General features: G+C 44.6%; 4 protein-coding genes across 6 annotated transcripts in view; 3 read left to right on the top strand and 1 right to left on the bottom strand.

The window, feature by feature from the left end:
- Icmt (isoprenylcysteine carboxylmethyltransferase ste14) overlaps nt 1-3,681 on the top strand; it is an 8,386-nt gene extending 4,705 nt beyond the window's left edge. The window contains exon 4 of the mRNA XM_084599385.1: nt 67-3,681. Coding sequence (XP_084455511.1) covers nt 67-249 — 183 coding nt within the window. The 3' untranslated portion in view covers nt 250-3,681. The remainder of the gene's footprint in view (nt 1-66) is intronic.
- An 11,589-nt stretch (nt 3,682-15,270) lies between these two features.
- On the top strand, nt 15,271-23,149 carry LOC146197505 (cytidine deaminase-like). 2 transcript variants are annotated; one of them, XM_084596487.1, is made up of 5 exons: nt 15,271-15,521; nt 15,961-16,083; nt 16,831-16,942; nt 18,044-18,098; nt 22,925-23,149. In XM_084596487.1, the coding sequence occupies exons 1-5, from the start codon at nt 15,515-15,517 to the stop codon at nt 23,036-23,038; spliced, it is 411 nt and encodes a 136-aa protein (XP_084452613.1). In that variant the 5' UTR covers nt 15,271-15,514; the 3' UTR covers nt 23,039-23,149. The 2 variants fall into 2 exon arrangements, with proteins under 2 accessions (XP_084452613.1, XP_084452614.1); XM_084596488.1 differs by lacking the exon at nt 15,271-15,521 and adding an exon at nt 15,713-15,896.
- A 3,106-nt stretch (nt 23,150-26,255) lies between these two features.
- Nucleotides 26,256-122,397, bottom strand: mTor (serine/threonine-protein kinase Tor). Of its 2 annotated transcripts, none has more exons than XM_084599383.1 (55): nt 122,216-122,397; nt 121,534-121,773; nt 120,029-120,936; nt 118,979-119,091; nt 117,116-117,295; nt 115,828-115,953; nt 114,359-114,522; nt 112,110-112,172; nt 107,596-107,714; nt 105,215-105,308; nt 102,629-102,834; nt 102,062-102,184; nt 101,891-101,974; nt 100,207-100,299; nt 98,524-98,658; nt 93,849-93,978; nt 92,847-93,037; nt 92,187-92,240; nt 91,822-91,908; nt 91,193-91,360; nt 90,081-90,193; nt 87,404-87,518; nt 81,598-81,738; nt 80,793-80,939; nt 80,175-80,317; nt 70,754-70,916; nt 68,949-69,082; nt 68,544-68,622; nt 68,181-68,320; nt 66,881-66,981; nt 66,416-66,531; nt 62,628-62,705; nt 59,631-59,738; nt 55,070-55,195; nt 54,478-54,609; nt 54,253-54,383; nt 53,666-53,783; nt 52,144-52,326; nt 51,110-51,207; nt 49,002-49,197; nt 46,862-46,984; nt 46,340-46,522; nt 45,686-45,820; nt 45,007-45,185; nt 41,433-41,564; nt 40,867-41,014; nt 39,970-40,092; nt 39,819-39,901; nt 39,446-39,593; nt 38,841-38,976; nt 34,289-34,354; nt 31,917-31,991; nt 31,518-31,592; nt 29,459-29,564; nt 26,256-26,432 (listed from the first exon to the last, which is right to left on the bottom strand). In XM_084599383.1, the coding sequence occupies exons 2-55, from the start codon at nt 121,754-121,756 to the stop codon at nt 26,417-26,419; spliced, it is 7,551 nt and encodes a 2,516-aa protein (XP_084455509.1). In that variant the 5' UTR covers nt 121,757-121,773; nt 122,216-122,397; the 3' UTR covers nt 26,256-26,416. The 2 variants fall into 2 exon arrangements, with proteins under 2 accessions (XP_084455509.1, XP_084455510.1); XM_084599384.1 differs by lacking the exon at nt 122,216-122,397 and adding an exon at nt 122,064-122,172.
- Nucleotides 122,398-122,573: 176 nt separating this feature from the next.
- On the top strand, nt 122,574-140,802 carry LOC146197503 (uncharacterized). Its single transcript, XM_084599382.1, has 5 exons — nt 122,574-122,746; nt 128,292-128,409; nt 130,284-130,423; nt 133,113-133,257; nt 137,264-140,802. Exons 1-5 carry the CDS (start codon nt 122,644-122,646, stop codon nt 137,532-137,534), a joined length of 777 nt encoding a protein of 258 aa, XP_084455508.1. The 5' UTR covers nt 122,574-122,643; the 3' UTR covers nt 137,535-140,802.
- Nucleotides 140,803-144,179: the final 3,377 nt, after the last annotated feature.

The following is a 144,179-nucleotide window of genomic DNA, read 5'->3' as shown; positions in this document are numbered from 1 at the left end:
ATACTTGATTATATTTATGACTCTTTACAACTGCAACATTTAATCTCTTCTTTTTCGGTACAACAGGTTGTCCTAGTCAACCCATTCTGCATCGTAGCCTACACTGTGGTCTCGTGGAAGTTCTTCAGGACAAGGGTTGAAGAAGAAGAAATCACTTTGCTAACTTTCTTTGGCGAAGATTATGTGCAATATCAGAAGCGGACTTGCACCGGCCTACCTTTCATCTACGGATTCCGTGCTGAAGTTTGAAATTCCTTGGTTTTGGTGATTGTGCCACGTAACTTTGAAAGCCTACTGTGAGCGTTGTGCAGACTGTGTTTCTCAACATCGCCTTTTGTACATGAGCAGACTTGAGCGTTCCAGCTTGTTGCTTGTGTGCAACAAACTCTTGTTTTGTTGCTTACATGCACAGTGCTTTTTAGCTTGTTTTTCCCATGGAACTTTCATTTTGACTTGTGGTTTTGAACTTTGCAAATTTTTGCTCTACCTTCTTGCTCGAAAGTCAAATGGTGCAGTGGCACAGTATAGACGGCTCAGTGTGACAATCTCAGTGTTGCATGAATGATGAGCCATTTGTTTTATGCTGTAGTAGTACTTATTCTAATGCCAGATTAGTGTTCACGAGAGGAAATGTGATAAGTGTTTTCATAAGGAAATATTTTGTGCTGCACACACCTCCCCCTTGCACTTCTCGCTTCATGGTGAGAATAAAGGTTCAACCAAATTTACCAGTGTGCTTTGCCCTGCAGTCCTGTGCAGCAGGAGACAGTGTCACCCTGGAGTAAGCATTCTGTGTGTTTGTTGTGCAGTGATGGTACTAGGTTTGTGTAAGTGTGTGTGTTAGTGCTCTGTATGAATGGGCACTATGCCAAGCCTACAAACTGCTCTAGCTGAGACAGGTAACACGGTCATACCCTTGAGCAAACCCTGTTCTTTCTCCATGCTTTTGAGTATTGGCACAGCTGTTCTTATGATTGGTAGAGTTTGTAAATTGTGTTCAGATATGGGTAAGCTGTGGTTGTCTTTTACATGTGCCTTGTTAGCTGTACAGTTCTTTTGTTGCTTAAGTGACTGAAAAGTAGAAGTGGCACTCAACTGGCACTTCTTTTTCATCATGCTGGCATTTTTTTATTATTTAGTTGCTCAAACAGAAGCTCTTTCTTGATTAAAGTACTCAAAGTTTTTCTTGCTGGCTGCAAAATGTGAAGCTTCAGAGAATGATGAGATTGACCAGAGAAGTCCATAAAATAAACTCTCATAAGAATTATTTAAAAATGTGTTACTCAGATTAACAGTAAAAGCTTTGGCTATGGAGATAGTGCTCACCCCTTATAGTAGCTAAACCTTTGACTACTATGTGCAAATTTAGCTCGTTATGTGGTCCCGTTTTTGTGCAACCAAATGCATGAATTTTGTCATGTTCAAGATTGTGGTATCTTATGTACTTGAATGCCAGCAAACAAAGGTGTGCAGTGTTAATGCTAGCTGTATTTGCATGCCATTTTTAAATGTGAACTTTCTAGTATACTTCGGGAGGAATCGTTTTGATGAAGGAACTTGATATCAAATGCGTGCTGTCATCAGTATGTGTCAATATCCATATTTATAAGTAGTGAATCTCCAATTGTTGCTGAGATGCTGAGATGGAGCAACTGTGTTTATGTATGTTCCAAGTGCTACAAACATGACATCATGCTACATTTGAATTACCCAAACATGCATAATACAAAAGCATGTGGAAGTTGCTGAAAGAAATTAAAGGAGCAGACACACCAAAGTTTTGTTGCACGTTCTTTCTTTGGAACTATGTGCAGGACATTACAAAACATAAATATTATCTGCATGGATTGTACAAGAAAGCGATAAATGTAGTTAACGTAATTTTTTCTTTCACGCAGTTTCACTTTCAAACAATTTGATGGTTCCTGTGATGTCACAGATGCATTGAGGTTATGTTGAGTTGCAGAAAAGTTACAGTGTGATCGCTGCTTTGTTTTTTTAAATTCACAGCAGCCGTCATGCAAGCCTTCCCAAAGCTGTATTTGCAAAAAGTCAATTAGGAGTAATTATTCCCTGATGCGCTCTGCATGTTCCTGTTTCTTAACATTAACACTACCATTTTTTGATACAAAGCTTTTTGCATAGTGCTCAATATAAAGGGGCAGAACATTGAAATTCAGGCATCCAATTTTTTTCGGCCCAGTAGAAGCTTCCTGTATTAAGTGGTCGATTCCATATCAGTTTTATTAGAAACTGTATAACAAATTTTTACACAGAATTTTCTTATCAGTGTGGGCACCTGTTTTTATGTAGGTCAATGCTGGAAACCTTAACCAGCGACCACGATAGCCGCTAGGTGTCGACAAGAGTGACATACATAAAACCAATATATATCTCGCCTGCCGGAAAGTAATCACACATTTTTAGTAGTGTAGCATCCATTTCAGTTTCCACACTCAAGGCTGTTATGGCACAAGAACGTACGCCTCGTTGGCATAGGTTTTAGTGGGCCATGGTTCCTGCTTCATCTAAGGATTTCAAAACACTGTGGCACCATATGGCGACAAATTCTAAAAGCACATCATAGACGATGCGAAGGAGGGTTGGCTTTTATTGAAGGGTGCACTGCAGAGAGTGTAAAATATAAGAAAAGGCACAGAGCAATTATTACACGAAAAAAAACCCCATTGAACTTAAGAAAATCTGATTTTTTTCCCAAGATGCCACGTGATGTAGTACAGTGATAATGACAGCGTCTCACCACAAGAGGTCCTATCAGTTGGTTTTATGCAATTTTCAGTGCCAAAGCAAGCGGCTGCCGTGGCAGCCGCTTGCTTTTCGATGGAAGTAAAACAAAAAGCAAGGTGCCTATGTGCCGTGCGATGTCAGTGCACATTAAAGAATCCAGCTGGTCGAAATTTCCAGAGTTCTCCTCTATGGTGTCTCTCATAGCCTGAGTCGCTTGGGATGTTAAACCCCATAAACCAAACCAAACCTCTCTGACGACGCTGAACATGTTGAATATGATATTGAACATGCATTATTAATCATCCTTTGCAATTTGTCTCCTGAGTTGCTTAACAAGGTAATGTGATCAGCATATTGCAGGTTACGGAGGGTATTCTAAACAAACCCTTATCCCTCATTGTTCTCAATCCATGTCTCTGAATACTTCCTCTAAGCAAGTAGTGAATAGTATTAGAGAGATTATGTATCCTTGCCTAACACCTTCTTTGTGGGAATTTTGCTACTACTTTTGTGGAGAATAGCCACTATAGATATTTTTCAATGCTTTCACATGTAGCTTATCTACACCCCGATTTCACAATGCCTGCATGACTGCCAAGGTTTCAACTGAGAAATGTTTTCTTTAATCTTTGAATGCTATGTACAGGGGTTGATCTCATGAACAAGTACCAAAATTTTGGTGTGTCTACATCTTTATATTTTGAATATACATCTGTGGTCATTTGTTTTAGCCTTGTACATATGAGCACTTGCAATTTTTCCTGATTGGACATGATGTTATCATTGCTTGGGCCATATTCTACTGCTTCAGAAGTGGTTTTCATGCCTCTCAGCAGTTTATGCACTGGGTTTAAATGTTCACACATAATGTTCAATGTTACTACTATGAGCCCCAATAAACAAATAATTTGGACACTGTTACTATATATGTACCAAAGCAACATCTCTTGTAAGTTGTTTTAGTATTAATTATTTGCCTTGCTGTATGCAGCACAGGTTACTGCATTTAGCTGTGAATAGACGTTTTGGTCGTGTTGCTATGCATATTTTCACCTCTTCTCTGTCCTCATCATTGTCCATCATAGCCCTCTCTTTCCCTCCTCCATGTTTTCAAGGCAAGAGTATGGTGCCTCAGGGCAGCTTCTCGGCCTTTGTAAATGTTCTGGTTTCTTTTTTTTTTTTTTTTTTTTTTTTTTTTTTTTTTTTTTTTTTTGCTGTACACCTGTCTAGTCTAGGTGCACTTAATTATTTTTAGTTGTCCTGCCTTTGCAACCAGCTTCTCCTAAATTTCCAATACTGAAATATGTGAGGAATGTGGGAATAATCTGATGAAGCAACGACTGTAGCAGTTTGTATAAACTTTGTTGGGTGTAAAAAAAAGCTGAGTGCTGTGTGAAACAGCCTGAACTGCAGCACATGTGTGGCACGCAAGAGTACTTGCGGCATATTTGCCAGATCTGCCTCAGTGCCAGCTCAGCCAGAACACTAGCCAGAATTCTGCTATGTCTGGCAACTCTTCCACCCAGTTAACCAACCAGCGAATTTCATGACAGTCATGGGATGCCATATACATATTTTCTCAAATGGGGACTTTTATTGCTATCACAATCACACCAATACTTACTTGCTCGTCAAAATTCTGTAATGAAAATGATTTTGAAAATTGCCCACCATGAGCATGAAGCAGAATAATTGCTGGTGGATTCAGTATATGGATGTATTGATTGGGCAATGAACTACTAGTCAAGGAACGCAGCTGACTCCAATTGGGTAATTTACCAACTGGAAATTTAATAACTGATTCACAGGAAAGGAAAGGCGCAGTATCTATCACACTTGTTTCTGTGGATCTGAACCGTGCGGTAAGGGAACTGATTGATTGATTTATAGGAAGGGAAAGGCGCGGTAACTGTCTCACTTGTTTTTCTGCGGACACCTCAACCGTGCGGTAAGGGAAGGGAGGAAGGAGGGAGCGAAAGTGGAAAGAGGAGCCGTAGTGGAGGGCTACAGAGTAATTTCGTTCTGCGGACACCTCAACCGCGCGGTAAAAGAAGGGCGGAAGGTGGGAGTGAAAGTGGAAATAGAGAAAGAGGAGCCGTAGTGGAGGGCTACGGAATAATTTCGACCACCTGGGGTGATTGATTGAATGTCCTTTATTGAATGGGAAGGCTCATGGCCATGAATGGGGATAAAGGGGAGTAGACATAATCTTCATTGTTTAGGTCGTCACTCGAATCACATTGCTCTAACCAGGCCACTAAGCGAGCCATACTTGGCAAATATCATCTGTGTGTTAGCATCAGTTTCTAGAAGGGAACGGTAGTTCAGGCGGTAGGGTTCGATCTCGGGGCATCCAGTAGAAAAAGCAGGGCATTCCCAAAGTAAATGAGATATGCCACCGCAGGTTAGAGTCGTACAGTGGGGGCACGTAATCATTTTCTCCTTATACTGACGCCAGCGGGCCATAATACGTGGCATGTAAGCCGCATGGGCGATGAGCTTATTCAAAAATACTTCTTGACTTCGGGTGAGGTGGGTTCTTCTCGTAAAAGGTGGGTCTGGTGTGGCCACCTGCATGCGATGCTGACTGAGGCTACGAAGACTGGTCCGAGTATAGTGCATAAGGGCAAGAGAAGGGGTGAGTTGCCCGCCCAAGGTCGAATAAGGATGAAGCAAGGGGGGTGGGGAAGTAAATGTGGACATCCCACCTGCCAAGGCAGCCGCGGCGTGTGCCGCCGCATTGCACCCTGATTCGTCCGAGTGACCTGGGGTCCAGTGAATAGCGACAGTTCTGGTCACGAGTTGGTGGCGTTTAAAGAGTCGCTGTATAGCCGTAGCTGTTGTATCTTGTGAACCCGGAGTAGCGATTTCCTTGTAAGCTTCAAAGGAATCAGTAAGAATACGTAGTGACCCAGTTCCGGTGCAAGGCACTCCTGACAAGGCTCCCCAAATCGCGAGGAGTTCAGCGTGAAGAGGGGTACCCTGAGGTAGATGGCAGGCATAAGCGCCTGAAAGGGAAGGGTTGTCATCGCATACCCAGGCCATAGATGCGAATTCGCTTGTAATCGATGCGTCGGTGTATATGTCAGTCGTATCGGGGATTCGCTCTTGTCGGTGTATATGTCAGTCGTATCGGGGATTCGCTCTTGTCGGTGATGGGCAGCTACGAGCTCCCGGGGAATGACAAAATCGCGGTTTATAGGTCGGCGATGGACGCGTGTGACTACTGGCATCTCCCAAGGGGGAAGTGATGCATATAGGGCTGGTGTTTTGTCGTTACGCTGTTCATCCCAGGCCAGCAGGCGACGCCCCTGGACAGTGTTCTCTAGACGTATTCGATGACGCGTCTGTGACTCGGTAACGATGGTAGTGAGCGGTGGAAGAGCAGCCAAACGCTCAAGTTCGGCTATAGGAGTGTGCTTAGGTAGACCGGTAATAGTGCGTAGTGTTGCGCGATGAAGGCGTTCGACCTTAGCGAAGTCAGTCTTCGACAGTTGGAGGACCGGTGTGCCATAGAGGATTTTTCCGACCGCCGCTGCTCTGGCCATCGCACGGCAGGCATGCTGCCGCGCACCGCCGTGCCGGTTGGACAGGCGACGAATAGTATGTAGCAGTGCTGGCCAAAGGCGTTGTAACTGATGAACCCATGCATTTCTGGGGGCTGTTGCAGCTTGATATGGGCAGGCCAAGAATGCGGATTTGCCCATTTGAGGAGGTGATGGTGTTGCCTCCGATGTGAAGATGGATCTGCATACTGGGGTTGGTTTTATGTTTTCCGTCGATACTAATCAATTCTGTTTTATGTGGTGCGAGTTCGAGGCCAATTTTGGTTAGTGTATCTTCAAGACAAAGAAGGGCCGCCTGAAGTTCAGTCTCCATAGAATATTCGAAGTGTCTAAAGGTACGTCCGACGTATCCATTCGATTCTCGTAAAGATACGGCGGACGTCGATATACAGGCTCATGGCTAACATAGATCACGGTCTTCACTTAGGGTTGTGTACGGCAAGCATCGCTGTCACGCACATAGCTGCAGGCGATGCTACGTACTGCACCCGCTCCACCAGCTGGCTTTCGCTTCGCACTAAATTATTACCTCGACCTGCCCGTAATGTAAGCGAGCTACTCCTAGCATTTACGCTGTCTTAGGTCCTGCATCGACCTCCGAAGATCTAGCGCCGGCACAACACACACACACCTAGCCGTGCAGAACGAGGCAGTCCAAAGTATGTATGTGAAATGGCATTATGCTCGTTCCTCACATGCAGACCGAGGAAACAGGATGTTTCTAGCTAAATTCTTCGTTTGAATTCTACCTCAGAGCCGTGGCAGAAGACATGCCGAATTTACTAGAGGCCTGCGCTGCTACTGCGGCGAGCTGCACATCGACTCGTCGAGGCGAAGACCTACTGCACCGCACCGCAAGAGTACACAACCGGAAAGCCGGAAGCGCGAATAATCCGAATTCCCTGTTAACAGCAATGTTCTTTGGTATTTAGGGGAAGACTAGATTAAAGTGCTTAGCCTGCATCTTTTTCTTGTCGTTGAATTTTGCGTACATGTAGTTTAAACCCCCGCATGCTCGAGGTTAGCATGACCCGACTGAACGGCCGCGCAGCTTTGAAACGATCGGGATCGATATGCATGCATCGCCGCGGACTTGGGTACGCGGTAGAAAATGTGCGCTGCACATTTCGTTGCAGAAGCTGACTCTTGGAATTTTGCAGAGTGCGCCATGCAAGTGGTCGTTGCTACAACCACACATCCATGTTCCAACGGCTGGCCTACCCCGAGGCGCATAAATGTTCAACCGTGGACGTATCAATGATCGAAGAGAGGACAGATTTTCACAATATTGGGCGCGAAATCGATAGCTACCAGTGCTCAGTGTTATTCTGCGTTGATCATGCGCAATTCAGTGTTTCAGGTGTGGTCAGTAGCTGTAAGTTTGAACAGTTCGCCTGTAAAGTCAGCGGCGCCAGCGATGGACCGGAGGAGCGATTTTCCACGCTACACCGCTGTCTTGCTAGAAAGCCTACCTAGGCGGCGTTTGACATTAAGCTGCTTTTTGTGGGCCCCGTAATTGAAAGCAACGCCTTCAGAAACCCGTTAAATGTTCAAAAATGTATTCTCTTCAACAGTTTCACTCCAGGCTGTCAAAGCAGGCGGACGTTGATAAAACAGTTGAGCACTCCAGTCTTTATAAATCTGTAGAATCGCCTTCAGTTTGTAAAATTATTGGAATAGGTCACTTTCCGATCGCTGGGACATAAACCCTCATGACAGCGCTTTCACGTGAATAAGGACCACACCAGACCGGTAGCTTGTCTCATATAACACAGCTAACCAAGGTATACCTTACAGCACTGTGTTGATTTTTATGGTGCATAAGCGACTAATGCTGCCATGCACCAAGAACAAGGTTTAATGTATTTATTTGTGTGTAAAGACTAAAATGTTCTTTAGGATGTAGCTTGTTTAGGAACATTTTAAGAAACCAAAAGTGCAGGAAATTTGCACGTCTCTCCTAGGATTACAGTTGAGAAGAGCGTGTTGTCGGGCTAGTTGGTTCTGCATAGTATATAAGAGAAATGCGCAACAACTTAAACAGGACACATATTCTCTTATTTCCTAGGATCATGCTGGGATGGAAAGGGATCTGTTGCAAAATTGTACAAAATGTTTCCTCTTATTTTCTCGACTCTGGCGCACGTGTAAAATATGGTTTATTGTTAGTTCATCTCCACACTCCTTGCATATTGGTTTTTCCTCTTTCATAAGTATGAAGCTGTGTGTGAGGTGTGGGTATGTGTTTTGTGAAGATGACCTAAAATGGCCTCCATGTTGTGTTTTTGATTACTGCATGATTTCCATTCCTTAATGACAGGTTTGACAAGTATAGTTTGTAGTTTATTTCAATGTTTCAAAAATCCTGCCATTTCACTCACATTTCTTTGTACAATCTTCTTGGTATCTTCATGCAGCATATTCACCCTCTGTAATTTAGCATTGCGTCAAGGTAACCTGGTTATTTCTTTTCATCACCTTTCAAGACAACTGTCCCGATTTCATAAAGTGTAGGGTTTCTGACGACAGGAATTCCTTGGAAGTCATAGAAATAAATGAGATCCACAATCATGAGCTGTCTAGGGTATGCATATACATGTCCATCGCTCAGTGGAATGGTGTCAGTACGCTGTTAGAACAGGTCTTGTGGTAACAACAACCATTGTCTGAGGTGGTCCTTTAATGGGCATTGAAATGCTATGTAACTACAGGTACTGATAGAACTCTTGATCATGTTATGTGATGATGCGATCCTTGCATGCATATAGGTATACATTTCAGAATCTGCAGTGCACCACTTGACCATTTGCCACCAGTTTGTGTGAAAATGTATTTTTCATGCATGTTAACCAGTATTTAACAGATGACCCCTGTGCACAAGCCAAAAGTGCCACGAGCCAAATGTCACGAGGCCACACGACATGGCAGGAGCTGTTAAGTCAAGCTTACAAAGTTATATTTGAAATATGTTCTGGGACGTTTCAGCTCCAATTAAGAAAGGTTGAGGCTTACAGAGGTCTATGCCAGGTTGTCTATCACCTAACAGGGCAGTCTATGACCGTATGCTAATCAGTATATCTGAGATAACAGAGACATGAATTAAGGAATTAGTAATTATGTTTGTAGCAAAGGGCATGTAAATTAACGGGAATCCACAGTGGGATCTGCAGACAAGAACCATTAACGCTGGCACACCATACCCTTACAGGTGGAGATTAGGAGTCTCCCTAATTTTTTTTTCTGCTCAAAGCTTGTCATTTCCTTCATTCTTCCAGATGAGGAAGATGTGAAAATGATAGCATCAAAAATTCCAGAGACCATTGTTAACAAGCATGCTGATCCCAACAGCGTAAAAAGGAATTTCAGAAAAGATGGGTGACTAGTAATGCTGGCAACAGTTGAAGCTAAGTGGAAAGGCATGAAATTGAAATGCAACATATGCAGAGATATGTTGCGAGACGACCAGTCTGTGGTGTGCGACATCTGGCTCCGTTAGTTTCATCAAGTGATTGGCCAAAGCAGATGGGGCTTGTGGTTTTGTGATAAGTGCAGTGTAGTAGCATAGATGCAACCTTGCCCATTAATAATTGGAGTGGAGTAAGTGCATTGTTTTTTTGTAAGATGTTCATGGTTTCCATGCAAACATTATGAGAATTTTTTTCCTAGAGAATGTTTGCTGAAATGCGAATATAATGTGCAATAAAACTAGTGTTTTCTTGCTATTTACTTTTCCTTGTATACATTAGTTCTGTGAGGAAAACCACAGGCTAGAAGGAAATGTAATGGCATGCATTTTGATACTTGGCCCCATTGTGCTGGCTCAGTAGTTAGTGCTTGGCTGTTGAACCCAAAGATGCAGATTTGGTTCCAGCCAGAGCAGGAGCATTTCAATAGAGGCGAAACAATAGGCCGTCATGCACCGTGCGGTGTCAGTGCATGTAAAAGAACCCCAGGTGGTCGAAATTATACCGGCGCCCTCAACTATTGTGTTCCTCATAGCCGTAGTTATTTTGGGATGCTAAACCAGATATATATCACATCATACTCTGAGTAAGATGCTATTCATGGTCAGTTAATCATACACTAAACGATCAATTTTTTTCTGCATGGTACAGCAGCTGTTGTACAATTCTACTTTAGCCTTCATGAAGAATATCACACTGGCTCCACATGGCCTTCTGTTGACCCTTGATATGCGTCACAATCACACACCCGAGTATGTATTTGTCTAAGGGCACCTATGCATGCAAGGAGGGGACCGTTACTTTCCATTTGTCCGAACTGATATGCACGATCCACATCATTTCTGTAATTCAACTGCCTGCTATTTGAACTGTCCAGCATTGATGCAAGTTTCAAAGAACTGCAATTAGCAAATTAATCCAAGCAGGAAACCATGCCAAGAACTGCTTTGGTTTCATCTTTAACAACTGTTTGAGAACTAAAATTAGCCAAATGTTGCAAAACATAGATGAGAGGTTACACAATCTAAAAAACAATGCAGCCTACCTGTGGCATGTAGGGTTTCACATCCTAAAGTGACATATGTAGCTATGAAAAATACCGTAGTGGAGAGCCCCAGACTAATTTGACTGCCCGGGCTTTGTACTTTGCGTTGACATCTTGCAGGAAACAGAAGCATTTGCATTTCACCTGCACCAAAGTGCGACTGCCATCACTGGCATTAAACATCACGACCTTGGGGCAAGTAGCCGAACGTGCCACTAAGATGTCGCAGCGTCTACGTACATGCTATACACGTCAACCTTTCTAGCATTAAAGCTGTCACATGCATGGCAGATATTCATGTTCAGCTTTGGACTGACAAGTTTAAAAGTGTACTATTCGTGTTTTTCTAGCATGAAAAACAAAGAAAACTAAGGAAAAACGAAAAAAAAAATGAACATATGTTGAAAAAGCACTAGTCATTAACACATAAAGCATATTCGTTTCTTTATTAATAATAAAGTGGCCTTCAACAATAGTACAAACCCTGAACATTTAGGAAGGTGCTGTGCCAGGCAGCTATTTTACAGAAACCTGAACCATTTCACCTGTAGTAATGCGCATCCCGGCGGTGTGGGCTGGGCACATATTTTTCGGTCCACTAGCTCCAACATGCGAGAACTGCATCATGTGCATTCCCATTTTCCGAGTTTTGAGCTCTGTAGTGCAGGCTAACAAATTGTCGATGACTTATTTTCGTCTGATCGTTGCACAGCGCGTGTAAATAAATTACCACCGCACCTAATAAACACTGACATGCACGTGCAACATCGCCGATCATAAACGGACACACTGATGTCCGTCCGGACATCGGCGCACTCATCACAGCACTCTTCGTAGTCTCACACAGCACTCTAGTAGGACGTAATCCGTACATCACAGCATCTCACGGTAAGCACAAACCACACCTCCAACAAACACGAATGACGCGATGCTTTGGCTAGAGACACGCCGGCGGCACACAGCTTTTTCAGCGACTACGTAGAACTTGCAGCACCAAGAAAGCGATGCGTTACGTGACGCATCTCATCACAGATGGAAGTGACGAAACTTTGAAGAATCAAAACTACATAATTACATAACGACCGTCGTAGACGTTAATGCACATGATAACGAGGACCAAATGAGCGGGCGTGCGGGCCGCGGGCTGGCCGTCAACACCGCGATTACATGCGCTTGCGACCGTGCCGCGGTCCAACTCACGTAAACCTATCATTATGCCATCACGTAGTATATCACCCATTCTAGGCACTATTCTTGCCACTGTACTATTATTTGTAATTTCACATTTCACGCATGCAGTAGTAGTACATACTCGCTGCACCTCGCACGTACACCTCATACCAACTTCGATTTGGCTACATGTGGCTACCATGTTGTTGTTACAACCACATCTGGGGATATCTCGGATCCGTCCGGCTTTCCCGACGGATCCCAAGGCCCATATCGGAGAAAAATGCGTTGGGTCCGTCGGAAGAACCCTACCGATCGGGTCCGTCCGCCGTACCTCTGAAAAATATTTCCCGGATCCGTCCGTCGTATCCCGAAGAAAAACGCACCGGGTCCGTCGGACGTACCTTTAAGACCATTGATCGGGTCCGTCGGACGTACCTTTAGCCACAGCCTAGAATATTTGTCTACGTAATCCGCTGCCTCAGTCCAGACGGTAATATCATCGGCATATATAGCGAATCTTGCGCTTGTGCTGATTTCCAGATTCTCGGCGACGCGTGTCATGGCCAAGTTGAACAATATGGGTCCGAGAATGGAGCCCTGAGGTACACCCCTATCCAAGTAATAGGTTTTGGGCACCCATCCCGGAGCTTTGCCATGTAGCTGAATGGGCCTAATGTCAAAAAATTGCGGATCCAGATTTGGGCACGATTACTAGGAAAGCGTTTGGCGAGTTCCTCCAGGATAACCTCATGGCGAACATTGTCAAAAGCTTTGTGTATATCGACAGCCAGGAGATACTCAGGTAGCGTTTTACGATGAGCTCATCTTTAACGCACCCCAGACCACCTGGACTCTTCGTTTGCGCGGTAAGGGAAGGAAGGAAGGAAGGTGGGAGTGAAATTGAAAGAGAGGAGCCATAGTGGAAGGCTACAGAATAACTTAATATTCCTTCGACCACCTGGAGATATTTAACATGTGCTGAAATCGCGCAGCACATGGATGCTGTTTGACCACTACCCAGTCAAAAAATCAATTGGGTTCAAGAGACGACCAGTCAGATGGTTCTGCCAATCCCAAATGGTTTGTCCAATGGGCCCTGTCCGACCCAACTGGTTTCTTCACTCCCAATTGGGAAGCCTAATTTGTTTCTTAATTCACTCCCAATGGGACGCCCAGTTGGTTTCCTCACTCCCAATTGGGAGTCACAAAATAAATTTGCATTGAAAACCAATTGAGCTTCCAACTGGGCTTCCCATTGGTTCTAAATGGTTTAAAGAGAATATCCCAACTGGGAAAGTGCAAGCATAAGTCAGTCATATTCTTGACTGAGATATGAACTTATATACATACCTCTATAAATAGATAATAGTGACAATTTTTAATCCTTATAAAAAGTATGTGCTGCTTAATTTTATTGATTTTATAGTGTCCACAGTAAGTGCATGACATAAAGTTAACTCTGAACAACAGAGATGTGTCCCTGGTCCCAGCAGCACTGCTCAACGAATATCTGCAACGTATATCCTGTGGGTATATACATTGAATCTCTGTGTGTGTGTGTGTGTGTGTGAGAGAGAGAGAGAGAGAGAGAAGCATGCTTGTCTCATGATTTCTGTAAGAGCTTGTAATTTCAGTCTACTTGTATAATGTTGGCTCTCTTAGCTGCATCTCCTCCAGAAAACATTAGTTACATTTCCATTCTTTTTTTCAGCTGTGCGAGTTCAAACCACTAATTGGGCTCATGGGTATGCCATTTGAGTTCAATTGGTGAACCATTTGAGCTTCATAGGTGATCAGTTATTTCCAACTGGAAGCACCAATATCAATTATGATTGGACCCAATGGTGGCGAAAACGCAATTGGTTTTTGACCAATTCATTTCAGTTTAAAAATTCCTAATTGGACCCATTGAATTTTTTTTACTGGGTATCAAAACGCAGCCGCCGTCAAATCATAAATATGAGCACTATTGGACCGATTGAAACTCAGCCGATGGCAACCGCATTAGGTATACTAGCTGCACCCGGCAGAAATTCACAAAATAGCTCTGTGAAATGCTGAGCGATATGAAAGAAAGAAAAAGCCCAATTTGTGAAAACGATACTCTTAATCTGCGAACATTTCTACGAAGGAAGGAAAAATTTTTACACGTTTTTGTAGAACTCAAGCCAGGCAAACAATCATGAAAGGAATATTTGCATATCATCAGGCACATGCATAAGCTGAATGCATTATTCATGTCCCATTTGTTCACGATTATATATCATATATGTACGACTTTCCTAGTGGATATGCCTGTCAGTTCAGTGCAGTTATTAATTGCAGAAAAAAATGTCACATATGTACATACAATTTGGCAGATTAACCTTAATGTAAAAATTATATCAATTTTGCCGTGCTTAAATTTGGTATAAAAATATGCAAATGTTCACATATATGGATATTTTGGATGCACTCAGGCAGACTAGCTGGATCTATTGGCATAACTCAAACATATAATAATTAACTCAATCGTAACTAATTGGACTGATCAATGATTTTTCAGTTGGTTCCAGCTGTTATACAGCTGTGCCCAGTTCATTCATGCAGTTAGACCCAATGTTTTTTTTTTTTTTTGTATACCAGTTAGAATTAGTATACTTTCCAAGTTCTAACTGCATAGTTAATTCCTATTGGCAATTCTAATTGGATCGAGCCAATGGGTGAAGGCAGCAATTAACATTTATTTTGCAACAGAAGGAAAGATCTACGAAATACTAGCTTTGTTGAAGACCACGAGACTATATGCTATGATAAATCTGGTTTGGGCACTTTTTTACGCGCTTAGAAACGCCGCGCACTGCTCCCAAACGCGGCATATCTGCTTACGGCGCGGGTTCAGGTGTCTACGGAACGAGTGTGACAGATACTGCCCCTTTCCTTTCCCGTGAACCAATTAATATGAAAGGTATAAAAAATTAAAATGATTAATTCAAACACCCAGAAAATATTAATTTATTTGAGCAATACTGCGTCACCTGCAAAAAAAGAAAAAGCTGCTTCGATTCCGTTTGAACAGTGAAAAGTTTTGATATGCCCTATTTAGGTACTTCTAGAACTCTCTCAATTTGAAAAGCGTTTGGCAGCTCTCGATGTCTCGACCCTCTCGATAGAGCGTTGCGACAAAGCATCATCGGTGGCAATTCTCGTTCAACCGAAACCGAAACCAAAACACATCGAAGACGACGGTACAGAAATGAGGGACGAGCGAAAGGCGAAAGGGCGCCAAAAGCACAAAAGTCGTCATCTGTTTGCACATGGTCTGCACGGACCGCTCATGAGTTTACAGCATTTTACAGACCTTATGTTGCCTTCCGATCAGCTGAACGGGCGCGATCGATTTTGTATGTGTGTTTTGATGACGCGGCCTTGCCTGGATAACGGGTTACGAAATATGGCGGGAGGCTTTGTTCAGCTGTGCAGTGATAAGCAGAAAGTATGCAAAAACGCTACCATGCCGCGACTTCCTCACACACATCATGGACGGTGAGTGCCGAAACACTGTAAAATGCAATTTGAGTTCCACGCGGCCATGCGTTCGAAATCGGCAACTGCTTTTATACATTCGAGACGCAAAGCGAAACAAATGGCTAATTTTTTACAGTGTTCTCGTTCTTTTTCCTTTTCTTTTTCGCGAGCACTACAACAGCTCTTGTGTTCCAGAGCCCGTTGCAATTATCGGATGGAATGAAAGGAATCCTGCTCACGCGCGCTAATGTTATGTCGTGTTTGTCGCGGTGTTGTTGAGGACAAGGCCGAATCAACCAAAGCAATTTTTAGTGTTGATCAGGCCGTCGTTCCCTTACGCCGCCGCGCTAGTGTCTGCTGCGCACTGAGCTTGTTTTAAGCATTCGATCATGGGTATGTTTTACATCTTTGACAGTGTTTGCACATCGCAAGATAACCTGTCGCGTTTTTCTTCCAGCCGACAAGGAGAAGGAAAAGCTCATAAAAATAGCCCAGGGTATGTGTGCCAAAGCTTACTGCAACTACAGCAAGGTTACTGTTGGAGCGGCTCTTCTCTGTGATGATGGAACAGTCATCACTGGTGAGCGTTTTTACTGCATGCCGTGTGCGAGTAAAGTAGAAATTGCATTTAATTACTCAGCATTGCACTCGAATGTAAGACGGTTCACGAATGTATAAATGAAAGGGTACTAAAAAAAAAAAAAATCGCCCATAAATTGATTTTTAATTTGCTGTAGTTAATTTGTTAATTTTATGATTGATTGACACAGCACATTTGGCAAGACCTGCCTTCTTGTGTGTATGTGTTTGTGTGACATTTGTGACATCAAAAACAATCTTTTAAGCGATTTCAAGCAGTATTTTTCTGTCACACAGTTCAGTTCAAAAGTTTTCAACAGCTTTCAAACTGCGCATTTTTAGCGTGGCTAGTGCTTCGTTCAGTGATGCGTGTAAAGTATGTGCATGTGAGTACTTTCTGACTGCTTACTTCTAGCAGTTATAAGGTTAAAACCATGCATTGGTTAATAGGCATTTAAGGTTAAAATAATCCATGCTTACTTAAAAGGCACGTTTAGAATGGGTTGAACATATTTGATCACTATAGTTTCTGTATATAGTGTATGCATGCTCACCTTTTTTTCCAGCAGCAAGCTCCATTGAAAGTGTCTTTTGGGGTGGAAATCGGGTCTATGCAAATTTTTGGGAAAAGTGCTTGGGCTGCAAAATTTTGATTCAAAACAAAGTGCCCTGCTTATGTGCTGTTAAAATGATGAGCAAAGTGGCCCAGCATAAACATGTTGCACATTCTTCCTCTTGTTGCATGCAGGATGTAATGTGGAGAATGCGAGTTACGGGCTGACCATATGTGCAGAAAGAACAGCGGTAGTGAAAGCAGTGTCGGAAGGTTACAGGTCCTTCAAAGCAATAGCCGTCGCATCGTAAGTGTGCTTCATTTGGACCCATAATTTAGCACAAGGCAGTAGCTCTATCAATGCTTTCGTGTATGTGGCTCAAAATTGTTCTATGCTTTGGCACAATTATTGTGCCAAAACTTTCATTGGCTATGGAATTTGTTGCCAATATGTTTTGGAGTGTTGCAAATGAGTAGATTCAAGGACTTGGCTGACATAAATCCAGGTTCACTTATCCAAGCTCAGAATTGTGATCTGGGAATTAGTATGTATATGGTGATATAAACTGACCATTACAGTCTTGATGAATGCCAAAACGCATCCATACAGCAGCAGCAAAATAAACAGAAAAAAAGAAGAAGAGGTTACTGAAGCAACTTGTACATACATTAACTTTAGCCCATATGTGCTGTGACCTACATGTAGAACATTGCTTTTTTACGCAGTAACTGTAATTCTAAAACACTAGCTATTCTGACCTGCCATTTTGCTACTCAAGATGCTCATCATATTTTTTCTATCTCTAATTCAGCTGGTCGTTGGCTGCAGTGAATACGTGTGCGCAGAATCCGTGTAAAAAAATATCCAGTTTCGTTTTTTGCCCCCTTTGTAATACCCATGCGGACCTTTAATGTGTGCATGTAAATAAATAAATACATACATACAAGTCAAGAATGCAGTGGCAAATGCCCCTCAGCCAATGGTATTGGCTGTTTTTTTTTTCGTGATGCAGCGGTTAATTCAATTGAGTAGTGGTGAATCTCTTTTCATCTGGAATACCCTTTATTGTCATGCTACCAGCTAAAACTTGTGGACAGCTTTCTGTAATTCTGCAGCAGAAGCTAGGCAGGAAGGGGAAGGAGACACGCCTTTATCACCATGTGGTGGCATGTAGCGTTCGGATTAAGTTTGCTGTAACATATTTGCCCTATGTCCTACGTTGGACAGTGGCTCAAAAGTCAATGTTGAGAAAAATATTTGTCAATAAATAATTGATTCTGAATTCTGATGTGAAATAAACTTTTTATGTCAAATGTGCTTTAGTTTCTTAAAAATTATGTGGTCTAAGAAACACGTTTTCTAAGTGTGATATATTTTATTTCTGCCTTATGATGGTTTTCAATGTAGGAACATGAATGACTTTACGATGCCTTGTGGAGCATGCCGACAATTTATGGTTGAGGTGAGTACGTCTTCGTGGCAAAATAATTATGCAGGTATAGAGCACTAAACGCTTAGTCCATTGCTGCTGTTTCACTATTTTGAATGCTCTTCTCTTAACATTCTCAGGTATATGAAATCTTTTAAAGCCTTGAGGAATTGAGTGAAAGCGGAAGTACTATTCACACTAATCTGTAGATCTGTTGGCATTGAAAAGTTGGCTACGGATAAGTACTCATGTTAACACTGTATAGTTATGGTTCAGACTTTTTGAGTTCATTGAAAACAGCTGGTAATAGTATTCCAAATTCAATTTTCAAAATACAAAAACTGAATAAGTGATGATCTCTGATGGGTATGCCATCTAGCTTGGCTGTCAAGTAGGTGTTACTAACATAGTGTTACACTCAGTCCTAGAAGAAAATTGGATGCGGACTACAGGCACATAGTGAGGCGGTGTACCATTAGATTAAGCAGTGCAGATGTGTGTTTTGAGGTATTGCTTCGCTATCTGAGGTGCCTGTGCAGACTGGAAGCCCCACATAATCACCAAATGTCATCTGCTATAGTCGGATACAGGTCAAGAAAAAAGGGGCGAACAGCCCTGAAAGGACCCACCTCCAGCATCGCTCCAAATGTGACGTCACGGCACAGACTGGAAAGAAAAAAAAAACTAACGGAAAAACGTGTTCTTTCGTGCTCACGGTCTCGCATGCTTTTACCAAAATGGCCGCCTCTGGTTGTCGCATCCATCCTTCAATGTCGCCTTGCAGGGCTCTACGGCAGAAAAGAAAATTATTTGTTTTGCTTGTTGTACTCTGATGAGCAAACGACTATTGATCGAATTGGGTTAAGGTATGTATTTTTGCTAGACTCGCGAAGCATTTAGGAACTATTTGCCAGCGCGAACTCACTCGAAGAAACCACGTTCCAAGCACTGCTCGTAGGTGCAAGGTGGTCGGCCGTGACGTCATGGTATGGCTTGGCAGCTATTGGTTGGAGGGGGTACTTTGATAGCTGGATGCCGCTTTTTTCATGACCTGTGTCCTAATATAGAATAGCGTGGTTTACTGACATCACCTGCTTAGGCAGTCTTTGCTTAACTAGGTTTCGCCACTGCGTGTAAGGAAGCTCACAACTACATCTCAGAAAAGTGTCATCTGAATTACACGATTGAGCAGCAGTTTTATCACCGACATCAACACTCAGACCAAAGTATTCTGTTCTTTAACCCAACCTAGTGCAATAGCCCAGCAACAACATGGAAACCTACATTTTAGAGCTGAACTTCCACTTGCATTTTTGTCGACGGTTCCATCATTCAGCTTCAGTTACTCTCTTCATTGATGATAGCATTTCCTTCTGCAAGTACAGCTATAAATGCTTTCTAGTAACAACTGATAAATTGAATGCTGGGGCCGGACAAAAAGCAAAGATTAAAAAAAATACAAGTGACTTGATCGCACAGGAATGCTCCATTGAATTCATTGGAAAACAAGCACTAATTCATCATAGGAAATAATATTGCCCAAAAAAGACCTATAAACTGTATGCTGAAATAACGCTGAAAAACATCTGATAAATTCTAAAAGGTTAAAAATCGGAAGTTCCAACCTCATATGATTTATATTTCCTTGCATGTCACTTATTGCAGCAGGGCAGAGATTAGCTTGTTAAAACAATTACCTGGGATTTAGCTTTAGTTAAACCCGGTAGGTTGCGTAAACAAAGCAGACGCAGCTTCTCTTTCTGTTCTTTCTTTTTCTTCTCCTCCTCCTTCTTCTCCTTCTGCCAGACGGCTTGAAGAGGGGCCTCATCTGCGGTCGCTCTAAAGGTCAAACGTGGCTACCGGCCGGGTTTACGCGACGGGCTAAAACCTGGCGTAGTATTGCTTACGCAATAAAATGTTGCAGTTGATGCATCTTGGCACAGCAGTGTTGTTGATGCATATGTTGAAAAAAACGAGCATGCGAATATGCTTTCAAAATTCTTATGCCTGCAGCACACTGAGTGCTGTGCTCACATGAAACATCATGCATGCTACATTGGAACTGCTCGTGGTCTCAGTCACAAGAAAGTGTTAGCTTGACAGTTCTGTAGGATTAATCTGTGCCTTTTCATATCCTTTTGGCACCTTATTAGCTATACAGGGATCTATAGACACCTTACAGCATGAGAACGTGGACGCTGCCATCGCCGGTCTTCTGGTTTTGCCGGCTGGCGGCGCCCGGCTGCAAGGTGCTGCGTACCCACGCGCTGGGGCAACGAGCTCGTAGATAGCACAGAAACTTCATGTGAATGCGCGTAGTGTGTGTAGGCGCTACAAAATGTTTAAATTAACCATCTAGGTAATTTACTGTGCCCTTCTGGCTGCCTGCATTGGTTAGAATGTGTCGACAAACCCCTCAGACAACGGCGTATTATTTTTCAAAATCAATTATGTCTTTAATGCTACGTATGAACAATGTAGTTTAATCTAAAACTGATTAGATTACAAGCCAATTATCGCCTGAAACCTTTTTAATATTCTTGCTTAGAGGGCGGAAAGTGTGCTCAGACTGTGCTGGTTGAGACGTATTAACATTCACCGTTCGCCATTGTGCTTAATATTTGCTACTGAATGTGTATGCACATGTAAACTTTCAACGATTGAACAGATATTATTTCACCTCCCGTAAAAGTCCTGGTTTCAAATGACTATTATGCTGCTCAAAGGCCGCGTCAGGCGTTCAGCGCCGTTCGCCTGTGCTCGGGCGAGAGTAAGACTGGAAACTGAACTGGAGTTCAGCACTTGCAGATGTAGCCAGCCCAAAGAAGTGGAAATATGAAAAAATCTTGCGGTAAATTTTACCACTGATCCGTGCATTAGTTTGATACAAGCAGCAATTACATGTATTGCATCAGCTCTTGTCTGAAGTAACCAGGTTCACAGAAATGCACTTACTGATCTTTCCTCTCTGCACAACGAATTCATTATAAATGCGTAGGCATTAATAGCAACACCAAGATACTTTTTAATATCCTATGGAAATAATGTGGTAGCAGTACAAAGATGCAATATATAACTCCTGTGAAACACCTCGGTCATACTTGCATTTCTGCAGCTATTGCAGCAGAGCTGAAATGAGCGTATAAAGTTTGATTCCTTTCCCTACAATTCATGGGCGCCCTCTTTTCCCAAAAAAGAAACTGGTGATACACCTCCGAGAAAAATTGCGATACACCTACGCGTGATAAACCTCCGAGAAATTATCCTGTGAGGGCTCAAGCCCCCACCTCCCCCCTCACTTCCTGTCTTATTTACATTTTTTTTTGCAACGTAACTTCAGACCACCTCATATCCATAAAACTGGCTTCTACCATGATGCGGTGGTAGGCAATTTTATGTTGATGACACCTGGAAGAAAACAGGCAAGGACTTGGCATCATTTTGGCTTTCAGGGAACAGAATTCAAACAATGGAAACAGGCTGGCTTCATGCTGAACACAACTTGCTCACCAGTATCGTTCTGTGCAAAAATGAGAAAATGCGAGAAAAGACTTTATAAGAATGGCATATTGCGCGAGTTCGTGGTGATGCATGACGAGAAGTATTCTCGACAGCTAGTCTTTGTCCCGTCGTCTAGCATTGTTAAAAATACTTCTCGTTGTGAAAAGACGCAGAATTAGCGAGTACTTTTCAATTACATAAGCAACAAATAAAACAAAATATAAAGTCCGCCCCCTTCTTGAAAATATATTTTAGTTGTCACTAGTGATAAGGTTTTACTCTAGGCGCTTTTACACATATCTAGTATAATGTGAAAAAATTTGATGCCGCTTTTTCGCTTCTTTCCTTTCTTTCTTTTGCTCCCTTTTCTCCTTTTTTTTTTTGTAACACAACGATGAGGCCTGACATTAAAGCTTTGCAACGTTTTTGCATGTTTCTTGCACAATTTTGATGTCTGTACACTATATATAGATGTCCGTGGTTATTTCGACGTCGAATTCACTTTTTGGCTCCAACTAAAAGCTATTTACTCCACATCAACAAAATCTTGCACATAGAGACACTGTTTCACCCTCTACCTCATATAACAATTCTTTTACTCGCAAATCATTTTTCGACAGGGATGGTGTGACACCCTCTGCAGAAGAATGCTTTTTGCGTACACCCATGAGCCTTTATTATAAAGGCTTTCGCCTTGAAATTTCTGAGCACTTTATCGACCCGTATATACAGTGGTCAAACAGGCATATCCTCCGTGAGCTATCATGTGGTTGGGGGAAGGGAGAGTAAGAATTATGTCAACCTCGTCCTCGTCTGTCAATATTCATCACAGTCTCTCATATTCATTTTCGTTGATAATGCCATTGCCACAGATAGCAGTCCAGTCTGCTCTGGGTGTTCTGTGTCTTACAACTCATAAGCAGGCTTACTTACTCACGCAAGCCACTTGATTTTACAAGTGGAATCATACCATTCTGCTATGAGTGCACTACGTAGAGTAATCTGTTATGTGGAGTTTAATGCCCCGAAGCAGCTCAGGGTATGTATGAGGGATGCCATAGAGGGTTTCGAATGGGGATCTGGAGAGTGCACTGACATCGCACAGCACACTGATGCCTTTTGTGTTTCGCCTCCATCCATCGAAATGTAGCTGCCACAGTCAAGATTGCAGCCAGTGTTCCTTATAATAAGTTACAGCAAACTAAAGGAAAAAAGCGAAGAAGCTATTTTATGTGAACACATTCCTTGCCAAGGCCATATATAGGTTACATGCCATTGCACTGCAGCTAGCTTTTGTTCACTGTTGCAGATTCTAACTTCTTTTTTTTTTTTTTTTCATCTCTTCTCGTTACTTCTAGTTTGGCAAGAACCTAGTGGTGCATGCTGTTGCTGCTGATGGGCGAGTGCTGACGAAAAGGCTCGATGAGCTGTTGCCCTTTTCGTTCGGTGCCGTTGATCTGCCTCCTAAGTGATATCGGTCCACTGGTAGCGGCACATATGGTTGTCAGCCTTTTGGGACTTTGAGCAGTTGACATCTTTTTGACCAGAAATGAACAAAAATAAAGAGCATTTCCTGCGAATTCCTTACCTGTGTATGCGTGTATACATGTGCTTGTCTGTGTGCAAGGTGCTTTTCTCGACGACAGAAGATTTTGCGCCAGGTAGGCCACATTTTTTTTTTTTGCACATGTGCTTATTTCTGATGAAAACTCCATTTATGAGGGGCCACGTTTTTTGTTTATGCGTCCAATTCTTCTCCAGTAAAGCTATTGCAATGAGGCATTCTTGGAAGGTACTCAATTGGGGGAAATTTGCAGCAATATAGTACTATGCTATAGTAGAACCCGCTGTTGCGTTTTTCATGAAGACGCAACAATATAATGCACCAGCTGAAAAACGAAGTAGCCAGGAAGTGCGTGAAAGAAATGCACAATAGGGCAGACAAAGTGGGGGGACATACATAGAGCTCTATGCTGCCTCTCCGTCATTGCTCTTTGCAGGGACCTGAAAAGTGCGCGCAGCTGCGTTTTTGCATTTCAGTGTTTGCGTGCGCACAGTACGTGTTCGCTTCTTTCTTCTCAAATAGTCGAAGTCATCGCAGAATTCAAAACGGCCATGGTCAAATCACTGTGTACTAAAAAAAAATATATATATATATAAATTTTGAGAGCTTTTTTGCGCAGCTCAAATAAAGGAAAGGGGGTTGATTCTTCCTCACATTTCTTGACATTGAGTAGACAGCAGACAATGGTAACGCATGTACGTGCTTGTCACTACAGCTCGTTAATATTATACCATATGATCAAAAAGCTCTGTTTGTCATACTCTGCTGCATGCAATGTGGGATTCAGGTGAGAGTAACGAGGGAGAACTTCACCCCTCTCGATTCGAGTGCTGGCACGTAGCCCTGCGAGGAGGGGGTAAGTAGCAGTTTTTACTTTGCGTGCTTGAAAATTTTGCAAGCTGGTGGTAGCATGCTCTGTAGCAATGTATTATGAACAACGAATGAGCACTTTTTTTTCACTTCACTGGTTGAAGAGTATCCACTAGTTTGAAATTTCGGTTTGCCTGCAGTGCAATAAAGCAAGCTTGAAGATGTCGCGATGGGAACGCTTCCCTCCCTATTTGCATGGCACAGAAATAGACAATGTTTGTACTAAAACAAAATAGCTGCTCTTATTCTGCAACAGGTACGGTCTTCCAACGACAATAAAAATTGTTATGTGTTTTCTTCCAGCCATTCATCACTACTGTCCGCTTTAACACCCACCTTCCTTCCCCTTCAGGCACAGTTCAGGTGCCCAAGGAGATATTCACACTTGCAAATGCAAACTAGGGGTCGCTTTCCCGAACTGGTCTAGTTCGGAAGGAGACTTTCGATCCGAACTGTTCACCAGCAGTGAGAAGGCAGATGTAAAACTAACTTCTGTTCACTTCAGCTGAGCTGCTGATTGGTCACCGGCTTGCGACCAGCAGTTGCAAGGCTGGAAAATTGAGCAGGGCTTGAATGGTCTGCGACTGTCGCTTTTCGACCAAAACAGCTGCACAACCTCTGAGAGTTGCAAGTGCGAATGAGCCTGAAGCTTGAGCATCCCCCTAATTAACACAGTCAAACTGTATAACGTATAACTAGGTTCAAGCATGCTGGCCCACCATTTCTGAAGCGAAAGCTTCACTACACCATGTATTAGCCAAGGTCAACCTGGAAGGTCACTTGACCTTCATAACTAGGTTCAAGCATGCTTTAATACCCGGCCCATCATTTCTGAAGCGAAAGCTTCAATACACTATGTATTAGCCAAGGTCAACCTGGCAAGCCACTTTACCTTCAACGAGCCAGAGATCAGTGTGGCTATATAGCTTGACCATGTTGCCACCATTTTTACGGCAGATAAGCACCACGTTTTCCCTCTTGCAGTTGACGGTGTCCTTGACTCCATAGTCTCTGCAATTTAATCGCTGCAAAACCATGTCTGCCCATGTCTAAACCTAAGCCTAATTAAAGCAAAACCAAGGAAAATGACGCTTTCGCTTTGCCTAACCAGGTCTAGCAGGGTTAAATCTCTGCCATTTTTGGTTGGTCGTGCGGCCCGCGAGTGCCTTTTGATAGCTCCGCAGCGAACGCATGCTTTTTTTTGCCTTGTGCTCGTGGCCCTACTTTAGAGTGCTGCGGCAGGGCGAAGGGTTTGTACAGAGGTCTGGGGGATTGTTGTAGTGTTTTGTAATACAGCTCACTGTGTAATAAACACATGTTCTTAACCTGCGCCTTCCTTCCTTAAGAGCGAGAGAGAGGCATGCTGTGAATGTTGGCTGTACCCGTCAGCTTGCTCTGGTCCGAACCAGCAATATGCGAGTGAGGTGTCACTAATAACAGTACACCACCAAAGATAACCCTCCAAAGACAACGTAGTTTACAACGCAACTGCATTGTAAGATCCACTCACATTACACTACTACATCAATCTTTGTTCAGCACGAACAGTTGAGCCTTCATGGCCTATGAGCAGCGTGTCCGTCTTGCAAGAGCCCCGGGCGGTCTGGCACGATATAGTGACAGGCAATGCAAAAGGTCATGCTGGATCTAGGCGCCTCAGTGTGTGTATATGAAATGTGCTTGCAATGCAGAGGCATGATTAAATATATAAATTAAAAAATAAAATTAAACGACAGCAAATTCCTCTGTTGATGTAAATAATCATCTGGTGAAGCATATTCACAGTGAAAATAAGCTTAACATTGCAGCTATATATTTAGTGCTTATTTGTAGGAGGTATTTGGTGCATACTTGCATTAGTTTCTCCCAGATGGCTGCAGCGTCGTCAATGTTTTCACATCAACACAAAGGAATACCTTTCATTCTGCATGCATGCTACAGTAGAAAAAATCGGAAGGAGCCAAAAAAAAAAAAAAAAAGAGTCACAGCTGTCAGCATCGGCTATCTTTGCAGTGACGGATGAGCGGTCGTGACCCACCTCCCAACACACTTTCAAAGACGACTGCTAGGCAGCTTTCAGTGGCACCCTTACAGGCAGAGTACAGGGCCTATAGGCTCTATAGGACAAAAGTTATAAAACTTATAATCCTTTTCAAGCCATAAATATTCCCCCTGAAAACAGTTACCCAGCACGTTAGATGTGCTAGTGTACTGCTATTCAGTACTGAATGAAGACAAGCCCACACTCATGCAAGAGATTGGCAACAATGTACACTTTATATGCAACTTTACCTGCACATTTAAAAGTCCAGAAAAAGAAAGTAACAATTTACATGATCCTGCACAAGATGTGCAATGGTGCCTCCTTCAAACAAAACGTTTTGCTTTTGTTCCTAGCATCGGCACGTACATCTTCCTACCAAAATGGGCACCTGTAATGAGAGTTAAATGACAAAAATGATTGCTCAGTATAATGCATGTTGATTACTAAAACAGGCTCATCACAACCATGTTTACCATTAAAGAGACAGAACTCTGGCCAAAATATGTCAAACATTATGGTAGAAATGAAAAGACCTTGCCTCATATATTACAGGTCGAGCACTACAATAGCAAAGAAAAGAAGCTTTACAATTTTAATGCCACTGAAAATCGAATAAAAACAACTGAGGTGCAAGGAGAAACCCCATTACTTTCACTAGTACCCCACGTGACTACATCTCAGCATAACATTGTTGCTTTTCGTAAGTGCGCACTGTTCTTTTTCTTCTTCGAGTGCTTGTCATAATTTATTATATTTTTCGCTCTCTCCAGTGCGTCCTTAAATAAAAACCACCCCTCCTTTCGCATCGTGAGAGGCATGCTTTCAGCTTTTGCCACTAGATGGCGCCAGTGTTTTGGATTCTGTGGATGAAGCGATGATAGTGCTCACTAAAACTTTCGTTGACGAGGCGTACATTATTGTGCCGTAGCAGCCTTGAGTGTGAAAGCTGAAAAGGACGCTACTTTATGCTAAAAATGTGTAATTACTGTCGGACGAGTGAAATTTAAGTATTATTTTCGGTGCGTCTTTTTTGACGATCACCAGTCGTCATTGCGGTCGCTGCTCATGGTTTCCAGAATTGGACTACATAAAAACGGGCGCATGCACTGATCACAAAATTCTCGGTAGAAATTTTCTACAGCGTTTCTACCAAAAACACTATGGAAGTGAACATTTTAGACAACAATTTTTCATTGCGCCAAAAAACATTTGATGCCTAAATTCCAGTGTTCTGTCCCTTTAAGAAGGCACAAAAGAGCTTGTTCTTAAGTGAAACAATTCTATGTCAGCACTGAGTAAAGATGTTATTTCCATCACTACAGTATGAAACATATTACTTTTTCACACCAGGGCACCTCTTGCATTTCCAGTCTAAGAGCATGAAATGTTTTGCTCCATGAAGGGAATGTTTTGTAGCAGTACGTCAAAAGGGAGCATTCTAAACTAAAATATAGCATTCGTAATTGAAGCGAGTGTTCCAGGAATTGCTCGAAAAAATGTTTTTCAAACCCAAACTGCAGAAAGGATGGCCGTTACTAAGAACTAGGAATCGCGTCGAAAGGGGCAAAATCAGACCCTTTGGCACTGTAGTTGTGGCACTTTGGTGGCTTGCTACTGCTTGTAAACTGCAGCAAGTGGGCATGCATTTTCTCAGGTATTGTGAGAGGTGCAACACCAATCTAATAAGAACTGCAATTTGTTTTGCCCAACGTTTTCCTTACTTAAGAAATACATGCGATGTGCGCATTCTTGCATGCCGTGCATATTTTTCCACTGCATCTACACAGCATTTTGCCGTGATAATTGTGGTGAATATGAAAATTTTACCACTGTAGCAAACCTAGGTTGTATTAGCCACTTTTCAGCCTCCAGCTTTTTACTGCATGCCGTCCCTAGCCCATGCACTCACAATGGGCATGACTTGAGGAGAGCTCTTGTATATGCATGCCTGCATCACATCGGTAAGTTACTGATCCCTGCAACACCGCTGCCAGATGCACATCTTATCTTCTAAACAGCTTTTGAAATGCTTGTAACAACAGAATTACTTCACTAACAAGCAAAAAACCTCATTACAATTAATTTTTGAGGCTCACTGATCTCATTAGAAGGCACGGTACCTAAAGTAATGTTTTATGTTTTATCGCAGCTGGCCTTTAAACTGCTCGCTCATTCACTTCACCTACAAAATACCCGCTGTTTGCATGAAATTTTAAAACAGAACACAGAGAGACCTTGTTAAAGTGCACTATGCGAGGTGTGACACAAAAAAAAGCTAGACTGGTCGAATAAATTATTGTACTTGCAGATTCAGTTCTCTGTAACATTATCACCTTCAAAGTAGTCGCCTTCAGCATTCACACACTTCTGCATTTGGTGCTACCACTGCTGGTAACAGTTTTGGAACAAGGTTTTTGGACGGCCATTCAGGAGATTCTGTTTTTGCCTGAACCTCTTCAAATGAGGTAAAATGGGTTCCCTTTAAGCAAGATTTAACTTTAGGAAATAAAAAAAAGTCACATGGAGCCGAATCAGGTGAATAAGGAAGATGCTCCATCACAGTAATGTGTTTGGTCAGAAACTGCTTGACAGATAGGGCTGTGTGAGCGGGTGCATTATCTGGTGCAACAGCCATCCATCACACCACAACTGTGACCTTTTTTTTTCATTTTTTTTTTTTTTTTTTACGAAGTCTTTTTAGTACTTCAACTAGTAGTGTTGATTAACAGTCTGACCACTCCGAACCCGCCCGATCATTACAATTCCATTCTTTTTTGAAGCTACACACTTAGTCTCGTTTCTTTTGTGTCACACATCGTATTTCATCAAAAACTGACAGCAATATCCATGAACAAATGCATGCTCAAAATGGAGCACTCAAAAGTTGGGTGACAATGGACAGCCACTGATGCAGGCGAACGGTGTGTTGTTGTCAAGAGACTGTGTACAATGTTCTTCGTAGGTGGCCGAGATGCCCGTAGGTGGCCGAGATGAAGTTTTCTCTCTCTCTCTCTGTGTACAATGTTCCACAGTGAAACCTGTTATCCCTGTGAACATACAGTCAGCTCCCATTTCTGTGATTGAAGGAACAGTGATCTTGTGCCATGAAAATTCTGTGCTCATCATTTTTCTGTGTCTTCTATTGCTAGTCTACTGTGGCCACGCTCATCCATTATACAGATTCAACCAATTTCAACAAAGCAAAGAAAAATGATGCATGTGGAATGAAGACCCACTATAGTGCAGCTATAAACAGTGTCCAACACACTGTGGTCCACTTTGTGTTCTAATTATATCAGCAAAAATGTGCAGGCTTGACATGGATAGGAATTTTGGATGATAACTACACAATGAAAGAGTTACAAAACTGTTAGAAAGAAGGATGCACGTGGGAAGAATGAAGGATGTATTCACCATCCAATGTAGCATTGGCATAGATTCTCATGTGATGTGGCCTGCTTTATCAGGAGTTCCACTTGTTCAGGAACATCTAGTGTCTCGTCAGGTGCAAAATCTCTCCCTGAAAAGAGTAAAAACCATTAATTTCCGTGAGAGTCATAAACTAAAATGAATACTGCACTGCATTGCAGTGCAGTATAAATGAATACTGCATTTCACGCTGCAAAATACAAAACACATCCATATCTCCAACTTCCTTTTCTGGCATTCCATAAAAGCTACAGCATGGCTATAGCTGAAGTCTTGCAAGCAGTGAAGCAACAGCCTTTTTTGCGAATAATTCTACAAGAGTACTGCTTGATCAGGTGAAACCAAAGATACACTATTGAATACTGGGCGTGAGGACATATGTGGCGCCACCTCTCAGCAACCCCTGCGTGATGCACTAAGTGGGATAATGTGCATTGAACTGCTGCTGTGTATGCTTTTCTAGGCAGCTCAGCTGTGTACCAATATTTGATTGACTGATTTATTTAATATGCACTTCGGTCTGGGCCTCTTTAAGCTTTAGTTTGTTGTTTTGTTGACCCCTACCTCAGTAGATCACGATTTGTAATGCTCTTGCTCATGCTCGTTTGCTTTCTCAGTCATATGAAATTTACTACTGAAGCTGCCTAAGACAACCCATCACATATACTGCTGCACATGGTGGCATATTGTTTCAGTTAGCTTGAGTGAAATTTTCACTGTTGGCATCAGTCTTCAATGAGAAGAAATATGAAACATCCTGGCTTTCGGAAGTACTTTCCTTTCTCTGGGACAGTACTGCTCCGTGAAAAAGCTAGCATCTTTTTCATCCTGCCAGCATCGGCTTCGTTACCTTCATAAGTAAAAAACGCATGAACAAATTTTTTTTCCACATTTCTGTCCTTTGGCCGCTGCTCACTGAACTGTTTAGCGCTAACCCACGGATGAAACCTTGCTTGCTGAAATGCCTGCTGCACAGATGAGACTGACCACTCACTTCTTTGCCCATTTGTAGCTTAATTAACCAAGCTTTTCTCAGCTTATTTTTCAGGTGAAAATGGGAGCTTACACCTGGTTCTATTGCGTACGTCCGTCTGGCATTGATACACAGAGTAGTAATGGACAATAACAACAGTTTAAATAAACTGCACCGACCCTAGCAATGATGCAAGATCAAAATGTGCAGTGCTGGCACTCACAAACAAGCAAAAGTACAGAGAAAAATGCAAATTTTAGCTTTTAAAACTCACGAATTCAACCAAGTGCCTGAGCAGTAAGAGGAGTCACGTGATCCTGCTTGCTCCTCCAAGTTGAAGCTAATGTTATTTGCTCCAGTGGTGAAGCTCGGGCCCACTCGACTCTTTGCAAAACTCCACAAGTCAGCTTTGCTGCATAGCAAAAACCCCTTTACCATGGCAGCGCAGCCAGTCGTTGGAGCAGAAGTTGGGTGCAGTGCAGAATACTTCTATAACAGGCCTTGTGCAATACACAAACCTGGCAAGCAGCATTCCTTTGTTATTAAAAAGAGAGAGGGGGGAGGGGGGCCCTTGCGATGCATTGGCATGGCAGAGGTAAGGGAGAGACTTACAGGAAGTGGATGTGACCATTATTGTCACAACGGATGTCTCCTGCACTGCACACTATTTCTGCGCCCAAAACAGGTTTGGCCACCATGGCGAGGTTTTTTTTGTTTTGCATGGGAGCTGACTTCCAGAGTTTTGGAAAGGGTCCATACATACTTGGCATCCCAGGAACACAGCTTCAACCACAGTATACAGCCCACAGGCACCTTTGTGTTTGATACCTTACAATAAGCGTATGTGCTACATGCAAAGCATTACAAAATTCGCCACAGTGCTACAGAGATGTGCAATGCAATTTCCACAGCAGCGCTCCCAGAAATTAGTGGTGCTCTGCAGAAAGCATCTTCCTCGGTGCTTTGCGCCGCTGTAGTGTCACTGTTCCCCTGCTGGCATACAGTGAACTTTGCACCTAATGTTTATAATGTGTAGCTATGATTAATGGCAACGTGTGGCACTTCACACACCTGTCAGCTTGTCTCGCACCCTGTTGATGATGGCAAGAGCTTTCTTGTTAAGAGCCTCCGGTTGGGCTTCGCCATCTAAGAAACAAATAAAGAACAAGACACAGGCCATATGAAATATGCAACACATGCTGGGTATGCAAGTGGACTTGGCTACTTGGTACACTTATGGACAGACCAATGCATAAAGCAACCAAACTGAACAGTACCAGAAACACCGTCCTACTAGCGACAAACCTTGGTGGAGTAAAAAAGTTCAAGGATTTCCCCCAGGGGCCAAATATATCCTGCAATATTGATTCACTGAGATTTGCTTTTGTAATTGGATGTGTATTTATTAGCTAAATGTCTTTAAATGCCGACTGGCAAACTCTGCCGGTCAGTGGTGGTTTGGAGCCTTACCTCCGTTGCCAGAGATGGTGTCAGCAGCTTTTTTGGCAGTTGGCTGGGAGCCAATGTCGACAGCCTCCAGGATATCTGAAACAATGTATAAAGCACTAGTAGTAGTACCCCAGACAGATGAGGATATGAACTGCACGATAAAGGGGACCTAGAATGCAAGTAACAGTAAGCTATCTCCAGAAAGCTCAGAGAAGATATGGATGTTTTCAACACTACATAGTGGGTACATAATTATCACCACTGCAGTTGGGCCTGTGTGCAATGCAGCGTAGTTAACAGTGAGCATCTTATTCGACCAACGCTTTCTTCAGAGTTGCCTCAAAGCAGCCTTCTATTACTTCTCTGATGAATGATCACTTCTACAGACAAACATCATGTTTATAAACAAAGGTAGCGCAGCGATTGGCAGCGACGCTGCCTTCAAAGCCAATTCACGTGTGCAAATATTTCGAAGCGTGAGCATCTTTCGTGTTAAGAAATGGTTTTGTTTATGCCTGGAAAGTAGTTATGCATTTTTTCAGCCTATTTGCCAGATGCAGTTACCACGCAGAGTGCTGTATCTCCATGGCAACAACAACGCGGCTCCGCTAGGTGACTAACTGATTAAATTAAATAAAAACGAGAAGGCGCAAGGTGTAAGAAATACTAGTCGTCTACAACTTCCGGGCCTACTGCTAGCGCATGCAAGAAGGTGGACGACGTAATGATAGACCAGAAGCATCTTTTCCATATGACGAACCTTTTGAAAAGCTTTCTGCTTCTCTAAGCATTATTACCAGCAACCTAAGTCATACAGCTTCATTAAATAAGAAGAAGTCTATATTTTAGTTCTTTGTAGCTTCACCTATTCTGCTGCCAACTTTGATTTTTCAGCTCGATGAAACATGTTTGAAGGACTAGTCAATGCCATTCACATATTAATGTACACATGGAGGTCTGTAAAAATGCTCTCATTTTGCTCTCTTGACATTATAGGAGAGACGCATGAGAGCAAATGCAAATGTTTTCCACAAGCTTGCAGCGAAAATTACACTTAGTCAGCTGAGCCATTTTAACATACTTAGAAATTTTTCACTCGAACGGGTCGTCTTATCTCACCTATATTGCATCCCTCTTAGTCGATTTCACATCGGGGCTTTGAACTCGATATACCACACATACCATACTTATCCTGCTTGATCAGTGTACGTGGATATTTTGTGCGTTCATCAGGTTCCGAACTACAATTAAAAGAAAATTTAGATAACCTTGTAAATTACGCTGCGTGACTTTGCCGAGATCCATGCGACATTCTCAAGCCTTCTAGGACTGATGATGAGTCATTTGTTTAAACTAGCAAAAGTGAAAACAGAAAACCGTGCTGCTTCACAAGTTTGGTGCTGTTTCGAGAACATCGAGCTTAGCGGCTCGGTGTGACCGCTAAAGGTAACTGGCAACAGTTTTTGTCCCTTTCTGTACGAACAGATGCTCAGGCAGTAGTGCAGGTGAGTGCGATCCAACAGCGCGGTTTTCCTGCATTTGATGGAATATCACGTCTAAACTTACGTTTACGGCGAACATACACAGGCTGCAAGCCCTTGTTCTTGTGCTATTTGTTGTGCAACCGAAGCGCAACTGGGTGGATTAAAAGCCGCAAATGAGCTGATCAAGTTTCAGTGTAGACGTGCAACGCACGTTAGCCGAGAAAGCGATCTGTCGCCAAAGCTAGGGTCTACATGTCGCGCTTCACGCTTCTGCCCTTGGCTTTCATCTCTACCTGACCGCAAGAAACTTGCGAAAACAGATGCCGCTTTTTTTCTTCTGCCTCGTGGCGCAGCCAACAGCACCATGGCAAGCTGGGATATCGGGAATTAATCTCAAAAACACAAGATCCTGCAAACCCAATGCAGATGGCCCAGACTTTTGCCTACACCACGAAAGTCACTGCTGTCGCCAGCGTCAGCGCATATCCATCGACGTCATAAGCTGACGCTTGTCTATAGTACTTATGCTCAGCAGAACAAGGCACAATTATGTGTTTTAAACACGAATTGCTAAGTGTTTTTTTGTCATACAGTGCACATTTTATGTTCAGTACACCGCTTTAGGTCGAAAGTTGTTGAGAAATAACTTAAAATACTAAACTGCTTACTGCCTAAGGCCCAAGCATTTTGCAATGCCTTAGTTGTAATGCAACAATGTAATAATTCTTGAGACAAAAAAGATAGAAGAAAGCTGCACCTTAAAATATTTTGAAAACCTCGTACCTCAAGTGCACCTTGTGTGACATTACATATTGAAATTGGCATCACAGAAAACTTTGTTACACAATACACAATGTGCATAGCGCTTCATAATTGCTCTACTTGAGAGCAATGGATATTTAGATTTACCTCCTTGGTCATGACTACACGGGGCAGATCCACCTCTTGTTTTAGAATGCTTTACTTTTGGCTGTGCTGAAAAAAGAAAAACAAGGAACCATGGGCTAGAACCTTACTCTGCAGAAATTTCTATGGAAAAGCATCAAAATAACTGTATTCATGCAGACAATTCATGTCCTAATAAGCACAATCATATATCACTGCGTCCTCCAGCTATACATATTGAGCAGTGGCAAAATAGGAAGCATGCTAAAATACAAATGTATAAAATATGCCCCTAATCATGCAGTGCTGCTATGGAATAAGTACATTCACAGTGTTTCTCTTGATTAGCATTTATACGAGTGGCATGTGACATACATGTGTAACTTTTGTATTGTATTGGATTCTTTTTGGCGCATAAGCAGCTCAGGCTATCATGCGCCAAGAACAAGGTTCGGTTTCATTTTTTGGATAAGGACAGATGTTTTTTTTTTTTTCTTCATTAAAGGTTGTTCAGGAGCTTTGCATCCTTTAGGAAACGAAGAACATTGTGAACATCGACAAGTGCATCTTCTCCCAACAGCAGGCTGGGATGGAAAGGGACCTGTTCTGTGTAAAAATGTGCAAAATATTTTTTCCTTAACTTCTAGTTTAATGCATGAAGGTAAGACGTGATTTATTGTTAGTTCACCTCCGCATCCTTCACACGGAGGTCTGTCTCCTTTAGAATGGAGCTATGTGTCAGGTGAGCGTGTCCGATGCGAAGACGACACAAAATGACTTCTTTGAAACGTTTTTGGTGACTGAATGATTTCCATTCTGCAATGATCGGTTTGACAAGGTGTAATTTGTTATTTACTTCTTTGTTCTGTGACGCCTGCCATTTTACTCTCAGTTGTCTTTTAACAAGTCTTATAACATCTTTATGTGGCATGCTGACTGACTGAACTTTAACATGACGGGCTGCCGCAGCGCATGCATCAGCTCTCTCGTTGCCGCTAATTCCAACATGGCTCGGCACCCAACAGAATTTAATTGTACGTCCCTGTGTTTCTGCAGCTAGTATATTATGTATGATGCCTCCGAGTAAAGGTTCCGTAGCATTTCTATGATGTAATGCTGAGATAACACTAAGAGAATCGGTATAAATGATGCTGTTTTCAATTCCTTTCTTTAATATTTTTTCTACCGCCAAAGATATAGCGTGACATTCAGCTGTGAAAATTGAAGAGAACTTGGGTAACTGTACTATTTTTTCCCATTTTTCTTGTATCGCAGCACTTCCAACGTGAGACACTGTTTTAGACCCATCAGCATAGAACGCTGTGTAATCTCTGCATTTTTCATTTACTGCCAAGAACTCTTGTAATATATGTTCATGTGGCGTTTGTTTCTTACGGAAGTGTGTCAATGTAAAGTCGTGCACAGCAAGGAAATGGTACCAGGGGGGCAGTGGACTAGGTTTTCGGGCAATATTTGGAAGATGATCAAGTATGTCTAATTCTTGGTATATCTGTTCAAAACGAAGAATTAATGGCCTGATTGCTTGAGGTTTGTTGTTAAAGAGGGTTCTGGATGAGCACTTTGTAACTATGGGGTAGCAAAGGTGTTTTGGCAGTGAATGGATCTTAAGAATGTATGAACACGTTAGCATGGTTCTTCTGTTCTCAAAAGACAGCTCGTTGTTTTCTACATAAAGACTGTTTATAGGTGAAGTCCTGTAGGCTCCAGTTGAGAGATGCAAACCTAAATTATGTACAGGATCCAATCGTTTCAGATATAAAAGTTTGGTGAACCATACACTATGCTACCATAATCGAAGCAAGAGCGGCTACAGAGCTGTAGATATGCAAGATATGTCAGACCCCCAATGTGAGAGGACCTTTAATATATTGAGAGCTTTCGATGCTTTCTTTTTGAGGGCATTTATACGGGGGAAGAAAGCGAGCTTTCTGTCAAAAGGTAAACTGAGGAATTTGTGTTCGTGTTTTACTGGTAGTGTAATTCCATTAAGGCAGATGGTAGGGTCAGTGTGCAGTCCTCGTCTAAGAGAGAAAAGGACGGTTACTGACTTTTGTGTGGACAACCTGAAACCATTTTTATCTACCCGTGCTGCCAGCTTATTCATCGTTAGCTTTATCTGCCTTTCACATGTTGCTATGCTGGCTGATGTGCATGCAATTTGCAGGTCGTCAACATAAACCGAGTACATAATGGACTTCGGGATTACCTTTGCTATACAGTTCATTTTTACAATGAAGAGAGAAGTACTTAAAATGCACCATTGAGGCACACCAGTTTCTTGTGTGAAGTTTTTAGAAAGGATGGAACCAAGAGGTACTTGGAATGATCGGTTATATGTAGAAAGTTAGACATTGTAGCATCCTGCTGCGAATTCCAAGCTCTCCCAAATCCCGCAGGATCCCAAACCTCCATGTGGTGTGACAGGCTTTTTCGAGGTAAAAAAAAAAATGGCAAGGTAGTGTTGTTTATGTATAAATGCTTCTCAAACTGTATTTTCGAGGCGGACAAGGTGATCAGTAGTGGAACATGTTTTCTTGAAACCGCACTGGTGAATGTCCAGCAGTTTTCAAGATTCGAAAACAAACATCAATCTTATATTCAGAATGCTTTCAAAGCACTTTGCAAGACAGATCGTCATGGCTATTGGCCTATAACTGCCTGGGGAGGTTGACGACTTCCTAGGCTTCAACAGAGGCACTATAATGGCTTTCTTCCAGGTCTCTGGAACTTTCCCGGATATCCAGATTTTATTAAAAAGTTTCAACAATGCTTCTACTGAGGTTTGAGATAAATGAGCTAACATTTCATATTGGACTTCATCGGGCCTTGGAGCAGTGCATTTGACTGATAATAGCACCCTATTTATTTCTTCAAGTTTATTGTCAGCATTAAAGTTTTCATTCGCACTACCAGACATTGGGAGTTTTTATCTTTCAGCTATTGATTTGTACTTTAAAAAAGAATGTGTATACATAGTGTGTGGAACTTGAAACTGCAGCAAAATGTTCTCCTAATATGTCTGTTTGTTCCTCTATACTCGTTTATGTGCCAGGGGTTGTCAGAAGTGGAATTGCAAAGGGGGAGTATTTTCCATCCAGTTTATGAACTTGCTGCCACATCTTTTTGGATGTAGTGGAGCTGTTTATCGACACATAATTCTACCAGGACATTTTCTCGGCACATCGGCGAGTGTGCCATGCCTTCGCTCTCGCCTTTTGAATGTGTTGGATACCTTCGGAATACTCCCCATGCCTTATTCTGTTTTTGTTTTGCTTGCTTGCATTCTCGTGTATACCAAAAGTTATTTTTGCTGTACCACTCCCGTCGACTGAGGAATAGCCAAGTGTGCTGCAGCAATAATGCAAGCGGTAAACTTTTCATTTAACTCATCCACGCCGAGGTGATCTGAAAAGACTTTTCCGAGGTTTGCTTCAGTGCGGAATATATTAATTTTAAAGCTATGCAGCCCACAAAAAACAACCTGATCCCATTTCTTGCTTTGTCTTTTTCTTCACTGTTACATCAGTGCTCGCAAATCGGATGGCAAGTTGGGCTAGTTGGAGCTTATATGTCATTTTGGAAGCACTGTAATTCGACAAGTATGAGTATTGTCAGTGTCAAATTTTACTGCTGCCAACATGATGCATGCTTTGTTATTGCCTTCACTTCACAGGGAAAAAGAATAAGCAAGACAAAAATATCTGGCCTTGTGACAAATGAACAAACATGTTTGAACCCTGAGATGAGAAGGCAAGTCCTTAACAACTTTCAAGGGGCAATAAGAGAAGTAACAAACTAAGCCAGGCAGATAACTAATTTTTTGGAAGCACTGCCAATGTTTTCCTGTGTTGTTGAGAAAATAGCAAATGAAAGTACCAAAACCCTTCTGCATCCAAAAATGAAAGTGCATGTAAGCAAACAAGAATCCGATGAGAGCCTTTACCCTAAAGACGGAGCTGAAGTGTCTCTTGTAATTCTTTCCCTTTTTACAGTGCAGAAACATTGAAGACCACATAGTCACATCGCACTTCATACATTGATGACAGACATGCATGCGTACATCTGCATGAGCACGTGCAAAATGAATTAGGTGAGAAAGAAACCGCCGCACTGGCCACCTAGAAAACCCAATACAGCATAAATGCCACTGAGAGCTTGCAGTTCTGACCTTGCTACATTCACTGGTCACATGTAGAGGGAATTGGCTCTAGTGTGTTGTGTCTAGGCTTTCTCTCTGCGGTCTTTTTTTGGCCTGCTTTAATTATGAGAGCTTGCGTTCACTTTCCTCGGTATTTTGAGAGTTGCTCAGTGAGACAGCGAAATAATGTTTCTCAAGAAACCTCATAACTACATCATCCACAGCAGCTGTGTGAAATTTGGAAGTGGTAATGCCATGGATATTTCACTTTCATGCAATTTTATGGCTTATAAGCTCTGTTTTTGGTAAAAATGACATATTCGCTATCTTGCGATACAATCCTACTGGTTCAGCCTGACTTAGTATTCCTCTTTAGTGTGCCTTTCATAAAGTAGCTAGTTTTTCATGTGCACTTACCATCCATCAATCTCCAGTTAAGCAGTGGGTCATATACAAAGGCCTCAAGGACAGCCATAAGACTGTCTTTGTTCCCACGTAGCACTTTCATCACCTTCGCACAGGTCATTCTGTACGTGCCTTCAATTCCAGTCACCTAGACACATATAAAGATTACACATGTAAAGATCTAGAAAATTTCAATATTTGCGCACACCTAATAAAGAGACAAGGATGACTATGCAATCCTGATGCATCTTACACTCATTACTTAACTACCTCAAGCATGCTCGGCTGCCTTCAACTTTGCCATAATACTGCACGCCAATAAATACTTCTGGCTTCCTCCAATTAAAAAGTGCACTATTACGAAGGCTTCGTGCCATTCCTGCACTTTCGAAGAATGTGGTCAATGACAAGAGACAAAAGAGATCAGCCTCTGCAGTGCTTCGATAGTTTGCTGTTCCAACTTTTACAAGTATTCAGTAAAATAAACAGGAAGCTTGAAAACTAAATAGCACACTTGTAGCTTCAGTGTGCCACTGGAAAATTGTGGCAGATCATGCAAGTAATTAAAAGCTGATTACAAGCAAGAACACTCAGAACACTAGGACAGCATGCCTTACCTCCATGGCATTGATGAGCATGCGAGTCAGACGGAAAGGAATCTTCTCGGGAAACTTCTCTCGGGTCATGGCCACTTCAAAGCAGTCCCCAAAGTCAATGTGCAGAATCTTCCCACTCAACCGATCCAGCATCAAGTTGGAAGGGTGCCTTCAAAGAGGCGACCAACACACAACAGAAATTCAAGGTCAGCACATGTGACAACATGCCAAACTTGGCACTTAAATAAATTTTGAGGATGCATTCAACTTCATATAAGAGCCATGTTAATTCTAAGAGTCTCCAATTGCTATGCAACTAAACGATATGCAATTAATGTATTTAGTTCCAATAGTGAAATGGCCACAAGTTTGTCACGCTGCAACTGCTACTAACCTGTCCCCCAAGCCGAGCACGTAGCCCACCATGGACATTACAGCCAGAGACCTTGTGTAGTTGGTGCGCCGGTCAAACCATACCTGCAAATAACAGAAGTGTTGAAAATATGCTCGATGTGTAGGTGAAAAGTGAAAACCCACGGACAAACCTCTGAGCTGGGACTCTTCAGCCAGAGCAATTTGGCCAGGTCGTCACCATTGGTGTGCTCAAGGGCATGCTCAAAGACCTCCACCTTTTGCATCAGGGTCAGGTGATCATAGTCCGGAGCCATCTGGTGAATAAAATTTCACACATCATTAATCTGTAAATTCAGCAGAAACCACACACTCTGCTCAGCCAAAAATGTCGCATTAGAGTTTCGTTTGACGTATGACTGGCACTATCACGAGTGCTGTCTTTCCGTTCAGAGTATGAAGCTAGGTACCATCTGTTGCAAAGATTTACAGTCCACCGCATCGTTTAAACCAGTGCCATGGTAGATTGTGAACTTTTGCAGCAGACAGTATGTGACCCTGTGAAATTTAGTAGGTACACAATGGGCCTACGCAGACATGTCTTGATGCTGAGTTTGTGCATCAATACGTCAGGCCTCCATACCTCAAATAAAGTATGCGACAATGACCTTTTGCGTCACGGTGACATGCTCCTTTTACTTTTGAAGCATGTGGCACACTTAAAATGGTGGCACGATGTGCAAACTGCATGTACATCTGGTGAAAAAAAGTCCACATGAAAATAAGCTAAGAGATGCCTTGTGGCTTGCCCTTGCGAGACTTTCCAAACATATATGACATCTGGTCGACCTGCATAAATTCAACCAAGTTGAGATATACTGGACCAGTCTACATTATTAAAATTTTGAGTAAGAAGATTCATTTGCAATTTTCAGCATCTGCAAATTCCTGGAACATGCATGGTGGATTAGCTGAGGCCTGACATATACATACTGTAGGCTAAAACAATGACCTCCTTCCACACAAAAGCATGTGTAACTGTTGAGACCACTAAGCACACATCAATCGCAATAAAAATCTTATCTTCTTACCCTCAGCATGATTCTGTGTTCAATGTTGAGCAAAATCTTCTTCTTGTCCCTGTAATCTCGAATGAGAGTATGCAATGTGTCACAATGGGGCACCCAGCCAATGAGACCACTATTAGTGGAGAGTGGAATGACAGAGTAACGCTGGATCCTGAAAAAGAAAAAGGTACAAACGATATAGTACTTGCACATGAAGTGATGATGACAGACAAGAAGCAACAGATACTCTGGAATGCTCTAGAAGAAAGCAAAGAACCTAACACAGCTCTTTTTCGTGAAGCCTTTTTTGACAAACATTTCGGTGGAAATTTTTACTAACAAAAGGAGTTTAGCAAATAAGATCACTATTTCACATAAAAGTATATATATATGGCAGGCAAGTGACAGCCACTAACCAGGGGCTAGGTAAAGAAAACGTAATGATATCGTCTAATGCTAGATGCACCTTTATCTAGTGTCTCCTACAAGAGAACTAATACCTACTCACACTCCATTGCTAGCTTTACAAACTAGGAAGAGCTGCATGCAACAGTTACGACATTCAACGCAGAGATGGAGCAAAAACTTACGTCAAGTTTCTTCGCGACGTTTCAGGGTCATTGACGAGGAGGGTATTCACCAAGCCAAACAGCTGCATGACCCTTTCGTCTTGTCTCAGATCCTCATGGCCCTTCAGCAAGAACATGTAGTCCTTACCATTGCTCCCTGCAAGGCAGCACAACACAAAACCTCCCTCATGCAAATGCAAAGAATTGACAAGTATATCTGGACCGGTATCTTTTCTTCCGCATCACTTGTGTACTACAGTAGACTCCAGTTATTATGAGTTCAGTAAGGACATTGTTGGTACCCTAGAGGATTCAATGTAAAAAAAAAAAAAAAAAAAAAAAAAAAAAAAAAAAAAAAGATAAGCTGTTTTGTGCATGCACTGGTTAAGTTGCACCTTCACACAACTGCAAAACCCCGGTGTCCCCACTTAACAGCATTGATGTAGTGTCGCGTACCCTGAGGACATAACGTCTGTGGAACTTTGAGCGACTGTGAGGGAAAGCTGTCTTGCGTGGGTGGACACACTTCCCCCCTGGGAAGCTATCTTAATCCCCAGTCTTAATCCTTCTAAGAGACACCTCTGCCAATCTCGCTAAGATGGAGGGTGTAAGTGCAAGGGAGAAATGGGGCATGTATACTGCTCCTTAAAGAGGACGTCAAGGTGGGTAGAGTGGTGCGAATATCGAAAGGGATACAGTACTACTTGGGGACTCTGGAAGACAATCGCGATTGGAGGCTTGGTCTGTAATAGCGTTAGCTATTCTCTGGTCCATGTTTGGCAAACTTTTTTGTGCCTGATGTACCTCAAGGAATTTCATTATTTTCTTATTGAGAATATGTATTATTTTGAGTGATGCTTAGTGTTGGATGCTAAACAGTCCACATAAATATCGGCTTTTCTTACAGACAGACACACAAAGTTATTTGAGTCTTCCATAGTATCATGGCAAGCATAGGGCTCCATCACACATAGATCCTGGTGGTCAGAAACATATTCCCAATGTGTGGTTAACACATTCCATATGGTGTGAGTTGCTGGTGGGTCACATTGTTTTTTCATGCTGTGAAGCCACGAATACTAGGTCATACAATGAAGCTGTGCGACAGACTTTATTGTAAGGTCTGAGAAGGAGCACCTCGCAATAAAAATACCTGTCCCACTTTACTGCGTGACCCAGTATTTCGGGCTGCACATCGTGAGCACATGTGACCCACCCACGCCGCAGCGAACGTGTTAAGATGTCTAGGGCTAGTAGTAGCCTTTCTAGTGCCCTTGTGTAACACATCTGTGTAAGTGTTACACATTTCTGGACTTTTATTAAGCACAGTTCGAGATCTGAGATGCCTATACCAAAAACCATAGCTTTCATAACTTAGAAAAAAAGAAGAGAAATAAAGTGTTGCATCACCTGCTGATTTTGCAAGTATACTGCTTTCGAAAAATGCCGATGACGATGACATGCGCATTTTGTTTATATCACGTTTTCCAGCTAATAAAAACCTAATTTTCAGTGAAAGTGATGTCTGCTATCAAAACGCAATAATATCCCTTCAATACAGGCTGACTTCTATTTGTCCTCAGTGTCATTTTAAAAGAGAGCTGACTGTACATCACAAATGTCATTAGTGTGATCAAGACAACTGCTTCTAATCGTTTTAGACCAGTCCACTGGGTCTACTAAATTCTATTTTTAATACATCAAAACTTGCAACCAGTTAGCACATTACAGTCAAACCCGAATATAACGAACTCGGATAGAGCGAATTATGATTTATATCGAACACTCGAATTTCCGCTAGCATTATGCATATAAAATGTATTTTTTATAACGAACTACACATCAGATATAGCGAACTCAGCGCGCGCGATCGGTCGCCAAACGCCCGCCGGGCCTTTGTGCCGGCTCTGAGTTCTCTCCGGGCAGCCCACGCTGCCGGGCCGCAATACTTCTAGCGCATGCCGTTGTCAGATGGGAGGGGGATTGGCGACGGCTCCGTTCCCCAAGGTCTCACACAGCGCATACGTCATCACGCGCCTGCTAGGGTGCTTCTGCTGCTTCTGCGCCGATGCCACGCTTCCGTAAAATGCAGGAGGGGCTCTCTACAGCAGCTTCCACGAGGGACCCTCCTGTACGCATGCGCGGCCGTCGCCCGGAGTAGCGTGAGTAGCCTTTAAAATCCGCGCCATCGGCCAGCCTCTCTTTGCAGCGCTCCTATTCGGCAGCTGCCTACCATGTGATCAAAGACGTTCGAGCAGCTCCGGACCTATTGCGCTTCGAGAAAGGAGCAACACCGGCCAGAACTGGTTTCAAGTTTGGGCGAAGGGAAGGCAGCCTCCGAACAACGAACGCGTCAGTGGCGAACTTTCCCGCATCCTCAGAGCTTTCTTTGTTCGCGTTTGCAAGTCGTGCTGCTGCTATCTTCACGATTCCGGACATGCCTACGTTGCTGCTGGCTTGCATTCCGGCGCTACATCCTGCAAGATGACGACGAAGCAGCGGCGTGCCCTACCGCTTTCCGACAAGCTGGAGATAATTCGCTGCGTTGGCCGCGGCGAAAAAAAGTCTGACTGCTTCCACCGCAACTGCTTCCACCATGCTGGACTATGTCGAGAGGATGCAGAAGCTGCTAGTGAAGCGCGCACTGTGCAAGATGACAGCGATGTTGCCACGCTGTGGGAAGAACTCGCTGATGTTCCGGACGCTGTGCCCGAAGAAGTTGCCCTGGAGGATTTTCTCACTGTTGACGACAACGTAGCCGTGACAGCGAGCCCGTTGGACTCGGAAATTGTTGCCGACATGCTGGCATCTGGTGCGAACGAGGAGACCCAGGAGCCGCCGCCGGGGGACGATCGCCCTCGCTGCTACCGATCTGCTGCGCCGATACTGCTCCGGAATACAGGGAAGCGGACTGGAGTTTGTGGAAATGATGTCGCGTGTGGAAAGTGCGATTCTCGCTGATGGAGTTAAATGCAGTGTTCAGGCGAAGATCACTGCCTACTGCAAATAAGTGAGCATTTATCTGCAATAAATTTCTTTTGTAGATCCATGGTGAGCGGCACGGTTTTTCTTTAGTTAGTGCGTTTTCGCTGCGCTGTCTGGACATCGTGTATAACGAATTTGGTACTGAAGTTCGTTATAAACGGGTTTGGTTATAGCGAAATACTTTATATAGCGAACAAATTGCGTTGAATTACGCAGTTCGTTATAACCGGGTTTGACTGTATATGTGGCCTCTTTTGATGACTTTTTGTTTACACGTTGGAAGCATTTGTTTCTCATGTAATGAACTGCACTGCAGTGTACTGCATGTCAAACGACAAGTGCTGCTTTCTTCTGTAACAGCCTCATAAGTAAAAAAAATGAATACAGTGAAATTCAATCAAATATCGCAAGCTACCTTTAGTAAACTGCAGCAACAATACAGTATGAACTGATAAGTTTTGAAACATTCATTCCATAAGAATGCGTTTTAAAACTGACTTGAAATCCAGGACCACAGACCAAATTACCAAGAGAAGGATCCACAGTAACAAGAATGCCTTGGCCGGCACTTTTGCAGGCTTTCCTTTGCTCACAACGCCAGGAAACCAACTTGCCTTTGATGCACAACTTCCTGGGCCTCTGTTTGCTGGTGATGACCTGGAGGGAGCTCTCGATGCGAGCAATGCGGATCACTGGCTGGTTCGGAGTGTAGCTGCCGGGCACAGCCAGTTCAAAGTCTCGGCACATAAGCAGTTTCGGTGACACATACTGCAGCTCTAGGGAGGTGAGCTGGAAGGAAAAGTGGAGCAGATTGCCGGTCTGAGAACAGTAGGTTAGTTTCTGGGAACTGAAGTGAAAGGAGAAACTTGGATAGCATGAGCATTGAGAAATTTCTCTGATCTGACAGTTTAAAACCAAGTTGATGGCTGTGCCGCTGCAATCATTACCGCCACTCAGCCTCAATATTAATTACGTTGTCAATACTCAATATACTGTGTCAACGTCAAATGAAACATGAACAAGACCACTGAAGCAGAAACAGCAAAATGAGGGGGGTTTTAGCTGAAGGTGCTTGTCACTCAGAATGATGGCACGGAGATGGCTGAGTAAAAGTGTTAACGAATGCTGCCTGTAATTTTTTTCCTAAAGCTAACACATGGGCGATTTTATTTTTGCATTTCAGTTATCCTCTTTGCGTTTCTTTTGACACTGTACAAGCAAAACACTGCTGCATGCCTGGGAGTCAAAAAGAGCACATGAATTACTTGTAGGGTGTACTGAAAGCTCACCTGAGGCAGCTGCTTGGAGATGCGCCGGAACACGTGGTAGTAGAGGTCCCAAGCCTGAGTCAGGTCTTTGACATTCATTGAGCGCTGGTACTTCTTACACCACTCCAGTGCTTCTGCCAAGTCTCGGCCATACGCCTGCACCGATGAAGCAGAGATGCTGGCTAGGAAACACCCACAATGCGCAAACAGAGCGGTGGCAGCACCAAAATGGGTCTCTCATGTATCAGCATTGCTTTTACTGCTTGCAGGCATGTTGAAAGCTGTATCATTTTGATGCATTCCTTTCTTTTAAAATTGAGCAACAAATACTGCCGCAACTGCCAATCAGCAAAAATTGTTTATGCACACACAACCACCCTTTTCTTTTTATAGAGGCTGTGAACGCTGAGCAGAACACAATGAATGTGGAATAATTTCCCAGTGCCAGTTCTTGAAGGTTTTGAAGGCCAGTTCTTGCTTATGTGCAAGCTAGACGTTAGAAGTGTGTTAAGACAAAGAACAGCGTGCTCACAGTTAATAATGCGCCTTGCAATCACTGCTATAGGTGTCACAAAATGTAGCGGTGACAGCAATAAAACAACAGTAAGCAACCACAGCAACATTCTAAGTGTGATTCAAATTTGCTGGCCCCATGTGGTGTTGAAGTGGACGCACCTGATGGAAGGACGTTTCCCTAAGCGTCTGAGGCCCCCGCTCCATCATGGCGTGCAGGGGCTCCAGGGTGGCAAACATCCCCTTGACATTGCGTTCACCAAAGTAGAGCCGCGAGGCTTCTTCAAGGCCCTCGTGCCACAGCTCGTGCCACAGAATGGCTACCCGTATCAGCTCCTCGCTCACCTGCACAGGAAGGAAAACATCACTGGCACTGGCACTCAGCGGTGGTCTGAACAAAGGTGGAACACATTAAGGACACTGTTGCCATAATAAGCCTAAGGCAGTAAAATAATCCCCAAATAAACAGAGACGCTACCATATGTGACAACATCCCGTTCACTGCACTGGAAGACGCAAAAGAGGGCCACCAGCACCTCTCTGTTAGCACAACAACTACCTACAATTAAGGGACACTCCACTTTAGATGCATGTACTCTCTTTCTCATGTATGCGCACAATTTCTGACTAAAGGAGAGCGGACAAAAGAAGGTGCCTACCAGCAGAGAACATAGGACCACTTACTGTGATGGCCTGGTTGACCAGCCGAGCACTATGTTCCCGCATCACACCCAGAGCACGCAGTGCTGCCCGGCTTCGAGCTGGAAGGGCCGACTTTGAGGCCACAGTTAGCGGGTATATGAGGGCCTGGGAATGCCAGAGAGACAGTGGGTGAAAAAACAGAGAAACATTTATCAGGAATGAGTAAAAATAGAAGCCCATTAACATTAACAATTCACTGTACTTCAGCTAAAACACACCAAAACCCTGGGATAACTCTGAAATGTCCAATTGACAAACCTGTGGAAATGGCAGCTTTGTGAAACAAAAGCAACCACTTTGACAACAAAACACTTCCTGAGTGATGAAGATAGTTACGACCATTGGAATGCAACATCTTACTTACGGTGATGGAAATAAAATATTATTATTTTATTATTGTTACTGTAGTGCCCTTTATGCACTGACACTATGACACTTTCCTTAAAAATGCAAAATTTTATGGAGAAAAAAAAAACACGGAAGAGGTATCAGCTAGCTGAGGTATCAGCTAGCTGAGCTAGCAGACTACAGTGCAGCCATGGCAATGGTACCTGCCTGTATCGAGAGCTGAGGCCAGTTCAAGGTTACAATTAGCAACGTTATGTGTTCATCACGTTCTGTGTGTGCCCAAAGTTTTGAGGGCCTTCTGTCATCATTAGTTGTGCATTTATTTCACTCAAAATGTCGTCTTTATATAAAGCCCTTAACTATTATTCTCTTCTGGCATGCTTGTTGTGCAGTTCTCGGTGCTGTGAGCTTATTAAGAAGAAAACAAAAAAGCACAGAGGCACAAATGTACATTTATAATCACATTGCCTACGCAAAAAGCCGCGGAGAAGACAGAGGCAGTGCGCGCGCAAGAACACTGAGACGTGGCTGATTGGCGCAGTGGAGCCCTTGTTTCCTATGTTCTTTAATTCTTCTATGTAAAATTCAGTCTGAGGTTCAAAGCTTTAAAATTAGTTTTTGAATGCAAATCAAACATATGTACAGAGAAAAAATGCCCCCAAATATTGATCACTGAATCAGTGGGGGAAAAAGAAAACTGAGAAATAAAAATAGAAATTATTGTTCATTTCGGAATTGCACATGGTACAGTAAAATGTCATTAATTCGACCCCGTCAGTCTGGAAATCCGGCTAATTCAAACCAGGAGTGCAGACTCGGCCAAAGCCCATGTAATGGTATGGTGTCAGGCGCTCATTACTTTGGACATGGGCGGGCTCACAGCAAATAATTTGGATGGGGGATCGAGTCGAGGTACGACCCGCGCAGTCAGTATTCACCGAAACAGACTTCCCCGAACCTCAATTGCATGAAACAGTGGTTTCCGCATACTTCATGCTCGTTATAGCAGGCACAATGACAATCGGGAGTTCTCCATTTACGAAATATAGCTGTCACATAGTTTTCATTTCGTTTTACTTCGCTTTACTTTATGTCATCCCGCAGCTATGATCAAGTGCACACATCAGCCAGTCACGGCATTTCCAATGCTGCTTGGTGCATAATTGTTGGTCTATTTTTATTTCTGGAATGAGTCACTCTGTGCTGACGTCTACGCATATATTCCTCATGTGCACTGACATTCTGCTTTCAATGCGCTGAAACTGCAAACTGGTCACATGCAGTTTTATCGCACTGTACGCTTCAGCATGATGCTTCAGTGCACTTACTGTGTGGTGAAACATCCTCAAATTGTGTGTTCCTTCAGGAACATTCAATAAGTCAAACATTTTTTCTGGTCCCTTGAAGGCCCAATGGACAAGTTTACTGTATTCAAAGACTTTTAAAATATTTGGCAGCTGTTGAATATTCGAAAATTCTTGGTACCATTTGGTAATTTTTCACTGAATACGAATTGAATAACAAGCATATTTGATTCATATTCAAAATCTTGAATATTCGCACACCCTTCTTGAAATTCTTAATACTGCATACACCGTGCTGGCTATGCCCAGCAGCTACAGGGGCCCAGAAAAACATAGCGCACTAATGTTGTCTGCACTCAATTATGCAGGTGTATTTGAAGTTTTAACAAAGTTTCTATACAAGTGTTTTTCAATGCGCTGCGCGACTTTAAGCAAGTAGCAAACACAACACCAGCACAAGAGAGCCCCACCTGTGGGTGTTTGCGTCCGACCTCCCCCAGCAGCTCGTGCACAAGACCTGCCACCAAGGGGCGGGGGGTGTCTAGCCGTGCGATCAGTTGTGGAATGACTTGAAGCCAGGTCTCCATGGGTGCTTTGTTCACTCGTTCAGCCAAGGCCTCATTCACCTCTGGCCAGTGGCCATAGTCAAACCACAGCGTAAGAAGCCTGCACCAAACAAGCATGACGCACAGGAGGCTAACTTTTGCAAAAAGCAGCCCAGGTGGCCAAAATAAACAAACAAAACCTACAGCCCATGCATTTTTGGAATGCCAGTAGTGGGAACTATGAAAAGCACTTTGCAGAGTGAAAATTTGATCTGGAGCAGCTTCCTTGAGTACTGTAGCCAGGAGCTCAGTAGTTGGCAAGGTAAAAATGTGAACACAAAAATCATCCACTTGGCCCCACGGTTTGAAAATGACAACACGGTGCATGAAGATTTGAGTGATTATAGGAAGTCATCTTGAGTATGCCTGCATGTCAGCAGAAATTCTTATGCTGAAAAGCCGCAGAGAATGTTGAGCGAAACCCATTTTAGGTATTTTTTATCACTATCAATTTGTCCTGCTTTCTTTCTAAATAAAGCCGGAGAGATTTAAAGGTTGGCACGTGACTCTGCTCCGGCTGCACTATGTTAGAACCCAAACACTCTAATTCAGCGAACTTGGCAAGGGAAAGCCAGTGTCAATGTAAAGGCCACCAGCTATAGCGACCCTTCCGAGATGAGCACAGTCACCTTACTTCATTAGGTTATGAAGCTGCAGCAGGAGCGCGACTATGCCGTTCTCAAGGGAAGCACAGGTTTCTTGCAGTCCAAAATGGCCGAACTCCCCCATACCTGAACTACAATTAAAGCTTGTGTGGTGGACGACCTCCAGCAACAGCGAAAACTTAAGATCATGTGTGCACAACATAGTAATCGTACACCATAGCACAGAGAAAACCCCTCCATTGCTGGCAAGCACATTTAAGTTACAACCGCTATTTTAACAAACTAGATTTCTAAGCTGAAAATTCTAATTAACATGATTATAACATACAAGCCAACAGGAAGCCTGGATTTTGGTAGCACTCTTATGTGATCGTGAATGAGGTTTGTAAAATCAAGCTGCTGTCTGAAGCATGTCTGAAACAATCTCACGGTCTTACACTGACACTGTGGACCGGGCAAACGTGCTGCAGAAAAGCCTGATGAATCTAGCAGGGCAAGAATATACGACTACTTGAGCCTCTTAAATGCAATTTTTTCTTTATGCATGCACTCATGTTCCTTTGGGGCAGCACTAATGGCAGCAAAAAATAAAAAGAGGTCTGGAAAGCAAAATGGGACAGGGTTTGGATTCAGTCAGTCATCTTCCTCGTCACTCATTGGGAGAGGGGATTACAGTCATGCCATCAGACCATGACTTTAGCCTCTTTGCATGTGCTGCACCCTTGGTTGCTGGAATAGTATTTTGGTGCTGAGTTTCCTACCATAGGAATGCCAGACTGTGTGAACATTATTTAGTGACTAGAATAATGTTACAAACTGAACAATTCACATTATTCAGAAATAGCAGTAACAAGCCAAACTATATAATGTCCATGGATAGCTTGTGTGCACTATTTATTTCATGCAACAAGCTGCACAAAGATTTATAAGGAAGCCTTGCTCAGAAGCACAGCTTGTGGGTAGACGTTTGTCAAAGTTTATGGAGGCTGAATCATGTTATCTTTTTTAAGTTTCTGTGGAGTCTTTCAAGCTATGATAAGACTACTCGAAGAAACCATGTGCACGTTTGCTGATGCAGAGAACTACAAAGTGAACAAAGCATCAATGGAGGTCTGAAATCTTATTAAAATTGAGAAAGCACAAGAAAGCAAATTATTTTGCGAGCTTATTTTTATAAATATCTCATGCACCATCAAGCAAAATTCACAGATATTAATGGCTTGCAATCAAGTAGCAGCTGCAACCTTGTGTATTGTTGAAATGCCAGTTTACGGAGGGAGCCCAATTTTAAAATGTCAACACTGAAAGAGATGACGAAAAACACTTCTACGCATTTGGGGCGGAAATGCAGCTGTGTGAGAAGCTCACCTTAGAGTGTCCTGCAGGGTGCTTCCATGAGAAAGTGCTATTGAGCGGAAGAAACCTTTCACGGCAGGTACCGTGTAATCCTTAATGTGCTGTGATGTCTGCAAGAACAGCATGTAAGGGAAAAAAAGCACCCCTAGTTGAAGCCCATAATCACAATACTAATCATACTACAGAGACCACTACTATTGACTGACTATTCAGTACGATGGCTTTGCGCCTTCTATTTGAATCAGGAAGCAATATGCCCAGAGTTAATCAATAAAAAGCAGCTGCTTGCAATGCAAATGCCCAAAACAGCTTGTTGCTGAAATTACGTGTTCGCATCACAACATCACTCAAACCAAATGAAAGCAGACACCAGTGTAGTGAACATGTGCAGCTATGGAAATTGCGGCTTCCAGCATATTCACATTTGAGAATTACCCTGCCCCAGGAAAACTAGGGAGCCATTAAAGGCACAGAAAATTAGAAAATCCTCAGCAAGACTACTATGCTCAGAGAGATGAAAACAATAATCGTGGCATAGGTTTGCTTGCTTTATCTCTTGTTGGAAAACTGCAGCTGATAATGAGTAAAAAAAAAAAAAAAAAATGTATTTTTTTTTTTGTGCGATACCTCTTTCATTTTATAGCTGTACATCCGGGGAATAACATTTCTCCTATATTTAACCACCTGTACTAACTTCCCAAAAATATTCTATTGGTAGCCAAATGTCATTATTGTATTCACTTTGCACTTAAAAAGTTGTTATTTGTGCACCTCAAATAAACTTGCTTTTCTATGGCTATAGTTTGCACAAGGCTTGATCTATATTTTAACTTGGAAAAGATGGTAGAAAAATATTCGATTTTATTTGCACTCGGTTTTTAATATTTGATTTCGCTTTGCAACCCAAATTTTACTATTGGCAACAGTTTTACAAAATATGGCTGTTGAAACCAGTTTGTTTCAGAATGCACAACAATGAGAGCTGAAAGCGTTATGGCAAAAGCTGGCTTTATGTTCATAACTACAGCCCTAACAAGGCGACTCACCAATCCAGTTCGTGCACAGTCGCCAGCATAGTTCGTAGTTTCACCAGCTCCGCCCTGATGAGGAGGCTGCTGCTGCTGCTGCTGCTGCTGTGAAGGCTGAGCACTGGCGCTGTTGCCTTGCTGAGCTTGGTGCTTGAAGAACAGGACGGCCTCAAAGTTCATGTAGGCCCACGCATGCCAAGCCTACAGAAATGACATGTGCTTACATACTGTTGCATGTTACAGTTGACTTCCAGTTTCGTGTAATGTGATAGCAAAAACATCTGTGATATAAACAGAGAACTTTTCTCTTCCCTTTGCACATTCAGATACTCAAAAGGCCTAAAAGATATTATGCGGAGTCGGCTTTATTTAATTTGAACTCCAATCCTTTGAAGTAACGCTTTGGTCCTGTCAACATTAAGTGCAATGAAAGGCTTCCCTTGATTCGAAAAAATATTTAGCTTCCTTTGGGTTGGAATTACAAAGAGAAAACTGTACTTATATATCTGCCATATTTTTGCAAACAAATTATAACTTTCCTCTTGAAGCCGTTAGTATGCTGAAGCTGTACACAGAGCGTCTGTTTGTGGACTCAACTCACAAGGTACTTGACAGAAAGCGAAAAGTAATGTTAGATCAGAAGAAAGGCGAGCTGTGTGGGAAAGGTTTCAAAACGAAGAGAGAACTGAAACAAAACTTGGTTTCCACCAAACACATATGGAAACTTGTTCATTAATGCGCTAGTCTGAGAAGAAGAGCTCTCCACTAAGGCACCCCTATTCTCTTTCTGCTTTCACTCCCTTCCCTTACGGCATGGTTCAGGTGTCCACAGAACAAGTGTGACGGATACTGCGCCTTCCCTTTCCTGTGAACCAATTGTTGTTATTATTATTACTGTTCATTTCCAAAGCCCTTCAGCACACAGGTTAATAAGCAAAAACAAGACATCATGTCTAATTTTCAGAACATTTGCTGCAACCTAATTTGAAAGCAAACAATTCCTCTGGTTTAGATGAAAGACAGAAATGATGTATCGAGTGTCATGTCAATAATGCAGTGACAAGACTGCTGATACGCCAAACGAAAAATTTGGGGGAAACTTAAGCTCTACCTATCAAGGTATGGCATGACTGTGTTTATGGCTCCAGTCTACTGGCTCCCTAAGTGAGTCCTCACTTGCCTCCATCCTCTCTGCTGATTTGAGCCTATATTATCCCACAAATACACTCATTAGCATACAGTCATAAGCTACCACATTATGAGCAAGGAGACCCAACATAATGTAAAGCGCTGCTTTAACCAAGCTGCATTAACAAGGCATGGAAGTAGTGTGTCTAACTTTGGATCTGAGGGTTCCTGAGGGTGTAATTCCGATCTCATCCTCCCATTTCAAAAGAGCTGCCCGAGGTGGCAGCTCTTGCCCAAACAGGGACCAATCATGTCACCTGCCAACTACCACCTGCCAGAGGTATGCTCGTAAGTTCTAGCTTGCAAACCCCACAAGGCAAACTTTTACCACCATTGGATTATCTGGACTGACCTTGTACCAGTCATTGTCGTGCTCTGTGGCTAGTTGGTAGTAGCGCAAGATCATGGGGACGGAGCTCTCATTGATGCCTTGCATGCATTCCTCCCACTGGCCAAGCTTGAGGTAGCACCTGCATGGAGAAAGCAAGTCAAGCCATGACCATTCATAGCAAGTGGAAACATGCAGCAGTGAACAAGAAGGCTGCCGACGATGGTTACACAATGCAGTGTGGTTGCAGTAAATGGAGTCTAGCTTACTTCATTTTCGTGCACTGCAAAATTTCCTGTTCAAGCACTTGTAATCAGGGCAGCTGTGTAGTTCGTACAGCTGTGTCTCTTTCTGATTATGATGACGATAATGTATTATGTTTTGAGTGATCTTAGTGAAAGCATTATTTTTACGTTTACACCAGTAGCCTAAGCAGAAACTTGCTTTTCAGTGCTGTGATCTATGATCTAAAGGGCAAATAAGAACTATAATGTGAATTATGACTCTCTCTGTAATGTGCTTTCTTCACAACAAAAATAAGCTCTCACAAGCTGTGAGCGGAAAAAAAAAAAAAGAAAAACGAAATGAATTAAAAAGTGCTGGGAGCTTACCTGGCGAGCAGCTTCTGGTGTTCGCTCCTCTGGGCATTCTCATTAGGAACGGGCAAACACAGATGGTTCAGGGTACTGTTAGCTGGAAGCTCGGTTTGAACAAAGTGGTGCAGTTGCCTTAGGGCATTCTCCTAGGTTGGGGACAAAATTCAGGACACAATAAGCAAAATGCGCACTCACAAAAAACGTACACTAGAGGATGTATTTTCTGGAGCTTAACCTTACCTTCTGGTTGCTCTGCCACATGTGTTTGATGTAGGCAAATGTTACAGCAGGGTAGGCCGTCGGCAGAGGCTGGTTTGGCACTAGCGAAGGGTCGGTACCCAAGAGAGTTACTAGGGTTCTATGCGACTGTGCCTGCAATGAAGAATGCGATGTTTTCAATGGGGTTGCGAGCCATGTGACATGAAAAGCACAGGGCATTGATTATGCAAATACCGTGCCAGCACTCTTGGGAACAGAATGGTATACATGGTCTGTCCAAACATTATCAGGGCTGAACTGTGTGAGTGAAGGAGAAAGGGTGGTGGGCGGCGTCTTGAGGCACAAAATTTATGGGGGACGCTTCGGCTCTGCCTTTAAGGTTATAACATGATAGAGTTAATGGCTCTAATCTGTGGCTCTCTTTGGGGTTCCTCGTTAAAGTATATCTGTCTTTCGTTTACCCATGTCCCGAGATATCAGTATTTTGCCAGCATAGATTTATCTTGGCATTGTACTGTAAGCACTTGATCAAATGAAATATCACCAAACCTAACTTATTGGCCCTAAATGTGAGGCGTTCTTCTTCTGAACGGAAGACACAAGCACCCCTCACCAGTCGCTCATTGCGCCTGCACAGGCTGCTGAACTTGAGCCAGCTGCGCATGTCATCCTTGGGCTTCACCACTAGGGAGTGGAGCTGCAGTATCCTTTGCCAGTCCTCCACAATTCTCTGGCAACCCTGTCAAATGAAGGAGGAGGCAGAAATGCATGACTAACTCTGACTAATAAAGTTCTGTACAATGTGCTCCTACAGTGTCATCAACAGGTCACTCAAAATACTGTGCCTACAAAAGACAGCAAAAGTTCATGGAAAGCGAGTGTCATGAAAATAGAATTTCATAGTAGTCAAAATCCAGTCACCTGAAATGTGCCAAGGTATGAGTGGTATGAGGTATGAGTGGTATGAGGTATGAGTCCCCTTCATGGATCACTGCCTTGTCGTGGCGGAGGGGCTTGCGAAACTCGATGAAGTCGTGAGCTCTGCTGTGTAGGGCCACCCAAGATAGACAGGTCACGGCAGAGAGTTCTGACAAAATGTGATTCACTGGAGAAGGTAATGGCAACCCACTCCAGTATTTCCTGCCAAGAAAACCCTATGGCCAGTCACAATACCATTATCGATATGGCGCCGGAAGATGAGCCCCCCAGGTTGGAAGGCGTCCCACATGTTACTGGGGATGAACAAAGGGCGATTCCTAGTAGCTCCAGGACGAATGAAGCGGCTGGGCTAAAGCCAAAAGGACGCTCAGTTGTGGATGTGTCGGGAAGCGACCGGAAAGTCCGATGTTGCAAGGAGATATATCACATAGCAACATGGAATGTAAGATCTATGACGCAAGGTAAACTGGATATCGTCAAGCGAGAAATGGACAGATTGAACATTGATATCTTGGGTATCAGCGAGCTCAAGTGGACCGGAATGGGAGAATTTAACTCCGGCGACTATTATGTCTTTTATTGTGGGCACGAATCCAAGAGAAGGAATGGGGTCGCTCTCATAGTAAACAGAAGAATGGGCAAAGCAGTGCTAGGGTACAACCCCAAAAACGACCGAATGATTTCACTTCGGATCCAAGGTCACCCTTTCAACATAACAGTTATCCAAGTCTATGCACCGACCACTGCTGCTGAAGAAGCTGACGTTGAGAGATTTTATGCGGACCTACAATGCCTTTTAGACCGCACCCCATCATCAGACGTCGTTTTTCTCATAGGAGACTGGAATGCTAAGGTCGGGAGTGAAGAAATATCCGGAATTACAGGCAAGTTCGGTCTTGGTGAGCCAAATGAAGCTGGGCAGAGGCTAGTAGAGTTCTGTCAAGAAAACAACCTGACCATAGCGAATACTCATTTTCAACAGCACAAGAGGCGCCTGTACACATGGATTTCACCGGACGGTCTGTACAGGAATCAGATCGATTATATTATTTGCCGGCAGAGATGGAGAAGCGCTATACAAGCAGTAAAAACAAGGCCTGGGGCCGATTGTGGCACCGATCATCAGCTTCTTGTTGCCAAAATTAAGCTTCGATTGAGGAAAACGCAGAAAACTAGAAGGCCTTTCAGGTATGATCTGGATCAGATTCCATTAGAATATGCTGTGGAAGTGAGGAATCGATTTCAAGAATTAGATCTAGAAGACAAAGAGCCCGAAGAGATGTGGACTGATGTTCGTGATATAATACAAGAAGTTGCTACTAAGGTAGTTCCAAAGCAAAAGAAATGCAAAAAAGCAAACTGGTTATCTGAAGAGGCTTTGCAAATAGCTGAGGAAAGGAGGATGGCAAAAGGTATGGGGGAAAGAGAAAGATACAAGGTTCTCAATGCGGATTTTCAGAAAATAGCAAGGAGAGATAAGAATGCCTTCCTGAACATACAGTGTCAAGCAGTTGAGGACAACAGCCAATTAAGAAACACAAGAGCTCTGTATAAGACAATCAAAGATATCAAAGGAAGCTTCTGTGCTAAGCTGGGCGTGATAAAGGACAAACGAGGCAAGGACCTCACTGAAGCCTCAGAGATAAAGAAGAGGTGGCAGGAATACACAGAAGAACTGTACAAGAAGGACCCGGATGTGCAATCCCAACATAGGACGGTTGTGATTACTGATCCCGAGCCGGGCATCCTGAAGAGTGAAGTTGAATGGGCCTTAGCCAGCCTTGCTAAGAACAAAGCAAGCGGAATTGATGGTATTCCAGCTGAGTTGCTTCAAAACCTCAACCACGACGCTGTTAACACACTGCATACATTATGTCAAAAGATTTGGACAACCCTGCAGTGGCCACAGGATTGGAGGAGGTCAGTTTACATCCCCATTCCAAAGAAAGGCAGTGCCAAAGATTGTTCCAACTACCGCACGATCGCGCTTATTTCGCATGCTAGCAAGGTGATGTTAAAAATCCTGCAAGGTAGGCTGCAGCAGTATGTGGATCGGGAGCTTCCGGACGTGCAAGCTGGGTTTCGCAAGGGCAGAGGAACTAGAGACCAAATTGCCAACCTTCGCTGGATCATGGAAAAAGCAAGAGAGTTCCAGAAACCCATTTACTTCTGCTTTATTGATTATGCGAAAGCGTTTGACTGCGTAGATCACAGCAGATTGTGGCAAGCTCTCCGAGAGATGGGAGTTCCAATTCACCTCATCTGTCTCCTCAGGAACCTTTATGAAGGGCAAGAGGCCACAGTCAGAACTGGGCATGGTCTTACTGATTGGTTTCCGATTGAGAAAGGGGTGAGGCAAGGCTGCATACTGTCGCCCTGCCTATTTAACCTATATGCAGAGTGCATCATGAGGAAGGCCGGTCTGGACGAGTCTTCAGCTGGAGTGAAGATTGCTGGAAAACGTATCAACAACCTTAGATATGCGGATGATACCACTTTAATGGCAGAAAGTGAAGTGGAACTCAAGAGACTTCTGATGCGCGTACAAGAAGAGAGTGAGAAGTTTGGGCTTAAACTGAACATTAAAAAGACGAAGATCATGGCGTCTTGCCCTATCAAGTCCTGGAGCATCAATGGACAAGAAGTGGAAGCTGTGACAGATTTTCTGTTCTTGGGCGCCAAGATTACCTCGGAAGGAGACTGCAGCCATGAAATTAGGAGACGCCTGCTTCTGGGAAAGAGAGCAATGGTTAGCCTTGACCGCCTAGTAAAGAGCAGAGACATTAGTCTGCCAACCAAGATCCGTATAACCCGTGCTATGGTCTTTCCAGTTGTGATGTATGGATGCGAGAGTTGGACTGTGAAAAAGGCTGACCGCCGAAGAATTGACGCGTTTGAATTGTGGTGCTGGCGAAGACTCTTAAGAGTCCCTTGGACTGCCAGAAGATTAAATCAGTTGATATTGTCGACCATAAACCCTGACTGCTCATTGGAGGGTCAAATTCTAAAGTTAAAGCTCAGCTACTTTGGTCATCTGATGAGAAGAGAGGAGTCGCTGGAGAAAGATTTGATGTTGGGAAAGGTTGAGGGTCGCCGGAGAAGGGGTAGGCAGCGAACGCGATGGTTAGATGGCATTCTCGAGGCATTGCAGATGAAGCTATGTGATGTTAAGAAGATAGTGAGAGACCGGAAAGCGTGGCGTGACATGGTCCATAGGGTCACGAAGAGTCGGACACGACTGAACGCCTGAACTGAACTGAACTGATGAGTGGACATGCATGCTTTTACTGCCAGTGACGATATCATGTGACAGGGCCGATAGGAAGAGCTACATTAAATTTTTTCCCGAGAACATGAACCCTGCAAATTTTTGCTGTTAAAGTTACATCCAAGCTGTGTAATTGAATGGGTCATCATCATCAGCCTGACTATACCCACTGCAGGGCGAAGGCCTCTCCCATATTTCTCCACTTAACCCGGTTCTGTGCTAGCTGCATCAACTTGACCCCTGCGAACTTCTTAATCTCATCCGCCCACCTAACTTTCTGCCGCCCCCTGCTACGCTTTCCTTCCCTTGCAATCCAGTTTGTTACCCTAAGCGACCATCGGTTATCCTCTCTTCGCACTACATGTCCTGCCCATGTCCATTTCTTCTTCTTAATTTCCACTAGAATGTCGGTAACTTGAGTTATTTCTCTGACCCACTCTGCACGCTTCCTATCTCTTAATGTTACCCCTACCATTTTTCGTTCCATAGCCCTCTGGATTGTCCTCAACTTAAGTAGAACTCTCTTGGTTAGCCTCCACGTTTCAGCGCCATAGGTGAGTACAGGTAAGATGCAACTGTTATATACTTTCCTCTTTAGCGATACCGGTAAGCTGCTAGACATAATCTGCGAGTGCTTGCCAAATGTGCTCCATCCCAATCTTATTCTTCTTGTAACACAAGAAGAATAACAAGAAGAATTGAATGGGTATTTCTCACTTAATTTATGAATGCAGCAGCAAACAAATCGTTCAGTTATTTTGACCACACCATGCTCTCCTCTCTCTCTCTCTATTCCCTTTTTCTCTGTCACATTCACTAGACTCACTTGCTGTACTTTAGTTCACTCTTTGTCTTCCCCCTTTCCTTCTTTCCTTGATGGCCTTGGTCACCAGGTGTTTGTGGTAATGGATCTTCCTAGTCCAACTGCTACTACACTGGGTTTAGAATACTGAGGCCACACCCTCACCTGTAGCCTGTCCCACCACTTTTGCTTGACAGCTTCCCTCCGCTCAGGTACAAGCTTATACTGGATTACTTCTTCCAATTCGGCCAACATCTGCACTTGCACCATTGCCTGTTTCAAAGGGAATAAACATGTAAAGACTAACCTTGCACCAGCATGCATTCTGAATGTCATCAGAGCATTATACAAAAATGGTTAGTGTGTGCCAACACTTTTATCGCAAGAACAATCATAGCGAGACCTCGGGTGGCCACAGCTACGCCGCTTTTCCTCCTTCATGCTTTGTCATCATATATACTATGATGACATATATACAGTCGAACCCGGTTATACCGAACCCGGATATATCGATTTTGGTTATATTGAACTCACGGAATATCCCCTTGAAAATCCCATGTAAAAGTATAGGAAAGCCGCGTTATATATCGAACTCAATTTCACAGGTCGTTCGATATATCGAACTCCGCACCACGCACTGGAAAGTGTGCCTTCTCCAAGGACGATCGCATCACCCTTGGCCGTTTGCTGCTTGATGTTTTCAAGCCACGCACGGAAGGAATGAAAGGGGACAGTTCGGCGACGCTGGTCTGGGCAACGCCGCGCCCATTCCCCAAAGGCGCGCGCATCTGCAGTTATCGTTTCCCGCGCGCCAACACATGATGTTTGCAAGCCATGTGCGTGGGTGTGTCCATTTTTTTGCCTAGCTATCTCTCTCCTTCAGCACGCGCTACGCATGTGCCAAGCCAGCTCAGCCCGTTTTCAGACAGACGTGGGACGCTTTCTCCAGCGTGTGTTGGGAACCCTCTGCGTGCGCCGCGCGGCTATGGCACCTGCGGATGTTAAGAAGCAGCAGCTCTCTCTGTTTTTTTTTTTTTTTTTTGCAAGAGTCATCCTTTCTTATCGTTGTGCTGTACGCACGACGTAGCGTAAGATATGGCGGCTGCGGACGTTAAAAAGCGGCAGGTATTTTTTTATTTTTGTTTAATTTCTTTTTGCGGGAGTCTTTTTTTTATTGTTTATCCTTGCATGTATGAATCAACGAAAGCACGCGGTCAGCTGCTGCGATCATGACGCCCGCCCCAAGCGCGGCGTGATAAATCGAACCAGGCTTGTGCTATCAAGCCATCAAGCCATTGCGGGCACTCTGCCAAGTTCGCTCCCCACCACCGCAGGAGCTATCAAGAGATAAACGCGCCCCGACGTTATCGCTGCGCAGCATCTTGGCACGCTGCCATTGAGCTGTGGATGAGACGACCGAAACGGACTGACGCGCACCATCGACATGCAAGCGAAAATGCTCGCGATTTCTGGCGCCGCAACAGAAACCTTGTTTTGAGCTGCTGCAGTGGCTCGAGTGGCGAGAGGGACGCAGTTCCAACAAGTTTGAAAATTTTCGCTCTGTCGCTGCCGCTCGTCGCTGAGATCGCTCAGTCGCTTGCATGTGAGCGAGCTGGCCTCAACGCATTGTTTTTTTTTTTTTTTTTTTCAAATTCTCGGGTGGAAAAGTGAAGGGTGGGTTCATTATGCGAGTGGGTCGATTACGTGACAAATACGGTATCGTTTTTTCGCATCGTAAGTGCCGTCACAAGGCGATTTCTGTATATCGAATTATCGATATATCGAACTATTTCGCGATCCCCTTCGAGTTCGATATATCCGGGTTCGACTGTGTGTGTGTGTGTATATATATATATATAATATGAATTAGGCCTATAAAGTGGGGTTCGGATATATTGAACCCAGATATTTCCAATTACTGGCTTCACCAAACACTCAAGTTACACCTTTGAAAGTTCTAAGCATAGGCATGTTACGCTGTATATCAAACTACAAGTTCACGGCTCGTTTCATATCAAACGAACTATGCGCTGTGCCCCTGAAGCTGGTGCTTTTCATAACGGCACTCTTTGAGCCCCTTCTGTGTACATTGTGTACACGTACATTGGCGACACGCTGCATGTAAACGGTGCCGAATTTAATTAATTGAAATGGCGACCGATGAATTAACTCACTGTTCCATTGCTTTTCTTGTGGGCATTTGTAATCATATCAGTGCTTTCTGATATTCAGGTGAACACTGTAAGCTAAGCAGTGCAGTGAAAGCAAAAGTGTCATTACAAAAATGTTGCGTTGCAGACTTCGAATTTATTTTTGCATTAAAAAAGAGCATGTTCAGCATGTTCAGATGTAGTGAACTCAGCATGTTTGGTGTACCTTGCATTGAATCCCACTCTCTCCTAAACCTGTTGCTTCTGGAGAAGCGAAAACTTTGGCAGAGTTACGGCGTTGACAATAAACGCACTTTAAAGCAAGGTGCAAAAAGCTGCACTGTGTCACTCTGGGCATATTCAAGGTTCCCATGACCATCGAAAGTGAAATAAAAGTAGCATCGTGCCCTCGCTTACCCTGCCTTGCGAAATCGTAATTGTAACTGTAACCAGAACTATTAATATGTTCACAGCAGCTTTTGGCGTCCCGAGGCTCATAATGACGGCCGCAGACATGAACTGTGGGTTTAAGCTGTTTAAATTATTTCCATAAAAAAATATCTGTCCATTCACAAGACATGAAAAATGCCACTATGCTAAACATGTTTCTTCAAAAGTATACCTTGCATGCATGGTGCCGTGGGACCCATCAGCATACTCAAAACTACTCCTGTACCTTTACAGCTTTCAATTATTGACACAAGCAAAATATGTGCACATTTGTTTTACCGCAGTTGAGCAACAGCTGTCCCCCCCCCCCCCCCCCAAAAAAAAAACTATAACACAGAAAAACGTGCATTGAAAACAAGCTAGCAAAAAGCTGCCCAATGTGCCTACACACGGTGTAGATTTCAAGGAGACGCGAGCGCAACCTATTGAACAGCAATAAAACACGTCTGCCTCCCCGGAGCCAGTTTGCTTACGGAAACCCACCTAAAAGTGTTAGCACCTGCTTAGCCACAATATCAAAGTTCTATGATAAATATCAATCATCCATGCCAAGTATACACACCCCATAGGCTCGGCTATAGCTTTCTCCAACCATGGCAGTAAGGTCAGTGTCAATCAGGTCTCTTGCTTTGTCAATAAACTGAAATAAACAATACAAGAAGAGGGGGAAAAAATTCTGAAGCCACAATTCAAAGGAAGCACAGGCACTGACTGTTTAGCTTAGATTCAATTTGCACTGGCTCTGTAGCACTATCAAAATTTATATGCCGTGCAAATCAGGACTGTGTGAAACTAGCAGCCGTACAAGGTGACACATGCTTGTTTAATGTAGATATGTAGGTTATAATCAGTCCTGTGTTCACAGCAATTTTGCTACAATTTATTGAGGGAGAAACTGTTCTTACAAAATAAAGGAGTAATTATGCCCCAGTATGACACTGTGACGCCAATTACTACACTATGTACAAGGTGATCCACTTCTAGCTATAACACGGCCACTGCTTTCAAAGCATCATTGCGTCCCACCTGCCCATAACATAAAGCTAGGCGGCAGGCCATGCAAAGCATCACCTCCGCGTCCCACTGTGCATATATCGCTTTTCTTCGATAAGCGCCTGCATCCGATGCAATGATGCTTTGAAAGCAGTGACCGTGTTATAGCTAGAAGTGGATCTCCCTGTACATATAAGGGTGTAGCTTTATTAACCCTTTCTCGGGCAATATGTAGGTTGTGTGGGGAATTACATTAGCAATTTTTCCACAAGATGCGTTTGCAAACGTTCATAGGCTAAGGTATCAGATTTCTGCAACCAAAATTCCCAGAATTTTTGTTTCTCGTAAAAGGAACTGCATGAGACACAAGGATGTTTGCTGCAGAGAGAGAGAGAAAAAAATTGCTTAGAACAGTCCTTCATTCATGAGGAAGTGCTGCAGCCCGCTTTTTCTGGTGTCCAATCGTTCTCAAATAACGGAAGTGAGTCAGTCTTTTCCCCACTCCATGGTTCTGCACTCATCTCCAGGCGACGACTTAGAATGTTGCCATGGGAATGTGTACTCATCCAAGCATGATCATGTGGACCTGCCATACCGTAGTACTGCACCTGCCCATTATGACTGTTTGACTCTTTCCCTACCGCGCTTATTGAGCATCGTTAGCCCGCTAACGATGACTTCATGCACCAATTTTGAACCCTTCCACGTCACTCATGGACACGCTATACCATCTAGTGTGTAGTCGGATAACTGAAGTTTCGGTTTTGATGCAGTTTACAATTTTCCCGCGAAGTGGCCATTTTTGAGCGTGCTTTGAACACGTGGCAGCATCTGAGTCGCATGCGAGAATGGCAGCATCCGCGTCGACGATGCGCGCTTCGAAACATCGCAAATCTCATGGCTACGCACTATCTACGATCAGGTTTTATTGATGACCCAAGCAGAAGCGACTCTGAAGATGCTGCCAATTATCGTCAGAATTCAGTTCCGACCCCGATGACGATGGAAACCAGCCCGGAACATCGGCGGCCACACGTTGTAGGCCTTTTGGCCGTCCGCGACCGCTCTGGATGTTTTGTTTGTGTTGTTGGTGTCATTTATCTCATTCCCAAGGTGTCAACATCATTTGGGCACAATATCTTGGCTCCCACAAAACAGGCAGTGGCGTTCTGCCCAAGAAGGGAACCGGGTATCTATTTCGGCATGGTGCTTTGCAGCGGCCCTCTGCTCTACATGCTCTGCATTTTGTACATCTTGAAAAATTTTTAAACAATTTTGTCGTTTCATTTACAAGTGCATTTCGTCAAGTTTTGCTCAATTTTTTTCTACAATCTGGTTTTTGGGAAATTATATTGTGTGTTAAAACCCACAACATCATATTAAAGGTTGTATGCCTAAAAAGCGAATCTATTTAGCTTTCTTTTCGTGTATTGTGTAAAATTATAGACATGATAGTTTTTACAGAAAAAAAAAAAAATCTACTGAAACCTACAGAAAACGGACATTTTGCCCACGGTAGGGAAAGAGTTAACACAGCATAAGAGGTGTTTGAGAGAATCCCAGCTACACAGTAAACTCATTAATTCAGCCTTCAAGGGACCAGAAAAAAATGCCCAAAATCATTCACATCATTGTAATTTTATTAATAACACCTGTATGATAGTTATCTGCATTTGAGGCCAAGCCAAAGGAAAACAGAAGTTTTTCCCAATTTCACCAAGCGCTTTGCTTTGCACACACGGTCGGGAATGTTGGCTCCAAGATCGTGACCAGTGAGCAGTTTCAAAGTACTGGAAGTAGCATGCGGATGCATGCTAGGGATATATATGTGTAGCCATCAGAACAGCCTAACCCCATCCCAAAGCAAAGATAAAAGAACAGTGATGCGCCAAGCAGAGCCATAAACAGTGCCGAACTTCCGAAATTGGGAACTTCTGATCAACGTTGCGCCTGCTGTCGCACACGCGAAGTACATGCAATTCAGGGAAGGTCTATTTCGATGATTGCTGTATGCATGGGTCGTACCTCGATGTGATCCCCCATCCCAATTAATCAAAGCGAGCCCACCTATGCCTCGGACCTTGCCCCCTAGTTCAAATTATCTGAATTTCCGAATCAACATATTTTACTGCAAATTTAAACCAAGCATTAATAATGAAATAATGCTTTTACACTGCTTAAAAAACTGTTTCAATGATTTTATGCACCATTTGATGCCTGAAGACAAGGAAAGCCTCTACCAAGACACACTCCTGTGGTGAGAAAAATACTTTCCATCACTCGTGAAGGAGTTAACACAAAGAATTTGAAAAGCTGCCTGGAATGGGCCAACATGTAAGCATATGCTCAGAGACGCTGCTCTGTTCATCTCACTGCCTAAATCGAATGGTACCACAATTCAAGCCGCATGCAATTTAGCAGGAACATGTGCAGGAGAATGTTTGTGACACAATGAGTAACAAAAAACAGCCCACCCGTCAATCAATCAGCCTTGCCGCATACACCGAAGAATTAGCACATGCCAGGCATGCCACTTGAAACAATTGGCTTCCAAAATATGTGCAATGGCTGGCTTTTCACACATCAGTAATTTATGACACCCTAGGTTTTCTTCACCGAATTAGAAATAAAAAGTGCAATATAGTAGAACTTCAATGATCCGATTATGGCTGATATGAATTTGTAAAACTCACCGGCCGAATCGCATTGTGTACAATGTGCAGAACTGCGGATGCTTCAAACACTCCCCATGTCAGCATGGATGATAAAAATGCGCAAGCCATGAATGCACTTACAATTTATTTACTAAGCATGGCCCGCATATCACAAATGGCACAATTGCCCATCATGCTGTACATGCCTGGAGCAGTGAGCAGTGATGGCACAATTGTGCGGTACGCATAGTGAGCAGTGGCACAAGGCTGTGGATGAATCCTGTCAGCAGCAAACAAATCTCGATGTACAATGCGTTTCCTGCACTTCTGCACATGGATTTGTTTGTTTTGGATGGTGCGAATATTTGTTGCAATCCATTACATTTATTTGATCGAGATTCTACTGCATATAAAAGCCCGATTAGGATCAATCTTTGTTGCAAGCACTCGTAGAACAACATGTGATGCGCTTTACAACTAAGACAAAGAGAGTTCCATCTGTCTGTACCACAGCTGCATTAACAACCCAAAACAAAATAGCATGAGAAACAGCAATGAAAGGCTATAAAATGTGCAGCAGTCACCGCAGCCCACCTGTCTAGGGCTTCCTCTAGCCAACACAGAGTCCCAAGCTGTAGGAAGTACCCCAAGCAGGCATATGGCAGTCACCTTATAATGGCAGCTGTGGCCCCGTCCCTCTTACCTGCTGAGCTAACTGGAAGTTCTCCTTGTGCACAGCAAGCACTGCTTGGTGAAAGGCACTATCGGTGGTGTCGCGAGGGATCACCTGCACATACTCTTCCATGGTGTCCCACTTTTCTGCACGCAACAAATAGAAAGGGTTAGGACAGCATCAAAAAGCATCAAGTTCTCACTCCCAATTTCGCTGGCTGACAACCTTCTCTGACTGTTTTGATTTTTCCCTAGCCGTGACGGTTCATGAAATCGGTAATAGATCATGCAGTGGCTGTCATGACTGAAACCAAGTGAAGAGCACAAAGTCTGATAGTCTATGACCAACACTACTAGAAATAACTCAGAAGCAAGAACAAGTATTGATATGAGAGCCAGCACCACACTACAGCATATGAAACGTCCACAAAGCTGAAGTGCAGGCCATTGGTAAAGTTTACAAAAATAAAATTAAAAGGTTGAATTATTGTCTCACCAAGGCCCCATGCAGCTGCTGATGCCATACGAGCCATCTTCTGCTGGTTGCCATACGCACTGCTACTCCAGTTTTCACTCGCCAGCTGGTACAGCTGCTCCCTGCACCATGCAGTGTATCATAAAATAAGTCATCACCATCATGAGCAGCAGCACAGCTGTGCCCAAAGAAGGCCGCTCCCCCACATGACACTAATGATCCTTGTCCTGCACCAGCTGCAGCCACCTTATCCCCACAAGCTCCCTAATCTCATCCACCCATCCAGCTTTCTGCTACACTCTGACATGATTACCTTACCTTATCTTGGAATCTAGTCAGTTAACTTCAACAACCATCGGTATCTTGCCTTTGCATTGCATGCCACGCCCGTGCCCACTCCTTCCTGATTTCAACTAGAATGTAACTCACACCTTTTTCCTGATCCACTATGCTCTCTTCCTGCCTCCTAATGTTCTGTCTATCGTTTTCTTCTTACCCAGCTCTCTGTGCTGCCCTCAATTCAAGCTGAACGCTTTTCGTTAGCCTCCACTTTTCTGCCCGATAAATGTGTACTGGTAAAATACAACGGTTGTACATGTACTCAACTCTTGAGGGATATTAGTAACCTGCCATTCATGATCCCAGAATGCCTGCCAAATGCACTCCATCCCACTCCTATTTTTAGACAGCTATTTCGCTCTTGTGGTCTGGACCTGCGTCACAATTGCCTTAAGTTCATTTACCACTTCCAGCACCTCGTTACTTATTTTAAACTGTTGTTCTCTTCCAAGACTGTTAAATACACCACCTGCATGAATACAAATACGCTAATTTACCCTCCCGCCCTCAGACCCCAGCGGCTACAGAGCAAATGACCAAGGTGGTGGTTAGATGTGTGATGCAGTGAACAATGCCAAGTATCTGTGGCTCTGGACAAACCAGATTGACGACCTAGGCAGGCAAAACAAAACGGTGGGTCTAAAAATAAAATTGCAAATTATCAGCTGAAATGCCACAACCTCACATTTGTTCCATGAACCCACTGTGCTTTTTTCCAATCTTTTAATGTTGGTCCTATCGTTTTCCTTTCCGCAGTTTGCTACGCTGCCCTCAATTTAAATTAAAGAGTCTTCTCCAAGTTCAAGTACCCATCCCATATACGAGTAATGACGAGACACAGATACTGTGATATACTTCCTCACGAGGGATATTGGTAAGAGCTGCTATACACAATCAGAGAGAGAGAGAGTACCTGCCCATGCACTCCCACCCACCCTCTCTCTTTCCAAGTTGACGTGCAGCTCTGACAAATACCACATACCATTCTCCGAGCACCTCGAGACACCTCATCTGGCCCAGGATGAGCTCCACATCGTCGGGCTTCTGCTCTCGCGCCCTTCCGTAGACCCTCAGTGCACTCTCCCAGTCGTGAAGCTTTTCGTACCAGCGCTCTTTCACCTTCTGCACATATTTGCCCAAATTTCAGGTAAATAAATTTCAGCTCTCACATCAGCTAAACAAAAACAGTTGCACTGTGCTGAAAGTCATTTAGAAAAAGATTTTTGATCAATGTTTCGACCTTCCTCATAAAACTGCAGAGCAGTGACCAGGCACAAATACAGGCAAAGTAAATCAGCTGTGCTTGCAGTAAAAACAAAAATGGCTAAAGTGGAGGCAAACTGACCAGGTCTGTTGCGTGGCACTTGGTTGCATACTCCAAGACTCCTGCAGCTGCTTCAGGCTGCTGCAACTTGTTGTTGATGCTGCTCAATGAGACAAAAAAAAATTATATCGTATACAGAAAGACCACCAACAGATACATTTTTTTAGCACTTCTATAAAGCAGGGTAAAGTGCACGTTTTCCATACATTTCAACGAGATTTGCACAACATATACCTGACACAGGTTAGCAAATGCGTTGCAGCAATTTGCTGAAAGGACCTGCCACAGCAACAGGCTACCAACACCCCCAAGGTCACTTCTCTTCTCAGCACTTACTTGCAAGGACTGGACAATACCTGTATCTTCTGTTCCTATATCAGTTATATTAGTCATGGCAGTGTTTCATGCAAAGTTTTTTTCACATACCTAATCAGTGCTTCCAGTACTTCGGTAGTAACACCCTTGTGAAATTCGTCTTCTTTGTAGTGAAGTGCCTTGGCATATGCTCTGCACTTCATTGCACGCTCACCAAGTAACCTTTGATCAAGAGGGAGGGGACCCTGGTTCAAAAGAGAGCAGAGGTAAATGTCAGATAATAGAAACCACCCCAGAGTAAATTCATGGGTAGCCTGGCTCAAAGACTGGTACAGATATCGGTGAACGCACAGCCATTGATTATTATTATTAATTTTTTTTTTGGACAGAGAAGTGCTGAAACAGTTTTGGGGAAAATGAAAGCAGACATGAAAGTATGAACACATAGAACATAAGGCATGTGTACAAGAGCCACTCCTAAATGCTCTCTGATATTTCAAAAACGCCACTTTAAGCTAAAGCGGAGAATTTAATCATTAGCTAGTCAGCGATGTACACTAAATGCCAATATAGTAGTGACCCAAAGGAACAGACCTATTTCATGCTTTAAAGCAACCTGTTCTCTCATCAGTATTTCTGGTTACAAAAAAAAAGAGAGAGAGAAGACTATAAACAAACAAGTGTCGTAACATACCTCAGTTATGTACAAATGCTTTAAGAAGAAGGCTTGCCCTCATAAGGGCACACCTGCGAAGTTGATGGCTGAGCGACAAGCAACAACCTTCATTTATTTTCTAGTTTTAGTTCCCGTCTTCTTGCTTCACACTTTAAACAGAGTGCCCTGCATGTGATGGAGCTGCCCAATCACAGTGAAACCTCTTATAATTTACCTGGAGATTACAAATTATAGGCTATACCAAACTCTTTCCAAATATATTTGATGAACAGATGTAATTTTCACGTCATATACCAAACTCCGCACTGCCAAACCAAACTCACTCGGGAGCAGGAAGCAGCTTTGCTGCACTATATAAGTGACTTGTAATGGTGTGGCAAGCGTTCACACCAAGGTTCACACTTGCACTGAACAACAGTGCCACGGAAGACAGTGGTGTGAAGGATTGGAAGCCAGGTTGCTGACATGCGTCATGCATCTCGCACCCGTCCTACCATCCTACGCTCATTGCCGGCTGTTAGAGAGGTGATGATAATGGTGGATAGCTTTAACTCTGACATACCATTTTCCACGCAACGCAGCTGTAATGCAAAGAAGCCACCATAACATGCACTTAACTTGCAGCCGCTGAGCACTGCCTGTGCTGTGCGGAAAAGCCAACCTAAATGGCGATCTGTTTTTCATGGTCTCCGGAATCGCCGCGAGTGCCTTTGAACAGAGCTAAAGCTTTGAGAAAGGTTCTCAGTTTCTTCAGTAAGCATCCCCCGAGTTTCCGTCTCTTCACCGATTAAACTGCACTACTCCTGAACGTTTTCTGATGAAATGCTATACTACGAATTTTGGCCATATTGAACTATTTTATGATTTTAAACGCATTCGCCAGTTTTACTGTAGTGCAACACAAGTCTGATTACATTCACCTAACAGTATGTTTGAAGGCAGTGATTTACTCATCGACGTCCACCTAAGTGCAGCCATGCAACTAAAATCGAAAGATAAAGCTTTCTCAGAAATTTCGTAGCTAAATTTTGTAGAGTGGCTGCTCCAGAAAGGTAGTGGTCCCGGGTTCAAACCCTAGACCAGGACAAATTTTTCTTTCTATGAAGTTTCTAAGAAAGCTGTTAGGTGGATGACAATGAGTACTCACTCCCTCATTACAAATTCTACTCCCCCTTGGGGGTTTCTCCAAAACTTTGGACTAATAAGTCTCATGATTCATGTGTGAGCATTGGTCTCCCACCTTCTCGCAGTGTTCCATAAACTCTGCAAGGTTGAGCAAAGTCTGGGTGATTTCGGGAATATCCTGGTCCATCAGTGCCTTCTGGAAATTCTCTATGATTTCCTTCTGGTCATTGTCGCCAAGGCAGACCCAACAAGACAGAAATGCAGCATTGAAGAGGTCCCTAAAGAAATAATGTAAAAGGCAGCAGTCAATGGAAACCTAAGGAAACGTTTCCAGCCCACAATAAAATAAAAGTACACTGAGCTGTATAAAGGCAAAACTGAATGTAAGAAATAAATGGCTCCCCTATCTTAATTAGGATTTCAGTCGCTAACCCTTTCAAATGCCATTTCTATTTCCATCAAAAATAAAAAAATTAGTGGGTCTCTTAGATGTCTCTTAAGAGGAGAATGGCGAAAGCATACCCTTCCTCTCCTCTCTCCTATCATTTGCCTCTCATAGACGTTTGTTGCAGTGCTACATATAATTATAATTGGTTTACAGGAAATGGAAAGATGCAGTATCTGTCATACTTTCTCCGGCAGGTGTAAGTTTGGACAGTACACCATCACTTCTGTCGCGTGACGTTCCTTGGCACGCGCTCATGTGTGTGATTGCAGATGGCAGGAACGCTAGACAAGAATACATCTCGCAGAATCTCGCGGAAAATGACAGATCTTGCACCCAACTCTTGTGCGCACGACCACACATGTGCTATATATAGCTATTGTACAATTTTGATGCTAATTAGTGTTAATCAGTGCCCTATTAGTTATAACTAAATAGTGCTACATATTTAGCATTAATTGGTACAAATTAGTGCTAATCAATTAGTGTTAATTGTTAAGAAATGTGGTGGTTAGTCTAATAACTAGTAACTGATAGCTAGTATATGTTTATGGTCATTTTTTGGGTCGCTGCCAAAGGTGTGACACCCTCGCGAACGAACGACAGTATGAACCATTAAAGGCTTTCACTTTAATAATTTATGCCTAAATAGTATATCCAGTGCAAAATACCAGCAGACATTTTTTGAAGCGATGTGAAACATTTTTTACAAAGTGCCATTACTGAACTTACCAAGTAAACACTCAAAGAAACACAGAAATAATATGTTGCCACACCGCTGACCATCTTCTGGCGCCACCAAGTGGCCGAATGTCTTGGCACGTGGCTAAGCGTCATCCTCGTCTCTCTATCGATTTTTCGCTTGATTAAAAAGGGCCAGCTCGGTTGTTGTGCTGCTTGCTACGTGTGTTGGTGACATTTTGGTGGAGGTGCTGGGTAAGATCCCATGTACGTTGCCCCCGAAGACGTCAGTGACGCTGCTCATCAACGCGTGGACGCGACTCCTGTCCATAAAGCCAGCCGTCGCCTGCGAGGCCTACAACCTGAGTTTGAACCGCTGTCCACCCCGCTACGAACCATGACATCCACGACGAGCAGCCAGACAAGCCAGCCTTCCAGCAACGCCCCACCGTTCGTCCTTCTCGCACCGCGATCACCGCCATCATTTCATGGTGACCGGTTAGAGGATGTGGAAGACTGGTTGGCCGGTTTTGACCGTGTGGCTGCATTTAACCAATGGGACGACGAGCGGAAGCTAATGAATGTGTACTTCGCGCTGCAAGACCCGGCCAAGACGTGGTTCGAGAACCACGAGGCGTCCTTTGTCAACTGGGCAGCCTTTCGCCGTGAGTTACTTACAACATTCAGCTCGAGTGCACGCAAAGAAAATGCAGAGATTGCAATTCGTTCAAGGTCTCAACAGTCAAATGAGAGTGTGGCCATGTTTGTCGAGGACATGACGCGGCTTTTCAATCGGGCCGACCCTACCATGCCTGAGGCAACGAAGGTACGGCACCTCATGCGCGGGGTGAAGGAGCAGTTGTTCGCTGGCCTCATTCGCGATCCCCCAAGAACTGTCGCAGATTTCGCGAGAGAAGCTACCAGCATGGAACGTTCCCTGCAGGAACGGAGTACCCAATACGGCCGCCAGGCAAGCGTAGCGGCCACACCCTGCTGCGCGTCCGTGCCAGCAGCCAGCGACGAGGCATTGCGGGAGCTTGTGAGGAGCACTGTCCGCGAAGAGCTGCAAAACCTCCACTTGAATGCTCCCTCTGCAAATAATTATTCTGCCGTGGACGTCATCCGTGATGAAATTCGGTGAGCGGTGCAGCCACCACCACCACCAGCACCACAACCGGAGCCATGCATCATGACTTATAGTGATGTCTTACGTCGACCTGCTCCCGAGCCAAATCCATTCCGTCCCGTTGTCGGACCACCGCCTCGCTACATGCGCCCCGTCGAGCCACAGCAATACCAGCGTCCCGCTATCAGCAAGGCGCACTTGTGGCGCACGCCCAACAGACGGCCGCTCTGTTATCACTGCGGCGAACCTGGTCACATTCTTCGCAATTGCCCATACCGGAGAATAGGCTTGAGAGGATTTCCACCAAATGCGCCTCGACCCCGCTATGGCGAAAGACCACAGGCTGCTAACGAGATGCAGCCAATGTCACCACAACGGCGGTCGCGATCGACATCTCCGAAGCGTTTTGCTTCGCCCAGTCGGTACTCTTCCTCTGGGCAAATCAGAGGCACGTCCCCTCACCGGGAAAACAAAACACGGCGACCTCCGGGGGTGGGGCCGCCACTACGTTTCAGATTAAACAGCCTCCACCCAACGATTTGACACGACGGCCCGAGCGGCGACGACCCGATCCGATGAACTTACCGACGTGCTGCGAACGCATTGTTTCCGGGGAAATTTTTGTAACCGCCGACAGTTGTGATGTGACCGCACTTGTGGATACCGGCGCCGATTTCTCCGTCATGAGCAGCCAGCTAGCCACGACACTCCGTAAGGTTCTGACGCCTTGGTCTGGGCCAATGATGCGTAGCGCCGGTGGTCATGTAATGACGCCGATTGGCATGTGCACTTGCCGCATAGAGATCTGCGGTTTTACTTTCACTGGCACATTTGCCGTATTACAAGAGTGCTGCAAAGATCTGATTATCGGCATGGATTTTCTTCAAGAGTATGGTGCGGTTATAGACCTTCGGGAGCAGCTCATGGTATCGTTTTCAACCAAGCGAGCCGTTGATAGCAACACGGACTTCCGGAAAACGATGTTGCGCGCCTGTGATGACCACATAACGATCCCTCCGCGTGCGAGCAAGTTCGTCACAGTCAAATGTGATTATAGCACCGGCGCGAGTGGCATTGCTGAAGCTAACATGTCACTGCTTCTAACTCGACAAGTTTGTGTAGCTCGGGGCCTTGTCGAACTTGTCCGTGGCCAAGCCAACGTGCTAGTGACATACTTCACATGTGAACCCCAACGTTTGACGGCGAACACGGCGGTCGCTTATTTTGAAGAACTTGAAGAATGTACAGGCCAGTATGCTTTAACCAACACGTCAGACCCCGACAATGCGACGCCTACAGCCATTCAGACTGATGTGAACCCGCACCTCTCGCCCAGTGAGAAACGCTGCATAGAGAATCTTATCAATTCGTTCCGAGATTGTTTTGCATCAACCTCCAAGGTCCGACAGACGCCACTAACGAAGCACCGAATTATAGTTGCCGATGACCAACGTCCACTATGTCAGCGTCCTTACCGGGTGTCTTCAAAAGAACGTGATGCCATCCGCCGCCAAGTAACAGAAATGCTCCAGGACGACGTTATGCAACTGTCGACGACGAGCCCCTGGTCTTCGCCTGTTGTCCTTGTCGCAAAGAAGGATGGAACCTTGAGGTTTTGCGTGGATTACAGACGCCTCAACAACGTCACGAAAAAGGATGTGTACCCCCTGCCACGCATAGACGATTCCCTCGATCGCCTTCGCCATGCCACTTACTTTTCGTCCCTTGACCTCCGCAGTGGATATTGGCAAATAGAGGTTGACAAGCGAGACCGTGAGAAGACCGCTTTTATTACGCCAGACGGTTTGTATGAATTTAAAGTGCTCCCGTTTGGCCTTTGTTCGGCCCCTGCCACATTTCAGCGAATGATGGACACTGTACTCTCTGGTCTGAAGTGGCAGTCATGCCTCGTATATCTCGACGACGTTGTGATTTTCTCGGACACGTTCGACGAGCACCTGAAACGTTTGCGCGCTGTCTTCGAGGCCATCCGATCTGCCGGTCTCTCTCTAAAACCCGAAAAATGCCACTTTGCTTTTAACGAGCTGAAATTTCTCGGCCACATTGTCAGCGCTCGAGGTGTTAGCCCAGACCCAAAGAAGGCCACTGTCTCTTCATTCCCCAAACCAGCGGATAAACGAAGCTTGCGTCGATTTCTTGGCCTCTGCGCTTACTATCGTCGCTTTGTTAACAATTTCTCCAAGATCGCTGAGCCTCTGACCCACCTGACAAAAGACGCCGAGCCGTTCTTTTGGGGCCCCGACCAGGAAAACGCTTTCACGGAACTCAAGTCCCGTCTCCAATGTACGCCAATACTTGGCCACTTCGACGAAGAGGCCGACACGGAACTGCACACGGATGCCAGTAACGTTGGCCTCGGTGCGGTCCTTGTTCAGTGGCAGGACGGTGCAGAACGTGTCATTGCTTACGCCAGTCGCACTTTGTCCCGCTCCGAAGTTAATTATTCAACTACCGAAAAGGAGTGCCTCGCTGTTGTGTAGGCAGTCATGAAATTTCGTCCGTATTTGTACGGTCGTCTGTTTCGTGTCGTGAACGACCATCACTCTCTGTGTTGGCTGGCAAACCTGAAAGATCCATCGGGTCGGCTTGCTCGATGGAGCCTTCGGTTGCAAGAATTTGACGTTACAATCGTGCACAAGTCCGGCAAGAAACACAGTGATGCTGACTGTCTGTCCCGCGCCTCTACTCCCTGCCACGCGGACGGATCCGACGACGATTCCATTTTCCTAGGTGTTATCGCGACGTCCACCTTATCCCGAAAGCAGCGGGCTGACTCTGAACTTTTGCCCCTCATTGAATACCTCGAAGGAACCGTGTCATCTCCTCCTCAGCTCTTCAGGCGCGGACTGTCGTCATTTTGCCTGCGTGATGGTGTGCTCTACAAGAAGAACTACGGTCCAACAGAAACTGCTTATCTGCTTGTAGTATCCACAACGCTACATGACGAAGTTCTTCGTGCGTGCCACGATGACCTTTCTTCCGGCCATCTCGGGTTTTCTCGCACATTGGCACGGATACGTCGAAAGTACTACTGGCCCAGGCTAGCTGCCATTGTGCACCGCTACGTCTGTACCTGCCGTGAGTGCCAGCGGCGGAAAACACCACCCATTAAACCAGCTGGGCTCTTACAGCCTATCGATCCCCCGAAATTCCCATTTCAACAGGTCGGCATGGACTTACTGGGCCCATTTCCGAAGTCCTCCATGGGTAACAGGTATATAGCGGTGCACCGCTACGTCTGTACCTGCCGTGAGTGCCAGCGGCGGAAAACACCACCCATTAAACCAGCTGGGCTCTTACAGCCTATCGATCCCCCGAAATTCCCATTTTAACAGGTCGGCATGGACTTACTGGGCCCATTTCCGAAGTCCTCCATGGGTAACAGGTATATAGCGGTGCACCGCTACGTCTGTACCTGCCGTGAGTGCCAGCGGCGGAAAACACCACCCATTAAACCAGCTGGGCTCTTACAGCCTATCGATCCCCCGAAATTCCCATTTCAACAGGTCGGCATGGACTTACTGGGCCCATTTCCAAAGTCCTCCATGGGTAACAGGTATATAGCGGTTGCCACTGACTACCTTAGCCGCTACTGTGAGCCGAAGGCCATTCCCCGTGGTACCGCCGATGAAGTTGCGCATTTCTTCATTCACAGCATTGTACTCCGCCATGGTGCGCCAACAGTCGTTTTAACTGACAGAGGAACCTCGTTTACGTCGGCACTCACGAGTGAGGTACTTCGACTTAGTGGCACCACCCACCGCAAGACAACAGCCTATCATCCTCAAACTAATGGACTGACTGAGCGGCTTAACAAGACAATTGCCGATATGATTTCTATGTATGTAGACGATGATCATGGGAACTGGGACCGAATTCTGCCGTACATCACGTTCGCATACAACACTGGACTCCAGGAAACAACACGCTTCACTCCATTTCATTTGGTTCATGGACGCGAACCCTTGACTATGCTGGATGCCATGCTTCTTCCAGATTCTGCTCCCTCCACTGTCGTGGGGGCTGACCAATTTATTCGTGACGCAGAAGCTGCACGCCAGCTTGCCCGACAGCGAATTCGGCACCAACAAGTACACGACGCCCAGCGCTACAACCTACGACACCGAGAGGTGACTTACACACCCGGCGACCAAGTCTGGGTATGGAGCCCAATACGGTTGCGAGGGCGCTCTGAAAAGCTTCTGCGGCGATACTTTGGACCTTACGAGGTGCTCCGCCGCCTCAGCGCGGTGAACTACGAGGTGCTACCACAAGGCACTGTACGCTCCTCTCGGCAGCCGAAATCTGAAATAGTTAACGTTGCCAGAATGAAGCCCTATTACAATCGGTAAACCAATTCAGGGTCCAAACCAGAGCCAGAGACTTTCCTGTATAACTTGCCCCGCTTTTCGACTATTCCCCTACGCTTGCGGCACTGGGTCGATGCCCCTTGGAAGGGGGGCAATGCCACACCGCTGACCATCTTCTAGCGCCACGGCGCCACCAAGTGGCCGAATGTCTTGGCACGTGGCTAAGCGTCATCCTCGTCTCTCTCGAGTTTTTCGCTTGATTAAAAAGGGCCAGCTCGGTTGTTGTGCTGCTTGCTACGTGTGTTGGTGACAATATATATATCAAAGGCGCACATTTAGCATGAAATTGCAAAAAAAAAAAAAAAAAAAAAAAGAAAAAAAAAAAGATTTGAATAATAGCAGCAAAGTATGTCTTCATGTCACAAAGCATGTGGGTATAATGTGGGCATACACGTGAATCCTCTGTCCTATTGCAACAGCCACGCATAATTATCACGTAAGGTTACGCACGCGCTGCTAGGGAGGATAGTGAGAGGAAGGCACACCGGCTACCCCACCGTCTCCCACTCTCCTGCAGCACCTTCCCTATTCCTTCTGTATTGCTGGAGAGACCTCTTCGCATTCAGAGCGTCTCTTGTATTTCGGCCGGTTGAAGCACACCGCCAAGGAGATTGCTCCCGTCCTCTGACCGTACGGCCAATGTATGCAGTGACCGCCGCTTTTTTCATGTGTGTTTTTCCTTTCTGGTGGTTTCTTTCACCCCATACGTGCGGGGGATGTTCACTCGCTACAGCGGTTGTATTTGAGTATTGTGTTGCCTTGTGTAATTACTCGGCGGGAAAAGCCCTGCTTCAAGTACGCAACTCATGTCTGTCCCTCTAGAGCCAGAACCCACCGTGGTTGCAACTTATCGTGCCGCGGGTTGGTGATTATAGCTATGACTGCTAGAACTGGCACGCTGGTGCTAGAAGGAGACTATTGGGTCCAGCTTTTGAAGCATTATTACTGGAATAACCATCATAAGCACTACTTACCACATTCACTATATGACATAAAAGGTAACCTTATTTGTAATATGAAAGATATGGAATTCACCTGAACAAAGGGCTCAATGCCAGGTGCCACAATATCTCAGAATAAGCTAAGATTCAATTTGTACACAATTGTGCATATAGAATTTCAAAGGGTTACACAAAGACAACAGGCTGTAAGTTAGAGATGGATAATCAGTGTTAAGGATTGGCAACATAATTCAGCAAACAATACGATCATGTAATAAACTACATTGTTTTGCCCTTGGGCCAGACCAAGTGCTATGATGAATGCTACAGAATACATGTCAAGACCAGTGGGCACTCCTTGACTTGCTCTGATACCACAGCTATGAGATCATTCTGTACACTTCCCCTACTTTTGATGTGACCATATATGATTTGAAATGAGCTGAAACATGCTATGCTAAGGGACATCACAGCAAGCGCGTTATGTGAAGACAGAGGACCGGAGAAAAAATGCGGGCCAACAAGCCACTTCTCTGTCTTGTGCAGGTGCTGGCTTGTTTTGGAATCACCAGAACAATGAAGCAAGGTAACCACTTCACCGGACTGATTAACCATCAGATTCCACAAAACTCTATCATGCAACCCCAGTCAACAGCTCTGCCACAGGTGTTGTGGTGCTCAGCATGTCGCCTTCCTGATGTCACACCATATTTAGAATCTGGGCTAACAGTGAGCTTAAACTCGAGGATTTATATATATATATAATTCATAGTACATGATGATAAATCACTGAAACTGGAAAAATAGCACAAAGGTGGTGGCCCTCCACAAACCCTTTGGTGTCATGCTAACTAACAACCTAAACTGGAATACTCATATTAATCATGCATATGACCCAGCTTTTCATAAACTCGGCTCTCTATGCTATCTCAAACAAGCTGCAGCTAAAACCAAACATTTAGTTTACATATCACAGATAAGACCAAGACCTGGACATGTACGCATGATATGAGACCCATACTTAAACACTGGTGAGCTGGAAATAATTCAGCATTAAAGCAGTCATGCTAATGTTTTTCAAAGTGTGGCAAAAGTGATTTCCTGATAGCACTAATAAAACAGCATGCCATTTAGACACACCAAATGAGAAGAAAAATACAGTGGATAAAGTTTTTCGCAGGCGCCATTTTGTGGCGCAGAGCACAGCTTCAGCAGTGCAAGCCGGAACAGGTAACGATAAGTTGATTAGATGTGCCTGCAGCCTTTCGCCTTGCTTCATGCACCACAAAATGGCCACCACCGTGACATATGTGCATATTGCCTATACCTTCTTGCCCTATGTAACACACTGGCAGCAGTCTGAACATAAAATCATTCATGGCTGTCTCCCATACCTAATACCAGACCTGACATTCCCAAATATTCTTTTTTTCCTGCGCGCTATCCCGGATTGAAATAATTAATAGCAGTTGCTTCTGGCGAATACTGGTTCCACTGAACATTTGAATTATGTATTCATATAAAATTATGTATCTTGTAAAATTATCTATTACTTAAATTTACCTGAGTTGTTAAATAATTATAGGTGTGCTATTTTTCCTTGTACAGACAAGGATTGCAGACTTGCCTTGTCGAGCAATGTTTCCACCAACTACCTAGCTGCTCACCTTGGGACCTTTTCTGATAACTTATTTACAATGCTGTGTAGCCCTTGCAAGCTGTTAGATAACGGGAATTGAACATTGCACAGATATTACACAACAGCAATCCCAGTCTGTGTTTTGTCTTATTAGCATTCTGTAAACACCTGGGCACCGAGGCTGTTCCATTCAACACGAGACAAAAATTGGAACGTGTCAAGTATTGGCATGTGAGGCTAAATGACATGAGGATGACGCATGCGGGACGGCACTCATCGAGGGCATCATACATATAATACAGACAAGACTCACTTCGGCAGCTGGTTGTAGCTGTGGGCCAGGGACCAGCAGGAGCGAAGGGCAGGCGATGGTGATGCTTTCAGAAGCTCAATGCTTAGCCTCCTAAGCCACTCCAGCCAGTCATCCTTGGAAACACGCTTGCACGGTGTCCATAGCTGTGCCATTGCATGAAAAAAAAATAATAATTTTTTTTTTTTTTTTGCTAGATTAAAAGGCGCTTCATGCAACTAGTGCACATGCTTAGAGTGCAATTACATAGCTGTAAGGAGAGGCAAAACTGGGAAAGCTGGCACAGAAAGAAGAGGGCCTTTTGAACTAAGAATTTGGATATCTCATAACGGTCGTATCTGGGTCATGCTATTGGGCCCTGTACTGATTCAGTCTGTTTACACATCGCACACAACTGCTTCAATGGTTACTGCTCTAGGTGAAGGAGCTACCACACTAGAGGAGCCGCTGGGCTAGTTGAACAAAGCACGTGGTACATAACAAAGCCTCTTGAGTGGTAGACAAAGGTTTTCTCACAGAACAGCTGTCGTGCTGATGCTGAACAAGTCAGCGACCTTCCCTACATCTGGCCTACCTTGCTGCCCATGACTGCTCAATCTACGGCAAAAGTGAACAACCTACCCGTTCCAAGTTGGCTGAGCAGACCTTCTGCTTCTTGACCATTGTGATTTCTGTATTTGATGCAGGCTGGTCCTCTGACTGCTGTCTGTTTCGGGGTTGCCGCTTATCCACAACAAATGGTTCATCATCGTCCATGAGACTGGTGCTCTGAATGAGAACATCATTTTAGCTACTTAACATTCTCGCTGAAATTTCATAGAGATGCAAACAGGAAAGCAGATAAATTAGTACTGAAAAGATAAAGAAGCACTATGACCTTATCTAGCTGTAATAAACAGAACAAAACAAAATAAATACTGTGCAAAAACAAAAAACCAGAAAAAAAAAATGGTGTCCCAAGACAGAAGGTATGGCAGAAGGAAAAAGTGCTAGCATTCAATTTACCAGCAACACATGCACCCATTTACTTATTTGAGTCTGCTTTAGTTTATGCAGTTTCAAACCCCAAAGCAATTCAGGCTACAAGGGATGCTGTAGTGGAGAACTCTGATAATTTCGACCACCTGGCATTCTTTAACATGCACAAAAATTGCACAATATACCAGCACCTTGCTTCTGCCGCCATCAAAACATGGCTACCGATTTATTCTGATAGGCGTGCACACAAGTCTAACACACAGAGTAACCCCCAGATGAAGCACCCTTGTCAGGTTAATTACAACAACAGTAACAGAATGACTCTACAGATGGCTTCCCTTAAGGAGTCGAAAGACCAACTTATCTTTTATTTTTTGTGCATGTAATTGCAGTTGTTTTCTTTTACTCAACTGTAAAAACATGACCAAAAATTGTTTTTTTCACTCACTCGAACGATTTTTGTCACCAGAGAATTGTACCGCTGGTGCATGATCTTGTGGCTGTCAATGACCTTGGTAACCAGTGGCAGAAAGACTTTGTACTTTTTGCCCAGCTGAACAACCATAGCACACAAGGTGTCCATAGCTTGCTGCAAATGCCAAAAGATACAAACCGTTACTTGTAGTGAGACACTAGCAGAACTCATAATACATAGCTTTCCAACACACAGAGCAGAAACACTGTACCCACATAACCACCACACGCTAAGGGTGCTGTAGACTGGCATCCTAACAAATAAGCTACTCTTTACTCAAAACTGGACAATATTGTTACGTGGAAGATTTACAGTCCCAAAGCTGTCCGCACAACTAACGTTGATGAGGGCACCGATTTCACAACACTCAGCGTCGTCGTCTTCTCAGAGTCTGTTGCACTTCTTCATCCTCATCACAAACAGCGAATACAGCTAAGTAACACTACCCCCCCGCGGGAAAAGCACAGTCCCGGTGCGGTCTATGTTAGCGAAATAGAACGTTGATGATAGGGCTTCAGACGGGACACATGCACTATTTCGGAGGTTGGAGCTGTGGACGTGGACTTCGGAACCACAGATTCAACTTCGTAGGTGACGTCGGTCACGGGGCGCAAAAACACGGTAAGGGCCAGTGTAACGGGGCAAAAGTTTTTCACACAAGCCCACTCGACGGCACGGGAGCCACAGCAAAACGAGAGATCCAGGAGTGTAGTGGACATCACGGTGGCGGCTGTCGTACCGGATCTTTTGAGAGTCTTGGGATGCAGAGAGCCTGGCATGAGCTAACCGGCGGGCATCATGAGCACGGGTGACGGCATCACTGGTGTAAGTACTGGTGGCGTCTGCCGCGGGTAGAGAGGTGTCGAAGGGTAGTAACGGGTGTCGGCCAAATAATAAATAAAATGGGGAGTATCCAGCGGTAGAATGGACAGATGAATTGTAGGCGAATGTGACAAAGGGGAGATGAACGTCCCAATCTCGATGGTCGTCAGACACATACATGGCCAGCATGTCTGTGAGGGTACGGTTTAGACGTTCCGTGAGGCCGTTGGTCTGGGGGTGATATGCGGTGGTGAATTTGTGGCGGACGGAGCACGAACGGAGAATTTCGTCAACCACTCGCGACAGGAAACAGCGGCCACGGTCAGTTAGTAGTTCGCGAGGAGCACCATGATGAAGAATTACGTTTTCTAGAAGGAAGTCAGCGACGTCTGTGGCGCAGCTGGTCGGGATGGCTCGGGTAATAGCGTACCGAGTAGCGTAATCGGTGGCGACGGCGATCCATTTGTTCCCCGAGGTGGAAACTGGAAAGGAGCCAAGGAGGTCAACGCCTATACGGGAAAATGGGTCAGTTGGTATGGGTATTGGCTGCATATGACCTGAAGGCAAAATTGTGGGCTTCTTCCGACGCTGACACAGTTCACACGCGGCAATGTACTGCTGGACAGAGCGGTAGAGCCCCGGCCAGTAGAAACGTCGGCGCAGGCTGTCGTATGTTCGAGAGACACCCAAGTGGCCAGCCGTGGGAGCATCATGGAACTGTTCAAGGAGGGTGGAACGCAGGTGTTGTGGAACGACGAGCAAAAGGTCTGTGCCATCTGGTCGCATATTACGTCGGTATAGGGTGTTCTCGTGGAGCACAAATAAGGCGAGAGATGGGTCAGGGCGGTCGGAGGTAAAACGGAGGATAATGGAATGCAGAGAAGGATCTAAGTGCTGTTCCTTGGCAATGTTGGCAAAGGCGGAGACAGATAAGACATATGCATCATCGTCAGAGTCTGTAGGACTAGGGGAGTCGACGGGATGACGTGACAAACAGTCGGCATCTTGGTGAAGCCGGCCGGACTTGTAGACGACGAAGGTGTATTCTTGTAATCGTAGCGCCCAGCGCCCCAAACGGCCAGTAGGATCTTTGAGAGAGGAAAGCCAGCACAAGGCATGATGGTCTGTTATCACAGTAAAATGGCGGCCAAACAAATAAGGGCGGAATTTCGTAATAGCCCAGACAAGCGCCAGGCACTCTCGCTCTGTAATAGAATAATTTTGTTCGGGCGTTGACAGGAGGCGGCTGGCATACGCAATCACCCTTGTACGGCCGTGTTGTTGCTGAGCAAGAATAGCTCCTATTCCATGGCCACTTGCGTCAGTACGGAGTTCAGTATTGGCGAAAGGGTTGAAGTGGGCCAAGACTGGTGGAGTAGTAAGAGCAGCAATAAGCTTTGAGAAAGCTGCAACTTGTTCAGGCCCCCAATAGAATGAAACGTCTTTCTTGAGGAGTTGGGTGAGCGGACGAGCAAGGACTGCGAAGTTCGGGACGAATCGTCGGAAATAGGAACATAGGCCAATAAAGCTTCGGACATCGCTGGATGAACGCGGAGTGGGAAAATCTGTGACGGCACGTATCTTGTCAGGGTCAGGCTGAACACCGGAAGCATTAACCAAGTGACCAAGCACTCTGATTTCCCGATGGCCGAAACTGCATTTCTTTGAGTTGAGTTGAAGGCCGGCGCGGCGGAATAGCTCGAGAATGGTAGAAAGGCGAGAGAGGTGGCTGTCAAAAGTGGACGAGAAAACAATGACGTCGTCTAAGTAACAAAGACAAGTCGTCCACTTGAAGCCGCGCAGCAATGAGTCCATCATCCGTTCGAAAGTTGCAGGGGCGTTACATAGGCCAAAAGGCATGACTTTAAATTGATAGAGGCCGTCAGGGGTGATGAACGCTGTCTTTTCACGGTCTCTCTCGTCGACAGAAATCTGCCAGTAGCCGGAACGAAGGTCGATGGATGAAAAGTAGCTGGCTCCGTGCAAACTATCAAGCGCGTCGTCGATGCGCGGAAGAGGATATACATCTTTTTTGGTTATCTTATTCAAATGACGGTAGTCAACGCAGAATCTCCAACTGTTATCCTTCTTCTTGACCAGCACGACAGGGGATGCCCAGGGGCTACTGGAAGGCTCGATTATGTCGTTCGTTAACATCTTTTCGACCTCCGTTTGAATGACGCGTCGCTCGGCAAGCGAAACACGATAGGGCCGCCTGTGGATAGGACTGGCGTCCCCGGTGTCAATGCGGTGGGTTACAACTGTCGTTTGACCCAATGGGCGGGTGCCGAAGTCAAAAAGGTCACTGTAGGTAAACAAAAGCTTGTGTAAATCAGCGGCGAATTCAGGTTGCAGATCAGCTGATATCATGCTGTCAAGCGGATCAGGGCGCGATGTGGACGATGAGGGGGTGTTGGCAGGGACGGCAGTTGTATGATCTGTAGACAGAGCTGAAATGGCACAATCGGTCATCGGGGACAGCGAAGCTAATGAAATTCCCTCGGGCAGAACTTGAGTTGAAAAGATGAAGTTGAGGACTGGGAGAGTGGTGCGGTTCTGGGAGATGTGCACAATTAGATGAGGAAGGGTGACGTGCCGCTGCAGCATGACATCAGTAATGGGACAAGCGAGATAGTCGCCATCTGGGACGGGTGGGAATGGCGACATAGGGATGTAAACGGCAGTTTCTGGAGGAAGGCGGCTAAACTGTGCTGATCGAAGTCTGGGTGAGCAGGAGGGGTGTTCAGAGCAGGGCGGGAGGTCCAAGCGAAGTAGGCCACTAGAGCAGTCGATAAGGGCAGAGTGGGCTGTTAAGAAATCAATGCCAAGGATAACGTCGTGGGGGCATTCATGTAGGACGGTGAACAACACTGGGGCATGACGGTCAGCAATTGTAACTCGCGCCGTACACATGCCAACCACGCCAGCAGGGCTGCCATTGGCGACGCGAACTGTGGACGAGACGGCTGGCGTAAGGACTTTCTTGAGGCGACGACGAAATGAGGAGCTTAGAACGGACAGTTGGGCGCCTGTATCAATTAGAGCAGAAACGGGAACTCCATCCACAAGGACGTCCATACGGTTATTTTGTAGGGCAGGGGTCAACAGAGGCTTTTCAGTCCGGGTCATAAATGCAGCGTCACCTCCGGGAGCTGCATTGGCTAGTTTTCCGGTAAGTGGCCAGAGTAGGACGTTGGCGAACTGCGGCGAGGATGAGGAGAACGCGAACGTCGTGCTTGCGGGGATGGTGAACGGTTGGCAGGACGGACAGTGGAACCGGGGTCAGCAAGGGTCTGGTCGGGGCGAGGTGGGGAATAGCGAGGGGCATAGTCTCCGCGGCGGTCAACGTAGGTGTACTGATGAGATGCCGTGTACCAGCGACTACGGCAGTGGCGGGAAATGTGGCCAACGCGAGAACAAGTAAAACAGATGGGGCGATTGTCGTGGGTACGCCATTCATTTGGGTTGCGGTAACGATATCGGGGCGAGAAACCGGCGTTGGTTGAGGTGGCAGCAATTACTGGAGGGGCAGGTCCTGAATCCGTGGTGTCGGTGGTGCTGGTAGAAGGGAGGCCCATATTCGCAACCTCTTGGCGAACAGCAGCCTTAATAAGTGATATGGTAGCCAGGGTGTTGTCGGGTGTATGCGACAGCGAGGCCGCGGGAGTCATTGCCTCAAGCTCTTGGCGGACAATGCGTGTCAAAGTGCTGTCGTTCGCAGGCGGTCGAGGAGTCGGGATATCGATACAGGAGGAGCTAGCAGCCGTGTTCGGCAGCCGGTCGAAACGGTGATATATGCGCCTCTGTTTCGCCTGCTCGAAACGTCGGCACACCTGCAGCACAGAGTCCACGGTGGAGCAATCCCTGCACAACAGGAGGTTGAAGGCATCGTCGGCAATGCCTTTTACTATATGGCCGACTTTATCCTCCTCAGGCATGCCTTGGTCGACTTTGCGGCATAGAGACAGGACGTCTTGGATGTAAGTGAGATATGACTCCGTAGACGTTTGGGCCCGAGAGGCGAGCGCTTTTTTGGCGGCAATGTGGCGGCCAATAGGCTTTCCGAATAGGTCGTGCAGCTTTTGTTTGCAAATATCCCAAGATGTTAGCTCGTCTTCGTGGGTTTCAAACCACACCCGCGCGGTCCCAGCCAAGTAAAATATTACATTTGCGAGCATGAGTGTGGCATCCCACCTGTTGTGCTTGCTCACGCGCTCGTATAGGGCTAGCCAGTCGTCCACGTCGACGTCGTCGGTCCCGCAGAAGGTTCCGGGGTCACGGGGGTGGGCCATTACAACAGCAGGGGCGGCGGCTGTAGAGGTAGAGGAGTCGGTAGTCATCGTGGTGGTTCCGATGTGGCGGCCGCTGCGGAGATCCAGCTTGTGACAGGGGATCGAATAGATTAACCTCCACCAAGAGATGTTACGTGGAAGATTTACAGTCCCAAAGCTGTCCGCACAACTAACGTTGATGAGGGCACCGATTTCACAACACTCAGCGTCGTCGTCTTCTCAGAGTCTGTTGCACTTCTTCATCCTCATCACAAACAGCGAATACAGCTAAGTAACAATATGTATAAAACAAAATCTCATTTATTTGCTATAAGGACAGAACACTAGCAGATACAACTGAATAGCCTGCACCAGCTTCAATGGCTTACAGTTCATCGACAGAAACATGCAGCCATAGCATGCTACATCCAGTCCATGACAAGGCGCGCTTAGTGTGGTTACTATACACATAACATCACACTTTATGCTTAACAGATTTTCTTAGTTGTTATGGAGGCTCCGTTAATTTCGAACGCAAGTTTATTAAAAAAACGACAGCTGTAATATCCGCCCCATACAAGACCCATAAAATGGTGAAAACCCTCACTTTCATAAAAATTTTGCTTTTTCACTCCTTGTGCCAAACACTTATTCAGAGCAAATCCCATCCAGGACAGACTACTTACCGAGCGCAACTCAGGGGTGGTGTCAAGGGTCCGGACCAGGGGGTGAATGATACGGGCTGCAAACTCTGAAAAGTCAAGAGACTCCGAAAGAATGTCGATGGTCTCGAGGGCAGTGCTGCAGAGATAGAACATCCGGCATTAAGAAAGAACTCCTGCATTCAGCTCTTTGAATATTTGACTACCACTGCCAGCCAGTTACGTTGATTAATTTCTCATTGTATGAGCAGTAAATTATGCATAAAAACATAAAAAAGCAACAATCTGTGAGCACACAATAATTCTAAGATGAGCAAATTTGCGCTGAATTTCATCACTCGTCGATATGCTGGCGGGAATAAATATAGGGGACATTTAATTATACATAACATGTCAAGAATGCGATAGCATAAAGTCTGATGTCCCGTTGGCCTCCTCCTCCTTCATTGCTTCTCTCTGCACATGCCCCGTCAACCAATCAAAGAACTGTATGAAGACAATGCTGAACGATGAATTGTTTTTCCCATCGAGGCTTCAAACACTGTTGCATTATTAAATCAGAGAAGATGAGGCACACTAAAAAGCACCATGCATAAAAACTACCTATACTCTATCTCAGTATTCCTTTCAGCACTGCCAAAGCTACAATAAGTGCAGAGGCGATGGTCTGTTGCTGCAGTGTGTAGTGCCAGTACAAAGTGGCCAGAAATGATGTTTTAACGCGCACATTCCCCAAATGCTAATCGAACCTTCACATATGCTCAATTTATATACACTATTTCCAGAGTTTAGCGCACGCGAATCTTGCGTATGCTGAAATTACGTTTGCAACATAGCGACGCATTTCGAAGCAGGTCATCTCGCTTCGTAGTCAACTTGTTATTGTTACTGGTTTTTTTGGTATGCTTATTGGTCATAAATGGTGCATCCGGCATTCATTTGGCCTCATCTCCTCTACAGCAATATTCACGAGCATTAAATTGCCTTTGTTTTTTATTTCGGATGATAATTTTGCTTCTCTCAGGTCTAAAGCAGAAAGTCGGCCCAGAAAAAAAAATGGTTGCAGTTTGCAAAATCCGATGGTGCCACTAGGCAGAAGTTGCCGTCACAGCTTCGTTTGCACACGATGATCTTCAAGCGCAATTGTGACAAACAGCACAATGCAACTAAAAAGCCTATTCTAAATCTTATGAATATTGTTTAAATGTTTGGTGCATAGATAGGATCTATTTATACTCTTTTACAGCCACATCTGCACATGCCAAGAACAGGCAACGTGTAGACGACGCGTCGCGGAGGAGCACAGTAAACGATCCCTCCTGAATGGCTGAACAGGGCTCCTAGCTTCCCAGTGCTGCAAGCAAGTGATCAGATAGAGTATAGGGGTCTACAAATATTTTAAATTTCGAATACACTTGACGAAACCAGGAAAAACAAAATGGCATTCGCACTTGGGTTTCATCTCAAATGTAGACACTCATCTTGCATGCGTTCATCGGATAAAATTATTCCGATGAAAATAGTTTTGGGCAGTTTTTATAACGAAAGCTACACTAGGCTAGTCAGTGGCACATTTCAGGGAAGTGTTGCTAGTCACTACTGCGCATGTGCCGTAACCACGGCAACTAGTTGCTCAAGCCACAGAAGAAGGGAAGGAAAAGAAGATGATGATGAAGGGAAGAGAGAAGAGGGATGAGAAGAAGCCGGTCAAATGGAGCAAGAAGATTGAGAAGACGCCAAGAAGTAGAAGAAGAACGGAAGAAGACGACGGGAAGGGACAGAAGAGGGAGGAGAAGATGAAGAAGCTGGCCAAATGGAACAAGAAGATTCAGAAGACGCCAAGAAGACATGCCAAATCGCCGATCCCACCATACGTTTTGCAGCCAATGCATCAGCGACGGGAAAGTTTCGAGTTGGACTTTGTGAACAATACATCTGGTAGCTTTCACTACGCATATCCTGGTTTAACTGAGTTGAGCCACCATTAACTTTTTCAGGCCCATTTGATAACTCGCGCTTTCGGTTAATATGAACATTTTTTTCTAGTCCTTTGAAGGCCGAATGACCGAGAATTGATTGCATTCAGTAGCAATATGAAGCTCCATTCGGTTCCAGGCAGGTTTGCCCTGTAAAAAAGACTGGTACACTGGAATTTTCAGCAGGGATACATACTTCTGTGCAGTTTTAGTTAAACTGTATTTGCAAATATCATGCGAATTTTGAAATGAACAAGACGAACAATGTTTGCATTTTTTTTCTCTGACAAGATATTCAATATTTGAAGGTTGTTGACATTTTATTCATAAAGAAGTGCACACAGATCAGGACAGAGATAGAAAAAACATCACGAGTGATAAGCTCCACCCGCTCATTTATCAACACTAAGGCATGCATACATGCACCCTTCTTCACGAGGTCCATTAAAATGGCCCCAAAGATGTGCATGTTTAAATTTTTTTGTTGTTTTTTAACAAAATGATATGGAAGATATGTTCATAAAAGGGGGCCCTCCTCTTAAAATCAAACCAGCTTCAATGGACTACTTAACATACTGGCTTTTATTTTCTGCCATTAAATAACAAAATGCAGATAATGCATATACTAGCAGTCATGACACCTTTTTCATTCTCCATTCTCATACTTGGGCACTTGCCCACAGTCCACTATGCCAGTGGACCAGGCAACATTAATGGTGACTTACGCTCTGACATTCTTGGGGACGTCTGCTGAGTCAAATAACTTGACAATGGGAGGCAGTATGAGGTGCAGGTAGTCATCAAGGTTGCAACCGAATTTCTGCAGCGCTGTCAGCAGCTATCATAGAAAACACAGATTTAAAATATTAGCACGGTTTAACCTATGGTTGGACTTATTTTGGAATTTCTACAGTGCTGCCAGCAGCTACTATGGAAAACAGAGATTTAAAAAATTAGCACGTTTTAACCTATGGTTGGACTTGGTTTGACAAGTGGCGCGCTGTTTAGATAGTCATACATTCGTCCACCTCAACCGAAATACTCACAGTGGCTTTGGTGACGCTACCGCTCTGAAACTATGGGGGGATACACTCCTCCTCTAAGGGTATGACGCGACAGTGTTAATGGCTCCTGTCTGTGGTTTTCCTTGCAATTACTTGTTCACGAACATGCAGTTTCAGCTCACTTAGTTACCACTCCCTTAACTCAAAGTTGAGGTCCGTTGAGCGTTTGAGGTCACAGTAAATGTGGTTTTAATCTATAGAAAAACCAATGCAGTACTGATAATTTTGTTCACCACCACATCCAGCTTGAGACTGCTGGCCGAGTAAACATATTAGTGCGTTTCATATATCTACCCATATTTTATATTTTTTATGTTTGTAGCATTTGTATAGAAAGAAGGCTCCAAAAAATTATTCGCATGCACACATATATCAATAAACCAAACCACATTTGGTCTTCATTTGTGTTACGGCCCACTACTGATCTCCATTCTTTTGAGATGTTTGAACTAACGAATTTCTTCTATACAAATCAACATGCCGGCTACCCCTGCCCTTCATGCGGCGATTACAATGATGGACCAATGAAATGTCATTTGCCGAGACGTCAAGGCAATGCTCAGATATCAGCGTAGCGGGTCAAGAGGTTGGCTTAGTTGAATGGTAATGCGAAAGGGCTTACATTTAAATTTTCACCACTTTTCGGGGGCTAGCATGGCTTTAGTCTTTTACAGAGACTGACATCGATGTCCAATCTACACACGACTTGTTTGTTTAAAATGCCCATACCCGGCACAGGGACCAGTTAACGAAAGGCAAAGAGCAAGTGAGACCTTTGCAGTGACAGCCCTGTCTGCGCTCGTGTCGTGCATGAAGACCTTGAGAGCATGGGGCACCAGCTTGGGCAGGTACACCTTGAAGTCTGAGCCTAGAGATGTCACAATCTGCTCCACCAGCATGATGATGGTTAGCTGGATTGGGCTGTTCACTGCCCAGAACTCCTGCACACACAAGCAGAATGCATCCATGCATCCCTTGAGGACAACTCCATGCAATTACTGTTATTTCTGTGAAAATTCCTTCTTCGGATCTTCTTAGCACAAAAAGATGCATTTATCACATAGAAAGTTGGATTTAAAAGCCTTCCTGCTTGGGATGTCTTTGCCAAAAAAGAATGGGTTGCTCCCATGTTGTGAAGTGAACGACGGTTTGGCACACTTTAAGATTCACGCCCCAAAACTAGTTTTGACACATGCATTTCCCTTGCCAAGTCATTCAGTCATCCCAAGACTTGTATGTTAACTTTTGGCGTTTTCTAGCTGAGATCACTTGTAGTCTTATAATTAGAGCCCAAATTCTGACTGTCCTCAGTGTGCCTTAAGCACTGGTTGAAGATGTGACGCATAGCTTAACCTTCACAGTCATTGCGAATATGAATACAACCAAGGTAAGAATAACTCACCTTTATTAGGGCAAAGATGTCATCCAAGTAATTGCGAATGTGTTGCTTCACAATAGCAATCAGCTGACCAAGCTGACGGAAGTGGAACTGAAAAGAATGTGCAATAGTCACAAGAAGCTACGCATAACAACCAATTTGGAAACTAAACTTCTATACCTCTGTTCTGGACAAAACTTGCATAAATAGTCAACAAGCTTATATATAAGGCACGCAATTCAAATTTAGTAACAGAGAAAAGAAATTTAATGTACACTATTTCCCTTCACTAAATCTGTGTTACAAAATTTAAACTAACAGCTCTCAGAGGAACCGCCCGAAGGCAAAAGCCAGCTTGCAAGTGCAGACACTGTACCATGAAAGCTTACCTCCCTGAACGTTGCGTCCACTGTGCGTACCACATTAAGCAGTGCTGGCAAAACCTGAGAACAAGTAAAGAGAAAAATTAATATGAATGAGTAGCACCATGTATGTGCTAGTCATTGATCACCTGCATTTGTTACACATATTATCCAGGGGCAGATTTATGGATGTCTTTTGGAGAGAGCGGTTCTATTTATGCATTTGCGTCGCGTCAAAGTGGGGAACAAAAAAAAAGAGATGACGGAGGTGATGGTTTTCCTACTGAAGATTCACAGCTTTGGGTGGTGGTGGTGGTGGTGGAGGGGGGGAAGAGCAACTCCCCCTTTAAGTTCCCCACTGGTGGTGTCATTACATTAATGTACAGATGTGGGCCAATATGTACATGACTAAGACAACACACGAGTCCCTATCCCAGTGTTTCTGCTTCTCAACGAGTATGCTTGCTTTTGCACCGATGTCTAGCTGGGTTTGGTCATAACTGATCTGTATTACTACCTCTGTTTACGACAAACAAGTGAATAAACATCTCAACCAATAAACAGTCTTGTTGTGGCAGCTTTCTGTTGAGAGAAATGCCCACCATGGAGCCTCTGTTTCTTTCCGAGACTTGCTACCGCCCAACAAGAGAGCTCTCACGGGGCAAGCATGCTGTGCAGCCTACTCACATGGGGCACGTATGGGACACAGCGTAGACCAAGGCTCTGGAAGATGAACACCACGGCTTGGACAACGTTTGTGTGGTGCTGGCTCAGGGTGGGGTCACGCATGATGCGCATGAGTGTCGACACCACCATAGCTGGGTAGAACTCCTCCAGGCTGCCACCCATACTGACCAGCATCTCGCTCGCGCTAAGCTCTGCACAAGCACACAGGGAGGGAGCAGTCATGCACGGACTGAGTGCTCGGGAAGAATGCCACTGGCATTTGATGAATGCCCTCATGCCCCGAAAAGCAATGTGGCCACCAATGTATCCACTACTCTTTCTTCTCCTCTCATTTTTCTGCCAACAATACAAGTGTCTTTATTTGCAATGCTCTTTCCTGAGCAGTTTCAGTCTCAACTTCCCTATGCTGGGTTTCCAATGTGACGCCATAAATCAGCAGGACAGCAGCTGTTATTGATTGTGTAGTCTTAATGAATGTAAGCATCTTGCTGCTACCATGGCTGCAATCAGTATATTTTCACAAGACACCTACCACTGCAATTCCGAAACCACACTGCTACCAACCGCACTAATAAAGGAAGTTTTGGAAACCGAACCCCAACACAAAGAAATCCTCTTGCAAACCACATGCTGTGGGCGTCATGGTGCAATTCATAACTTTTTACAAACACAGTATTCTAGAGAAATAATAAAAAATAATAACAATAAATAAACGAAGAATTTGGTTTGTCTGTCCCACTCTTCCCATCCCCCTAACCAATAGGGCCATTCGATTTAAAAACTCACCAATATCTCTGTACTGAAAAGCAAAAAAATCGATGCGCCGATTCCAGGAACAATGCAACAGTTTATACCCGTATCTCTGTATAAAATGCAATCTTAACACAATCAAAACTCATCAGCATCGCTAATGAACACTGGGCACGCATGCATGTTGGCAACAGAGGCCTTATGCTCATTGCGCACTACATTTGTATATTATTCAAGCTAAATATCACAGACCTTGGCTCTCAGGGGGAACCACACTGATGCTGACAACTGCCCCTGAATCACTGAAGTCGTCAATCATGCCCATGTTCAGCTTGTGTTTGAAAGGGTCCAATGCACCAAGCAGACCTAGCACTCGGATAGCCTGCAAAAGTCAAGGCAAAAAACTAGATGACGTAGGCACGCAAAAAACACATAACCAACATTTTGATGTCTCTACGAAGACATACATAAGGCTCCAAGAATGGTGCTAGAAGGTACATACGCCACAAGAGAGTGAGTGGAGCTTTTTAATGAAGGACAGGGAGAACCAAAAGCACTCTCTGCATAATGCTGCCTCCAATTTGTGTCTTTCCCTGTCTGCGTCACTCAGAAAGCTACGCAGTATGATATGACTGTCTCTGCAGATACTGTAGAAGCCGTTACCATTCAGTTGTATTAACAGATAGTGGCTTCACGCAGTGGGGCATTTTGCGTATATATACAGCCTGCTAAATAAAGGGGGCGTTTTGTTTTGGTTGGGGATCAGCTGCGTGCCTGTCCATCCCTTCAATGACTCCCACGCATTTCCTCGAGACCCAGGCCGTTGCTCAGCGAGACATGAGATACTAGGCTGTACAGCTACTCAGGTAGCAAATCCTTACATGTATTTCGGCAAGGCTTGTGATCATACACAAACTTAGGTGAACAGCCCTTCATTAGATGCTCTGCCCACATCACTGGATGCTCCTGACTGGAGTACCCTCGGTCCTGCCTTCCTTCTGGTCTTCATAAACAGTATTATTCTTACACAAGTTCCGGAGAAATCCACCTACATATAAAGTTAAACCTGGCAATGATGAAACTGAGAAAAGTCGGTTACTTTTTGTTACATACAGGCTTTCATTATACTATGCAGTTGTATTGTGAGACCCAAAAGGACAAAAAGAACCGGAACCAAGATAAGGAATACATGTAGGTGAAATTGTCGTGAAAATGTTTACGCTGAACTATTATTACTCGAAGTCATAAATACAGAGAAACATTTCACGACCATGCTGATAGCGCTACTGCGGCAGCAGCTCCCACCACCTCTGCTGCGACTTGTGCGATATAGCTATGAGTGGAGCAGGGAGAGTGGGGGAGCTGGGGAAGTCGGAAGACACTAGGATGATAGCACCTGTGGTTGTGCCACAGCTGCAGATTCTGAACAGTTCTATAATAATTGTGTACTCGCAATGATGCCCGAACATCTCACCAACGAGTGTGATGCTCTTAGCATTAGAGTAATGCTAAGCCTTGATCATGACTAGCAAATTCTTTGATTTATTTTTCTGTTTTGTGTTATCTTATTATATTTATCATCACCTTTTGTAAAGTATCTAGTTTTGTTTTCGCTCCCTCATGTAATACCCCAACGGGGCCCTAAGGGATTATAAAATATGATGATGATGATATAGAAGGTTTGCGAACTGCAACTTAACTATTCAGCCTACTTGCAAATAGTTTGAACAGTGAAAGCACAGTGTGAATCAAATAGCAAATACTATTTGAAAACTATTAAAAATTTTCAATATTTGGAGGCCCTCACTTTTTTTTTCCTTTTCAGTTGTACAAGCATGGAGCAAACACATTTTTCCGTCATTTAGTAAGCACTGCTGGTCACTCAATTGCTTCAGTGCTATGTACTGTTCTACCCGACTTTTACTAACTACAGCGAAACCTCATTGATACGATCCCGTTTAATACGTTTTTCAGCATAATACTTGATTTTTCCTTTCCCAGCCAGTTATATTAAAGCGCTTTAATAAAAGCAAGTTTTGTGTCACGTATGTAAGTATTTGCAGTCGTTTGGAGCCTGTTTGGATAATACAAATTTCGGATAATATGTTTTTCTTTTCAACGTCCATCAGAATCGTATTGTTATGCGCCACGTCGCGGCTTACTGAGGAGTTAGAAGAAGAAGAAGAAGAGAGAGATGCGCGCAGGCTGATCTGGGCTTTGAGCCTTTTGTGACCAGCCTTCATTCGTCAAAAGTTCACCTGTATTAAAACCATTTCATTCACTACATTTGATGGAGGACTGCTCTTGTAACACCAGATGGTTTGTACGAATTTAATGTCATGCCCTTTGGATTATGCAATGTTCCCGCGACGTTCGAGTGATTTATGGACACTATCCTTCGTGGCCTAAAATGCGAAAAATGTATGTGTTACTTGGATGATGTCATCATTTTCGGAAAGACCTTCCAAGAGCACAATGAGATGCTCCATAATGTTCTTGAATGCATTGGCAGAGCGGGACTCGTTTTGAACTCAGAGAAGTGCCATTTTGGATACCAACAAACTTTAGTCTTGGATTCCTCGTCAACAAGGATGGTATCAGGCTGGATCCGCAGAAGATCGCTACATGATGAGACTTCGAAACTCCACACACTCAGAAAAGCTCCCTTGGACTCTCTTCTTATTTTCATCATTTCATTGCTGGCTTTGCGTAAATTGCCTACCCCCTTACGTCTCTCCTGCAAAAGGATTCGCAATTTGTGTGGACCCCTGAGTGCGAATCCTCTTTCAAACTGCTCAAGTCTTCTCCAACTACAGCACCACTCCTGCGCCACTTCGACACTTCAGCTGTGATGAAGAATCACACTGATGGCAGTGGCACTGGTCTTGGGGCGATGCTTGTCCAGCTACATAGCGGGGCTGAGTACATTGTTGCCTACGCCAGCCACAAGTTGACAAAATGTGAGCACAACTACACAGTTACCGAATTGGAGTGCCTCGCAGTTGTGTTCGCTGTGCAAAAGTTTTGACCATACCTATATGGACGCCACTTCACTATCGTTACTGACCACCATTCTCTATGTTGGCTCATTGGACTTCGCGATCCATCTGGTCGTCTGGCACGCTGGGCATTACGCCTACAAGAATATAACTTTGGTGTCGCATACAAAAGAGGGTGGCATCACAGTGATGCAGGCTGATTGTCACGCCATCTATTGCCGACTGCAGTCAACGATGAAGACGGTTTTGAAGGGTGTTTAGCCTTGCTTGTGCATATGTTTCCAAGTATGGCGACCTTTAGGTGAGAGCAATGCAACGACCGGTCACTGCAGCCTCTTATAGAAGAGGCAGAAGAAAGAGCAGATTCAACACCATTTTCTATCAAGGATGGTATTTTGTTCAAGAAGAACTTCTCAGTCGACGGTGCTGCTCTGCTTTTGGTCATCCCGAAAAGTCTCCGCGCACAAGTTTTGCACATTATGCACAATGACATCACACTGGACATCTAGGCTTCTGTCGTACCCTACACCAAATTCGCCATCATTTTTATTGGCTGCAAGTTTATAAGACGACCAAGCAATACGTTGCAACATATGAACAATGCCAACAACTTAAAGCACGCAACATTATGCTGGCCGGTCCTTTGCAGCCCGCCATTATCGTCTACGTTAACTATCTTGCCAGATACGTGGAGACCGCTGCTCTTGTTACCGCAAAGGCTGCTGATGTTTCGTCGTTTCTTCTACATTGTTATTCTTCGCCATGGTGCACCCCGTGTTATAATAAGTGATCGTGGTTGGCAATTTACTGCTGATGTCGTGGAAGAAATGCAGTGACTTTGTGGTTCACACTACAGACAGTCGACACCGTATCGTCCGCAAAACAACAGTCTCACCGAGCGCACCAATCGCACCTTGACAACCATGCTGTCCACGTACGTCTTGTCTGACTATTTCTATTTACTATATACCAGAACTCCCCACATTTTCCTCGATACCATCTTCCCATTTTCCCTCCAACAAGATACCCAGATACTATGTCGTGCTGAAGAAGCCCGTTGTATAGCCCACTTATGCACACTGCCTTCTCAAAGCCACGTGAAAGAACACTACGACCTGCATCATCGTGCAGTGACATACTCTCCTGGAGACTTCGTCTGGCTTTAGACGCCTATCTGCAAGCGAAGATTGTATGAGAAGTTTCTGTGCAAGTATGATGGCCCCTTCGTCATGTTAGACCAACTGAATGATGTGAATTACGTCGTCGCCAAAGTGACGACGAATAACAGCAGATCCAGCGAGACACAAGTCGTTTATGTGGCTTGCCTGAAACGCTGCCATCGTCGATCCATCTAATTTTCTCGAGGACGAGAATTGTCTACATGGGTGGATGGGGGGGGAGGGGTGGGGGGAAATGTTAGAAGAAGAGTGAGATGCGCAGACTGATCTGGGCTTTGAGCCGTTTGCGACCAGACTTCATTCATCGAACGTTCACCGTACTAAAACCATTTCATCCGCTACAGTATCAACGAGACTCCACTGTACACATTTTTTGTTATTTCTATCCATCTCTGTAGCCATTTTTCTGCATTCGTCACCACCCTTTCCCTGACCCATATGAGCTACGCGACTCAAGGGCAGTCAAAAAGCTGGTTTCTCTTTGCAGCTTATGAGCCTTGTGGTAATGCATGCTGTATCTTGAGCATCAGGAAAAATATAATTGTGCCTTGTTTCTGATTACATCACAAGGTGCGCTCTAAAACTGATGTTCCGAGAAACCTCGTGTTATAATTAATGTAAATACGGTACTTTTTTGTAATAGGTAAAATGCTAGCACCCCTTAAATATGGTACTTTTGTAACAGGTAAAATGCTATCATCACTATTCAATCAAAACTGAATGAAAGGGACAAATAAACGGAATGCTCACCTCTCTTCTGATGCTACTGGACTGCTCAGTCTTGAGAAAGTTCAGTAGAACATCGAGCAGGGTAGGATACTTGTGGTAAGGCTCCACTACGTAGCCAGTGCTCTCTACCAGCTGGCCCAGTGTCCAGAGGCTTATCTATAAACAGAGAAAGTCTTAATGGAACTGCACAAAGCTAATTGCTTCTCTATATTTTTTCATCAATCATCAACAACGAAGCTAGTTCTTTTGTACTTGCTTGAGTAGGCATCACAACCAAAACCTGCACTGGTGCAGAAGTTTTGACCCGCTTCGTATATTCATAAATGAAATACAGTACAACCTCGTTAATTCGAAGTCATCGGGACCGCGAGAAATCTTCGAATTAAGCGGGTTTTCGAATTAACCGAACACACCAAGAAATAAGACTTAGGCAAAAAAATTCGTTGCAGGAACGTGTTACCTTTATTCGGCATATTTTGAATTACTACTGAAAGTAATCAGAGATGCTGGTTTGCCGCGTCCGGTAGTTTGCGGCTCCTAAGGTCATGCTCTCGAGTTGGTCAAATAGACGAAACATCTCTGAACTTCCACCGCGGCACTCAACAAAACTGCGGATAACGTTCAGCGATCAAGTTGTAGAGCTAGGTCGTTGGCCTTCTCCCGCAGTAGCGTTCCATTGACGGGAAGGTGGGCAGCGTTTGCTTTCTGCAGCCAGCGAAGCAGAGCAGCTTCCACATCTTGATACGTGGGAGCCCGCACTCGTGACCGCTTCGAAGAATAGGTCTTGCCGTAAGCCTCTAGCATTTTTGACTTGTTGCTCAATATTGTGGACAACGTAGAGAGGGGCACGCCATGCCTTTTGGCCAACTCGGTCTTTGAACAAGCGCTCTTGCCTGCTTCCTGGATCAAGCAGAACTTCTGCTGCAGCGTTAAAGTCTTGTACTTTGGCATTTCTGCACTGCTACGGTCACAAAGCTAGCACTTCTGCACAGTCCCGCCCAAAAAAACGGCATAGTAGCCGACCCCTAACCACAGCGCACAACACAAAGAAATGGCGCAGGCGAGACCGGCGTGGTGGTGGTGGTGGCGTACTTGCAGCGCCGGAGGCACGGGGGAAGAGTGGGCGAAGCACACCAAGGGATGGAGTGGGGGCGAGGTCACGTGATAAAAACCGGTATGCCCGCCGTGTTGCAGTGAAGCACGTCTTCTCCTCTGCAGGCGCGTGTTTCGGCGGTGCACGAGGCGCACTGTGGACCGATTTTTGTGCAGAGAGTGCTCCGGCTGGGGCGCTTCGCCTATAAATCATCACCATTACTATGTGGCTTTGCCTCGCGGCTCCGTAGGCCCGTCGTTTCGCCGGGTTTGCGGCGAAACATGGATCAGGCATTGCCGCATAGCAGTCCAAATTTTCGAATTAACCGGGCTGGCGCAGGCCGCCTGTTCGAATTATCCGTCCAAATTTACATTGGAAAATACGGGACCGCAGAAAACCTTCGAATTATCCGGGATTACAAATTAACCGAGTTCGAATTATCGAGGTTGTACTGTATGCATCTGTAAGAACCTTACCAGTTTACGAAAAACAGGGGCCATAAAAATTGGTCCAAAATTTACAATAGCTGCCCGTCCTCCCAGAGAAGAAGGCAGATAAAAAAACAACAGGCAAGATCGAGTATACGTGCCGAGAGGGACATTGCCACACACCTCTCTCTTTGGTAATGATGATGAATCCTGCAGCATGTCAATGATGATTGGCAGCAGTTCACCCATCCACTTCCGCATTTCTGTTCCACTGACCTGAAGAAATGGTCACATAAACCATGAGAGCCAGTTTTAATGATGATGATGCCTGTGCACAATGCAATGCTACATCAGTATCTGAGACTTCCTGGAGGAGGAAAGATTTCAAAGTTCATGAAACGAAAAACACTAAAGTAGCTCACAGGTTAGCAACAGACAGCTTTTCCAAGGACACATGATCACAAGACGTTATGCCAACACCTTCCTGGATGCTTGTGGATCAGAAGTGTAAAAGAGAAGCTGCAAGGCAGGAGGATATAAAAAACTGACACCTATGCCTTGTCAATGGTGATAGAAATAAAACGCTTGTCTTTGAAAGAGAACCTATTTGCCTGTGATCATATTAGTAGCAGCCCATACAAGCCCAAGCCCTGCTGCTTAGGTTTGCCAGAAGTGGTTAGACCACAAATTTTCTTGTCGTCTCGTTCCCCCTAAGCAGCATGACCCAAACACAGTATCTTCAATTATGGGATGGATTTACAAGCAACCACTGAAGTAAGTGGGCAGGGGGGAGGGTGCATTTTCTTAATGCATTCCTTTGACTCCCCCCCCCCTCCCCCCCTCCCCAAAAAAACAAAAAACAAAAAACAAAAACACTCGCCAAAGGATAGATGGAGAGATGGGCACTGAGAATTTTCTTACAGAAATTTTTTCTGTTCGAGGGAAGGGCAGCTCCCAACCATAATTTAACTTATACTTTGGTCCTGGCCGCTCTTAAGACACCTGATGATGTTACATTGTTTTTATAAATGCAAGAAACACAATATGTTTTACAAAGCAATAAAGCGCTTGTATAATAAAGCATGACATTTTTCAACTTTTTCTTTATTCGATATATTTTTCTGGAGAGCAATGTTATGGTAAATAATACAGCAGCAGACTTCACTTTGCCATGATAGTACAGGAAGCAGTATCTTGCTAGCAACTATCACACCTTAAATTATCTTTCCCGAGAACAGTCAATTCGAATACTGGTGACAGGACATGCGAATCAGCTTTAACTATATTGAGGGCTAGAGTAAACAAATATCTTAAGATAACAAAATCACTATATTTTTAAGATAACTGACAGACTTTATTTTGGGAGGCATATTTCAATATTGCAGACATCACGACATAAGGATGGCTGAGAACATGCGGTATTGGTATGGCTGATAGTAAGCTGCTTATAATAGGCTACGTCACCTTTTTAATGCGATAGCATTAGGAGCCTCATCAGACAAAAAAATGCAACGTCAGTCATAAAATTCCACACCATTAGCCGGGGATAAGAGACGCCATTAAACAGGAAGTGACAACTATACCTCTCAATGTGCGATCTTCATTGCATCTGTGCCACCATCTCTAGAGACCTTTGGGGAAACGTCTAACTACCAGCTAAATGACCAGAAGAGATGTCTGGTTGTGTGCAGACAAGATATGGAGAAGGTGCAGAAACACAACTTCGAAAAAGTGACACAGCCAATGTTGTCACATTGGCAACAGTAGTGAAAAGTGCAAGTCTTTTCACTACTTTTACATATTACATTATAAAAGAAGAAATGAAATATAAAAGAACAGAGATCACCTTCAATGAAGGTGTGCCTACCTGTGCCTGTTCCCCAACAGCTGCGAGGACACATATCACAACTCCAGGGTTTGGGTCGGGGGCTTTGAGTTTTGGGATTAACACCTGCACACAGTTATGCGATGTCAAAAGTCTGCCAAGGTAACTTTCTAACGATAGCAATTCAGTAATCAGTGCCGAATGAGAACTTACAGCCAGGATGGGTTCCATGTATGGGCGTATAAGTCCCGGGGCATTGGACAAAAGGTGGCCCAACATTTTGGCAGCTTGCTCTTTGTTGCGAACCACTCCAGAGTGCTCCAATTCGGTCAAATTCTTTGATGAAAACAGACAGCAACAAACAAAAGCCATAATGTAAGGCCAACAAAAATGAGCCTAGGTAGAAGCTACTGCTGTGGAGTAAAAGTCGGGGAACAAATTCAGTGCAGTCTATTCAAAACCCCCTCCTTATGAGGTGAAGCTGTTTCTCGATGTTACATGACATACATCACATCAATTCTATATCCTTAAATACTGCACGCATTGGTCATAAATGCTGCCCCCCTGTCTGCAACAGGTAGACAAAAGGATTCAACTCTTTCTCTCCAATGATTGTGAATATGAATTTGTAGCCTCTAAGTATGCGAAAGATTTGAAAAAGTATGTGCAACCTAAGAAGACAAACCACGCAATTTGTGTAAGACTGCCACCATCTTTAGCTCTGTTTGAAAAGACCCCTCCGGTTGTGCAATAGCTGCCCAAACCAAGGCAATGGTGTACCTGTATCAAGACCTTCCTGAGAGGAGGCATGATGTAGGCAGGGTTCAAACTGCTTAGCCGGCCAATGATGCACAGGGCAAGCTCTCGAATCTCAAAGACCTCGTCATTAAGTGAGATGAACAAGGCACTGAGGTTCTCAGCTTGAGCCAGGTGACCATCAAACTTCTCATCCAGGGATGCAAGGACACAGTAACGTACATCCGAGTCTGCCAACACGAAAAAAAAGGAAACAGGAGGTAAATGAAGCAGCAAGTTCAGCCACTCAAGCACAAACAAAATTATGCACCCCGATCACCGATAAGAAAAAACCCATATTAATAGAGGGAATCAGCATTTCATCTTCATTTCCAATCCTTGTTTCTTTAGTATTTAGAACTTAACATCCTGAACAGCATATTGGCAACGCGAAATTCCATATAAAGGGAAACAGGTTAATTTCAACCATTTGTGGTTCTTTAACATGCACTGACATCAAACAGAACATAGGTGTTCCATTTCGATTCCAACTGGTGGTCAGCACTAATTACAAAATTTTGCATATTTTGCAGTGGCTATTTTAATGTCATAGCATTAAAAACCCCATTATGCAGAAAAACTTGTAATGTCAGCATTGCGGGCAAAGGATCACGGGCATGCCCCCAGCAAGTGATAGTTGGCAGGTGATATGAGTGGGTACCCACTGGTAGGCGGGTTGTGCTACATTACGTGACCACATGACATGGAAGGTGCTGCAAACTCAAGCTTTCCATTCGAGATGGGAATCAAACTTTCCAGGACTCTTGGGCAAAGAGTAAGACACAGTACTCCTAAAGCACGAAGGCATGTCCATACGGCTTGTTAAAGAGGGGCTTTATAGATAGATGTCAGGTGGTCTTTCACATAAATGGGTAGGTTACTGACTGCAAGCCAATGAGATCTGCGAGATAATAAAGTCATAGATTAAAGGATTAGTTATCAAGGGAGTAGCAAGGGCATGTACAGGAACGAGTATCTGCAAAAGGAGCTGCCATTGCTTTGCATCACCCCCTTAAAAGTGGAGCTTAAGTGTCTCCAACTTTCTTTCAAGTGCATTTAATAAAGTAATATTTTAAGTTAAACCTACCTATTATATGCCAAGGCCCGATTATTTATGGGTAGAAAAAATAATAAAATGGTCTGCTTGCCTGAGCAAAACTGGCATGAGATCAACAGTTAATCTGTGCCTTCGTAATACCACTGTCATACAGGCAGACTTAAGATCGCGATTGAAGATTTAAGCATGGCTGAGATAGACCTTGCTACATGTGCCCACTCGATTCCAATCGACAGGTTAGATCGCTACACGATTGATGGCGCTATGCGCACAATGAATATCGTAATTTGTTACACAAGATTGATTAAAACTCTGTTCTCTTATTTCTGACCACGCTTTCATTGGACGAGTAACAGTTGTGTCACCTATTGCGCCCGCAGGCAGAGTACAGGAGACTAGCACATGCGAAAACTGGCAAACGTGGTCGAGGCCGTACGTTCGTTTACCAGTGCTAAACCACGCACATGGTGTCAGGAGTTTGAAACATAGCTTTGCAGTTCAAATCACATAAACTTAAAGACAAAGTTATTCGTTTTATGTTTATGCTCCACAATAAATTTTTTTAGTAAACTTTACTTTTAGTTGGTATATTTGATTAATGTCTGCGAACGAGAGTGGCAACGACAGCTTGACCGCGGTCAATGTGGTATAGCAGGATTATGGGCGGTAGCAATTGAATTCGCTGTGCAGCAACACCGGATGCGCATTGAGCTCGGTTTTGATTGACTTGATCACGATCCAAAGTACCCATGTGATAACAGTATAAGAAACTGACGTTCTAGTAGTTTAAATGCTCACCAGTGAAATGCTCCTGGTAAAAGTAAATGCATACTGATACTAAAGGGGCAAGTAAGGGCTAAACAAGAAATTGCCGTTGAATTCCACCGATTCAAATCTCAAGGGATTGTAAAAGATATTCAGTTCAGTTCAGTCGTTCAGTCGTGTCCGACTCTTCGTGACCCTATGGACCATATAACGGCACGCTTTCCGGTCTCTCACTATCTTCCTAACATCACATAACATCACATAAAAGATATTACAACTATCTAAAATTCATTACCTTCAAAAAATTTAAAAAATATCCGCATGGAAAATGCATTCGTGCAGCTACGTTTAACCTGATGGGATTGATCTACGGCTGTTCACCGTCGATTCACCACTGCTCAGTGTTTGCAGGTGTGGTTGTGACTCGTGTATTGCTCGCGATTCGTTTGCGGGAGAGGGAGAATGCTTGGAACAGCCGAAATTTTGCATGTTTTTCAGGGAACTTTAATCATACTGAAATTGACACCAACAGTGTTTGTATCACAAAGATTCCTTTCTATAGCTTCAAACGTTGCACTGATGCAACATACTTGCCTCAGAGACAGCTGGAAACTGCTGCTCACATGCCGTTGTGATGACAAGAAATTTAACCCAATAGGCTTAGACACATAAAGCAACAAAGGTATTCCAATTGCAACCCTTGCTTATGCTTCACCTGTGACATAAAATAGCCATAAATTTCAGGTTACCAGTGTCAGTCACACCAGCTAGTAGCAGCTTGCCGAGCACCCTCTGAACATCGTCCATGAGGGAAACGCTGTACTTGCCAGTTGCTTTCATATTCTGTAACCGAAGAGCAATAAGAGAGTACTGTGGTAAGTAAACAGGATTTGTCATTTTAGAGAACCGCAAGATAAATCACATGACGCAGGCTTTGCATATAATTGAAAGCTTACTGGAGCTGCGATTTTGTAATGAATTATCGAAGCCATTAAGCCTAAAACTTTTAGGACGGAAGAATTTTAGTCATATCTACGGGTACTGCAATGAGCCATTACAACTGCTCGTAAAGGCAAAATTATGCTGCTACAGACAAGCCCAGATATATCCAATACCTCTTTTCATCGAACAGTCAGAACATCCAATTGGAAGTCCCATGCAAAAGTACAGCACCATAGTTTGCGGTTAATGAACTCACTTTCACCAGGGCAACTGATATACTGAACAGCACGCTCCTTGATCACGTTTGACACAAAGACGGATTGGCTGCACGGCTTAGGGCACTTTCTGGCAGCACTAGGGCTGTGAAACCGTGGGACTTGGGTAGGGAATGTGCATTGTGTTCAAGGGTGGCCTTCTATCTCTTGTATGTATTCATTTTCCACACTACATTGCTGCCATGTGGTGAAGCCAACCTAATTAAAGGCGTTACGGAAGCCACTATTTTTAATGATGGTTTGGTTTACGGGTTTAATGACCCAAAGCAACTCAGGCTATGAGGAACATGGTGGTTGGGAGCTCCATGTAGTTTCGACTGCATAGGGCTCCTTAATGTGCACTGACATTGCACAGTACATGGGCGCTTTGCATTCCACCTCGATCGAAATGTGGTAAAAGCGGCCAGTAATGAGATTAACCTACTTATGGCGCATTATTTTCAGAATTTTATAACAGGCAGTGGCTGATTCACAAGAACCATCAAGTGCGAGAGGTGTGCCATGAGCATAGGTTCAAAGTACTCTTGCTCCTAATTTACAGATAAGCTATCAGTTGCCATTTTTTATATACCAAATTAACGATATAGTATAGAACTGCTTTGCAATCCCCTTAAGTATGACATATATGCATCCGACTGTATTTTACAGCAGGACATAAGGTTGAACTTATGAAGAATGCAGCATGTACCCTTCAATGACATTGCATCTGTGAGACATGCTTTTGCGTACAGCTTGTTACCACAGCAATTTTGCTTGAATCAGCACACTTCAATTTCAGTGGACTATAGGCAGCTGCAGCATGTTCTATGCATGTTGACAGTGAACCCAGAGCCCCCTTGTGTAACTGCCCTTAATATAAGAGTCAATGACTCCTGTGTTACTTCATCTTAGCCATCTTAGTCATGTCATGCTTTGCAATGGTTATAAAACACTGCTTCTGGAGTCAGAAATAAAGCTAAGACAATGAAAAAAAAAAAAAAAAAAAAAAAGATTTCAGTTAACTTAAATTGATTAGTTTTTGACCACTTAATCTAATAGCTAGTATACTATTTTAGTTTCACTAAAACTGCATAGCAAGCATGCAAAATTTACTGCAAATGATAATAATAACAATAAATTTGTTAATTTCAAATTATGCATAGTTTATCTAGTTTATCAGACTGTTCAAGCTAATCACTGATGACATTAAATTACAAGTGCTACAAGATGGCTCTCACTGTTAGACGATTTCTGTTCCAGTTGTGAGGCCAGCTCTGGTAAGCACAACACATCTGCTGTAGGCAAGTAAGCATACTACCTGCTCCACTCACAGACCACCACAAGAAGAGCGACTCCTGTGTGTGAAAATTCTGAAGCACTGAGGGGCAAAACAAGAGCACATAATACTTTGTCTTGCCAATACACAATACAGTACAGAATTACAGAAGCTAAACCCAGCCTAAAATGATTAGCTAAATATTCAAGCTTCTTCTTACTTAGCGGGAAACAGTCTGTGAATGGTAGTTGGCCAGCATGTAGGCTCTAAGCAGTTAATCATTGTTCTTATGGGATGACAACTTGCTGAGCTCCCCTGATTAGCTGACAAACTCTTACATCAGTAATGCTACGGCCTTAATACTACAAGGTCGTCAAGGGGCGATAATACCTTTATGTCCTGAAAATCAATTCGCAAAATAGCTCTTCACAAGAAGTCGATAGAAATGCGGCTCCGCAATGAGAATCTGTGGTACAACACTGATTGTACAGAGCCTACTTCCGAGCCTGAAAACAAACTGTTATCACAGAACTCTTAGCAATGAGTTCAATTGCTGAAAACTTCCCACACCTGCTTACACACAGCTTTTGGATATTTAACATTGATTTTGCCTGTTTTGATGTGAACCATACAGAATGCTCCAAGGTACTTGGGTCACCTGAAGAGCCGGTGAAAGCAGGCAGCAGCACGTTCGAACTGCTTCCAGACGAATCTCTTTGTGCTCGCTCGTGAGGTAGGTGTTGGCACAATGCTTGACAAAGCTTGTCAGTGTCCGGCCTAGAATATCACAAGCAATGATATGTACCTTAGCGATTACAACAGTGTGTAACATGCACAAAAAAAAATGAAGACACAAAAGGTTTGAACTATAGGTGTGAGACTGAGTTTTTCTGAATTGGATGCAAATAGCACACCTCCACTACTGAATCGAATTCAAGTGGTGTTGCTTCTCTAATGAATTGAATATGAATAGAACATTTGTAGTAAGACAGTCAAACCCACTTATGACAATACTGAAGTACCATGTAAATACCACTGTCACAACCAATAATTGTTATAACCGGGTCAGGACGAAAAAAAACAAAGAAAACATTATAAACTACACATTTATTGAGGACGAGGTAGCTCACACTTTTTATTTTGTAGCAGAAGAAACCCGTATCCGTAAGCAGTGTCTGCTTCACGGCAATCTGGCTGACATCTTTCTGCAGGGCATACAACTGCTGAACATATTGCAGTGGAAGGTGCTTAGCAAAAACAAAGTCCCGCAGAGAGTCTATCATTCTCAAAGCCTCCTGGTGAGATGCAACCTGCGCAGGCTCTGGTCCATCGTCGGCATCGCCACTGTCACCATCCTCCGCGCCAGTGACTGCTGCGACGATAGTCTCATCTGTCAGCTGTTCATCCTTTGCGAATGTATCGTCGGCATGTAAAAATTCCTCAAGTCCCGACGCGTCGCCGTCACTACCGCTCACTGTGGACCAAAGTTCGGTCATCGCTCAGGAGCTTCGCGACCTTCCGCATCATCAGCATCCCCAGCGAAGCTTGTCTTCCTGAAGCAGTTTATGTTGGTGGAGGAGCTTACTTCTGCCCATGCTTCAAAAATGAACTGCATTGCCATCAGGAGCAAGATCTTCAAGTCTGGTGCCAGTCGGCGTTCTTGGACAGAAATGTCGAGGTTCAGCGCGAACCTGCTCAAAACAAGTCAGCGATACAGTGCCTTGAAGCAAGCAATCATGCCTGCATCCATAGGCTGCAAGCCTGCAGTAGTGTTAGGTGGGAGGAAAAAAAACTTCCACATACATGAGCTCCTGACCTGTTTGGTGCGTAGTGCAACTGTCAAGCATCAATGCCACCTTCTTGCCTTTGCGCTGCATCAGCTGATCAAACTCAAACTCGCGAAAACGTTTGCGCATCATCCATGCCTTCCCGTTATGACAGTAGAGAAACAGGATCCTCGTGGCACCACGAAAACTGGGGATTTTTGTATTCCCCTATGACGAAGGCGGGGCACTTGTCGCTGCTGTCCATGTTGGCACACAAGAAAACAATCTTGCACTGGCATCGCTTTCGTTCTCAATCTTGAGCGCGTTGCGGATGCTCGTCGATACAGTCGCTTGCGTCAGGCCGTACTTTTGCACCAAGTTGCACACTTTTACGTCGTCCTTGTGCTCACGTACAATGTTCTGCTTAACTTCTAGCGGTACTGCCGTTCGCTTCCTTTTCTGCGCTCATTGTGTCGTGCTTCCTGAAGGAAGATCCTCCCTTGCTGTTAACGGAAAATCCAGGACTAGCAAGATCCAAGATTGTGGCAACGATGAAGGCACACTAGAAGAACGTTAGAAAAAAAACATGTGCATGAACTGCCGTACGCCTGTCGCAAAACATGTGCAACTGCAAAGTGGGGGCCTGGACAAAGCAAATAGGGGAGGATAGTGCAGCGCACCACGGTCAGCGTACCCTCAGAATGGACTGCTCCATCGTGCAGAGGCAGAGAGAACACGAGTTCCGTGGTCTTGAGGGGGAGCACTCAAAGCTCTCCCCCAGAATGATTGTGCCCAGCAGCGCCTCACGCCTTCCCTCCTCCTCCGCGTGAGGAATCACTCCGTCCTCCCCCGCATCTCCGCGGCATGCAAGCTTCCCCGGCATTGTCAGCGTCTCCATGTACATGTGCGCTTTTATGGTCGTGTTTCCGCATTTTTGTTGATTTTCAGTGACCATATTTGATTGTTATAACCGATAACATAATATGACACCGCGGTTTATTTTACCACAGAACACATGACAAACCTGACGGTGCAGCGGCTGCCCATTGTTATATCCGATATATTGTTAAAACCGGTATTATTATAAGTGGGTTTGACTGTCTTTTCAACCTCTGTGAATAATTGCACAGAATGAGCAATAGGATATAACATTTAAGCGCCAGAAACATCACTGCCAACACTGCTATATTGTGAAATTAAATCTATAGCTGTTAAAGGACGCAACACTAGGGGGCTGCAATACGAAGTCGGTATGGGTAGAAAAATGACCTTTTTCTCATGATGAAAGAAAATAAATTACAGTCATACCTCTAAATACGAGACTAGCAAAAGCATGTATGAGCCATTGTGACCTACTTGCAGGCAATGTATGTTAGTTTTATTTATGCTGTGGTCAAAGTATTTTATTTTACTTTGAATCAGTTATATTTAATGAGTTGCACGAAACTAGGTGCATTTCCACGATAAATTGTGATGTTCACCCTGAATCGAAGAAAACTGCAAGCTAGGCTTTCTGATGTTTTCTTCCTCTGTTACACTTCAGACTTCAGAAAAATTCACAATCAAGTCATGCAAGAGGTGTATTGGAGACACAGCAGAAGAAACAATTTTTACGTTAACATACTATACTTGCAGTTTTTGCTAATTAATGCTATGTGCTACTCAACACATGTTGCACTTCCCGAGTTCCAGTCTAAAACAAGTTTGACTTGCACTAAATCAACGAGTTTTTGCAGAACAAATTTGTTCCAGTTGCCAGTAAAGCACAACGTGTTCTGCTTCCTCATACATTCACCAGCCTCAGTGAGATGAGTATATATTCCACAATTCTTTTTTCTCCCCTTTTCTTATCCAGTTATTTTCTTTCTATTGGTGCAGTGCTTCACATATGTTTTCTTGTTTTATGACTAATAGTATTGTACATAACGATCACTTTTCGTTTTACATATTAGTATTAAAGGCTCGTTCTGTAGAAAATTCTGCATAGGCATCAGGATTGTGAGCAAAGAATCGTGGGCACGGCTCTGGCAGGTGGTAGTTAGCGTGTCACATTTCCCCACACTGACTGGTCGTCTGGTGATCTCATTATACAACATGACATGCCCCATCCGGCAGGCACTGCCAACTTGGGCATCGCCTTTGAGATGGCAAGGTTAGATGGAATCCAGCCTTTCAGGAGCCTTCAATCCCGAGTTAAATCCACTGCCACTAGGCCAATGGGGCATCTTATGACTGTATCCTAATGAGCAGAGGCTTATTATTCTACTTTTCTTTTGATTGCCTCACCATACATGATGATGTATCCTAATGAGTATAATAGGATGATAGAGGCACAAATAAAGCTACTGATGAAGTGAGCAGTAAAGTGAATGAACACAAACAAGGATCCGTAAGGGAAGCATGCAAACGGGAGTCGTTAATGTTGCCAAGTCATGTCCTTAAAAGTGGTGCTCAAGTGCCTTCCAATTTTTCTTGACCCCCTATGCAATGCCCATAAGGACTCTTGAGAACATGGTGGAAAAAAAAAAATAATAATGGCATCACAAAAGCTCAAATTTGATATTTTATACAGTTTATTCTTATATCGAACTGTCAGAACATCCCCTTAAAGATCCCATGAAGATCCCATGAAAAAGTTTTCATGCTTGCCGAAGTCCGATTTAGCAGAACATTCAATATACTGAATTGCGCACTGTGCTCCTGCAGGCAGTACTTTGCCTAAGAACGCTTCTGCGATCATGTTTTGCTCTTGGAGCTGTGCCGGCTGCAAGGATTGGCGCCTGACGTCTGTGCTCCAAAACCCCACAACAAGGTGAACTTGGGGAGCGCTGATTTTCAATGCAACACAGCTGTCATGCGGTCAAGCCAGCCTAGCTAACCAAAGCCTTGCGGAAGCTCTCACAATGCCTGCTTCCTGCTCAGATCAACGCAGAAATCAACTGTGTTCTAATTGTATTTGAAGTATTATTGAGTTTACAGTGCATCGGTATGAAAATGAGGCTTCTTATGGCATCTTAGTCATTTGTGTCGCCTTCTTAATCCAGTTTTCGTCAATTTAAGCAATGTCCATCTTGCATAAGAACCTGTTCTAACTAGCCAAATTCCAAGCACTATTTAATATGACAGGTGATTGCGTTTCCCAAACACCGTCTATGACAATTTCGATGCAAAGTGAGCTAGGCCTAGCAATGGCTGAAGAGATGTGCACAGTCAGCATGCCAGCAGACAGCAAGCACACTGCTGCAGAAGGTGCGCCGGTAGCGCGAGTGCAGCATATCAATGCTTCTGGTTTACAGATAATCTAATCAGTTGATGCATTTTGTATACTATCAAATTAGCTATTTCATTTCAAATTCACAATGTCTATCATAAATTGTTAGACAATAAGTCACGTTACCATACTCACCCTGAAAGTCAAAGCTGCCCAATGTTTTCAAAGCAAGCGAGATGGTTGCAACATCGGTAGTTTCTGTAAAATTGACATGCAAAGTTACACACCAGAAAAACGAAGTTTGGATCACAAAGGAGCAGACAGACTTCTGCAAAACAAATGAGGTTCAGGAGTATGAAGAAAGAAACAGACATACAAAGTGCTGGACCTATAGTCCTTTTGTGCTATTCATAATGATAAACAACTGAGGAATGGTCAACCTATACTGTTCATTTTATCGTGCAAACAAACTCTAATGCGCATCTGTTGTAACCCGTCTGAACCACTCTTTTCTAAGCATACACGCCCAACCCACCAGATCCTTCACCTTCCTTTCACCATCACAACAGAGAGGGACTCAAACACCTCAAAGAATGATGCATAAAGCTTCATCAATGGCCCTCTGGGCCCCCGAAATTTGGGCTTTGACGAACATGCTCAAAAGTTCCAATTTCTTCAACTCTACCTTGGAGAAGCATGAAAGTTAAAGCAAGAAGCGAAACCTTTGCCGATGGCAATGGCAGCAAGTGAGTGTAGAAGACTAGACAGCAGAGGGGCTACACCAAGGCACATTCTCTAGGCAGGTGGTAGCAAATGACCACATCAGCGTAGAACACAATGACTGACCAAAAGAGTGTTAATTTACAAATATAGGTGGACCACCCCCAGAATTTGGCAGGCATGCTTAGGCATCCTCTCCGTGCATGTGGGGATATGTGCAACCTTGGAATTTTTTTTTTCCAGCACACCAGTGTGCGACAAGTTGAGAAGGGAGAGGAGGAGTGTCAGTTTTTTATTCGCTATACTTCGGTATTAGTGAAGCTAAATTAAATGTTTTGCATGCGGAGATGGCCAATGGAATACCAATTGTGCACATTTTCTACATTTAGTAAATAGTTTTTCATGGTCCCCTTAACGGAAGTGAGAACGATCATTGCGCACCCTAAAAAAGCAAACTTTCAACCTGAATACTACACTCGTTTCTATTTTTAGGAATGACACGAAGGCAAAAACTGTCCACTCCGTGTCTGAAGCCTCTGCCTCCTGCCATAGTTGGTACACAGAAGAGCCACCTTCCATCTGCCATGGTTAACAGGTGGCGAAATTCTTGCAGGGAAGAGGTACAAGAGAAGAAAGATAAAAAACTCGGATATAAAAAAAATTCAAGATATTAAAAATACATATTTATAAAGGCATGTAAATATTTGAAACTTTAAATACGAATTGAATATGTTTGTTATTTGAGTCATATTCGAAAAACTAGGTTTAGGTTTTGTCTCAAATGCCGGCAACCATCATGCAGGTGCTCGTAAGATAAAACTACCGCGATGAAAACTATCTTTGACAGTTTTTTTCAGGCCCATTCTACAACTCAGGCTTTCAGTTAATTTAGAAATTTTCTTTTTCCGGTTCCTCTAGGGCCAAATTTACGAGAGTTTGGTGTATTCAGCAGCGATTTGACCTTTGCAACCAGTTTCATGCAAGTCCAGCCTGTACAATAAACCAGCATACGAAATTCTTCATAAAGTTTATACTCAATCTTTTTTAATAGGGTATACACTTCTGTGCAGCTCTATTTAATTTCATTTGCAAATATTATGTGAATTCTGAAATAAACAAGACAAACAGTGCTTCCTATAATTTAATTATTAATTTTTTTAGCTGATCAGACATTTTCTGTTGAATTTGATATTAGAAGGCATTTTTTCTCATATTCATACTCAATCCTCATTTCAATATTTCAATATTTTCCCAGCCCTAACATCTATAAAAGATATAAAGAAAAGTCGGATACACCTAAACACTCGAGTACAATTACATGAAATATGTTGAAAGGCAGATGCTTTCAGAAATCCTATATTTTTTTTTTCATTGAAATGTACAAATCTGACTACAGCCACCAGGCCACAATTCCCAAAAGCTGCCCGTAAGAATATCCCTTCAGAATTTGTTGGCGTGGCAGAGAGTGGAAGTGGTACATCGCCATCATCTGTAGGGCAGATTCGCAAAAAGGGGAAGGACATGTGCAAATGCTTTGATGCGCTTCACACTTGACACCAGGCAGAATATACAAGAGCTTTACAGACTACAATGATTACTTCGAAGTAATTATTGAGGGATGGTGGATCCCACAATTAGCACAAGTACTTTGTCACAAGAAAAAGGCCTGCTTTTCCAAAAGAAGAATGTTATTTTCTTTTTGTGTCAGAGAAATGTTGACTGACCTGGACTGGGCTGCGCTGCGTGCACGTGCTTGGGCACACCAGGGTGCTTGAGCGGGCGCTGCATCAGTATGCATGACAGCATTTTGAGCAGGCCGTCCTGAATGTCACGCTTCAACTGGGGAATCCGCAGGGACACTTCCTGCAGGGCTGCTGTCAATGCTGGACTGCAAGTGGCACAGTGTAACAGCGGTCACATTTCACAGATTACCCGCAAGAAAACAGTATCGTGAATCAGCAACAGCTATTGTTTTAATGCAGGAATGCATTTAACAGCTACATTTTCACCTCTTATTGTTCGTCACGGTTCCGTGCAGCAAGACGAAATGACGCCAAGAAATGCACTGGCGACTATCCCAACAGTTTTTTAAATTGCTCGTGTGTTAATGAAGTAAGTGACTTCAAAATAACGTCAGATGAAGGCATACTCACAGTGAACAACATTTACTATTTGCTACATCCAATAACGACATTGCAAAGAGACAAGATTGTTAGTTTGGGACAAATCTTAGCACGTACGCCTTGACGACATGGTATTCAATATGTTGAACAAGTTGCAATATTTGGTGCACGAAATGCACACTGCATTTTTCTCTGAATTGTGATAATGGTGCCAGATGGTGCAACATGTTGAAAAGGTGGCCATGCTCAGCTTGTGCTTGAGCGACCATTTTCTCCTTTTGAATATTCCACTCAACTGCCACCCGCTATGACCTCACAATAACAGTGTCGTTTTTGGTGGAACCTTTCATGATGGCTGCCGATCGCTGAAAATATGACCGCCTTCGTAAGCGACAGGCACTAGCTTTGAGGATAGAAGAGGAGCAAGGGCAACAATGCCTTCAAAAACGACAAGCGAAAGCTTTCAACCTCAAAAAGCAACGCAAACAAGAATGCCTTCGGAAGGAATAAGCGAGATTGTCTACTTCGGATGTAAACGGTCAGCTAGAGCGAGAGCGCCTTCGCAAGGTGCGGGCGAGAGCCCTCGACAGGCAGCTAAGCGAGTGTGCACACAAGCACTGCGCAGGCACCTGATACTCCCCTCATCATTTTTTACGTCTTTAATTAATGTTGATGCTAAAAAATTGACAGTGATTGCCAAATTTCATGCGCAAACTACTTGGGGTCACAATTTTTAATAACCCACTTCAAACCACTATCAGAAGAGCACCTTGCATTGATTACATTGCTGCGAGACACGTCGATGTAACCAGCACGAATTATGTGAGTTACTTCAGTTACCACATGCCGTTGCTCGCTGTCCAGGCCGTGACAGCACAGAGCCCACGCAACATTATAACTATGTTTCCTCGAAATCTGTACTTTGTGGCAACAGAACATGGGCCAACGCGAATGCATTCCTGTAGTGGAATAATCGAAGCGTAGCATGTATTAGGCCGCCAATGTTTTTTTGCTTATTTGCAACAAACTAGAGCATGACACATAAAAGGTTAAAAAAGAAAAATTGTCACCTGAGGCCAGTGTTCAGCATGGGGTCCAAGAGCTCTTTGAGGTCAGGAGCGATGCTGCTCTTGTTAGCTCTCGCCAGCAGGCTGATGCATGTGAACACAGCAGGATCCAAGATGGGACCTTTTTTCCTGCGCAGAAGAGGAATGAAAATGTTGCAAAAGCACAGACAGCAGCAGCTACATCCATGCTCACAGAAGCACAAAGGCTACTCATAAAATCCCTGATGCAATTACACTGCAATTGCTAAGCTTCAAAAGTTCGATATAACAACTTCAACATAGAAAAGATCCTGCCTCTGTTAACTCTGCACAGCAAACACTGAAGCAACGTAAGTAGTAGCTACCACATAGTATGACTGCTGTTGCCATGACAAAGACAAGTTGGTTTGGGTTTGGGTTTGTGGGGTTTAACGTCCCAAAGCGACTCAGGCTATGCGAGACGCCGTAGTGGAGGACTCCGGAAATTTCGACCACCTGGGGTTCTTCGTGCGCTGACATCGCACAGCACACGGGCGCCTTGCTTTTCGCCTTCATCGAAAAGCGGCTGCCGAGGCCGGGATTCGATCCCGCGTCGTTGGGAACAGTAGTCGAGCGCCGTAACAAAGACAAGTCTCAAGCAATAAACTTCAATAAATGCCTACCTTTGTCATAGCCCGAATTTACACAGGAGTTGTTCATTGCTTTAAACTAGCAATCTTTTCCTGTGATTCTGAATTTACGACGTTGAGACTGATGTCAAGGGATGTTATTTTTCTCATGTGCAATCACTACTTCTCGTGAAGTCATTTGTGACGGTGAACACAGTTTTGATGGTGTGAGCAATGGCACGATACATGCTAGAATCAATTCGCAGTTGGAAGACGTTCAAAGATGAGATCAATGCAAGTGTTGCATGAGCAGGATGTCGCTGTGCCTGGGCCCAAATATGTCCATTTTCGTTGTCACTTTGTCTGCGTTGCCCTCCTCTTTGCCAATTCAACCACTTTCTATCTTTCATACCATCCTGGCCTTCAATCTAAATACTCTCCCTCTCCATTACCGCCCTTTTCTCCTCGCTCAATTAAATGGGATACAGCACGCTGGTCAAGAAAAGAGTGAATGCCTAATAGCTGCACTGTAAAAGCTTGGAACTGGCCTGAGCTATCACCATAGTCAACATAGTCACTTATTTTTAGCTGCAGCTGGTTCTCACCGTCCCGTCCTCCCCATTAATGCTCCCCCCCCCCTCTCCTTTAAGAGAAAAAGCTCCAATAAAATTCCTAAGTGTCAACACATGCCCCAGTCAGCTTACTTGGAAGGGGTGCTGTTGCTGGGTAGGGAGACACGGATGACTTCCATAATCCTGGGCAAGTAGTGCAATAGGTGTTCGCACACGGCCACAGCAAGCAGGCCAATGGAAAGAAAAGCACAGCTGCGCTCCCTCTCCCTCCGCAGGCAGCCAAGCAGGTAGTCCATGGTATCTGCCAGATACCTGGGAGGGTTATAGAACAGGTCACACAACAAAAGAAGCAGTTATGCAGCCTCTGTTAAAAACAAAATTTCAGCCAATCGGTTTTATTTCTGGGCCATCCATGGGGCAGCTGGTTTTGCATCAGCAGCATTGGAAACATATTAAAGAACTTCCGTTTCCCTCTCAGTACCTTATGACTTCTATGGGTACTACCAGGGTCTTACTACACAGCTTACAAGCAAACCCGTTGGGCTGTATCTTGGGCTTGACAAAGGTTGCACCATGCACAAGGCCGAGGCAGTAGCCAAAGATTATGCACCTGAATTGAAACACTATGAAGAAGGTAACTACAGAAACCCATAAGAATGACAAAAGAGATAATAGGACAGCATGCAATTACTTAAACATTGTACCTTGCCAGCTCTATGCGCATTATTCCCTTCAAAAATGCAGAATCCATATGCTGATTTTACAGTGCTAAATTTTAATCCGTAAAATTTTACTATAATGTTGGCTGACCTGTTTAAGTGAAATTAAACAGAGGACAGGGCACTATGAAAATGAGAACGGCTGGGAAAAAATCAACAGAAAGATGGCAGCATGAATTAACAACAAAAGAGTTTAATGGCACCTGCTGAATTCAAAAGGAAATGTACAGTCAGGGACAAAAGTGTGCGGGACATGAGCTCGTGGAAAAATATTTCTCTGTGGCTGGCCAAACAAAATGAATGAAATGTGCTGAATCACGAGGGGACATGCACCCTTCATTAAGGAAAAAAATATCCCAGGAAAAACTAGTAATGCGACGAAGAAATAAATGTTTCTCCACAAATGCGCATCTCGCAAATTTTTGTCCCTGACTGTACATGGGAGTGGCACGTGCTGCAGAATATAGATAACTAGGGTTCTGTGTTTTCGCTACTTGTTTTTCTTAGAACATAGCTGTCATTTATGGGTATCTATTTCTTTTCCTTTGATTCAGCACTTTTTGGTGGGCAATTTCCTTACTAAAGAGAAATAGGCTTTGTCGAGACGTGCCCGCAATGTGAAATTTGCAGTGCGCCTTCATCAAGCCCTTTCTGATACACAACTGACAAACCCTAAAACAGCACTAAAACATGGCACCTTCATCAACTCTGTAAAAGCAACACTCAGCAGATGTCAAATGCACCTTATGCACATGTGAAAAAATCAGGATCTGGCACGTTTAGTCAGCAATTGGCTTAACTGCATGTATGATGCCGAAAATGAGAATATTGCTGAAACATGGCTAAGCATCATACTTCGAGAGTACCTCTTGAAGTAGAAGGTGAAGGCTGGGAAAAGCAAGAAAAAGAAACGGGGAAAGGAATGCAATTTTGATAGAGATTGACCCCAAGCTAACTGTGGTGGTGAGGCTGTGTGTTGTTTGTCACTGAAATGAAAAAAGAGCAGCAGATGATTTCATCATGCCAAGCTGCAGTTCCTTTTCTACCTCCCCCCCCCCCCCCCCCCCCTCCCATTCCAAAGAAAAAGTCACCAGACACTTATATGCAATAAATTGGAGAAAGTTTTGTCCTGCAGTGAATGTAACTGAAGTGAGTGCTATTATGTTGATGCCTTCAACATTGTTCAAGGTTGTTCCCTGTTCCCTGCAGTTTGTCAAAGTGTTTATCACTCCACAGAAAGCAAGCAGACACAAGAGAACCCGATCAAGCCTCTCACCTCTTAACAAATCTTTGCGTTTGAAAGGCAGCGAGCCTGGGCAGCACCGTGTGTAGTGCGTTCTGGATGTGTGAGTTTCGGAGAGCACGCTGTCTCAGTACTCGCTCGCATATCTTGGGATGAAAGGAAATCACCCAATTGTGAGTGCAAAAGTGCAATAGAAACAAAGGGGAAATGCAATCTATAAGCAAACATTTGTCAAAGTACACAGAAAAGATCACCCATACAGATCCACCTTACATGATGATAGCAGATTAAATATGCCCTAGAAAGTTTGGTTTGGTTTATGAGGTCTAAAATATCAAAATGGGGGTGTCATAGCTGTGCACTCCAGATAATTTCGACTATCTGGGGTTTGTTATTTTACATCTTTATGTTGACATCTCACAGAACATGGGTGCCTTGTGTTTTGCCCTACTGAAATGTGGCCACCATGGCTGGGACTGCACTACATCTCTTGGCACAGTAGTTGAGCACTCTAACCATCTAACAAGGCCTCAAGACTATCTCTGCTTTTTTTCACATGAATCGAATTTAACGATAAAAAGGAATTTTAACAAGTACATCTTTAAAGAGATACTCTCAAGAGGCTTTTGCTACAATGTCCCAGAGAAAGCTAGAAGACCTAGTTTGTCGATTCAGCGACAAACTATTGCTGCGGAAAACAGTACAACCAAGGTGCTGTTTTGCAATTTCTATTGGCTGTGACATTCAACGAACCATAATACAGGGCCGTGCAACAGTACAAAGGCACTGTTTATAAATTGCAAGTTATACAAGAATGCAGATGTGTTTTATGCACCTCTGAAGGCTAAAAGTTAAAAGGCTAAAAAACGGTTTTGCGAGAAACACTGTAGCAAAAATTTTACCAATAATTTTTCGATCAGTCCATGCATCCGTTTTTATGTAGTGCAATGCTGGAAACCATGAGTAATGACCACGATGACAATTTCACGTCGGCAAAAGTGTTGTACCAAAATCTACTATAATTGCACCTGCCAGACAGTAATTAGATTTTTTTTATCAGGTATCAAAGGCAGTGGCAGTTACCTGGTCAAACTTCTCATCAAGCAGGCGTTTACAGGTGTTACTCTCGTGGGTCGGCACCAAGTGATGGCTATGGTGATAAAGCCGGTGACCTCCATGCATCTGGTACGAGGAGCCCTGGTGAAGGGGAACGATGGTCGCTGGCCGGTAGCCCTGTGCTCGGTGATACCTCAGCAGTGCAGCTCGCGCGCCACCTCTTGGGCGGTGCTCTTGCATCTGCTGCAGCGCCCTGAGCGAGCGCGTCAACGAACTGCCAGGGCCAGAGCTCTGTGTTCGGTGCGCTTCATGCCTTGCCTGCTGGGAGGTCACCTCCTCCAGCTCCTGTCTGACCCTCTCGCCTTCAATGTTGCTACACTTGAGCAGCTCATTGATGACCAGCAGGGATCCATGGACACGGTCCTCTCGGTTCACACCTTTCTCGCGTGCTCCTCCCAGGGCCTCTTCAAAGCCACTTTCAGCTTCTTCATAACACTTAGAGTACCAGGGAGGATTCTGGGTGTCTTTTGTCTCACGTTGTGCCGTCACCATCAGAGCTGCCCTGAGAGCTAACACTGCACCCTCCCGAATCATTGGCTTGGGGTCGCGCACACCATTGAAGATGCAGTCAAAAATGGGTTGGATGTTTTGGAAGAAGAAGGTAGGCGTAGAAATGGCTAGTTCCTGAAGAATGAGCACAGCGGCATGTCGTTTTCCCTCATGGCGCTCTTCACAGAGCCACTCAATGGCACGCTTTATAACAAAGTCATCATATTCGGCTGTGAAGCTGCTGCCGACGGTTGTAAGACGACCGATGGCATATGCTGCAAGCTCTGTAACTGTTGTATCATTTGATGGCAGCAAGTTGCGAAGGTAGTTTGCAAAACGACTTATCCTTGATCCAGTGTTGCCAGAATCCACCTCTAGAAGATTCACTGTTGCAAAAAGCAGAAAAAAAACCCAAAACATAACATGGTTGAACTAAAGCATACAATGCTGTTCCACATTTTTTTCAGGCAACTTTCAACTTTTTCTTCTCATGCCGTTGGTTTTTGTGAGCACAAATTTCACACAAAGTGTTTGTCTTATACAGTTATACTGCAATACTGATAAAATACAAAATCGTACAATATTGCATCTAACACTGGCAAGAGAAAACAACAAATAACAAAATTCTGTTATGCGCAGATGAGTGAATGCAGCTGGACAGACGGACCACAGTGGAGGCCTGGTCACAAAAATACTCAGTGGCTAGACTTCTTTTTGTTTTCCAGCACATGGAAGCAAATGCCCACTTCACTGAGTGAATTTTCTTTTTCAACAGTGGAGCTGGTTGAAAATGGCAGTTTTGCATTTACATTAAACATATTCAAGGCAAATGTGTTACAATATATAGCAGTATTTAAATATTCAGGGTATTAAGAAGCCTATAGTAGTATTTACCCATGCCATAAAGTGCACTGAAGCAGTCGTGAAGAGCAAGCTGAATAGTTCTATATTTTAATTTTAGGGAACAGGGACATAAGAAGTACCAATGGCCAAGATGCCGCCTTTCTTCTCATTGACATCGGAGCTCGACACCATTTCAAAAATGTGATGGTGGAACTCTTCCATGAACGCCGAGACGTCCTCGGTGCCCATTTCCCGAAGTTCGGTGGTGACATAATGGTGCAGTTCGTTGGCGGTCTTGAACCGCACATCTTCGCTGCGGCTTTTCAGCCCTACCACGAACTGGTTCACGTTGGCTATCATCATAGCCTTTATCAGATCATCTGGAAACAGGACGAGAAAAACAACATTGAAGCCAGATACTAAGCGCAGCATAGAATGCTCAACACACATCATAACCAAAATACAGCAGCACGCAATGCAACAGCAATTTATGATTATCAGTCGGACAATGCAATCCTAACAATAGATTACCCACGGGACAAAGGACCAACGTTCAAATGGTAGTGATACGTTGTGGTCACCACCTTGGTGTGTTGCTTGCAGACAAGCATCGCTATGTATATTCAAAGGAACCCCAACTGGTGCAGCTGTAACCACTGAGCTTGCGTACCAGTTGTTTCAAGAGCCTCGGACCAAGTGCTGCAACTCCCAGGACTAAATAAACAAGCGCAGTTTCACTTTCAACACGCGACTAACGCGACGCATTGGCCAGCAAGAGCCGTGCTTGGACACAATTTCGACGACGCACCAAGCCGCACTTACCGTGAAAGTAAAACAACACCACCAACGCATGAAGCAGGCACACTTGTACAAAGTGCTCACATTGTGCTCGAAGTTATTTCTAGAACTTTATATTAACGTCAAACTTTCGCCGTTTTTGCTATCAACACCGGTGCGATCCATTAGCATGGCATTGTTGTGAGGTCAATGAGGCGTCAACCGGTCGGCTGGATCGGCGCTCTAAAGCAGCGACAAAAATTTCATTATTATTTTTAAAAACTAGTGACTAAACTTATGAGTAAAATTTATTACATCCCTCCGCCACTTTCAAATTTGTCTTTTAGTCGGAGTCGGGGAATACGACTAGCGGCGCTGGTGGGCAGATAAGTAGTTTGTAGCAGACGAGACACTCAGGCGGCCCGTCCCGACTGCGGGATAATCGATACGGGACAACGGCGTATTCGTTCATCATGGCTGTCCAGTTTCTTGTCCAAGTGTTTAATATTATTTGTATGCATTTCTTTGTTCTCGTGCTTTTGGTAGGCTACGCTTCATCCGCCGAACAAATCACAAGTAAGTGAACCCTGCATTGCGCCCATGGCTACACTGTGATAAGCTTCACCGCTGAGCACAGCCACAGGCTTGTAAACAGGCTGCTACTCGGTACACATACAGAGCATCATGTCCCCTACGAACGTACGACTAAAGTACGCGGGAATTTATTTGTGATCCTCGTCGAATACTATATCTACTTTAACTGTGCAAGTCCGCTATATATATACGGACGAAACACCGAGGGCGTAATTCACGAAACATGGCTGCTACAAAAAGCGCTCAACGAAATCTTAATCATATTTTATTATATATTCACTTTCAACTATGTGCGGCAAGACAGTGTACGGAAGAGGGGAAAAAATTAGCTGCAGAAATCCTTAGCAAACGTGATATAACCGAGCGGGGGAAGGAAGGAAAGCGTTGCACGCAAATGTGGGTCAGCGATCGAAAACGGCGCGCGCCAAATACCGAAGGCAATGCTTGAAAGGGGCGACTGCGCTGTTATTAAAAAAAAAAAAAAAAAAAAAAGAAAGAAAAAAAAGAGGAAAAGCAATGAAAACTGAGAAAGTTTTTATGTTAAAGCGTGCGCGCTCTGTCACAATATATGCATATCGTGGCTATTATAAATTGCCACCGCGCAACAAGTAAAACAGCGGGGAAAACACACACGTACGGGGCAGCGAGGGAAAGTCGCGCATATGTCCTTCGGCCGTGCCGGGTAAAATGTTTTGCTTTTAAATAATTCTTCCTGGTGTCTTGTGCGTTTTTTTTTTTTTTTTTTTCCTGCAGCTCGTGTGGGGTTTGTCTTACTGCATCGTCAAATCAGTCAGATCTACTTTAATAATTAACACAATTAATAACGCGTGCGCATAACCGGCCAGACAATTATTAACAGCGCAAGTGAGTGAAATCAAGAAACGAAACATATAGGGCGTCCAGCGAGGTCAATGCACCAAGAATCCGTATCTATATCTGGCACTGCGCAGCGCACTTAACTGTATTGCGTAAACAATGCAGCTCGTCTGGCGCGGGTAAACGCCCCTGCCGCGCGCCATTGGTCTCAAGGTCACGCGGACCAGCTTGGCGGCGCGCGTAATTCAATTACACGATATCTCTGCGCCTAAGAGTTAAGCGACACAATGCTAACAACATAAGGATCTAGCGGAATTATTAAATGGGCTATATCTAATGGAGTTGAAAAATGAAGAATTTCGCGTAACATAATTTTCTAACGCTGGGTTGCAGGCGCTCACAAGAGCCTTCTGCATGCCTTGAAAATTCCAGCCACAAACGACCGCCCGTAGCTTTCGACGAGGAACCGTTGAGGGATATTCAGGTTCCATTTGCTTATTACGAACATTGTATTTTTAATGGGCTTAGATTTAACATAACCGCCCATGCACAGGTTGAGAAAACTGCAGCAATGCCGCAATGACATAAGCCATCTCTCATGGAATGTGTCCTTTCTAAGTGACTTGAGTCTTTGTTGCTCTTAAATTCCTGTTATGAATGATATAAGTTGCCTAGAACTGTGGGGGCGCAGGGGCTCTGTCAGGCATCTTGCCTTTACCTCTGCCCCCTACATGGCAGGTGTCCGTGGAACAATAAACAAACTTCAACAAACTTCAGCACGCTCGCCCTGCCGGCGGTAATTTCGACCACCAGGGGATCTACAACATGCAGTGACATCAGCACACTGACGCCTCTCCGTTTCGCCCCCATCGAAACGGAGCTGCCTGTGGTCGGATTTGAACCCGGGTACTCCGTTACATTAGTCGGGCGTCAACCACTGCGCCACCGCTGCGAGGCAATTTCTCTCGGACAGAGAGAGAGAGAGAACTTTTGTTAAGAGCAGGGGGATGCTTAAAGAGAGACGCGACAGCATCTTTAACGTCGCCTTTTCATTCCGCGTTATTGAAATTATCGGTATATGGAAAGGAACGGTAGAATACCTGTCACTTTTCACCCCGCCGGGGTGGCGCAGTGGTTACGGCGCTTGACTACTGTTCCCAAAGACGCGGGATCGAATCCCGGCTTCGGCGGCAGCTTTTCGATGGAGGCGAAAGGCAAGGCGCCCGTGTGCTGTGCGATGTCAGTGCACGTTAAAGAACCCCAGGTGGTCGAAATTACCGGAGCCCTCCACTACGGCGTCTCTCATAGCCTGAGTTGCTTTGGGACGTTAAACCCCACAAACCAACCAACCAACCTGTCACTTTCTCTGTGGACACCTGAACTGCGCTCTAGGGAAAGTTTGGTTTTAAGCAATAGCTTATTACAGCTCGTTCGGCTGAAATGCGTCATAGTATAGTAGTAGTTGGCACCGCGTTATCATGGTAATTTGGGGATTCTAGTGATTGATGATCGATTGGTACGTGGTAGGCGATATCGAGTTAACGAATCATTGTAGTTAAGTCAGTAAATGACGAATTTAAGAAGTAATAAAATTGGAAAAAGGGGTTCAAAGGTGTCAAAATGTTAAGAATAAAAAGCCAATTCTTGATGATGTTAATTGAAAAATTTAGAGTGTACGTGTAATTGATTAATTAATTGAAATAACTGAAAGAAAATAAAAAATTGGAAGGGGGCTTCTGTCAAACTGCTCAATGATTAGGCTATGCTGGCTGATGCCGATTAAGATAATGTAGTCTGTGTTATTAATAAATGAATTGAAATCATTGAAAAAGGGGAATCAAAGCTGTCAAAATGCTCAGAATAAAAACCCAATGCTTTATAATGCTGACCAAAAAAAAAAAATTGGTTATGGTTTAGCTTCGGTTAAACCTAGTATGAAGCGAAAGCTGAAACATGGTTACACATGATAAATCTCTTTATTGAGCAGGTTTTTTTTTTTTTGCTTATGGCTAGAACGAGACTCTGCTGATCCTAAAGAAGTTCGTCCTGGTTTGAACTTGGCTTACCCCGAGTCCATGGCGTGGCTGCGCACCCAATATTGACGTCAGCGATCATGTGTCTGGCCACGCAGCTGCTCACGCGTTAAGCTACTTTCCACATCAGTTGACCTTTGACCTTGACCTTTGGTGGGAACATAGCTACCCTAACTAGTTATGGCTTAAGTTCCAACTTGACCTCAAAGATGTTTCGATCAGCGGAAGCACATGGTGACCTTGGATTTATTTCGCTTAGTGAAGATATTGCTTCAAAAGCGGGGGGGGGGGGGGGGGGGGGGAGGCAAAATGTGCGGTTGAGGAACCCTCTCTCCCCGCATTGTTTATATTTATCGTCCTGTCTCTCATCTTTCTGGGCGTGATAAGCCCAGACCTGGTGTATGTAATTCCCTGCCTGTTGACGCCGCCATACGGTTGCCTCTGTTGCTCAGGCTCTTATCCGGTGGTGGCACCGTTTTTCTGCTTTGCCTATATAATTTCGACTATTTCTGTATAATTGAATAGACTTTCGTCCATGCTCTGGCAATCGAGCGGCTCCACGGTTACCCGGAAGTGGACAGCTCGGGCTAACTCGTGTGCCGCCTTGTTACCAGGAACAGATGTGTGCGCTGCTGACTTTTATATTCGGCTGTTTTCAGGTCAGGATGCTCACCGCTTCCAGTGCAATACTGCTCTTTCCGTAATTGTAGATGGCTGTTTTGCTATCGCTAATTACGAATTTGGCTTCCGTTCCTAGCGAGCGCTATTGCTACTTCTTCAGCTGTTTCGGAGTTATGGCTTCTGATAGCGGCTGCCGATACTGGGGCATCTTACCTGTACTCACCTATGGCGCTGAAACGTGGAGGCTTAACCAAGAGCGTTCTACTTAAGTTGAGGACAACCCAGAGGGCTATGGAACGAAAAATGGTAGGGGTAACATTAAGAGATAGGAAGCGTGCAGAGTGGGTCAGAGAAATAACTCAAGTTACCGACATTCTAGTGGAAATTAAGAAGAAAAAATGGACATGGGCAGGACATGTAGTGCGAAGAGAGGATAACCGATGGTCGCTTAGGGTAACAAACTGGATTCCAAGGGAAGGAAAGCGTAGCAGGGGGCGGCAGAAATTTGTTAGGTGGGCGGATGAGATTAAGAAGTTCGCAGGGGTCAAGTGGATGCAGCTAGCACAGAACCGGGTTAAGTGGAGAAATATGGGAGAGGCCTTCGCCCTGCAGTGGGTGTAGTCAGGCTGATGATGATAATGATACTGGGGCGCCTCGGCTGTTGACTGACTACCGCCTCCTTGACCGCCGCACCTGACTTCCCTGCCCCGTCGCGGTGCAGTGGTAAGGCGCCCGACTACTGTGCCATACCCGGGTTTGATCCCGACCGCCGGCGGCCCACCGCTGCCACAATCCAATCAGCTGTCCTTTCGACAGTGCAAACCCTGACATTGAGGATTTCGAAGCTGTCCTCCTCCTGAGCTACCGCACTGACTGCATGCTCTTCCTGGCAGCAGGCCGCGAAATGATTGGCCCCTTTGCACGCAGAACATGCCTTGCTGGACACTTGTTCCGCTCGTGCGTCCGATTGCATCTGTTGCAATGGAATCGTAGACGCTGTTTAACCGAAGGAAAATAAAACCGCAGCAGACACAGGACGGAGGCTGGAGACAACACAGGGCGGTCTAACAGGGCGGTTTAACAGAAGCCACTTGCGTTTCTATTTGGCCCCAGGCCTCATTCTGTTGGGCTGACACTTCAACAGCTTTTTACAGATGTTTTACCTTAAGCAGCGGAATGTCTCTCACTTTGAGCATTTTCTTCCGGAGCGTCGGGTTATTTGTGCCGAACAGAATTTGGTCCCGGATAATCGAGTCATTAAATGATGCGAAATTGCAACTCTGGGCTTGCTTTCGCAGGTCGCGCACAAAATGTTCAAAGGGTTCGCCTTGTGGATTCTTGTATGAAACATACATCTTTCATAAACTTCATTCTGCTGCTCTTGAATGTAAACTTCAAACTTCTTTACGACTGTTGCATAATCATCTTTGCTCTCTTCCTCCGAAAAAATGAAATTACTTCAAGAGCTTCGTCCCCAGAAACACTCAACAGCAGAGCCGTCTTAGCCGCTTCTGTCCTTGGTTCCTTGGACGACGCTGCTGTAACATTCAGGCGTTTGAAATTTGCTTAAAGGAAAGAAAAAACGCAGCATCTGTTGCACTTCTACGCCGACAAATGACGAGTCAAAGTATAATCGTGGATAACTTAGTCGAACCAAACGCAAACAGCACCGCTGTGTCATCTGCAGTCTTACGCAATAGTATAATCTGCCCTAATTTTTTGTGCAGTTGGGGCGAGGGATGGAATGCAGATTGTTCGTGTGCAGCTTATAGTCAGTAAATACCTTTACATGTTCTCTTTAAAAGCAAAATCAAGCTCGGCCGCTTTTGGATGTGAGCGTTTCAACTTCATCATGGCTCCAGACAAATCCACTTGCTTTGAGAAGGGAGCAGTGAAAATTCCACTAACAACGGAGAGATTTCAGAACATGTAGCTAATCGCACTGCCAGCTGAGTGAATGGTTATTTCAGTGATGCATCAGTAATACACAATCAAGTATCTGTATCAGAAGTCAATTTCAGTTTTCGTATATGTTGTTTCGGTGCACTCCCTTGCAGCCTGCGACCCCAACCGCGTGGCAGCCTGCGTGGGGGACCTCCGCAAGATGACATCCGGCAACTCTATGGCGGACCTCGAAGTGGTCGAGGATGTCGCCGGACTCGAGCAAAAGTGCAGGTACGTCGAGCAAGGAAAATTTACGCATGGAACATGAGGGTATATGCTTACTTGCTTTGAAAGCGAAACATTAATGTCTCATCGTGAGTTCTGTTGCGAGGTTCATTGACTCCAGGACGTACGTATAAATCCCCGCTTTTCCCACGCGCGTGCCCTGCGTGGCCTATCGGTTTTGTCCGGATCACAACTCAAGCGCTGTGGCTTCGAATCGCGCCCATAATCCAGAATTTTTCTTTAACCGATTTACTTTACTGATAGTGTTTTCGACTGAGACTCAGCCCTCGGATCCCGGGAAGTCAAGTCGGAAGTATATTTCAAGGGATAAGATATTTTCTGTTTTTATTGGCTATATATACATGAAAACTAGTCGTTTACTGTATATGACCTTTCTCGCATTCAGTTGTGCTCGGCGTGGTACCTGCGCTAGGCTGCTTTTTATTGTCAAACTACTATTTTCTATGAAAACCGAAATGACGCCTAGCATCTCTAATCCTTGCCTTTTTTCGTGTTTTGTGGGTGTCATCAACGTACAATTGCCTACGACGCCGCTGCGGTATCCAGTTTTGTGGAATCGTGATGCCCCAAATTATATTTTACAGCATTAAAAAATGCAACCAAAGCAGGTCAGGTGGAGTGAGCCCTCACGTGAGAATACTTGCGGCGGCTCTGCCCCGCCCCCCTCCCCCCATTCTACCTCCCACTGTCCCCCCATTCTACCTCCCACCCTAATCTCCGGGTCAGACACGCTAACCCTAGCCACGCGGGCACGTATACCTCTTCGTCGAGCGGGGCTTTAGATCCTTTTTGGGTGGTCTTTTACATAATGTGGTAGCTGGCGAGTGTGTGCTAGTGAGTGTGTGTGTGAGATTACTGGGGCACAAATGAAGGGATTAGATTAAAGGGCAACTCCGGGGGTTTTTTGACATTCGAATATTGTAGTGAAACTTTTACCACAGGTTCTTCTCTCCGTCCTGACGCATTCTACAAAATTTGGGTGCCGTACGATAATCCATTCACGCGCAATACGGCTTTAAAATATGCCGTTTTCATGGCTTAAGTTGAGAGTATTTCTGCAGGCAACACTGAGTTTCTGACGTCACAAACAGTACATAGGCGTTAATGTCTACTTCCCGCGTGATTATGAAATTGTGAGGTTTATATTGAACTACCTCAGACATTTTATGCAGTGCGGCATGATTTCCATACTTTATTTTCACCAGCCAACGCACGTACGAGTGTTTTTCTAATACCGAGTGTGACGTCACCATTTCGTCAAATGTGACGTCGTTTCTGGCCGTGAAATCAGTTTTGGTTTCGATTTGCTGTTTTTCTTTTTTAAAAATACTTCTAATTGGAATTTTGGAAAACGGTTTTTTGTGTTGGAGTCAGGACGTGCCGAGAAATGTAATTCAATTAAAAACACAAAATGATGAAAAAACCACCGGAGTTGCCCTTTACGCGAGTCTCAAAGTACATCTACAGGGTCGTTCACTCTTTGGGGGAACACACAAGCACGTGGCCACTTTCTTGGAAGCGCCAGTGCGTCCGACCTGGCTGTGCATCGAAACGAAATGGCATCCTACGCGAAGCACCACTCCCAGTATAAGTCAGTGTCTGCGCCACGTTGCTTCAGTTCACGGCCCTGTGCACGAAACAGGATCTGCAAAAGGAGCCGAGCCGCAGACGGGAGCTGTTCATGCTGTCGGGTCATACGTTAAGGGCGGAGATTGAATGCTCCCATTTTTTTTTGCCGACCTGGGGCTACTAACTGTCACGCGTTAAAGGGAGCTGCTGCGTATGTTTGGTCGTATAGAGTGGACCGGCGGGCAAAGAAATACCGACGCGCGTGCTCGCCGTCTCGGCGTTCCGTGCAGGGATATGGAGGAGGCCAAGAGCTGCCTTCTGCGCGAGACCTCATTCTGTCCGGACCACATCCGCAGCATCTACCTCAACTACCTGCGGCCGGTCACTGCGTCCTTCCAGGACCTCTGCTCGCCCGGCGCAACCAGAGACGGTATGTATATATACATACCTTCCACTGCTTTTTCTGCAACCGCTGCTGACTCTGTAGTGGACCTAACAAATGGTCTTTTAATGGAGCCGGGGAGCAAAAATGAGGGGAATGCGTAATAATGTGGGCTCCAATTTCGTGAGCGCATTGACTCAGGGCACCGTCTGGAGCACCATGAGCGTGCGCTACGTATTTGTTGCGCCCTCTGTTCGCACCTGTGCCATTTGTAGTACGATACAACTCAAGACCACAGCGGCGAATACTCCTCGGAGAAGGCCCTCCAGCCAATGGCATCGACCGGTTCTCGTGACGTAGCGGTTAGTCCCTGAGCGTGAAATCATCAGTGAGTGTCAGTTACATCCGTGAAGTGGGATTAATCGGGACGTTTTCAGGAAGGGCCTCTTTTACCATGGTGCTTGCTCCTACTTTCTTGAATCGTATTTGGGACTATAGCGCCGCAGTTCGAGGAGCTGGCAGTTTTTTTCGCGGACAGAAAGGCGTCTTGTCATGTTTTACATTTTTGATCACTTGTGACATTTTCGAAGTTGTTGAAATAGGATAAGTTGTAGCGAGCGTTTGTTCATGGGCAATAACTGGCTAATCCGGATACGCTCTCAAACCAGGTGTGTCACATGCAAGTGGTCGCGTGATCTTGCGTTTGTATTGTGTCGTGTACAAATGAAAGTGGGTGAAGGTAGACGATTGCAAAGCACAGCGCGAAAGGCTGCCATTTTAACACGCGGGGTGGTCGAGGTGGCCTTGGGGTCTAAAGCAGCGGCAAGCGAAGCTGATCTCTTCTTGCTGCCGCGGGTTCGAATACTGCTCGAGCCCTTAATCATGTGATGTTTTTAGAGCGTTACCCTTTACTATACTCCGTTTCATACATCAGGTGCAACGCAGCGAAAGCTACGCAAGTAGTCCGCAAAAAAAAATGGAGGCGTATCGCTACACGCTCGTTTTGTGGCAAAGTGGTTCTTGCGGAAACGGACTCTATTCCGAGCATACACATTTGCAATAACTTGCTTCACGTGCCTAGACATCTTCGCAGTGCAGATCTTATAGAAAAAATGCGCACCGAAGAACCATTTTCTCAAAAAGAGATGCGCAGCGCGGAGGGCACAGCCAGCGTCATCTAGTGGCACAGCTGGCAAGGTTGCGGGGCAGCGAAAACGCGACACGAACAAAAACGACATAAAAACATACAAATTCACCGAATTCGATCTTTTCACCTTAAAAAAGGTGCTTTTTATGAAGTTGATGGCAAATGTAAGATGTATTAAGCTTGCAGACAAAATAACTATTATTTGTTCTCGTCAAGAGCAGGCACTATTTTTCATCGCGGATGCGGAGAGCGCGAACAAGCGCTGTAGCTTTGGCAGTGTTGCACTTGATGTATGAAATGGAGTATAGCTCCAATATTAAAAAAAAAAAAAAACTGTGAGAAATGTATGAGAAATGCGTGATAGCTGAATAATGCGTATGATCTGAACGATATATGTGGGATAAATATATTTCTGCGTGATCTCATACAAAGATCAAACAGTTTCTGTTTGAGATCGCATAAATTGTGATATCGTCAGTCATACAACATCGTATGTCACTCATCCCATTCAGCTCTCATACAACTGGCGTTAATATCAAATGGACAGTGTGATATTGAACGCACATCTCATTCACAAGAATTGCATGATATGTCATCATTCAAAATCATTCGTCGTGACTTTCGTATTATATCACACAAAATGAGTCACAGAGCTTGCTTTCTCTGGACAACATGCGTCACAGTGCTCGTGACATAAGGGTAAGTTGGGCATAATAAAGGTAGTAAATATATCACGAAGAGAACTGAGTAATTGTGAATGACTTAATAAATCTCTGCACAGCTTTTTACTGACACTTTATTCCTCCGCCATAATAGGGTTATAACATAGCAGTGACCCGCGATCTGATAACGGGATCGTCTGCACTGATTGACCCCGACATGGCAGGCTGTTGTTGTTGTTGTGGCTGTAGGAAGAAGGAAAAGAAAATGCACGGGCCTGCTACTGGCTCTGTAGCTGAGCCACCTCCGCTGCCTCGTGTAGACAGGAGAGAAAATAGAGAAGAAAGAAAAGGAAGAGGGAAAGAAAGGCGCGCGCCGCAACAATGGCCGTCGTCCACCACCGAAACGGTGGCGGGTGCAATGACGGCCTACAACAGGTAAAAATTCTGTGGCAGGCTAGCCCCCGCCGCAAGCGGCGGTGACCTACCTGTCCCAGCCCCATCAGGGGAGTACTAATAGCCGCTTACCGGCATGTGACGTCACTTGACGCCCTCAAGGCGATCTGCGCAAATGCAGTGAACCCCGAGGTAGCGGATCACGGTAGCGGATCCCGGATAGCATATGGAATAACTCTGTAACGTGACACAGCTATCACACTGCAAAAAAAAAGGGCATTGTTTACGTGTATATTACCTACTTAATGGCCACTCCTCGACGAAAACCAATGTACCGGTATCACATCGGGTCGTATATTTCACGCACAGATGCTTTGCTAGGCAGGTGGCATTGCTTGCTGAACGTAGCTTCCCATGTATATTTTTATTGCCTCAGAAAGGAAGGGAGGAGTGCCAACCTGTCACTGGTGAAGCTGTGTTGACGCACAGAAGCTTCTTTGCTGACCTCGGTTTCTCTTTTCTGTTGACCGCGCAGAGTATCTGGAGCACGCGCCCTGCTTTGGGCGAATGTCGCGGCGTGATGGGCCGTGCGGCGACAAGTACGTGCAACTAAGCAAGCTTATGAAAACCGACATGGACTTCAGCCAGCAGCACAACAGCACGCTGCCCCAGTTCTGCTGGTGAGTGCAGCGTTACGTCCGCCTTCTCAAAGACATGGCTTTCGGCTCGAATCGCGTCGCCCAATTGAAGGGCGCCCCTTCTGCAGGAGAGTCATGCCCAGAAGTTTTGGAGAAATTCTGGACAAGAGTTCGTGAACGCAATGTCTTCACAACACGGTATAACTTCACCACAAAGTCGGTATGTCCGCGCAGATCCTCCTTATGCAGGTTAATAGTGTTTTCTTATTTATTTTCAGGAACGCACCCATTGGTTTTTAGCGTAGGACAAACTTCGGAAACATAATTCTGCTACGAATCGGAAACATATGTAGACCATTCTTAGCAATAGAGCGTGGTCAGATCTTCTTGGAATCAACAGCCTCGTATAAGGTCTAATCTAAATATCTGCAGTGGGACGAATTTCTGGCATATAAATACTGACGACAATCTGTGGTTCCAGGATAACTGGAGATTGACGTGCGAATGGTTTCTTGTGTAATAACAGTCACGGCGGTACGGCTGGCCGCTTAGCTGACACACTTGGCGGGATCGCGATGAAGCGCAAGACATGGCATAGCGCGATCCGCGACGCGCTAGAGCCGTGTGGGCTTCACTGTGTATGCGCAGATCGCCTTGAGGACGCCAGATTCGCCAAATTCGCCAAATTCCGGTCAGTGGCGTAAGAGCCACCGACCAATCAGCGCCTATACGTTCTGGCGTCGCGCGGCATCGGATCACGTTAACTGATAAGGATTCGCGCTATGCTTTAACTTCTATACTTTCAGTCGCTTATAACGCGATTATGGTTGCTGTGCATTTACGTCCAAAAACTTTCAGAATATGGACTAATGAAGTGACTTAAAACCAAGTGCTCCTTATGTCCAGCTGCATGGGATTCCGTGCCGGGTGCCGATACCTCTTCAAACCGCTTCGCTGTGTCCGCGACGAAAGCCGTGGATGGCTACATGGAGGAGGCTTGTTGGCTTGTGGTTTTTTGAATTTCTCGTGGTGCGATACTTTGGGATTAAGGATTCACACCTACGCTGCAGGCTGGTGACCACAGTCACTCGCAGCCGTCGAGATGTCATAGTATACGCTTGCGCCTGCCTTCGCTGGCGGGAGAATATATCTATAGCCTCAACGGCCGCATTGCCGCTGCCACATAAACACGCGGGTGGTGCACGCATCAGCGCGAGTGTACTAAAAACTCCGCCGCAGCGGCCTTCTATAAATATGTGCGCACGGGGAGAAGGAGGCCAATTGGAGATTCCTCGCCCTGAATACATGGGAGCGGGCGTTGCTCTGTGGATGGCACTCACGCCACTTGTCAGTCGCGTCTCCGTCGCGCTTACGCGACATGAGCCGCGGCTCACTGACCTTCTTTCCGAGACGAGCTCTGAAAGCTGTTAGTGCGAGCGGCCATGTCGTTCCAAGTGCCGCGCAGAAACACTTCATATATCAACATTTCGATGTACTACACGCCGAACCCCGGAGGGGCTGAGTATTATTCCGGGATCTTCTACCGGAGGTTCGTACTCATAACCCAGCATATTCTGTGCGTAGCGTTAACTGTCACGCAAACGCCGTTTATACATCAAACATAACTTAGCATCTTAAGGCAATGCAGTCGCACGAAGGCCGACTTTTGATGAAGTCGAGAAAACAAATTTTAAATAGAGCCTGCAGAGTCGCATGCTCCTTGACCTTATGTAGCGAAATACGCTGAAACTTTGCTAAAATTTAGGCCTTTTAACTGCTGCTCATAGTGACATTTCCTATACAAATGGGGGAACATAATACTCACTATGGCATCGTCAAAAGGTAGCTTGTTAAAAATGTAAGAGCAGGGAAAATATAAGAGCGCTGCGACTTGTCAGATGTACCTTCGCATATATTTCTGCCCGCATTAAGTTTTCAAGGAATCTCGAACTGGGCTCCAATTGGTGGCTTGAGGAGTTTTCGGCCCGAGAAAACTCTGGAGCTCCAATCTTGGGGAAATAAAAACAAGACAGTTTATGGCACTTTTAAGAAATATTATATGATGAGGGAAACGACAAGAGCCTATAGAGTTCATCGCGATGATCGTCTGTATGGGCCTTTTTATCTCAGGGCTCTGAGCGTCCTTGCTCACTTCACATGGTCTTCAGAACCCCTCAGGTCTAGTACCACCCTGAGGAAGCTGGCCAGTAAAACACAGGACACATACAAGGAGGTTATGACCTCATTGGGCGCATACCTCAAAATCGGCAGCCAATGAAACACACCACTGCACTGAAGGTATAATGCACAGGCATGTACAGTAGTAATGTTCCAGTAGGCGGGGTCGTTCGGACCGTGGGAATGGCGAAGGCACAAGGAGCTCCTCTTCTCTGTAGAGCAGCCAGCCACCGCGGTGCAGGCGCCAAGAAAGGCGTAGATGGCTCGACCCGTCCAGAGTGAGAGAACAACCGCTGAAAGGGTTTCGCTGGAGTGCAAACTCTGAAAAGTCGCCCTGAACACCTACGCATAGATATCGCTAGGCCTGGCGCTCAGAAAATATGCTCTTCGAGTTCTTGTGCGAAACCGGCTTTGCCGCTTGTCCATCCTGAATATGAGCAGACAAGGGTCAGGGGGCTCGCTAACAACCATTGGTATCAAGATGATCATAGTGTAATCTTTTACTTTTATTTCTAGTGTATCAAGGGAAAATTACAGCGTAATCGAATTTTACCTGAAAGATATTTGATTATAAACTACAAGAAAAAAAAAATGCTGCAGGGTATCCGAACCCGCGACCTCCGCATTTCGCACAACGGGGTTCTACAAACTGATCTACGTTGTTGTAGTTATGGTGGAAATGATTGCGCAATGGTGAAAAATTTGCCGGAGACAGGTTGGGTCTGTGACTCCGGTGCTGAGTGTCACTGCCTTGGCTTGCTCCGCTAATCGACGTTGGTCTCTTAGCCGCGAGCTGAACAGTACGCCTTCCCAGGTCTCCGTTCAGGGGAGAGGATGGGCGGAAATTTGGGTTATGTTTGCAGGGCCACGTTAAGTGGTAACGAGGAGGACTCCAAGCAGGATAGACGTGTGTCCTGGTGTTGTGAAGGATATAAACGCTGTCATAATCAGAGGTGTCCCAATATCTGAAATTGAAGTTGGCACTAGGTTGTGACCTCTTACTTCTCTGGTTTGGTCTGCTGTATGCTACACGCGGTGTACACAGGCTCGGACTATGGAATGGGCTTGGCCATAAATGTAGACGATCGTGGCTTGTGGTAGTGGGAGCTTGGTGAGTATCATCAGAGCTCGGGTAGTAAGCTTGCTGCCATGGTAGTGACGCAAGGAACCCCGGGTGCCATGGAGGATGATTACATAATCTTTGCCTGTAGAAGGAGCCGACATCACCATGACAGTCACTGTTAGGGTGATGGCGGCTTCTTCAGCGTCTGTCGGGCTCTTATTTGCCATTGACGTACCACCAGCCGTCATGCACTATGGAGGTGGCTGTCTAATCTTGAATTTTCGATTGTACCTGTGTTGCGGGCAGCCTAACCTTGAGAGTAGGGTGCGCGCGCATCGAGGCATCCTACTTGAGTGTGTTTGCCAGTGCCACCGCCAACCATGGCGAGGGAGGTGGAACGTCTTATCACGCCGCAAAGATTTATACCGGACCATACAGGTCCGGTAAAAACCGGTTTAGTGCGATACGAGATTTTTCAACCGGGTAAGCGGCAAACATGGAACGTGATTGTGTTCCACGCAGCACCAAAAACGTTTCTTTTTTGTTTTCGTGGCACTTCAATACATTCCTTTTCATAGCTTTTTTTAGCATCGTTCAAGCGTTACAAATAAACGTTAAGATGACCTTTATCTATAGGCTAAATATTCCATCCTTAGTAGTCTAACTACGTCCTTTTTCCGCATGTTGTCGATGCATGACACACTATTCTTTGAGTAAGTGCTCTTGTTTCGTGTAGCGGAGACATAAAAAAAAAAAGGAAGGATACACTTCATTGCTCTTAATAATGGCTGATGCGTTTTTTTGCAGCTACTTCTACGCCTTCTACAACTGCTACCGTCGCGAGACAGAGAAGCAATGCGGGCCTGAGGCGTACCGGTTGTTCGAGCGCTACACGGGCTACTTGAGCAGTAGCCTGTTCACCAGCTCCTGTGAGAAGCACCTCAACCACACCGAGTGCAGCCCGGTCGCGTCCTCCACAACGGGAGGGGCCCCCACTTCGGCCTCGCCGCCCAACTCCGTCCTGGCGCTGATTGGCCTGTTGGCCGCCGTCACTGTTCTCCGGCAGGACAGCTCTTAGACACCTGGCACGCTCCTGGTCACCACCTACCTACCCTGCCAAACACCACCCGATATTGGGGGAGGTGGCTTCCTTTTCTAACCGCCTATCGTTAACAAATGCAGCAGCAGCAGCGACACCTTTTCTTTTAGGGGGAGGGGGAAATTTTCAGTGGTGCGATGCGCACATTAATGGGGGCGGTCAGGAACGTAGGTACGACGTTGTGTGCGCCGGGCCTTTATTTCGTGATGTTCCATCCGCCATCGCCGAAACGTTGCCAAACTTGGGCTTTTTTTATATAGGGCGCATCTTGATTGTTCTTTAGGTGTACTGCCCGCATATGAGCGTGCTATGCATCTCACGTGGCGGATGGCGCCTGCGTTCACGCGAAACCGGAAGAAAACGACGAGTCGCGTCGGAGGAGGAAGGAATATGTGCCTGTCTTTCGGAAGTGGATCTCATTGATGTGAGTAAGCCGAGCTAATTGTCTCGCTCATGTTTACTCAGCGGAGCGAGCATGGTTAGTAACTTAAGACCATCGCGGCAGAATTGTGCGTCTGTTAACTTTCTTCAACTTCGAACAACATACCAGTCGTGGGACCCTTCTTTCGTCTATTCGTTGGTTTCACCCCAAAATGTACACGCGGTGAGGCGAACGGGCCCCGCGTATTTATAGACTAAGCATCCGGTTGAAGACCGACACTCGAACACGTGATTTCAGATTTTGGCTGTGCTTAGAAAGGACCGAGCATGACTGGGGCGGGACTCTGCGAAAGGCGCTGCGTGGTTCGGAGCAATGCACGTGCATCTGTCATATCGGGCGGTACTTCCCGCGGATTCCGTTGGCCCCTGTCCGAGGACCGTCGTAATTACTTTTCGGTTGTTTTTAGGGACAAAGCGATCTGCTTCTCTACACAGGCAGTTCATAATCGTCGCGAAACCAGTCAGTGGATCTGCTCTGCGACCAAAGTTTGTCTGATGGCCTTCCAGCAGGTTTCAAGTTCCAAAGGCGCTGCTAGAATTTCGCAGTGAACTTCAGCAGCAAAACTTGTATAACCTGGAAGTCGTCAGAGGAACGTGGTTGCTGTCTGAACTATCAGAAATGCGGTTTCGACAGAAAAGGTAGCGTCAAAACAACGAAACACGCACGTCCAGAGGTTCTTCTACGTCACTCACTTTTATATATGCGTAAAATATTCTGTTAATTGTTGCCAGACAGTTACAATGGAAACAGGTTTTTTTCTGAAACGGTTGATTGTGCTGAATACGCAATGATCATGACAAAGCGAGGTCCGATGCTTCAGCAGCTCGTTTCGTTTATTATCTGGTTGGTCACATCCTTGTAAAATCTCCTTCCTTTTATGATCTTTTTCATTATGGTGACAGCGGACGAGGGCCCTTTTGGCGACGCTGCATATGCTGGCGCAAACGAGCGGCCTAAAGGGATTGTTCGCGGTTCCCTCCACCGTTGACTTTAGGTGATCGACTGCTTCAGTCACGGCGACAAAAATACTTACAGGACAAGAGGGCTCTCCACGACCCGTCGCTTTCTGTCTCCCCCGTGAGTGTTGTCGCCGGTCGCTCTGTCTTCGCTTGTCAGGCTCAGCCGGGATGTCGAGGCCATTAGGCGATGCCATTGTTACGCGGGTAATGACCACGTTCTCGATGCCTCGTTCCAGGCAGCGCCACGTTTCGCGAAGGGTTCATTGTTTGTCACTCGGTGGACTCGAGCGCGTATCACCGAAAACGAGCACAATGACACGTTCCCCACCTACCCATCACCACTGCCCGCTTTTAAGAAAGCAGAACACTCGTGATAACGCTCGACATTTCTCATCACTGAAAAGTTTTCCCGACCTGTGCGGACGCACGTGCTAATTTACGCACGTGCATAATCCTTCGGTTGGACGTGCGTACTTTCGTTGGAAGCCGCTAGAGAATACTCCTACACGCGCGTCTGCATTCGATGCGTTCTGTCGCTTTTATATATCTCATGTGTACAAGTACCTATACGCAAGGGGTGAGCTGCATTCAGTTGGCTCTGTCGTCTATTCCAAACGGCTTCTTCTCGCAGTTGCTGCGTGGCGTGTGCGGGGCTCTCTGTTCTGCTTTTGATTTATGTATACAAGTTGCAAGTACACGTGCCACCAAGCTTTCGCAGAGGCTTGTTTGGCTAATCGCTTTTAGAGCCAATAGCCGCATGGTGCCGGCTTTATCTGGACCAGTTGAGGCTCCTGATCTGCATTTTCTAACGGCGCGATTGCAAAGAAGTGCTGTAGAGACGAAGAGGCACAGATCTGATACGGAGATGGCAGGGCCCCTAATATCCGCTCTTCTTTACCGGCTTTTGCCTGTCATCTCGTTTTTCTTTGAAACCTACAGATGTACGCATTAAATGTTTAGCCGCATAACACCTTCCTTTATGGCTTGCGGTACGACAACGATAATCGCGCTTGGTGAATATCCTTACCAGACTTCATTGAACACTTTGGTTGTGATATCACTTCCCTTGCGTTTTTAGCACTGAACTGCACTTACCCAGAAATACCTAGGCGTAGTGCGTAGCTTCTCCAGCTTCGCAACAAGTCGTAGGCTGTTGTCATTGCACTTTGTTGCTCTTGGTAAATTGTTTGTGCGTGTTTGTGTGTCTCTGAGGCCCCTTTGACGGTCATTACCATCGAAATTACTTGACCTTGAGTGACATTCCTACTTGTTAATTCATGTTACATCCTATTACATTCGTTACATCTCGCCATACGCGCATCAGTGTAGTGAGGGATATATATTACAACTATTTTAACCAGGAGTTTAGATGGAGATTTGTTCTAGGTATACGTCCGATAAGGCCGCTATACCGTCGGTCGGTGTCCTGGCAGCATTTCAGCTTGAGCATAGGGTCAGCTGAGGCCTTTGATGACCTTTCGCTTTGCGTTACACTATCTCAACTATCTCACCATTGTTCTCGTTACTTTTACAGAGTTTATCGGCCACTGATGATCGGGCCTGGTCACATGCTTTTGCGGACTGTCATCGCTAAATGACTTAAGACGAACATGGAGTTCGTTGACAAAGTTTATATTTTCTTTAGTTGTATGTGCATGCGACTTTTGCGGTTGCTTGCTTTCGTAGCTCTATAAGCTGGAGGGTCCACGAAACGAATGAAAGCTTATTGATCGAATGCGGGAGTTGGGATTGAAACATGACAAAGGCAACGGCTGTCAACATTTTGCTAAAACGTGGAACACGTGCCTCTAACTCTGTTTCCCCCATCATTTTGTGTTCTTTTCAGCGCCGTGAGAAACAAAACAAAGCAAAACCCTGGTTACTAAAATTTTTATGCCTATCGAAAAACAGGACAGGAAATGTTCTGGTGTTATAACAAATTATTGCTGTAACAACAACATCTATGTTTATATTGTTAATTAAAACACTTCTTGCCCACACGTATTTTACTGATTTCTGGTTTCCGTCCGCCTAAGCAAGCGTTGTCATGGCAACACCCGAGCCTTGCTCGCTATACATACAAGATTATGCTATGACGCTATGAGTGACCATGACTGCCATAATGACCAATCTCAAATCTAATTGGCCTAATAAACGCTAATTAAAGCTGTTTAAACACTGGTTCAGAAGTGAAGTTTCAACTTGCCTGAAATCCTTAAGCGTAATTACACCTTTCCGAGCCTAACTGAGCTCGTTAGGTTTAGCTAATTATTCCCGATTGGCCTAGCTGAACCTGGAGGTCTGTAAGCTCTCATTACAAGAGTACAGTGCTGCTTTAACGCACATTGGTAGTAATTACACCTTTCCGAGCCTTATTAAGCTTGAGTATAGGCTTAGCCAGGCCACCAAGCTACTAAGTGAAACGATGAATAACGGTGTAAGAGAACGAATCCCAGTGACTACTTAATCGACCCTTGTTCACTCACATTTCTCTTAACATTACATTACTGAAGCTGGGCCTCGAATGCGTTTAAATATCTCGGAAAAATTCTAACTTCACACAAGTTCATTATAGGCATGCGGAGTGTTCAGGGTCACTGTTCAACATCCGGACGAGAGGGCTTTTCTGTAAGGCCGTATTGCCTGAGGATGTGAAATCGGTACCTGGTATGTTTGCCCAGAGCAGACAGGGGAGATAACCGCAGATTCATCTCGTTTTCTTTCGCGACAAGGGCCAGCGGTTGAGACGGCCGCTCTAACCGCTTTACTTGATTTTATTCCGTTGTTATCGTCCGCTGCGGGAGCGTGGAGAAAAAGTGTTTGGAATGGAATCGTGGTATTACACCGTCCGGATACTGAGCTCTGCTGCATATTTATGAGAACAAGAGGGGTAACGGCTTAACAACGTTCCCAAAAAGCAGAATTAGGAATAGCGAAAAAGCAGGATGTGTAACGCAAGCCAAGGTCTAGAAATAACACTGAAAGTGCACTGCGGCAATAGGTGCAGAGAATAATAATAATAATAATTGGTTCACATGAAGGGAAAGGCGCAGTATATGTCACACTTGCAGATACTGCGCCTTTCCCTTCCTGGGAACCAGAGAGCAAGGTTTCCTTTTCTGACAGCCTGTACAACGCATAATTTAGCGGTGCAAGGATCGGTGGTCGAGAGAGTTAAGCACCGTGTTTGTTGAGCTATAGTTGAGCACCAGCAGTTTTACTTTGTTTCGAACATTCTTTACCCATTTCCCCCTAATATCAGTGCCATCTTTAACAAACAAATGTGTTTACGCAAGAGTACACTTGCACTATACTGTGATGTGGCCCTTTTAATGTGCCAGCAATCATTTTTGTTTTCCACTTTTTGGCACTCCTGATTATTCGCTTCTCTGCCTCTCATTTGTTTTTGCGGCCCTGGTGTCCATATGCATGCTTATTTTCATACCTATGACATGCTACTAGTCAGAAACAGACAATTTGTTTACGTAGTTAGAAGATTAATTTTGTTAATCAGCTGTATTTTTTTTATCGGTTGGTTTTCTATATTACTTCATATCTGGGCTCTTAATAATCATAACCTTCAAATACGATTTTTTTAAATATTTGGTTAAAAGTTCGAATAAGGCATCGCTTAGTGTTTTTTTTTTCTTTTACGAGTGTTTCAAAACAATTGCCCATTAATTGGGACACTAGCGTCCTAGAGCGGGCATGGATGATCGTGAGCTTCGTATACCTTCGCTGTTTGATTCCGCCAGTCTTGTTATGTTGGGATTAATGGTACATATTTGATACTGAGATCACACAAATCGCCAGTTACTTCCTTGAGACCGGAATGATCAAGTACTCATGGTTCTAAGCTTATAAATAATAACCACTTTACTAGTTACGCGTTCGTCAAGCGTGCTACAGCAGACGATTAAGTACGGGCCAGCCTACGGTGCAGCGGTATCTAGATATGGCTCCGGTATTCCTATCGGCTCAGTATTTGTGTACAAAGGGTTCTTTTGATGCGAGAATTCTGTCTAGGCTTCATGTAGGAACACGCCACACGTGACGTTGTGTTTTCATTTTTTAATTATTTTGTTTTGCAGCAGTTCCGGTGTTTTAAAGCGCGTTTTGTTTTTACTTTCTATATTACAAATAGGACTGTTTTAGGCTGAAAGGCATGCTGTCGCTATAAAGAGATCTGTGGTATCAAGCATCTTGTTTCCGTACTGTATGTGAAGATACTTCGGCGCCTTTATTCGCAGTATGATGCGACTATCGAAGCGTAGACGCTAGGACGAAAGAACAAACTACCGCTGGCTAACGACTCGCAAAAAAAAAAAAAAAAAAAAAAAGCGTCACTTAGAGCCGGTGCTGCTCTTTTTATAGATAGCTCTCTCTCTCCCTCTCTTAATTTTTTTTCTTCACTGTGGCAAAGGATATAAACTTGAAGGTAGAAGGGGAAAGTGAGGGGGGGGGGGGGTTGTAACGAACATATGAAGGAAACGAACAGTCACTGTGACTGAGGAAAACTTAGTTGAATGATTTTTGAAGATTTAATAATTGTGGAGTTAATCAATAGCCATTTAGGAGCGTAATCACCTTTATCTAAAATATAAATGTTCGTAAAGTACAAGCAACGACAACCTCACATATACCGCCTGTGTAATTCGTGTTAAGGAGTAAAAGAAAGCAGTATGGGTGACACCTAACAGGGGTTAATCTGAGAAATTGCCAAAAACTCCTTGCTCTCAGCAAGTCCTAAATGAATCATGCGAGTGAGTGGTTAGTACATTATAAGAAGGCTCGATGGGAAACTTGCCAATAACACGATGCTTAGATGTGGCGTAGACGTCTCCGTATCTATGTCCGTGTGCTGACTCAGTACTGCTAGGAGAAATAGCAAACGTAAGAGTCGCATGCAGTGACGCCGGCGAGTTCTCGTAGCGCCAGTTCGCGCTTAACTACATTGATTAGAAACGCTTCCGAATGACGTGTGAGCTTCGTGGCCTTGTGCTGCTCATTTTCTGCGGTCGCATCCTCGTTCGGTTCCTGGGCCCGTATTCCGAGGTTGCGCCTTTATTGAAAGTGTTGCTATCTCCTAGACTCAAGTCATGTTATCGGTGGATCCGGAACCGGAAATGGTAGTGACATCCGGTTCCGGTGTACCCACCAAACAGATAACTCGAGGTCAGGGAGATAGCGACACTTTCGATAACGACGCAAACTTTTTATTTT

The sequence above is a fragment of the Amblyomma maculatum genome, chromosome 3 (assembly GCF_055883805.1).
Source record: "Amblyomma maculatum isolate TAMU_Amacu chromosome 3, ASM5588380v1, whole genome shotgun sequence".
Lineage (NCBI taxonomy): Eukaryota > Metazoa > Arthropoda > Arachnida > Ixodida > Ixodidae > Amblyomma > Amblyomma maculatum.
Note: the sequence above shows the minus strand (reverse complement) of the source record. Positions and strands in the feature narration are given on the sequence as shown.

Bases quoted from the DNA above. Each gene is read 5' to 3' on its own strand.
- LOC146197503 (XM_084599382.1), top strand. From the start codon at position 122,644: ATGGCTGTCCAGTTTCTTGTCCAAGTGTTTAATATTATTTGTATGCAT. The intron at 128,410-130,283 runs GTACGTCGAGCA...CGTTCCGTGCAG, and splicing joins GGACTCGAGCAAAAGTGCAG to GGATATGGAGGAGGCCAAGA. The intron at 130,424-133,112 runs GTATGTATATAT...TTGACCGCGCAG, and splicing joins GCCCGGCGCAACCAGAGACG to AGTATCTGGAGCACGCGCCC.
- LOC146197505 (XM_084596487.1), top strand. The intron at 16,084-16,830 runs GTGAGCGTTTTT...TGTTGCATGCAG, and splicing joins TGATGGAACAGTCATCACTG to GATGTAATGTGGAGAATGCG. The intron at 16,943-18,043 runs GTAAGTGTGCTT...TTTTCAATGTAG, and splicing joins AAAGCAATAGCCGTCGCATC to GAACATGAATGACTTTACGA.
- mTor (XM_084599383.1), bottom strand. From the start codon at position 121,756: ATGATGATAGCCAACGTGAACCAGTTCGTGGTAGGGCTGAAAAGCCGC. The intron at 90,194-91,192 runs GTCTCACTTGCT...TTTCTATGATAG, and splicing joins ACAGGGCTGTCACTGCAAAG to CTGCTGACAGCGCTGCAGAA. The intron at 38,977-39,445 runs GTAAGGCATGCT...ATATGTGTCTAG, and splicing joins TGCTCATCAATGCCATGGAG to GTGACTGGAATTGAAGGCAC.